Below are 144,179 nucleotides of genomic sequence, written 5' to 3'. Positions count from 1 at the left end.
GAGAAAGTGTAAATAAACTTTTATTGATTCATATCGTTAGAGATGCACCTATTTTTGTTAAAGTGATACCAAAGTCTCTGTTTTTTTTAGTTAAAAAATATCAAGCATGGCATACTTACCTGTCCTGTGCAGTGGTTTTGCACAGAGCAGCCCAGATCCTCCTTTTCTCAGGTCCATCTTCAGTGCTCCTGGCCCCTCCCTAAAACTAAAACAAAATTGAAAACCAATAGCTTGTACCTGATCACCTAAAGCCTCGTACACACGATAGGTTAAAAAAAATCGCAATAATCGTTTATTGATTGGTTTGCGCAAAAGTTATAGCATTTACAAAATAGGGGATAGTTTTATGGCATTTTTCTTAAAAAAATTATTTTACTAGTAATGGCGGCGATGAGCGATTTTTATCGGTACTGTGACATTATGGCGGACACTTTTGACACATTTTTGGGACCATTGGCATTTTTATAGCGATCAGTGCTATAAAAATGCATTGATTACTATAAAAATGCCACTGGCAGTGAAGGGGTTAACACTAGGGGGCGAGGAAGGGGTTAATCATGTTCCCTGGCTGTGTTCTAACTGAAGAGGGGGTGGACTGACATGGGGAAATGACAAATCGCTGTTCATACATTGTATGAACAGACGATAGGTAATTTCCCCCACTGACAGGAGCGGGAGCTGTATGTTTACACACACAGCTCCCGGTTCTCGCTCTGTAACGAGCGATTGCGGGTGCCCGGCAGTGATCGCGACCGCCGGCATGCGCGTCTGCGTCAGGGGCGAGCGGGGGCGCACGTGCACGCCACCAGTGGCGCGCGCGCCCCTATTGGCTGCTCGGCAAGATGACGTATAGCTACGTGATCTCGCCCAGCAGAGCCGACCTGCCGCCGTATAACTGCGGTGGCTGGTCGGCAAGCAGTTAAAGTTCATGTGTGTGTAAAGGCAGGCGTCCCAATACTTTTAACAATATAGGGCCAGATTCAGGTACATTGGCGTATCTTTGTGCCGGCGTAGAGCATCTCATATGCGCTATGCCGACGTAACATTGAGAGGCAAGCTGAGTATTCAAAAAGCACTCGCTCCCATATTTGCGCCGGCGTAACGTAAATGGGCCAGCGTAAGCCCGCCTAATTCAAAGTAGGCAGGTAGTGGGCGTGATGTATTGAAATTAACCGTGACCCCTTGTAAATGAATGGCCGATCGAACAGCGCATGCGCGCGCATGCTCAGAATCACGTCGCATATACTCCCTAAGATACGACGGCTCAATGCGTGCGACGTGAAGGTAACTTACGCCCAGCCCCATTCATGTACGACTTACGTAAACAACGTAAAATACAACGGCTGTTCCGACGTTTCCGACGTCCATACCTTAACATGACTTACCCCTGCTTTATGAGGGGTAAACTTATGCCGGACGTACGCCTTATGTAAACGGCGTAGATTACTGCGACGGGCGTAAGTACGTTCGTGAATCGGCGTATCTTGCTCATTTACATATTCGACGTGTAAATCAATGGAAGCGCCCCTAGCGGCCAGCGTAAATATGCACCCAAGATACGACGGCGTAGGAGACTTACGTCGGTCGTAGGAAGTCAAAATTCAGGCGTATTTTGAAATGTGAATTAGGCGCATAGATACGACAGCGCATCTGTGGACTTACGCAGCGTATCAGAAGATACGTCGGCGTAAGTCCTTTCTGAATCCGGGCCATAGTGTATTTTGAAAAGCTATGCCATCTTGATACTTTTTAAATCCAATTATACATTGTATTAATTTACTTCCATCTTTCAATATAGGAGTTTAAACTACTTTGAATCTTTATGTAGATAATTTGATAAACAATCTGGACATTTCTTCCTTCTATAAAATCTTATCCTCTTATAATGAAAAATTATCCTGTATGATTAACTGAGAATTGAACGTAAGAAGAACTTTAGATTCCACTGACAAAAATAATTTCCTCAATATTCATCAATACTTCAATTATTGAAGCTAATTATAAAGTCATCAGCAGATGGTATATGGTTCCAACTTGATTAGCTAAATATGTACCAATTGTGCCCCCTTTATGTTCTAGGCATTGCACTTATCCTGAAACATTTTTCCATCATTGATTGACTTGTCTAATAGTCCATAAATATTGGATTAACATTTACAAAATGATGTATTAAATCACTAATATATCACTACTAGCATTAGCTTCTATGGTTCTCCCTAAAGTGTATATAAAACACAAAACTAATAATGCAATGTAAAAAAATACTATATATTGCAGTTTGCTGGGCCTTGGTGGGGTAGCCGCATTTGTTTGTTTTTTTCAAGATTCTTCTGCTTTATTTTCACCTCGTCCCTCGGTGACTACGTCATTACTCTACTTTATCTATGAAGGGGCCATGGTTGTTAATCTAGGCTGTTTTCCTGATATGAATCACAAACATTTCTATATCTTTTCATCTCTGCTACATGGGGGTTAGGCAATTGGTGGTTTACAGACGATAGCTAGAAAAGAAGGTCATAGCTTCCAACTTGTCCTGATTTTGAGGGACCGTCCCTTATTCGGAACACGCTCCCCCTGTCCCTCTTTCCTCTTCATGTGTCCCTCATTTTGGTCTGATCTACTGTATATAGTTGTACATAAAATGTACTGCTTATCTATAAAAAAGTGTGTCCCAGTACTAAACCTTTCATACAAATTCTAAATTGCTGCATTTGTAAATTCCAAAAGCCAAAATAAAGGAATAATATTGGTAAAAAAAAGGTAATGGGTTTAACCAATCTTTTTTATTTTTTGGACAATTCTCTATTAAGGGGGGTGTGGCAGGGGGTGTGTGCCCTATGCCTACATGTGTTTGCTAATCGCTGTCCCTCATTACCATCTCAGAAAGTTGGGAGGTATGGAAGATAATACTTGTTGCAGCCCACAGGAAGTGACAAGAACACTGCATTTCTGGCATTATCAATGGGTATCTTCTGTATTTGTTGAAAATGTTCTTAGCTTGAAAAAAATAATACTAATGTAGCCACCTCCTCTAAGGACTGTTATGCCTTGTACACACGGTCGGACTTTTGACCATGTGTAGTCCGTCTGAAGTCTGACAGAAAGAAAAAGAACAGGTTCTCTATCTAAGGTCTGTCGGAGTTCCGAAAAAAAAGCCCGATGGAGGCTACACACGGCCAGACTTTCCTAGAAAAAAAGCTTGTCTGACTTTTTTTCTCTGAAAATCCGGCCGTGTGTATGAGGCATAAGGAATTAGTTATCCTTTAACCACACTACAGCATTTCTGCACATTCTCCTAAAAAAAATCTTATATTTTGCTTGTGGCCCAGAATACAATTGCAAGGTCATAGAGCTCACTGTCAATTATCTTGTAATAGAATGTTTCAAAATTGAACTGGATAATGATCAATGATAGTCTCTGTTTAATGAAAAAAATGATGATTTCCAGAAATGTCTGAGATCCTTGACTTAGATATACTTCAGCTGAAGCATTGCATGTACAATTTTTTTTATTCCATGATAAATACCCCACAATTCTTTTTCTTTTCTTGTTCCTTCGAGTGATTACGATAAGATTATAGAATTTTGGCACATATATTTATTATTATTGTAAAAGAAGTAGAATACAGCCTGCAATACACCTACTCAGCGCCAGAACAGTCCTACAGCTCTCTAGCAATGCGCATAATGATAAAAACACTTCCAAATATAATTTGCAGAATATTAGAAAAAGTACTAAGCTGCTATTTAGAAAATGTGTAAAAAATCAAAACAGTAGTATAAAAATAAAACAGTTCCACAGTTATAAGTCCTTTTGTGTAGTAATGACAGTGGGAGCAGTTCAAAATGTTATAGGTGTTAGTTAACGGTTGTCCTAGCGTGCACCATCCACCAGAAAAAAACTTCTGTGTTCTACCTCGTGAAGCACATTCCCCCAGGGGGTCAAACTCACCAGAAGCCTCTAATGAGCAAGCCTTAAGTTAGGTGTTCATCAGCCAGTTTGCTCTGGGTCCTCACCATCAATACAGATCCACTGGTACAGGGGCTCCAACACAAGTCATAAAATACAAGAATGGTTGCACATAGCGTAATCCTGTTTATTTATGACAAAACTCCCCATACATCAGAAGACCCCTTAATACTAACTATGTACATAAAACATAAATCAACTAGCATAAATGTGACCCAAGATGGTGCTCTCACCATGATCAGCCATCCAGGAGGAAGTGTGTATCTCCTTGCAGACACGCGTTCACTTCCGGGTAGGGAACAGTAGATGGTGGAGCGCAAATGTCACTTCCGGGTTGTCATGTGGGTCACACACTTACGCGTTTCGCCATATCCGACTTCAACAGAGGGCGTGTGAATTTATATTTATTAAATGTTTGTTATATTCTGTATGTTTACTTGAACATTAAAGCGGAACTTCACTCTCTCAATCAACATTGACTATTTTTCATCTTTATGGTGCAAGCAATAGTAAATAGATAGGGAACTAGAGTATATCATATTTGCTAGTTTTATTGTTATTTTTATGTTTCAGGCCTTATGTCATACATCCCAGGAGTCTTCAGGAAGATAGGATGAGTTTTCTATGCTAAGCGCACCCTCCGTTCTGCATGCCTGAGCTACAAAAATTTCCTAATTTTCTACTGAGCTACAAACATTTCCTGCACGGTATTTATGATTTAAGTAATTTTTAACAATGATATTTTTAAGATACGGGTTCATTTAAATATGAACACAGTCTAAAAATATGTTATTTATTCACCAGACTAATCATACAAAATAGTTATATATACATTGGTAGACAAAAACAAAGGTTACATGAATTACATGAATCACTTCGACGCATGCGGGGGATTTCGGTCCGATGGTTACGTGTACTAACCATCGGACATGTGCGACGGACAGGTTTCCACCGGACATGTTTCTTAGCATGCTAAGGCCGGAAAACTGTCCGGTAGGCCCTACACACGGTCGGACATGTCCGCGGAAACTGGTCCACGGACCAGTTTCAGCGGACATGTCCGGTCGTGTGTACGAGGCCTAAGGATTCATTAAATCAGTATTAAACACAAAAGTAAACATTGATTATATTGCAGTCTACCAATTCGTAGATGTGATGGCTGCATTAGGTTTTTTTTTTCTTGTTTTTTTTGTCTTCTGTGTTCATCATTTGATCCAGTCAGAAAGTCTGTTGTTTTTCAAAAGCACAAGCTCTCCACCAGAATGTATCAGTTTATATGGACGGGACAAACCACTTAACCCTGGCAGGGGTGATTAAAACGATCAGCTTTTATTTATTCATGCAAACCCTTTATTCCAAAAAAAAAAATAAAAAAAAATTCTGTAACTGATTATAAAGTGTGAGCTGGGGATTGGCTTCAATGTGTTAGTGTATTTAAATATGCTAATACAACACTACCCCCCCAACTGAAAATTCTGCTGGCTGCTGTGCCTCCTGAGCTCCTTCATCCAGAGTTGTGTTTCTCTAACACAGTAGGTGGGTTACTGGACAGTTCACCAGGGGAAAACAGAGGGGGAAAAAAAACGGATGCAGCCACCATATCTAATGATTGGTAAGCTGCAATCATAGGTGTGCACAGCCTATTCCAGTGATGGAGAACCTTTGCACCCCAGATGTTTTGGAACTACATTTCTCATGATGCTCAACTACACTGCAGAGTGCATGAGCATCATGGGAAATGTAGTTCCAAAACATCTGGGGTGCCAAGGTTCGCCATCACTGGCCTATTCCATTAGGGTGTGCACGCCTAAGCTCAAACACATATGTGTGTGGGCATGTGTATATATAGTGACAGTGTCTTTAGAGCAGTGGGGAGTGTCAGTAGGGCAGATATTGGTGTCAGTAGGGCAGTGGATGGTGTCTGTATTTTGTTATTTATTTATTATTTATTAATTTTTTTTATATTTTTTACAGTTTTTTTTATTATTTTTGTACAATATTTTTTAGGAGCCCCGTTATGGAGATTTGATTAAATATTAGGGGTCTAAACAGGGGGAATCTGCGCTGCATATGGTGATTAGGGTGTTCCGAGGCACATCTGGCACACCCAGTGCACATGCCTATGACTGCAATATAATACACTTTGGGTTTAATGCCACTTTAAGCTTTGAGCATGCTAAGGAAAAAAAATAATAAATGTTGATGTAGACTGTTCATATTACAACTAGGCTTGGCCAGATACCACTTTTTTAAGACCGAGTTCAAGTACCAATACTTTTTTTCAAGTACCCGCCGATAACGATTACTGATACTTTTTTTTAATACATTGGTGGTCACTGGTTAGTGGGAAGAATTTCCCTTACATTGGTGGTCAGTGGGAAGAATGTCCCTTACATTGGTGGTCAGTGGGAAGAATGGCCCTTACATTGGTGATCAGTGGGAAGAATGTCCCTTACATTGGTGGTCAGTGGGAAGAATGCTCCTTACATTGGTGATCAGTGGGAAGAATGCCCCTTACATTGGTGGTCAGTGGGAAGAATGTCCCTTACATTGGTGGTCAGTGGGAAGAATGTTCCTTGCATTGGTGATCAGTGGGAAGAATGTTCCTTATATTGGTGGTCAGTGGGAAGAATGTTCCTTACATTGGTGGTCAGTGGGAAGAATGTTCCTCACATTGGTGGTCAGTGGAAAGAATGTTCCTTAGGGCTCTTTCACACGGAGCGGACCGTTTCTGGGTCCGCTCTGTGTTTCTCCGTCGGCTCAGCGGGGATCCCCGCTGAGCTGTCGGCGGATAGGGCGGTCCCCGCACACAGTGCAGGGACCGCCCTGTCTGAGCTCCGCTCTGCCCTATGGGGAACCGGATGCAGACAGACCATCTGTCCGTCTGCATCAGTTCCGTTCCGCCGGACGGAAGAAAAATAGGGTTTTCTTCCGTCCGAAAACCGGATCCCGACGGACGCGCACGCTAGTGGATGCTCCATCCGCTAACGGACGCGTTCCCATAGGGATTCATTACAAGTCCGTTAACGGACTTGTAATGAACGGACAGGCTGAACGGACGTCTGAAAGGGGCCTTACATTGGTGGTCAGTGGGAAAAATGTCCCTTACATTGGTGGTCAGTGGGAAGAATGCTACTTACACTGGCGGTCAGTGGGAACAATGTCTGCCTTACAGATAGCGAATACATTCATTGGGGTCACTATTTTATTATCTGTGAGTTGGAACTGGAAACATTGATCACTGCTGAAGAAACCCCAGGCAAACTCTAATTTTTCACATCAACTTAGTTAAAAAGACTGGATTACTTATTATTAAGCATAAGCACTATAGTACACTACTTGCAATACAGAAGAGCTGTCACCGGGTGGCACTGCAGTTCAGGTGATATTGCACTCTCTCTCTGAGCTCACATCCTGCCCTCCTATAGTTCTTAAAGCGGAGCTCCTCTGTAAAAAAATTAAAATATTAAAAGCCAGCAGCTACAAATACTGCAGCTGCTGACTTTTAATATTAGGACACTTACCTGTCCTGGAGTCCAGCAACGTCGGAAGCAGAAGACGAGCAATTGCTCGTCACTCTGCTGCACCCACCGCCATCCTCAGTGAGGGAACCAGGAAGTGAAGCATTGTGGCTTCACTGCTCACTTCCCTACGGCACATGCGCGAGTCGCGCTGCACTGTGCTCACTGGTCCTTGCTGTGTTCTGGGAGCCGTGTGTTTCCCAGAACACAACGGGGGGGGGGGATCTGACTTTCTGCCCGCAGTTTACCCGCAGGCTGTGTGGCCCGGAAGTGGGTGCAAATACCTGCCTTAGACAGGTATCTGCACCCCCCTCCCCCCTGAAACGTGTAAAATGTGACACCGGAGAGGGGGAGGGTTCTGATGAGCGGAAGTTCCACTTTAGGGTGGAGCTCCGCTTTAAAGGGGTTGTAAAGGTACAGTTTTTTTTTTTCCTAAATAGCTTCCTTTACCTTAGTGCAGTCCTCCTTCACTTACCTCATCTTTCGATTTTGCTTTTAAATGTCCTTATTTCTTCTGAGATATCCTCACTTCTTGTTCTTCTGTCTGTTACTCCACACAGTAATGCAAGGCTTTCTCCCTGGTGTGAAGTGTCGTGCTCGCCCCCTCCCTTGGACTACAGGAGAGTCAGGACACCCACTAACACACAGCTCCTTTCTCTATCTGCAACATAGAGAGCGTCCTGACTCTCCTGTAGTCCAATGGAGGGGGCGAGCACGACACTCCATACCAGGGAAAAAGCCTTGCATTACTGTGTGGAGTTACAGACAGAAGAACAGGAAGTGAGGATTTCTCAGAAGAAATAAGGACATTTAAAAGCAAAATGGAAGGATGAGGTAAGTGAAGAAGGACTGCACTAAGGTAAAGGAAGCTATTTAGGGAAAAAAAATTGTACCTTTACAACCCCTTTAATTAATATTCACCAGAGAAAGGCAGGACCCGCCCCCCCCCCCCCCCCACTCCCAGCTATCCTCTTCCATGGCTCGTTCTCAGTGCTGATCAAAGCCCCCTCCCCCCCTCTCTCCCAGCATTGAGTCACCTACTAAACAGCAGGAGCTGCAGAACACACGCTGCTGTTTTCTGGATGATGAGAAAGACGCTTGCTTTACTAAAGTTTACTTACACGCTGAGGACTCGCTCTCCGCTCGCTCTGCTCTCCACTCACCGCCTGCTGACTCCGCCCATCCCAGGTATCCGGTGAAGCATCAGGAGCATTTGCGCGAGTACAAGTACTCACGCAAATGCTCGGTATCGGTCCCAATACCGATACTAGTATCGGTATCGGGACGACCCTAATTACAACACAAAGTGGTAATGTTAAAAAGTGTTCTCACAACTTTTTGCACTATTTTTTTATATTTTGCTGTATTATCAGGGGACTACAGAGGGAAATGGCGAATTTGAATGTATTTTACTAGATGGTAAAATAAATCCTACTAAATAATTTAGCACATGCAATAAAACATAGAATAACACATATTATAGTAAATGTATGTGAATAGATTTACTGTATTTGCTGGCGTATAAGACTACCTTTTACACTAAAAAAAACTGGCCAAAAATCAGGGGTCGTCTTATACGCCAGGTCAGCTGCTCGGATGCCTGCTGGATGTGCAGTAATACTGTATGTAGCTTTGGCTACATACAGTATATACCGATTAGCCAATCCCGGTGAGCGTTGTATTCAAATGAATACAGAGCCTGCTCGGATTGGAGTAACAACCTCTGCCAATCTGAGCAGGCTACATACAGAGCCTGCTCGGATTGGCTTTGAGAGTCAAAGAGGCGCGGGCTGATGATGTTACAGCCTCTGCCAATCCAAGCAGGCTTTGTATTCATTAATAGAATACATCGCTCGCTGTGATTGGCTCCAGCTCCAGCAAGAAGGAAGAAGAATATGGCTCCAGAAGGAAGAAATATGAAGCGTCAGAAGGGGGCCGTCTTATACGATGGAGTACAGGCAAAAAAATCGTAAAAAACTGTCAAATTAGGGGGTCGTCTTATATGCCCGGTCACCTTATACACCGCCAAATACGGTATATGGGCCCTAACGTGACTCTTTTTTTTTTCCCATCATTCAGAAAATCATCTGAGTGCAGGTTGTTGATTGTCATAATCTATCGGTAGGTACGTTTTGAAATAATTCCAAATATTAAAATAAATAAATAATTGCCTGTATAATAGCTTATGACTATATGATAAGTTTATTAATATTAGCTTTGTTTAGTGAATCGATATAATTTATGTATTTGGTGAGCTGCCCTAGAGTAAACATATTATAAATGAGCTTTTTATATTACCTTACTAACTCAATTTATAAATGAATGAATGTAAATGTAATCACTCCTCCTGGCAGCAGTATTACGGTATCTCCTAAATTGCAATCTCTGACAAAACTACTTTTGCTAATATAAAATGATTTAATTTATTTTTCTTGCAGACTTCTATGTTAAATCCATAGTTATCTATATACTGTATATATTTGTTGAATTTAAAGGCAAAGTTCACCTTTGGAACATGCTCCAGCATCTGAAGCCTCTGCCCCTGAATGTGAAAAATTATGTTACGCCGAGTAAAATGATACCTAACATGTCATGCTTTGAAATTGCACACGCTCATGGTATGGCGACAAACTACAGTACTGAAAAATCTCCATAGGCGACAATTATTTTGTAATAATTTAAAATTATTGCTCTCGCTCTAACGTTCGCAGTGATACCTCACATGTGTGGTTTGAACACCATTTATATATGTGGGTGCAATTTGATTATGCGTTCGCTTCTGCACGCGAGCTCCGAGTGACGGGGCACTTAATTTTTTTTTTTCTTATTTATTTAACTTTTTATTTTTACACTGTCCATTTAAAAAAAAATGATCACTGTTTTTCTTATAACAAAGAATATAAACATCCCTTGTAATAGAAATAAGTAGGTCTTTAACCACTTAGGACCGGAAGGATTTACCCCCTTAATGACCAGGCTATTTTTTGCGATACGGCACTGCCTTGCTTTAACTGACAATTGTGCATTCGTGCGATGTTGTACCCAAACAAAATTTATGTCCTTATTTTCCACAAATAGAGCTTTCTTTTGGTGGTATTTGATCACCTCTTTGGTTTTTATTTTTTGAGCTATAACCAAAAAAAGACTGACAATTTAAAATATACATATATATATATATATATATATATATATATATATATATATATATATATATATATATATATATATATATATTTGCTATAATAATACTGGCAGTGATCAGCGATTTTTAGCGAGACTGCGACATTGTGGCTGACAGATTGGACACTTTTGACATTTTCTTGGGACCAGTGACGTTATTACATTGATCACATTGAGCTAAAAATAGCCACTGATCACTGTATAAATGACACTGGCAGGGAAGGGGTTAACACTAGGGGGCGATCAAGGGGTTACGTGTGTTCTAGGAAGGTGTTTCTAACTGTGGGGGGAGTGGACTACAGAGAGATTGCTGCTCCTGATCACGAGGAGCAGACGATCTCACTGAAATCTCCTTGCGGCTCCACAGCCAGCTTCCCACTGTGCATGTGCATGCTTTGTGAATGGTCCCGCAGTCTTCAGGGACCTGTAATGTGTCCCAGAATGCTGTGGGGAGGGGGGGGGGGGGGAAAGCACAGCCAAACTGTTAAATCCAGGTATCTGTTCCCCACCTCCAAAAAATGCCAATTGTTAAAGGAGGCGCAAATAAGTGGAACTTCCCCTTTTGGGTGATTATCACCTTCTAATAAAACCATTTTTTCAAGAAGTCACTCTTAGCAGGGTTCACAATAGAAATTGCTATGTATTCATATGGCTATTAGAGGGAGCTCTGAGAAATCTTCCTCAGTTGCACAGCCTATCAATGTGAGTCTCAGGCCCCGTACACACAACCGAGTTTCTCGGCAGAATTCAGCCAGAAACTCGATCGGAGCCGCATTCTGCCGAGAAACCCGGTGGTGTGTACACTTTTGGCCGAGGAAGCCGACAAAGATCTCGTCGGGCCAAATAGAGAACATGTTCTCTATTTCCTCGTTAGTCAATGAGGAAACTTGGCTCGCCGAGATCCTCGGCGGCTTCACAAGGAACTCGACGAGCAAAACGATGTGTTTTGCCCGTCGAGTTCCTCGGACGTGTGTACGAGGCCTGACTCTCTCTGGGTCTGTATATAGATGTGATAGTGGCATGCATCCTTTGTCCAGATAATGTCACATATGATGCCATCTTGGTTACTGGCCACACAGACCCCATCTTAGTTACTGCCCGATACTAAGGATTGTATGAAGCGGAATTCTTATTTGGTATACATAGCACTCTTTTATTCATAATACAGCATGATTGTTTTTAGTCCTTTTTAAATAAAAGTGGCTATACTTTATTACACTATTAGAGGTGGTTGTTTCTGTGTTTTTTGTCTATTTACTTGGCATGCTGTATCTGGGATTTGGAGGAGATCTCATTTGGAGAGCTGGGCTGATTGTCTTGACCTGGGTGGATACCTTCTTCATATATTAAGTGCAATAAACCACTCATAACCCATGGGTCAACATGTTCTGGTAAGCTGTAGAATGTTTTAATGTGGGTGTACAGCACTGGCTGTTATTTTCCTGGTTGAAGTCAAACTTTTTTTTTTATTATTCCATGCAAATATTATCTGGGAAGGTGTCTTTTTTTTTTCTTGTAAAATACGATAACACCCTTTGCTGGATACTTCACCAGGAGATTGGAGTGTTTGCACTTATTTGGACTACAATATTCAACCTCTTAGGCCTCGTACACACGATAGGTTAACCAGAGGACAACGGTCTGAAGGACCGTTTTCATCTGTCAAAACCGATCGTGTGTGGGCCCCGTAGGTTATTTAACCTTAGGTTAAACAAAAGACAACTTGCTTTAAAATTAACCTATGGATTGGTAACCGATAGGTCAAAACCGATCGTTAATAGGCACAACCATCGGTAAAAAATCCATGCATGCTCAGAATCAAGTTGACGCATGCTTGGAAGCATTGAACTTCGTTTTTTTCAGCACGTCGTTGTGTTTTACGTCACCGCATTCTGACACGATTGGTTATTTAACCTATGGTGTGTAGGCGTGACGGACCATCAGTCAGCTTCATCGGTTAACCTAGGACAACGGTCCTTTAGACCCCATAGGTTATTTAACCTTAGGTTAAAAAAAAGACAACTTGCTTTAAAATTAACCTATGGATTGGTAACCGATAGGTCAAAACCGATCGTTAGTAGGCACAACCATCGTTTAAAAATCCACGCATACTCAGAATCAAGTTGACGCATGCTTGGAAGCATTGAACTTCGTTTTTTTTCAGCACGTCGTTGTGTTTTACGTCACCGCGTTCTAACACGATTGGTTATTTAACCTATGGTATGTAGGCGTGACGGACCATCAGTCAGATTCATCGGTTAACCTAGGACAACAGTCTTTCAGACCGTTGTCCTCTGGTTAACCTATCGTGTGTACGAGGCTTTATTGTCTGGGTGGTTGGTTCACATATGTTTTTCACATTATTTATTTGTATCTTGTGAGAATATTACAATTTGTTTATTTATGTTTATGTTGCAGATTATTACTAGATTGAGTGTATCATAATGTTTATTTGTCTGTATTAGCACTATACTTTTGTCCACAGATAATGAGGAGCACATAATCTTTCATAGACAAATGAATGCCCCTTCAAACCATTGTCTAATGTTTGTAGATAGTCTAAGGCAGGGGTCCTCAAACTTTTTAAACAGGGGGCCGGTTCACTGTCCCTCAGACCGTTAGAGGGCCGGACTATAAAAAAAAATCCCCTCATTGCAAGCCCCCCCTCGCCATCATCATTGTAAGCCCCTCATTGCAATCCCCTCTCACAATCATTAATTGCAAGCCGATTAAGATCATTGCAAGCCCCCCAATCATCATTACATCATCAGCCCCCCCACCATCATCATTACATCATCATTATAAGCCCCCCCCCCACCATCATCATTACAAAATCATCAGCCCCACCATCACCATCATTAATTATATCACCATCAGCTCCCCTCACCATCATCATCATCATCATCATTAGCCCCCCCCCCACCATCATCATTACAAAATCATCAGCCCCACCATCACCATCATTAATTACATCACCATCAGCCCCCCTCACCATCATCATCCCCCCCCCATCATCATCATTACAAAATCATCAGCTCCCCTCACCATCGCAAGCCAGCCCACCCCCATCATCATCATTACAAAACCATCAGCTCCCCTCACCATCGCAAGCCAGCCCCCCCCCACCATCATCACCATTACAAAATCATCAGCTCCCCTCACCATCGCAAGCCAGCCCCCCCCCCATCATCATCATCATTACAAAATCATCAGCTCCCCTCACCATCACAAGCCAGCCCCCCCCTCTCTCCCAGCCTTTCTCCTTACTGTGCTGTGCTGTGTAACGGTCCGGCTCTGTCACGATGCTCACACACTGTTACAGTTCTGGCGCGCTATAATAACTGTCCCGCCCTCCTCCTCCTAGACCAGCTTGTGTGACAGACAGCACACTGGCTCTATCACACGAGCTAGTCTTCTAGGAGGAGGAGGGCGGGACATTTATCACAGCGCGCCCAAACTGTAACGCTGTGATCTCCTGACACAGTAGGATCGCTGTGTAACCGGCATTGCCTGTCAGGGTCGGGCGGGCCGGTTTAAAGTCCTCCGCGGGCCGCATGTGGCCCGCAGGCCGTAGTTTGAGGATCCCTGGTCTAAGGTTTGGTACATGCTTACAAGGCAAACATATTGAGGACAAATCCTAAAGCAACCGGATCAGATAAATAAATGAGTTATAGATTTAAATAAACAAGTAAATACTGTACTTACCTTTTCTACTACCTTCACAGAATGCTGTCCCATTAAGTACAAATCTTCAGGGGGGCGTGGCCAGTGTGGCATGTGAGCAGACACTTCTACACAGAGCTCCCAACTTCTACCCTGATTTGATCTGACCTGTGGAAACTTGAGGAGATGGCCCACGGCCAGATAATCAATATGGTGCCACGCCAGTCTCTACACAGAGGTCACATGGGGGAAAAAAACTCAGGGAGGGGATGAGCAAACAGCTTGAAAACCCCAAAGGGGAGCTTTATTACTTAGCCTCACAATTACAACTCATAGCTAGGGTGGAACAACGGCCGCAGGATCTAGAGCTGAACATACGAGACTAGTCTAAGCGTCTTAGTTTTACAACTTGAATGGGGGGTGGCGGGTGGCTTAGATGCCCTACATTTTTGTAAATCTAACAAACTCTACCCTACATACGCCCTTATGTAGAAGGTTTTCAACAAGGTCAGGGTGATGCAAGGTGCCCATGGGCTCACCAAATATAGCCTTGTCTGGGATAATAATTATTTTCCGGAAATAGCGAAACTGCAATATGGCACAAAGTGGAAACAATTTTGCATTTCTTATCTGTCCCTCCCACATTTTCGGAGCTTTATGAGAACTTTAGGCTCCTTGCAGCTATGCACTTCTATTACTTGCAACTCCAGCATGCAGTCAGAGGGGCGTAGATCACTGGTCATTGGACTCTGCCTCTGTCTTTAATTACTTGTTTGAGGTTACCACATATAAAGGATTTATTTCCTGCAGCTATATAACGCTACTCAATCTCTTCTTCGGGGACTCACCTCTTAAGGCAGTGTCTCAGTGGGAACAGGATGTTCGGGTCTTTAAGGAGGAGCAATTGGAGGAAGCCCTACCAGCTGTTCCTCAGTGCTCTCTAAATGTGGCGCATCTTCTGTCACAGTTATATATACTCCTAAGGCCCCATACACACGATATAATCCATCCGCTGAAATTTATCCGCGGATCGGTTTCAGCGGATCGACGGATTTATCTGTTGATCCGCTGGAACGTACACACTAGCGCCCAAAAATCTCCGCGAACCAGAACGTATGCAACGTAAACCACGTAAGACGTCACTATAAAGGGGAAGACCAAAGTCAACGGCGCCGCCCTCTGTTCCGCTTTTGCTAGTTCCGTGTGACCGCGTGCTAGTGAAGGTTTGGTTAGAGCCGATTCGTGCTTTTCATTCTCCGCGTTTTGACAGTAGGTATTCTCGGGTTCAGTGCGTTTGCTTGCGGGTTTGCAGTTGGCATTCGGGCACAGGCTTTCAGCACGTTTCCGCGTACTGTGCGCTCGTATCTGTGTGTCGTGCGGGCTTAGCAGGTTGTGCTGGATTTGCGAGTGCTTTCTGTTGGAGTGTGTTCTTGACTGACCAGCCGGACGGTTTGAATCCATGATGGAGCAGCAGCGTCGATTCTCGCGAATTGGTGCTGGTTATGGGATTGCTTATGGACAGGCTCAGCGAATCAGTTGTTTGGCCAGGAACAGTGGGAGGAGGCGTTTCTGGGCCAAGAATTGGTTGCGCCAGCGTGACCAGTTTTCTCATATGCCTCTGCTTAGGGAACTCCAGGAGAATAATCCGGATGATTTTCGGAATTTTCTCCGCATGACGGACCCCGTATTCAACCGTCTGCTGGATCTTCTGTCCCCCTATATCACGAGGCAGGACACTGTGATGCGCGATGCCATCACGGCCGAGCAGAGGCTTATTGCCACGTTGCGGTACCTGGCGACTGGGAGGAGCCTGCAGGACCTCAAGTTCTCGACAGGCATCTCTCCCCAGTCACTTGGGGTCATCATACCGGAGACGTGTACTGCCATCATACATGTTCTGCAGGAGGAGTATCTTAAGGTAAGTTCCCTAATTTGAACAACACAATTTTTTTTTTTTAAATGTGTGAGAAAGTCATTTTTTTTTTCTTCCCTAATAACCATGAGATTGTAATCTGCTGTGTGTGGGATGTTCCCTTTTCTCCCCATGCATGTTGTTAACCTTTACATGTTTGTTTTGGGCCTAGCTGCATATTTTGTCCTTACCCACCATAAACCTGTCCAGCATGCTTTCCTAGGCCCAAACCCACCTAGCCTAAATTGTTGGTTATTTTTTGGATAATCAATTGTAGCTCTGCCCCTCCCCCCCCCCAAAATAGTTTCTTGCTCTATCATCAGAGGGATGTGGAGTCTGATAATTAAGTGGGTCTATATTTTGACAAAAAATAAATCACTTCACAATGCTTGTGTGAAATGTGAATCCTGTTGTTCATGTTGCACAATGATGGATTTTAGATTATGTTTGCAATGTTTATGTGCCAAAGTAGTAAATCTCATTTTTTGTTTGTCCCCACAGCTACCCTCCACCCCACAGGAATGGCAGTCTGTGGCTTCCCAATTTGCCCAGCGGTGGGATTTTCCTAACTGCGGTGGAGCAATAGATGGGAAACACGTCCGCATTGTGCCCCCACGCCACTCGGGGTCCTACTATTTTAACTACAAGGGTTATCATAGTATTGTGTTGATGGCGGTGGTGTCGGCACAGTATGAGTTTCTATATGTGGACGTGGGGAAGAATGGCCGGATGTCAGATGGGGGAGTGTTCTCACGGACTGAATTCTACGATCGTCTCCAAACTGGTGATCTGGCACTGCCACCAGATGAAGACAATGTGGAAGGACTTCCGTTTGTGTTCCTAGCGGACGAGGCTTTCAGGCTTGGACCTCACCTAATGCGGCCTTTTCCCCAGAGGACCCTCACCTCAGAGAGGAGTGTGTTTAATTATCGGTTGTCCAGGGCTCGGAGGGTAGTCGAGAATGCCTTTGGGATCCTCAGCAACCGGTTCCGCCTGTTCCTGACATCGATACATTTGGCGGAATATAAATTGAACACCGTTGTATTTGCCTGCTGCATTTTGCACAACTTTTTACGCAGGCATTCCCAGACGTACCTATCCGACAGCGTTTCTGAGGCAAGACTACTCTCAGATCCTCTCCCTGGGCTGGTCACTGGTCGCGCTGGCATTGGCACCCAATCTGCTCGTGAGGTACGCGACAAATATGTTGAGTACTTCATGGGTCGGGGGGCCATTGCTATGCCAGATCATATTTCTTTCTAATTTGGCCCCCCAAAGAAAGGAATATTCACAGAAATAATAAATAATTAGACCATTGGACTTTATACAGTTGTTTGTCATTACTGCTTTTTGTATTTTTTTCTGTCTTCCTGGTTAGCCCAAAAAATAGTGCACTTCTAGTGCCAAATGTAGGGTTCAGGTTTTAGTAAATAAACACAATTGCACATTATTCACTCATCTCCAAACTGGGTATTCAGCATCTTAAATAATCAAGCCACTCCTTGTAATGTTTTTAAACCAACTTTTTTTTATTGTCAGCTTTTTCCTGTTTTTTTGCAAAAAGGTTTTTTTTTTGCTCTTAAACATGCCAACATTTTTAATTTTCACGTTTATTATTTTTTTGTTTTTTTTTTATTAAGTATCCATTTTTGTTTTTTTTTGGTTCCAAACAATTTCTTCAATATTTTTTGGCGTAATTTTGTCTAAAAATATTTTACACATTTTTTAAACATATTTGTTCACCAAATAATCTATTTTTTTTTTTTTTGGGAAATATTTAAAAACAATATTTTTTTTTTTTTTTTTTTTTTTTGGTGTTGTGTTTTTTGGAAATCAATTAAAAAGATTGATCTGATTTTTGGGATCGATGTGTTAACCAATCTTTTTTTTTTTTTTTTTTTTTTTTTTTTTACATTATTTTTATTTATTTTTGTTTACTTTTTCTGTTTTGTATGGCTTGTTGAATGGAAGCCATTTTTAAACTATACAATAGAAAACATGTCCCAAAAAATACAACCCCAAATGTGTCACTTTTGCATTCCCAAAAACAGTCATGGTGTGAGGTCACACCGGAACACGCCAAAATTTGAAGATGCACACATTCAGTGCTTTTCGCCAAATGTCAGTTATACCACACCAAAAGACTTTAAAATGGCGACATGTGCTATCTGCCATCATGGGTGAACAATGTCTGGGTTTTGTGGGAGCAAACCTTTCCTCGAAAAATATTTAATAATCGAGGAGGGGGTTGTACCCACAAAGCACAGATATTCTATATTCTGTGATGGCAGATAGCACATGTTGACACACTGTGTGTGCATCTTCAAATTTTGGCGTGTTGCTGAGTCAGACATAAAAACAGGTTGGGGGATGGGCGGGGGGGGGTTGTTTTAGTCTTTGACACGGCCCATCATGTCAATGATGTTCTTATAGTTTTGCTCTATAACCACCATTCTTTGCCGCATAGTGTCCAGCTCGGCACAGCAGTCGACTATTATATTGCGCACATTCTGTTCCATCTGAACCATCTGTTGACGCATATTTGCCATTTCGCTGCTGCACTCCATTACTTGCTGGATTATAATTCCCGCACTTGCCCGAGAAAAATGGGGAACAGCATCTTCATCCCCTACAAAATTAGTAAAAAATATAAAATTAGACATTTGACCGGCCGAGATACATCTAGGGTTGCCACCTCATCACTTTAAACCAGAACACATATTAATTACACAGGTTCTGTGGCTGATTTAAAGGTGGTAATTTTACTCACCTGGTGCCATATCTGCATTACATTAGCCACAGAACATGTGTAATCCATATGTGTTCTGGATTAAAGGGATGAGGTGGCAACCCTATCTACATCTGTTTTGCCCTATCAAGCTGGGATGACACTGACCTGATGTCGTGTTGATTTCCTCCTCCTCCACCACTTCTCCATCTTCAATAACTCCTCCTTCTTCTTCTTCCACCAATCCACCATCTTCAAAATCAGCAAAATCTTCTTCTTCAATTTCATCTTCCTCCTCAACAACTACCAGATCTAAAATTACGCCATCATCCTCTCTTCCTTCCTCCTCCTCCTCAACATCCTCATCTCTTCCTTCCACCTCCTCCTCAACATCCTCATCTCTTCCTTCCACCTCCTCCTCAACATCCTCCTCTATTCCTTCCTCCTCCTCCACATGGCCAGATGGCATATCCCGGGCGTGTCTGGCCCTCTCTGCCTCCTCAAATTGCTGGCGTCTTCTTTCCCCTAGAAAAAATAACAAAAAAAAAGGTATATACTCATCAGCACACAGATATTGTAGAGCATAAATCGCACACATTGCATAGAAGTTTAGAGGCTTTTTTTTGAAATATTTAGTTGTCTTATCACCCCAAACCTATATTTTAGGATGACTTCTAGGCCAAGCTCTGATTAATTCCATTTTTAGTGACACACATGGATGTCCCCCCCTTCTAATTTAGAGCTGAGACCATCCACATTTTCGTGTAATATTTTGGGGGAGACACAGGTGCTATGGATTACAGATATGGAAACACCTGCTTAGTAGCACTGTTTGCATTTCCCATTCTTGGATTTAATTGTTCGATTAATAAATTTGACCACAATGTTTACAAACAATGTTTTTGGCAAGAGAGGCATGTCCAGGTGTGTTGTTCCTGGGCCAACATCGTATTTTTGAGAAGCAACCTGATGTGAACAAGGTTTCCTATTAACAGTCGTTGGCCAAGCAAATGAGATTTTGAGAAATACAATTATTTAAACAGATTTTCAGAAGTACAACCAGGCCAAGGATACAGATGTAGAAATGTACCTGACCAAACATTCAAAGAATAAAATTGTCCCCACCCCTCAAACCAAAAAATAACTTACGTTTTTTGAGTATTTTTTTGATTTTCTTGAGTTGATGTGGCTCACGAAGCTTTAAGTCGGACCACCGCTTCCGTAGCTGCTCCTTGGACCTTGCGATGCCAAACATCCTCTGCATTTTACGTGCCACCTTCTCCATAATTTTCCCCTTCCTGCGGTTGGGGGTCTTGTATGGGCCATATTGCCCATCATAGTCCTTCCTCCGCATAATCTCTACCAGCTCCACCATTTCGTCAAAAGACATATTAGTTGCCTTATAACGTTTAGGCCGGGATCGGGACGTTCCTGCCTCTGTCCCCTCACTTCTGGCCTGAGAGCTCCGTGCATGCTCGCCTGTCATCGCCATCTTTCATCCCCACAGAGATTAGGGGCGTGGAAATCTGGAAATGTCCCGTCATGGGCGGGGACCAGGGCGGCGGGTACTACATACGCGGAGTCTAGAGAATGAATAAGACGTGATTACGTAGGTTACGCGGAGATTATGCGCCCGTTTCTGCTCAGTTGCTTACGCGGAGATTAGTAAAACATTTGACTGCAGTAACACAGTTAACGCCAGATTTACAGAATTAACATTGAGTAGGGGGCATGGCAATGTGTCACGCACACGCGGAGTCTATAAAAGGGAACCGACGTGATTACGTAGGTTACGCGGAGATTATGCGCCCGTTTCTGCTCAGTTGCTTACGCGGAGATTAGTAAAACATTTGACTGCAGTAACACAGTTAACGCCAGATTTACAGAATTAACATTGAGTAGGGGGCATGGCAATGGTGACGATGTGTCACGCACACGCGGAGTCTGTTAAAGGGAACCTACGTGATTACGTTGCTTACGCGGAGATTAGTAGAACATTTGACAGCAGTAACACAGTTAACGCCAGATTTTGAGAATTAACATTGATTAGGGGGCATGGCAATGGTGACGATGTGTCACGCACACGCGGAGTCTTTTAAAGGGAACCTACGTGATTACGTTGCTTACGCGGAGATTAGTAGAACATTTGACAGCAGTAACACAGTTAACGCCAGATTTTGAGAATTAACATTGATTAGGGGGCATGGCAATGGTTACGATGTGTCACGCACACGCGGAGTCTATAAAAGGGAACCGACGTGATTACGTTGCTTACGCGGAGATTATTTCATTGAGCTGCACGAGGAGCTAGAGATAAGGTACAAACTTGAAACATGGGATCAGCAGAGGCCTAGAAACTTGAGAGCCATGGGATTGTGGTTTTGTCTGTTGTTTGCAGCCTTTTAACGCAACTTAGTATGTTTATTGTGTCCCCCAAACTGAATTAAATTCTCACAATGCTTTTACACATCACTTAAATCTAGATGTGAAGAATGCTCTACCTATTTTTAGTTTTTGCCAGGTGTATTGTGATCATGCAAGTATTGTTCTGTGTTGGTTGGCCAGAGGTTATTAGGAAGTGTATTTAGATCTCCGGAATGATGAGTGGCAGGCTAAGTACACATTAAATACTGCCTTCATGAAAGGTCTCAATCTGTAAATTTGTGGATGGGTCTAGATTACACGTATTTAGCAAAATGATTTTAAAAAGGGTCTGCATGTGAACTAATTTTGGGTCACAACAATGGGGCAGAGCTGGCCAGCATTTTGGCTGCAGGAGACACTGTGTTTGCATAGTACAAGATCAATCTGGGGCCACATATGAATACAATGTGAATGATGGGCATTTTTTAATTTTTTTTTTTTTTTGGTTTAACAGTGTTCATCATAAATTTACATTCTAAAACTCCCAAATGGAAAATATCGTGGGAAAGGAGATAATTTCTCGTCTCATAGAGAAGTTTAGGGAAATGCCCCTACTTTGGGATTCAAAACATCCTCATTATTCAAACCGGGACCAACGAAAGGCAGCACTTGCTGAAATAGCTAGATATATGCAGACATGGGTTCCCGGCTGCACAGGCAACATGGTGAAGACCAAAATGAATAACCTGAGGGCCGCATACCGAGCAAAAAGAAGAGAACTTCGGGAGCAAAGATCAGGAGCAGCAGCAAGACAGTCCACGGAGCCAAGTCTGTGGTACTACCAGGAGATGGAGTTTTTGGGGGATCAAATGGAGGGCCGGCAATCAATGTCAAGCCTTCCACCCAGACAGCAGGGCAGCAGACCTTCCACAGATCACCACAGCCAGGAGGAGGACGGTGAGGGGCTGGCTGGCAGGCAGGAAAATCTGCGATTCTCCACTTCTGATGAGGTAGAGTATTTAAAAAAATGTTTTTGGCCTGCTAATTCTTGTTTGTTTATTGAGTTGATATTGTAATCCCAAACAAAAAAATGGACTAGAAAAGTCATGGTCATAAAAATAGGGGTGATGGATGCCAAGTACAGGGATCAGAAGGAGAGTCTATTCAAGTTTAAAGTAAGATAAAACAAACCAGTCTAGAGCATGAAAATGTGTGTGATTTGCTTGTGCCAAATTTTTAAACATGTGACTTTATTTTACACAGGAAGAAGGGAGCAACCAGGAAAGATTGGCTAATGATGCTGAGCTGCCTGCCAGCCAGGAGGAAGGGGTCATTGTCAGCCAGGAGGAGGAGGCCGGGCCCAGCACCAGCCAGGAGGGCCCCAGGCCCACGGTCAGCCCCACCAGGCAACTCCCTCCCCCCAGGGTCAGACAAACTGGCCTAATGAGGCGCAGGAGGCAGGTGGAGGATGAGAGCCTCCGAATGATTAGGGAAGCTAGCGCCTTAATGAGGGCCCCCCTCAACCCCACTGAGGCCTACAGTGCCTATGTGGCCCATGAATTGTCCCAAGCGGGGGAGGACGGTCAGAGGCGTGCCAGGAACCTCATGAACCAGGTGCTTTTATGGCTGCACCAGGGCTGGCTGACCGATGACACTGAGCTGAGTGACCCGGCCTATCCTGCACAACACCTGCTAACTCCTCCTGCTGCCACATCATCCCGACCTGCAAGGGGCCGTGGACGGGTCCGTGGAAGATCTGCTGCAAGGAGTGTTCCAAGGAACAGGAGAAGATGATTGCCGGCCTTCCATTTGATCCCCCAAAAACTTCATGTTTTTTGGAGTACCACAGCCTGGGCTCCATTGGCTCACTTGCTGCTGCTCCTGGTTTTTGTTTTTTTGTTCTTTTTTAGTTCTCGGTATGCGGTCCTCAAGGTTATTCATTTTGTCCTTGACTATGTTGCCTGTGCAGTCTGGAACACAAGTCTGCATGTATGTTGCTATCTCAGCAAGTGCTGCCCTTCTTGGTAATTTAATTTTGTTTATGTACCAAATAAATGGTTATTTGATTTACTGAAAGACCTTGTCTATTGTGTTTTAATACTGTGGTGATTAGGCATGAAACATTTTAGCAAATAATATGTGTCATTTAGAAAGGACACCAACTCCTTGGGGGGGGGGGGGACATTTGGCGTACCAACTTGGGAAAACAAAAGAGGAAAAACACACGCCTACATAAAATGGTGACATAACTTGACCAAAACGAAACAATAAAAAAATGGCCAAGAAAAAAGAATGGGGACATAATTTACTAAACCAAAAAAAAAGGGTAAAAAAATGGGAAAGAAAAAAGAATGGGGACATAATTTACTAAACAAAAAAAAAAGGGTAAAAAAATGGCCAAGAAAAAAGAATGGGGACATAATTAGCTAAACCAAAAAAAAAGGGTAAAAAAATGGGAAAGAAAAAAGAATGGGGACATAATTTACTAAACAAAAAAAAAGGGTAAAAAAATGGGAAAGAAAAAAGAATGGGGACATAATTAGCTAAACCAAAAAAAAAGGGTAAAAAAATGGGAAAGAAAAAAGAAGGGGGACATAATTTACTAAACAAAAAAAAAAGGGTAAAAAAATGGCCAAGAAAAAAGAATGGGGACATAATTAGCTAAACCAAAAAAAAAGGGTAAAGAAATGGGAAAGAAAAAAGAATGGGGACATAATTTACTAAACAAAAAAAAAGGGTAAAAAAATGGCCAAGAAAAAAGAATGGGGACATAATTAGCTAAACCAAAAAAAAAGGGTAAAAAAATGGGAAAGAAAAAAGAATGGGGACATAATTTACTAAACAAAAAAAAAAGGGTAAAAAAATGGCCAAGAAAAAAGAATGGGGACATAATTAGCTAAACCAAAAAAAAAGGGTAACAAAATGGGAAAGAAAAAAGAATGGGGACATAATTAGCTAAACCAAAAAAAAAGGGTAAAAAAATGGCCAAGAAAAAAGAATGGGGACATAATTAGCTAAACCACAAAAAAAGGCTAAAAAAATGGGAAAGAAAAAAGAATGGGGACATAAATTGGAAAACAAAAACAAAGACATTCACATGTGGATGCAAAAAATAAAGTTAAAACATCTGGATAGATGGCATCAGCAAGAGAACGGGTTTAGTCTAGCAAGAGAACGCGGAAAAAACAAGAGGAAATAAACGACACACTATATAGTTAAAATGACGAATGTGCCATATCACAAACAAACGAGAGTTTTACCTGAACGAGTGCTCCCATCCCCTTATTTTGTCTGAGCATGCGCGTGGTTCTTATCCGCGGATAATGTGTACTAACCAACGGATCTATCCGTCGGATAGATTCGCAGCGGATAGATTTGTTTAACATCTCAACAAATATTCGATCTGCTGAAAAGCCATTCGACGGAGAAATATCCGCGGAAACAGATCCGCTGGAGTGTACACACCATAGAATATATCCGCTGAAACCCATTTGCGCGGATTTATCCGCGGATGGATTCTATCGTGTGTATGGGGCCTAAGAGTTCATTATACACCGGCCAGGTTGGTCCGTATCGGGGTGAGATTTGATTCCACCTGTACTAGATGTTGTAGAGATCACAGGGACTTGATACACCTCCTATGGAGATGTCCAAAATGACATTTATATTGGAAAAAGATCATAGACACTCTTAATAGGGACTTTCAGGTTAAAGTGGAGGTTCATCCAAATAACATTTATATAAGACCAAATTCTTTATACTACCAGCATGTACAGTTGGCACTTTTTTTTTTAGGCTGTACATACCTTATAATCTATATTTGCAATCCGGCTTCCGGGTACTTCTCCCGCGGGAGTAGGCGTTTCCAAGCTAAGCCGCAATGTAATCTGGGCGTTCGCCCAGATGATTGATGTCTATCAGAAAATGTTCCGGGGGGAACATTTTCTCATAGACATCAATCATCTGGGCGAACGCCCAGATTACATTGCGGCTCAGCTTGGAAACGCCTACTCCCGCGGGAGAAGTACCCAGAAGCCGGATTGCAAATATAGATTATAAGGTATGTACAGCCTAAAAAAAAAAAAAATGCCGACTGTACATGCTGTTAGTATAAAGAATTTGGTCTTATATATAAATGTTATTTGGGTGAACCTCCGCTTTATGATTCCTGAGGACCCCAAACAGTGTTTGCTGGGCATTATAGATGTACTCCCGCTGGAGGATATCCCTAGACAAGCTATTGCTAGATCTCTCTTCCAGACTCGTAAAATGATTCTGAGACACTAAATCCACAGAACCTCTCACGGTGCAAGAATGGATTACTCAAATGGGTAACTTTGTTTGCCTAGAGAAACTTACCTATCAACACAGGGGTAAAAGGGGCAAATTTGACAAATTGTGGTCCCCATGGTTAGATGTTGCTGGCTTAGCCGCAGTGGACCTGGTTTATGACCGTATATTCTAGCAACTGATAGCATTTTTAATCCTACCTTTATAAAAACCAAACTGGTTGATTGTACAGTTGTACTTTATGATGACAGGTAATGCTTTATTTAAATGCATGGGCAAGTGGGTTATCACTGTGTAAAATTGAAATTTTGCACGTTGAAATCTACAGAATTAGGGCCAGATTCACAAAAGAGATACAACGGCGTATCTCCTGACTTACACTGTCGGATCTTAGGCTGCATTTCTAGGCCGGCCGCTAGGTGGCGATTCCATTGCGGTCGGCGTAGAATATGCAAATGACTACTTACGCCGATTCACGATTGTCTGCTTTGCCCGTTGCTCTAAATTTACATTGTTTCCGTAGAGATACGCTGCGCAAAACTAAGGGTGCCCTCTAGGTGGACTAGCCAATGTTAAGTATGGCCGTCGTTCCCGCGTCAAAATTTTAAATTTCACGTCGTTTACGTAAGTCATCCGTGAATTGCGCTAGACGCCATTTACGCTAACGTCGAAACCAATGACGTCCTTGCGATGTCATTTAGTGCAATGCATGTCGGGTAATTTTACGGACGGAGCATGCGCAGTACGTTCGGCGCGGGAACGCGCCTAATTTAAATGGTGCCCGCCCCATTTGAATTAGGCGGGCTTGCGCCGAGCGGATTTACGTTACACCGCCGCAAGTTTAGTGGTAAGTGCTTTGTGAATCAGGCACTTACGCTGTAAACTTGCGGCGGTGTAACGTAAATGGGATACGTTACGCCGCCGCAGCGTAACGGATTTGTATGTGAATCTGGCCCTTAGTGTACTTGTTTTGCTCTGAAAAATGTATGTTTAATTTCTTATGCTCAAAAAAAAAACTTTTTGTTTGAGGGGGGAAAAAAAGTAAAAATCTTCATCTAAACTCCTCAGGGTAAAAAACACTTCCAGAAGAATTGAACTCCTGGGTGTTCTGAAATCTTCATCTAAACTCCTCAGGGTAAAAAACACTTCCATGAGAATTGAACTCCTGGGTGTTCTGAAGCTTTCACTGGTTCTGTCTGCTAACCTCTACTTGTTATGTGATGCAATAATAATGTGGAGGTCATTGGGAAAAAACAGTGTGGGTTGGGGAGGACCCAGGAGACTGATGCTCCTTGCATATTTTGCATGTGTTTTTTTTTTTTTTTTTTTACTTTTTCTTATGACAGGTAAACTTCAAAATACATCTTACTTGATCTTCAAATTCAGTTTTTACAATATGTCCTAATTCATGAAATTGGAATCTGTCAGGAGTATCACTGCGATTCAAACTGCATAAAAAAGTAACATATTGCAGTTTCCTTTCCCAGATTATTAGATGCCTTTAAAGGTGTGACTACAATGTGATGAAGACTGCATAGTAAATACACATTTATGTAAAGGGAAATCCTTATTTTTTTCATATCATCGCTTTATGTTTCTGTTTGTCTGCAAAACATACTAAAACAAATGTATACAATAGTAATCACAATCAAATTAAATAATCTGTCTGCAGGTGTAGGTTATTTCAAATCATTAACTCTAAATTCACCTTGCAGTGTTTCCACAATCTTGGTACATGTCTATTATGAGTGACCTGCTCATGCAGTCAGTTATATCAGGCGGCTGCACAGAATAGTGTAAATCATACCACTTCTGACCAAATATGGTCCGATACTACTGCCTGATGTAAAACACGTCTGTATCTATTGAACTGAAACAGCGTCACTTCCTTAGCAACACTGGTTGTTTCCATAGCAACACTAAGGAAAAAGGGAAAAAAACATATTTTTCTTTTTCACCCTTATGATGCTGAATTGTTGTTATACAAAACGGCATGCGCTACCCTATAATTCACAGATTATCGAACAGATTAAAAAAAAATGTCTCTGCAGTCACATCTCAATTTTGCTGGTTAGGCTCTAAGAAAAGTCATGCAGGTTTGCCATTTTGTAATGTATACTCCCACATAAATACTTGGCACACTGATAATTCTTGTTATCTTACTGTCAGTTAAGGTGCTGCTGGTGGGGATACTGATTACAGCCTATACCCTGCTAAGAAACATGTTATCGTAAAATAATGTTAGTCATTTATACTTTCTTTATAGATTCTCAGTGCAATATTATTTATATTTTTTTGTAAACTACATATAAAATTCATATCTGATTTTTTTTTGATCATTAAATAGTCTTTATCTAGTCAAATTAAATATAGTCATGCTTTGGGTAAATTACATGCATCTATGTAAATTCCTATGTAAATACATTTTAAGGTAAAGAAGTGTAGCGCTACCCCCGCAGGAGCCACTGATTTTTGTGTGGGATCGGCGTATTGAGTTACCTTGCAGGGTGTCTAGGGGTGATGCTAGTGAGTTGAGGCAATGAGTGAAGGTCCAGTCATCAATTGGACTTTTCAATGCTTTATTCCAAGGCCCAACATGGCCAACATCAACATGAGATAAGATAGGAAAGGTTGATGAAGCATAAGGACAACTTTAGTATCAGGCCTTGGATATGAAAAGAGCAATCCTGCTCTCCGTAATAATGAGATCAGTTCATCGCCACTCTAGCCAGAGTGGGTAAAGTGCCCCCGGACAGACTTCTGTCACAAGCCTGGCAGCCGAAGTGCCACTTGTAAATCGCTGGGAGGAACAGACCTCTGCCACAGGCCTGACTCGGGACCTCTGCCACAGGCCTAGCGATTTAGGGTGCAATAATTGGATTGAGCGAATCCTCCCAGTAAATTTCAGTTAAAGTCACTGGTTGACAGCTGCAATGTACCTGTCAGTATCGTGGTGACCAGATCCCCAATGGTTCGTTCAGGCCTCCTGGATAACCTCTCTCTGGGTTCTCCCTGAGCCGATCACCCACCGCACAGCTCTCAGCTTAGGATCCTCTTAGCAAAGGTTGGGACCCAGAAGGTCGCTGGGGCCCCTTTCATAATCCGGCCAGGTAGGCCATGGTGGTGGGGTCCATGGATGCACGCACCCTGAAGGTGGATGCCGCACCTGGAACTCGGACCCCGCGAAGAGAACACAAATCAATGGCGTCTGCCACAGATATACCCCTCCCCAGCATGCCCAGCGAGGGAAAACTCCTCTAATTGGCTGCTGGGGAAAAGTGGCTCTGTCAGAACCCCTCTAGCGCCAACTGCCGCCCAGAGGTGGAAATGCACCCCTGAAACGCAGACTGACCTACAAGACAGTTCTGAAAGGGCAGCAGCCCTGCAATTTAACAAATTGCAAATGGGAGCTAATGAACTCTCCCATTCCCCATTAACTTTAGCGTAGTGCCCATACTGAAAGTAAGGGGGTGCTACATAAGTTATTGAATCAATCACCATTATTGTCAAAACATTTTCTAATATATTCACTAATATTAATAGAAAATAACAAAGCAAAAACCATATATATCCTGGACATGTAATATTCTCAATACAGTTGAGACTTACTTCCAGTGTTGCCAACTGTCAGTATTTTCACTGGCAGCCAGTAAAAAAACAGGCAATATTCTAAAGTAAGGCCCCGTACACACGACCGAGGAACTCGACGTGCCAAACACATCGAGTTCCTCGTCGAGTTCAGTGTGGAAGCCGCCGAGGAACTCGGCGGGCCGACTTTTGCCATTGAACAACGAGGAAATAGAGAACATGTTCTCTATTTCCTCGCCGAGGTCCTCGTCGGCTTCCTCGGCCGAAAGTGTACACACGGCCGGGTTTCTCGGCAGAATTCAGCTCTGAACCGAGTTTCTGGCTGAATTCTGCCAAGAAACTCGGTCGTGTGTACGGGGCCTTAAAGGTTGCCAGTAAAAAAGATGGCTGTGACGCTCGGCTTAGTACGGAGCCGGCTGGGACCATCTGAGTGCTTGCTACAGTGTGATCAGGCAGCTCTGGCTGAGGCTGTGCCCGAGCATGTCGTGTGATGTCATGGTGCAATGGAGCCAAGCAGAGCTGCCAGAGCCTCGTATGTTCACCCTTTTGTCGAATTACGAACGTTATGGGCCGTTCGCGCCAAATTCGAGTGCCGTGTCACGGCCCATAATTCACTGCGGCATCGCAGTGCATTGCTGGCTGATGATTGGCCAAGCATGCACTATGACCCGCATGCTTGGCCAATGACAGCTTGCAAAAAACGGAGAGCCAGGGTGGCTTTGGCCAATTATGGCTCAGGGGGTTTAGTACATGACTGCAGGTCGGCCTTGTGTAGTGTGTTGCAGCGGTGGTTAAAGATAGAGACAGAAACAGAGAGTGTGTAATTTTTTGTAGGTAGATAGAGCAGGCAGGCAGGCTAGTCAGTTAAAGTTCCAGTGTGTAGAGGATATATATGCATCCCAGGTGTTGTGTATATATATTTATTCACTGTATAGTTTAGCTAGATTCGCTCTTCCTAATTTACTGACAGGCAGGCAGGTGATTGTGCTAGCTGCAGTATTCTCACGTGGTGTACTGCCTGGTTCCTCTGCAGTGTGCACCTAAAGTTACGTGATGTGTGTACTGCCTGTGTCCTCTGCAGTGTGTACCTAAATCTACGTGGTGTGTACTGCCTGTGTCCTCTGCAGTGTGCACCTAAATCTATGTGGTGTGTGTACTGCCTGTGTCCTCTGCAGTGTGCACCTAAAGCTATGTGGTGTGTACTGCCTGTGTCCTCTGCAGTGTGCACCTAAAGCTACATGGTGTGTGTACTGCCCGTGTCCTCTGCAGTGTGCACCTAAAGCTACGTGGTGTGTGTACTGCCTGTGTCCTCTGCACATTGTGCACCTAACGTTAAGCTGGTGTTTCTGATATTTACTCCTAGAAGCAGGGATCTGCTCATATTAATACTACAGGCAGGGTATATTGCTGCAAGTACTTTCACGTGGTGTACTGTCTGTGTCCTCTGCAGGCCATTAGTATGTCTGGAAGGACAACAAGGCAGAGAGTCACAAGCTGATAAATGAGGGCAAGCAGGCTCTGCGTCTAGAGGCAGCAGTGCTGGTCGTGGACACGGTGCATCCTCATCAGCACGTGGCCGTGGGACACGCTCGTCCTTTTTTTCGGCAGCTGGCCGTGTTGAGCTTGGGTCCGTAGATTGACAGACCATTTAGCGCAGGAGAGTAATTCTAAGGAGGTGTTAGACTCTCTGGAAGTGGTCGGGAAGGCAGTAGCTTATTTGGCTGATGCGGCAGTAGAGACAGTAAGGACTACTGCCAAATCAGCAGCCCTTATAAATTCTGCTAGAAGAGCCCTTTGGGTAAAGACGTGGGATGGAGATTTCACATCCAAGTCTCGTCTTTGCGGGTTGCCCTTTGAAGGGTCCCTACTCTGTGGTTCAGATCTAGTACTTCTGTCCCGTTCCACAGAGAAAGGCAAAAAGTTCCCTGCTAAATCCAAAAAAGGTAAAGGGAAGAAATTTTTTCGAGGCCCCCCTTCAAAAAATCGTTTTAAAGGGAAGAAGGAGCAGAGAAAAAAGTGGGGATTCAGTAAAGGCAAGGAAAAAGGTGGGATCCTTTTTGCCGGGCCTACTACTTCCAATAAAGAATCCAAGTGACGCCAGCATAAAAGTTGGCGGAAGGCTCCCGCAGTGGGAAAATATCACTCAGAGTCTTTACATTCTAAATTTGATAAGGGAAGGATACAAACTGGAGTTTCTATCCCCCCCCCTCCGTCAAACTTTATTCTGATCCATCTCCCCAAAGACCCATTAAAAGCAAGGGGTCTCTTGGAGAGCATCCAAGAATTAGCAGAACAGCAAGTCATCATTCCTGTTCCAGTAGATCAGATTGGCCAGGGGTTTTATTCCCAGATTTTTGTGGTACCAAAACCATCCGGAAAATTCCGGCTGATCATAAATCTGCGCAAGCTAAACCAGTACCTGACTTACAAAAAATTCAGGATGGAAAGCATTTACACAGTCAGAAGACACCTCCAGGAGGGAGTCTTTATGATAAATTTGGATCTAAAGGATGCTTACTTGCATGTCCCTATTTCCCCCGAAGCATCAGTAATTCCTGAGGTTTGCAGTGCAGAGTCAGGGCGTTTGGCACTGGCAGTTCAAGGCTCTCCCCTTCGGCCTGGTGGCCAGTCCAATAATTTTTACCAAAGTTATCATTCCTACACCTCCAGGGGATAGCCTTGATCTCATACTTGGACGACATGGTGATTTTCAGTCCGACCTTGGAACAGCTCTAAACAGACCGAGACAAGGTGCTGTCCACACTAGAATATCTAGGGTGGTTAGTCAGCAAAGAAAAATCCTCCCTAGATCCCGCACAATCCAAGGTGTTCCTAGGGTACCGGGTGGACTCGGTGAGCCAAAAGATCTTCCTACCCCCAGGAAAGATCTCCAAAGTGCAAAGAGCAGTCTCTGCTCTGCTTGGGGCCAGAGAGACCTCTCTGAGGACCATGATGAGGGTGCTGGGGCTCATGTCATCCTGCATCCCAGCGGTTCACTGGGCACAATTCCATTCCCGGAGTCTCCAGGGATTCCTTCTCTCCTCCTGGGATGGGAGAAGAGAATCCCTGGACATAGCAGTGTCCCTTTCAGAAGAAGTAAGGAACTCCCTAGCCTCCTGGCTCAACACAGTCAACCTGTCGGCTGGTCGGTCCTGGACCCAACAGAATCCATTGATTCTGACTACAGACGCGAGCGCCTGGTGCTGGGGAGCTCATATGGGAGATCTCTTCGCCCAGGGCCCTTGGGACCGGGAGCAGAGCAAAGCTTCCTCCAATTTCAGGGAGTTGTTAGCAGTCGGAAAAGCACTGAACTTTTCCAGACACGAGGTCCAAGGAAGAGAAGTACAGATCTTCTCGGACAATGCGGTAACGGTGTCCTACCTAAATCATCAAGGGGGTACAAGGTCCAGCAGGCTGATGAAACTGACCCAGGAGATCCTGGAGGACGTGGAGAAAAACGTTCTCTCAGTTTCGGCGGTACATGTAAAAGGGTCCCTTAACATTCAGGCAGACTTCCTCAGCAGACAGCCCATTCATCAGGGAGAGTGGGAGTTAAACAACAAGGTTTTCTCTCTGGTAAGCCAACACTTTGGCAGACCAGAAATAGATTTGTTTGCCTTCAAGAAAAACAGGAAAGTCCACAAGTACTTCTCTCTCACCAAAGAGCAGGACTCCCATGGTGGTGGATGGCTCCTCCGCTGCATCTCCCGTTCAGACGCGATCTTCTCTCCTAGGGACCAGTGTTGCATCCCGATCCAGGGTTTCTTTCCCTGATGGCATGGTGTTTGAGAGGGAGATCCTCAGGCGTAGGGGTTGTTCGGAAAAAGTGATTGACACACTCTTGCAGAGTAGCAAACCAGTCACAAGTAAAATATATGCAAAGGTTTGGAAAGTCTTCTCTCGCTGGGCCCAGCCTAGAGAAGGTTCTCTCCAAAGAAGGGCATGACAGTTAGTACGCTCAGGGTCCAGGTTGCAGCATTGTCAGTATTTTTTTACCAAAGGCTGGCCCTGAACCCACTTGTAAAAAGATTTTTGTCAGCCAGGGAAAGGGTAACCCTGGTAAAGTCTATTAGCTTCCCACCTTGGGATTTATCCCTGGTACTAGACACTCTAACCAAAGAGCCTTTTGAGCCGGTGGCTCAAGTTTCTGTTAAGTTTCTTTCACTTAAGATGGCCTTCCTTCTGGCAATCACGACAGCCAGAAGGGTTAGTGACTTACAAGCTCTGACCATAAAAGAGCCTTTTTTGTTACTTCTAGAGGATAGGGTAATCCTCAGACAGGATCCATTATATTTACCAAAAGTGACCTCGGAATTTCACAGGTCACAGGAGATTGTCCTCCCCTCCTTTTGTCAGAACCCGAAAAATGACAAAGAGGCAAGGTTTAATTTGTTAGATGTTAGAAGGTGCCTTCTAGCCTACCTAGAGAGAGTTAGTGTATATAGGAGATCAAATCACTTGTTAATTAATTTCTCCGGTCAAAAGAAAGGGCTTCAAGCCTCTAAGCCTACGATAGCCAGGTGGATTAAACAGGCTATCGCAGTAGCTTATGAACAGTCAGGAAAACCTGTTCCAGCTCACATTAAAGCCCACTCAACTAGATCTCTGGTGACCTCCTGGGCAGAAAGGGCAGGCGCTTTGATTGATCAAATCTGCAGAGCGGCAACTTGGACGAGCCAAAATACTTTCTTGAGGCACTAGAGTGAAGCTGTTGTGCCCTCAGGACTTGGCGTTTGGCAGTAAGGTCCTACAGTGCCGTCCTGGAAGATGACTGGAGAAAAGTACCAGTTACACTTACCGATAACGGGTTTTCTAGGAAATCTTCCAGGACGGCAGGCCTACTTCCCATCCTTATTTGTTGTTGATGTTTGTGTTAACAGAGGTACCCTCTGACACCGGTGTGGGTCTATACTTTGTCATAACTGAGGGACAGAGGGAAGGGTGAGGTCTTTTAAACTCTGTTGTTGATTGTGTTTCCTGTCAGGTGGGACCGTCATCTCAGGTGTGCCGTCGTGGAAGATTTCCTAGAAAATCCGTTACCGGTAAGTGTAACTGGTACTTTTTTGATGCAATACTTTGCAGCGGGCTCATTCCAGTGCTCCAACTAGAGTATCTGTGAGGGGTTGCAGTGTTGTGGCACCAGGACCAGTGCCTAAGGCCCAATTTTTCTGCCCCTGTTTAACAGGGGCGTGTAATTACAATTTTTGATGCAATACTTTGCAGCGGGCTCATTCCTGCACTCCAACTAGAGTATCTGTGAGGGGTTGCAGTGTTGTGGCACCAGCACCAGTGCCTAAGACCCAATTTTTCTGGCCCTGTTTAACAGGGGTGTGTAATTACAATTTTTGATGCAATACTTTGCAGCGGGCTCATTTATGCGCTCCAACTAGAGTATCTGTGAGGGGTTGCAGTGTTGTGGCACCAGCAACAAAGGCCCAATTTTTCTGCCCCTGTTCAACAGGGGCATGTAATTACAATTCTTGATCTAGTTTTTCACAGCAGGGCCCATTTCTGTGCCCACCAAGAGTAACTGTGAGGGCTTACAGAGTTGTGGCACCAGCACCACCACCACCACCACCACTAACAAAGGCCCAATTTTTCTTCCCCTTTTCAACAGGGGCGTGTAATTACAATTATTGATCTAATATTTCACAGCAGGGCCCATTCCTGCGACCACCAAGAGTAACTGTGAGGACTTACAGTGTTGTGGCACCAGCGTCAGCACCAAAGGCCCAATTTTTCTACCACTGTTCAACAATGGCATGTAATTACAGTTCTTGATATAATAGTTCACACAGCAGGGCGTTCCAGCGCCCACCAAGACTAACTGTGAGGGCTTACAGTGTTGTGGCAACACCAACACCTAGGGCCCAAATTTATGCAGAGTATATACGGCAGGCCCCTACTTTCAAACATCCAACTTACAAATGACTCCTACATGCAAACAGAAGGAGACAACAGGAAGTGAGAGGAGATCTACCCCTAGGAAGGGAAATTCTCTTCTGTAAGAGGTGTCTCCTGTCCACTAATGCTTTATCACCAATCCTTGTTTCACTAAAAAACCCACATTTTCAAAAAAATCATTTGTCATTGAGACAGAAAGTGAATTGCAATCTTCTGAACAGATGCACACAGACAGAAAAATAAATGTTACAGGGGTGGTAACCCTTCTCTATGTTTTCAGAAAAGCTTAAAAATAGATTTTATGGCTGGAGCTACACTTTAAAAAAGTACCAGTTCACAATTACAAACAGATTCTACTTAACAACAAACCTACAGTCCCTGTCTTGTTTGCACCGCCTGTATACTGCTGTTCAAAGTATATAGGGCCAAAGGGGCTTGTAATGACCTGGGGGGAGTGGGGGAAACCCATGCTATTTTTCTCAACGATTTTCATCCATATTGCAGGGACCACACATTACATTAAAGCTGCAAGCAGTTTTAAATGACCTTTTTCTTACAGTAATCTCATTTTGTGCAGGGACAGTTTTAAACACGTGCCACTTCACAGGCATACTATAGACACCCAGCAAGTACGATATTTAAAGGAATTTTTCATTTTTTTTTTCACTTTAGGCATCATTAAAATCACTGCTCCAGAAAAAACAAAACGTTTTTTTTAAAACTTTTTTTTCCATTGATACATGTTCCCTGGGGCAAGACCCAGGTTCTCAAACCCGTTTTACGACAATAACTTGCATATTAGGCTTTAAAATTGGCACTTATGAATTCGAACATTCGAGTCCCATAGAAGTCAATGGGGTTCTAAATGTTCGCGCGAACGTTAGGTCCGTTCGAAGGTTCTGGTGCGAGCTGAACAGGGGGGAGGGGGGTGTTCGGCTCATCCCTATTGGCAACACTGCTTACTTCCCAACCACTTTTATTTTTTCACAAAAAATTCAAAGGCTGAAGTTGGGAGGCATTTTGTGAAGTAAGTTCACTTCTGCAGGAGAAGTAAAGATGGAGATATGTATGTATATCATCAAAGTATTCACACTGAATCCTATAAAATATGTTAAACATGAGTTTGTATGTCTGAAGCTGACCATAGACCGATTGAAATTCAGTTGGTTCATTAGAGACCGGCCAATTTTCGATCTGGGTGTGGCTGTCCCTATTGGACAGAAGTTGAACAAAGCTGGAAAACGTTTGTCAATCAGCCACTGCAGTGTACTGTATATTGACAATGGAAAGTCTAGATGTCAGAATACAAAGTTCCAGCTGGGGATTGGGAAGATGATTCTACCATATACCTTATTTGTGTGTATGGAGGAAGCTCTTTATTCAGCAGGCTGAACCGAAAAAATAGAACCATCTATGGTTAAGTAAAATATGTCTACAGAATCACCAAAAAGCAGGAAGCAAAGGGGAACAGAGGAGGTGCCCACAATATTATATGGGAAAGCAACTTCTAAAAGTGTCTAAACCTACATCTAATCCTATTGGCCCCAACCTGTCAACTAGTTGTAATGTTCTGGCATCACAGGGCTACTGTCAACTAGAACGATCCTTACTCTCCCAAATTGATTGTAGAATAACCTTTTATCCATGGTTATATAACCCCCACACATGGGGAGTGTCCAAAAATCTGTCTGAGATATGGTCCACTAATGTAATGACCCACCACAAGGAGATAACCTGGGTATATTTATCTGCTGCTCCTTCAAATGTCCATAAACCTCACATATCATATTTTGTTTCGGTGTTATCCTTTGCTGCCCATACAATTGGTAATTATGCTGTAATTATGTTGCTTCCTTTCAGCTTCCAGGTACAGGAATTGATTGAAAAAGGCTTTTTGACTGGAACAAGAATATTTTTTTTGCAATATTAATCATTTGGCTGTTTGAAACTAAAAGTATATAAAACCATGGGTGGCAGATTGCATGGTTGAAATATGATGAAAAGCAACAAATTGGGCTGAATTAAACAGATACAATCAACTAGGTGCAAATAATTAGCAGGAAGCAATGATTTACTTGTGCCACATAACAACGAATGTTTAACAATTGCTATTAATTTACACAAGTGAGCCTTAGCACCTCCACCTCAGTTGCACACTGTCTCATACCGGAACTGTATGATCTCTTAACCACTTGACCACTGGGCACGAAAACCCCCTTAATCACCAGACCAATTTTGGTAATTGGATTAAAAAACCACATGCACAATTAAAAGATATATTAAAAGATGGCAAAATTCTTACCTACCAGGAACTAAGTAAAAAAAAAGATTTGTTTGAGTTGAACAGGTGGCGATACCAGCAGTTGACGCATTTCGTGGATTCCCTCCCCTCCCCCCTGAGATCAGATAGACACTTGCTTCCTTTGGAGCGCCTGTGTTCCGCCCCAGGGGGAAGGGGCGCGATTTCCGCAATTTATAAAATATTGATGCGATTAAAAGACCCCGGCCTCCCTCATTATATTAATAAATGGGAAGAGGAATTGGGAACGGGTAAAACCGAGATAGAGGTCAGGAAAATATTAGAAAGGACCCATACGACCTCATTTAATTGTGCACTGATCGAAATGAATTTCAAGTGTTTAGCACGATGGTATATAACCCCGGCCATAGCACACCGTTATCAAGACGACACCTCCAAAAGTTGCTGGAGGGGCTGTCTTGAAGTGGGAACTATGTCACATATATGGTGGACCTGCCCAAAAATCAAAACATACTGGAATAATATATTATTGGTAATTGAGGAGATAACCGGAATTAAAATACCTCCTGATCCATGGGTCTGCTTGTTCCATGGGACAGAAATGTCAACTAAACAGTACATGAGAACTTTACTTCCTCACGTACTAGATGCAGCAAAGAGCCTGATTCCCAAACAATGGAAGGACCCTATGAGCCCGACAGAGAAGAGTTGGTTTTGCAGAATCAATGACATATATTATGCTGAACAGCTCAGGTTTTTGGGAGAGGAAGGAGAAGGCGGATTTAAACGAAAATGGCAGGACTGGGCCAACTTTAAACTTACACCAAGGTATATTGACAGGATGATCAGATGATTTGACATAGAGTAGGAAGATTATCGGGCAAAGAGTGATTCAATAGGAGACTGACTTCCGGAGGTAGGGGAGGGTGGGTAGGTGGGGAGAAGGGCGGGGGGTGACATGAGGGTGGGATGAGGGTTTGTTTGGCTTGGGGAAACTAATGTACCTATCTTTGTATTTAAGTATTTTTTTTTCCTCCCTCTTCTTTTGTATATTAACTGATATATATTAAAAAAAAAAAAAAAAAAAAAAAGGGGAAGAAAATGAAATGAATAGATAAATAAATTTTCCAACCATGATGCGAACTAAGGAGACTGCGAAATGAACGCAAATTGATTGAATATCCTGAAAGTTCTCTGAGGCGGAAAAAAAAAAAAAAAAAAAAAAAAAAAAAAAAAAAAAAAAAAAAAAAAAAAAAAAATCACCAGACCAATTTTCAGCTTTCGGTGCTCTCACAATTTGAATGACAATTACTCAGTCATACAACATTGTACCCATCTGAAATTTTTGTCCTTTTTTTCCCACAAATAGAGCTTTCTTTTGGTGGTATTTGATCACCTCTGCGGTTTTTATTTTTTGCGCTATAAAAGAAAAAAGACTGAAAATTCTGTAAAAAAAAAAAAAAAAATCTAGTTTCTGTCATATTAGCAGGTTATTTCTCACACACAGCATATGCATACTACAAATTACACCCCAAAACACATTCTGCTATTCCTCCCGAGTATAGCGATACCACATGTTTGCGACTTTTACACAGCGTGGCCACATAGAGAGGCCCAACATGCAGGGAGCACCATCAGGCGTTCTGGAGCACCCAGGCCAATTCTGACATTTCTCTCCTACATGTAAAAATCATCATTTATTTGCTAAAAAAATTACATAGAAACCCAAAACATTATATATGCTTTTTTTTCAAAGACCCTAGAGAATACAATGGCGGTTGTTGCAACTTTTTATCTTGCACGGTATTTTCGCAGCAATTTTTTGAACGCGTGTTTTTAAAAAAAAAAACAGTTTTGTGCTTAAAAAAAAAAAAAAACAGTAAAGTTAGCCCAATGTTTTTGCATAATATGAAAGATGAAGTTACGCCGAGTAAATAGATACCCAACATGTCACCCTTCAAAATTGCACACGCTCGTGAAATTGCGCCAAACGTTGCTACTTAAAAATCCCCATAGGCGACGTATTGCAAGGTATTGGAGTATTGAGGGTATTGCGGAGTATTGGGGGGGTATTGCAGAGTATGGGGGGGTATTGCAGATTATGGGGGGGGGTATTGCAGAGTATGGGGGGGGGTATTGCAGAGTATGGGGGGGTATTGCAGAGTATGGGGGGGGTATTGCAGAGTATGGGGGGGGTATTGCAGAGTATGGGGGGGGTATTGCAGAGTATGGGGGGGGGTATTGCAGAGTATGGGGGGGGGTATTGCAGAGTATGGGGGGGGGTATTGCAGAGTATGGGGGGGGGGTATTGCAGAGTATGGGGGGGTGGGTATTGCAGAGTATGGGTGGGTGGGTATTGCAGAGTATGGGTGGGTGGGTATTGCAGAGTAAAATAAAAAAAATGATGAGTGCAATACTCTGCAATACCCCACCCCATACTCTGCAATACCCCACCCCATACTCTGCAATACCCCACCCCATACTCTGCAATACCCACCCCCCCAGGGTGGGTATTGCAGAGTATGGGGTGGGGTATTGCAGAGTATGGGGTGGGGTATTGCACTCATCATTATTTTTTTTTTACTGCAGAGTATTGCGCAGGGATGGCTGGATCTGTGACTGCAATTGTCACAGATCCAGCCCACAGTGCGGCGGCTGCTGCTGCCGCCCGATCCCCCCCCCTCCCTCTCCTCTCACACTGTACCGAACGGTACAGAGAGGAGAGGGAGGAACCGGCGTCATTACATGACGCCGGTTTGTTTACAAGTGATCGCGCCGTCATTGGACGGCGCGATCACGTGGTAAGGAGCCGCTTCCATTGGCTCCTTACCGCGAGTGCTGTTGCTGCGGGTCCCGTAGACCCGGCGAGCACCGGCGATCGCGTGTGCGCGCCCGCTCGGGCGCGCACAACGCAGTCTCTGGGAGGACGTACATTGACGCCCTCCTAGAGTACAGGAACCGCTCTGTAGCCGTATTTTGGCTATAGGGCGGTTACCAACTGGTTAATTACAGGAGATCATAGACAGCATATAATGATGATATCCTTGAAGCGTGTCTCCAGAGAGGGTCAGTCACAGTATTGAATTGCCTCAAACCAGTGTACCAATGTGGGAGAAGGAAAAAGAAGGAACTCGTATAGTGTAAAATCCTTGAGATTTATTATAAAATAAAAAGATGTACACTTACATCAAGCTGTAGATATAAAAGCATCAAAAACACAAGCCGGCCGGCTCCTCGAACTTGCAGCCCGTATCTTCCGGGTTTGATCACTTGATGCGGTGACATCAGAACGTCGCCTCCCAACGTTTCGTCTCGATGGGGACGTGGTCACGGGATTATTTATTATTGTTTATTACTCTGCCCTTTGTTCATTAGCAAGCGCCATTACCCCCCCTTTTATATTAATGTCTGTGGTATAGTTTTCTTTTAAGTAAGTGGCGAACAAAAAAGTGATCAAGTCTAGAGTAAGTTTGATGAAGGACTGAAAAGTAAGTATGTGTAGTCACAATCCGACGGGTGTAGGAATCACCCGGTATCCACAGAGTGGCAAAAGGGGAGTTCAAGTTTGAGTTTTTTTAGCTAAGCGCAGGAGACATGTGGTGATCCTCAAGAGACGTCAAGCAGAGGATCATCAGACCCTCTCCAAATTCAGTGATGACTTGTAAAAGATGACAAATGAAGGCCAAGTGTTCTGATAAGCATATGTTGGTGCATGTCATCAGAACTTCACCAATCTTTCCCTTGACAAAAAGAAAGTGACCTTGTTCATCAGTGTGTTGTAAAATAAAGGTTCAGGGAATTGAATGGGCAATCAAAATACTGATGCCTAGGAGCAATTTGCAAAACGTGGAATACAATCTACTTTCTTCAAGGAATACCACCTGACTTCCCATCTTAAGCAGATCTCAAAGCAACCTAGAATGTCTGAGGCCATTGATATTCAACAATGTAAGTTTAAGTGAGTCCATCCGGAATCACAATAATGCTTCCCTCCCTCTGGCACAAAACATTAAAAAAGGGGGGGGGAGGCAAAAGAGGGGGAGCAAGGAAGAGGGGATGAGAAAGAGGTGAAAACAACAACATAAGAGATATATTACTTCCCAAGGGTCAGAACAAAATGCAGCAAAGCAGGGTCAGGCTAATATATTGGATTGGAAACCCAGCTATTAACAAGCAAACATTTGCCCTCTTAAGAGTGGCCCAGATTCAGTAAGCAATTGCGCCTGAGTAACCATAGTTACGCAGCGCAATTGCTGACTTGCGCCGGCGTAACGAGTTCTCCTGATTCAGAGAACTCGTTACGCCGACTGCAGCCTAAAATCTGCGTGGCATAAGGCTCTTATGCCACGCAGATTTTAGGCTGCATTCTTGCGATGACCGCTAGGGGGCGTTCCCATTGTGGTCAGCGTATAGTATGCAAATTGCATACTTACGCCGATTCACAATGTTGCGCGCCCCCTGCGTACGCAAGTTACGTTGTTTCCGTATGGCGTGTTTAGCGTAAGGCTGCCCCTTCTAATAGCAGGGGCAGCCAATGCTAAACTATACCCGGCGTTCCCGCGTCCCGACATTCGAATTTTACTTTGTTTGCGTAAGTGAATCGTGAATGGCGCTGGACGCCATTCACGTTCACTTTGAATCAAATGACGTCCTTGCGACGTCATTTGCCACAATGCACGTCGGGAAAGTTTCCCGACGGAGCATGCGCTCTACGCTCGGCACGGGAGCGCGCCTAATTTAAATGATTCCCGCGCTTACGCCGGGCAATTTTGCCAGCGCGCCCTCGCAATTTACGGAGCCACTGCTCCGTGAATCGAGGGCAGCGCAAAATATTTGCGGGGGGGCAGGGCAAAATCGTTGCCCTGCGCCTCCGCAAATAGAGCGCAATTCTTTCTGAATCCGGGCCACTGAATTCAAGAGGAGCTACAGTACATGTCATGATCAGCAGGATACTTATCTTAAAATGGTAAGGAAAGTAGGGAGTTGACCAAGCATTCAAATCTAGGCATGCCCCATTTTTATGTGTGGGGGTCTCTTGAGAAGAGGCAAGTCCAGAGATGTCAGTCCTCACTTGCTGTTGGGTGAGGAGTAAATCTGGAATGTCATGGCCTCTGTGCACAGGGGGGATGAGAAGCTGGTAGTCTGAAGTCGTCTGACTAGTCCAGCCTATTGGGGACATGGATTGCATTTGTGTCCAGGAATTGAAAGAGCAGAGAGTTGATCCGGGGCATGGAGCATAAAGACACGGCAGTCCTTCCTGATAATGACATGAAAAGGGTAACCTCATCGGTAGGTGGGTCCCAGTGCTGAAATCTTATCCAGGAGTTGGCGTAGTATGGCTCTCATTCTCAAGTTATGCCTGGAGAGGTCTGGCAGTTTGTGGACTTGTGCCCCATCAAAATCAAGCTGACCTTTTTGCCACACACGTGCAATTTCTTCTTTCACATTATAGAAGTGGACGTGACAGAATACCTCTCAGTCGGATGATTTGACAAGATAGGTGTTGCAAATGGTTTGCACAGTCGTTTTCAGATCAGGCCCCTGGGTGGCTCCCGCAAGTCCTCCAGATAAAATTCCTCTGCCGTATCAGATGAACAGGTTGCTGAAATGGCTCTTATGCCGTGTACACACGAACATTTTTCGGCATCAAAAAACATTGTTTTAAAAAAATGTAATTTAAAATGATCGTGTGTGGGCTTCACATAATTTTTCGGGTTCTGAAAAACGACAAAAATTTTTTTCTAACATGCTGCATTTTTTAACGACGTTTTAAACAATGTCGTTTTTCGGGTTGTAAAAAATGATCGTGTGTGGGCTAAAACGACGTTAAAAACCTGCGCATGCTCAGAAGCAAGTTATGAGACGGGAGCGCTCGTTCTGGTAAAACTACCGTTCATAATGGAGTAAGCACATTCATCACGCTGTAACAGACAGAAAAGCGCGTATCGTCTTTTACTAACACGGAATCAGCTAAAGCAGCCCCAAGGGTGGCGTCATCCGCATGGAACTTCCCCTTTATAGTGCCGTTGTACGTGTTGTATGTCACCGCGCTTTGCTAGAGCATTTTTTTTAAACAATGGTGTGTGGGCAACGTTGTTTTAATGATGAAGTTGGAAAAACTATTAGCCGGATTCAGAAAGACTTACGCCGGCATATCTAATGATATGCCACGTAAGTCCATGGATGCGCCGTCGTATCTATGCGCCGTATTCTTGTACTAAGATACGCCTGAATTTTGGCTTCCTACGACCGACGTAAGTCTCCTATGCCGTCGTATCTTGGGTGCATATTTACGCTGGCCGCTAGGGGCACTTCCATTGATTTACGCGTTGAATATGCAAATGCCCGTCGCATGAGTATACGCCATTTACGTAAGGCGCACGTCCGGCGTAAAGATAAACCACCAAATAGCTGGTCCTAGATACGTTACACCGCCGCAATTTTTCATCGCAAGTGCCTGATTCACCAAGCACTTGCGATGAAAACCTACGCCGGCGGCCTCCGGCGCAAGGCGGGCCAATTCAAATGGGCGTGTGCCATTTTAATTAGGCGCGCTCCCGCGCCGGACCTACCGCGCGTCCTCCGTTTCTGAACTCCCGCCGTGCTTTGCGCGAAGTGACGTCATTTTTTTCGAACGGCAACGCGGGTAGCGTAATTCCGTATTCCCGGACGGCTTACGCAAACAACGTTATTTTTAAAATTTCGACGCGGGAACGACGGCCATACTTTATACAGCAATACTATTGCTGTGTAAAGTTAAGGCAGCAAAAAAAATACTAACTTTGCGACGGGAAACTAGACTAGCGGCGACGTAGCGAACGCGAAAAACCGCCGTGGATCGCCGTAACTCCTAATTTGCATACCCGACGCTGGTTTACGACGCAAACTCCCCCCAGCGGCGGCCGCGGTATTGCATCTTAAGATCCGACAGTGTAAAACAATTACACCTGTCGGATCTTATGGCTATCTATGCGTAACTGATTCTATGAATCAGTCGCATAGATAGAACAGATACGACGGCGTATCAGGAGATACGCCGTCGTATCTGCTCTTTGAATCTGGCCCTATGTTTTTTCTACATGCCGAAAAACTTTGTTTTTTTTTAATTGCGAAAAATGATCGTGTGTACGCAGCATTAGTGTCTGCCTCCAGCAAGTAATGATTGATGCCTGATGTCCCCGCCTGCCGGGTGGTGTGCGAGGGCTTCCTGCCCTTGGGCATACAGGTGAGAAGGCTGTCTGCCGTGTTTAATCTGCATGAAGGGCCCCAAGTGGTATGAAGCTTGGGAACTTAGCAGCCACCTCGTGCCATCTTCTGGCCAAACCCTCCTCAACGTGGCTTTGATGAGCAGTACTCTGTGATGTTGTCATACTGAAATTGGATAGTGCTTATCTGAATTGCTTATTAGCATTGAATTTCCAGCTTTTTGGTGACCCACAGCAACTAATCAGAATTAATCTTTTTTTTTTTTTTTGTCATTCAACTACATATCCATAGCAGATAATCAGAATTTATCTTTTTTTTTGTCATCCTCCTACATAGGGCAAACTGTTATGAAAGACATATGGAGCATGTTATTGTTAAACTCTTTCTGAAAATGTTTGTTGCTTGGCTGTTTAGCTGATTCACAAGCTTTATCCTATATCTGTAAATGAGTTTTGGGCTGGTGATTCAAAGTATGAAAGCTAAGGGGCCTAATCCAACAGCCAGGCAATTAGTATTTTTAAAATCAAAGTCAGCAGTGTCAAACGCCATGTTTCTCTCAAGGTAGGTTTATTTTTATGTAGCACCCTCTACCATAGGTAGGTGCTAGATGTGAGGTTTTGATGTTAGCTGCCAGTGCAGGTAAATTTAGGCAGATCTATGCTGCGAGCTAGGACTGTTTGTTTTTGATCTGTGAGAAGGGAGTGATTAGTATAGCAGTGGGTGTGACTGACATGTACTTCAGCTTTTAAGGGGGCCTTCCCTGTTTCCAGGGAGAATGCTCTGGAAAGGGGGCAGGGCTGAGAGTTGGAGTGGCATTGGGTTGTATGTAGGAGCTCTGACCAATCCCCAACTAGGATTGGCAGGGGACGGGCCTTCTATATATTCCCTCAGTCAGCCTGCTGGGGGGTAGTTGTCGACCGGGTGAACTGAAGGATGGAGTGCTAGACTGCGTGCTGGAGAGACACCCCCATCAGGGGGGGGTGTGGATCTGGCGGAGGAGCTCGGAGGGAGCCTCTCCTTACATGGTCATGGACAGGTGTCCTTGAACAGGAGCTGGAGAGCAGTTGGTCCGCATGGTCTGGGTAAATTCTTCAGGAAGGACTCAGGGCAGGAGTCGGTGAGTAAGGCACAGTGGAGATCTGCAAGAGGCACGCCATGGAGAGCTGGGAAGGAGCCCTTCCTGACACGGTCATGGTAAGGTGTCCTGGAACAGGAGCTGGGTGTAGAGCCAGAAGAGAGACTGTGGAGTTTGTGTCAAATCAAAACCGCCGGAGGATGCAGGATTTGCAATTCGGGATCCCTGTGATCAGTCGTCCATCATCAAATATTTTCCTCAAGTAATATCCACGGCCACAAAAAGGGGGTACTGCAGGCCCCTGGCATATTGAGGATCATCAGTTGAAACTAGTAGAACTTATTCAGAGTGAGGACTAGTGGGCTGAAGATGGCGGGACAGGAGTACTAATTTGTGACAGGAAAGTGATGTGCAGGGTGAAAAGTGTCCTGAGGTAAAGATCTGCAGGGAGAGTGCAGAGGCGGGAAAGTCCTGAGGTGAAAAGTCTGTCAGGATTAGGGTCTACCATTTTATCCCATCTGAGGGGTGTAATGTATAAACCGCTATATCTTTTGTAAAGATAATGAGTAAACCATTTGTCCATGTAAAGCTGGATCCACTCTAACATGGCAAATACCAAATTGTTCTATTGGCATCCCATATCCCTTCCCCAAACCAAGTTCAATTCCCTAAATAAAACAACAAAACAAAGCAAAAGACTCTTCATTGTCTAGAAGTGTGACGTATGGATGTCTGGCAGCAGGGTGAATATGCGTGGATGTTAGTAACTTGTAGCAACACACAACGCTACATTTAAAATCTTATTTAACCACTTCAGCCCGGGAAGGATTTGCCCCCCTTAATGACCAGGACATTTTTTTGTGATAGGGCACTGCGTCACTTTAACTGACAATTGCGTGGTACCCAAACAAAATAGTTTTTATTTTTTGCACTATAAACAATTAACAAAAATATGTTTTACTTTCTGCTATAATACATATCCCCCCCAAAAAATACATATATAAAAAAAAAATGTATTCATCAGTTTAGGCATATATATATTCTACATATTTTTGGTAAAAAAAAATTGCAATAGGCATATATAGATTGGTTTGCACAAAAGTTATTGTGTCTACAAACTATGGGATAGATTTAGGGACTTTTTGGGGACCAGGGACATTATTACATTGATCAGTGCTATAAAAATGCACTGATCAATGTAAAAAATGTCACTGGCAGGGAAGGGGTTAACACTAAAGAGCGATCAAGGGGTTAAGTGTGTTCCCTCAGTGTGTTCTAACTGTAGGGGGGATGGGCTTACTGGAACATGACAGAGATCACTGTTTCCGATCACTGGGAACAGTAGATCTCTGTCATGTCATCTGGCAGAATGTAAGAAAAGGGGGGAAAACGGTTTCAAGCCCCCCCCTTTTCGCATGGGATGGTAGCAGGACGGGCAGTTTCTAGTTCCCCTATCTCTGGGGAGTCAGGCAGTTTAGACTAATTTTCCCGGTCTTTTTGAAGGGAGTAGGTCTAGCTAGTTTAAACCAGTTTTTTCAGGTTTAGGTTTAGGGCTATTTAAGGCAGGCCAGCATAGGGCTTTTTCAATTCGCCTCAGAAAACATTTAGCTGTGGTGTTCTAGGGGTCTCCCCATTGAGCAAGCAGTGGTTTTCTGAGGCCAGAAAATGTCCCTTCTGCGGCGTCTGATCGAGAGGGCAGGAGAAGAAGGCGGGGATGAATGGATCAGAGAATGCCTTAACCTACCTCGGTCGACGGGTCAAGAGGCTCCGGTGGGAGCTGCACCGGAGGACGGAGTCTCAGCGGCATCAGCGGCAGACCTCATTTCGGCGGCTGTGGACATCAGATACAGCATGCTGGAGGCGGGCACGGAAGAGGTGGATGTCTCGCCGGAAGACTCGTCGGATCGGGGAAGGAGCGGTAGCGTCAGATCCGATGACCGGAATTCATCGGCGAAGAGGCGGCGCTTGCCCATCCTGCGACTTTCCCCTTCCCCACCGAGACAAGCGGCTCAGAAGTCGGCGAAAAAGTCCGGAGGTCGCGGTAGAGGCTCCGTCAAGGCTGCGGTCAGCAGGACGAGCGTGGGCGCTGGGACTCGGGTAAGAAATACCTCAGCCGTTGTAACGGCTGTAGGCACTGCTAATAGCAGAAGTGGAGCAGCGGAGAGGAGTTCATTTTTTCCGCAGGTGGACAGGTCGGCCGGCTGGAGCCGAGCAGCGGAGCGGGAGGACGATGCCATCAGCCTGGGAGAGATGGTGGACAGCGCGGCTCTCAACAGGGACGTCAGGAATGCGGAGGCTGTGTCTGCACAGGCCGTTTCTTCAGCAGCTACACAGAAGTCTGGTGAGTCTCTCACAGTACCTGCCTTGTCTGATATTTCTAACTTGTTGTCTGTATTAGTCAGGGATGTACAGGTTTTGAAAGATCAAAGTAAGTATCAGGTTTCTCCTCAGGATGTAGCATTAGGGATTTGGGCGCCATCTTGTGGGCAATTAAGAAATGACATGGTAAATGTTTCAGCTGAATCTAATGCATTGCCATCTTTTAATGCTGCAAGATTGCAAAACCTTCCAGAAACATGTTTAAAGGATCCAATTTCATGTGAAATCTCGCCATTAGGTTATCACTTGGCTTCTCCTGTCAAGGAAAAAATATGGAATGGCGAATTTTTAGATTTACTCTCTTTACTTCCGTCAGCAAAGGAATTCATGAGCAAAGAAAAAAAAGATGATGACGATAGGAGGAGGCCAGTCACTAAATCCTTCAATAACTGGCTGCAGGCATTCTGCATTTTTTCAGGTGTCCTATGTGAACGATTTCCTGACAGAAGTAAAGGCTTGTTCCAACATCTGGACATTGTGTTAGAGGCTTATAAAAATTTTGGGGGAACTGCTTGGTTCTCGTACGACGAAGCCTTCCGCCAAAAATTATCGGTTCACTCGTCATTGAAATGGGGAGTAAAGGATGTCGGCCTGTGGTTAAATCTTTTTCTCCCCCAGAGATCGGCTTATCAAAAACCAGCTACTCAAATACAAACCTCTACATCAGCAAACTACAAAAAAGGTATTTGTTTCAATTTTAATGATGGGCAATGTAAGTGGCCCAATTCCTGTAGATATCGGCACGAATGTGCCTTTTGTTCAGGGACCCATTCGGTGTCCAAGTGCTTTAAAAAGATGGCTGCCGCAAACCAATCATCCGGAAATGCTACAAAAGGCAATAACGCCAGTGAAGTGGTTAAATATGCTCCCTTGGCTCAACATATACCCAGACAAGGAGAGGGCCCAGCTACTAATTGATGGTTTTAGGGATGGTTTCAGCTTGCCATCCTTTTTAGGATCAGGATGCACTATTGTTAATAATTTAAGGTCAGTGGATCAGCATGCATCGATTGTCGCGGAGAAGATAGAGAAGGAGATTAAAGAAGGTAGGGTTAGTGGTCCCTTTACTTTTCCCCCATTTCGGGATTTCAGAATATCACCTTTGGGTATTGTTCCAAAAAAGGAACACAATTCTTTCCGCTTAATACATCATTTGTCATACCCTAAAGATAATTCTTTAAATGATCAAATTGATGTTGGTCTCTCATCCGTGCAGTACGCATCTTTTGAGGATGCTTTGGTACAGTTGAGATTTTTAGGAAATAGAGCTTTATTGGCAAAAGCGGATATCAAATCGGCTTTTCGCCTTTTGCCAATAAATCCTTCCTGTTTCAATTCTTTGGGTTTTTATTTTCAGGACAAATTTTATTTCGACAAATGTCTGCCCATGGGGTGTTCTTTATCGTGCTATTACTTTGAATGTTTTTCAACCTTTTTAGAGTGGGTAGTTCGTAAGGAAACAGGTTCTAGTTCAATAATTCATTATCTTGATGATTTTTTGTTTTTAGGAAAGTCAGATTCGGAGGATTGCTACAAATTACTTCACACATTCTTTGAAATTTGTGATCTTTTCGGGGTTCCATTAGCTTTGGAAAAAACTGCTTTTCCATCTACTTGTTTGGATTTTTTGGGCATTACAATTGATTCGGAGCTAATGGAATTCCGGTTACCAGAGGTAAAGTTGGAAAAGCTTAAAAGTCTACTTATTTCTGTTCTTAGGAAAAAGAAAGTTTGCCTTAAAGAGATGCAATCTCTATTAGGTTCCCTAGCTTTTGCCACCAGGATAATGCCAATGGGGAAGGTATTTTCTAGAAGATTGTACCTTTCCATTTCGGGTCTGAAGTCACCTTTTTCACACGTTCGGGTCACGTCTGATCTCAAAGAGGACATTCTGGTGTGGTTGCAATTCTTGCAACATTTTAACGGTCGAATGGTGTGGCAGAAAGATTTCATTCTGGACAAAGATCTGTTTTTGTTCACCGATGCGGCGGGTTCTTGCGGTTTCGGAGCTTTATGGCAATATCAATGGTGCGCGGAACGGTGGCATGATAGCTGGCACGGTAAAGGTCTTCTAAAGAATATAGTTTTTTTTGGAACTGTTCCCCATAGTGGTAGCTCTTGAACTGTGGGGAACAGTTTTTAAGGATAGGAGAGTTATCATCAGGACTGACAACAAAGGGGTCATGTTTGCCATTAACTGTTTGACATCTAAATCACCATCGGTCATTTGTTTACTTCGCCACATTCTGTTCAAATGTTTAAGTTTGAACGTATGGTTAAAAGCGGTTCATGTGGCAGGTAAAGATAATGAAGTGGCGGATGCTTTATCTCGCCTGCAGATGGAACGATTTTTCCAGCTGTTTCCGGATGCGGAACCAATAGGATTGCGTTGTCCTCCCCATTTATGGGATCTGGTATAGCCCCTCTGGCTGGTTTTATTGAAAATTCAGTGGCACCTTCAACCTGGGTTGGATACCAATCGGCCTGGTTGATGTGGCTATCTTTCCTGAATTCCATGCAAGAGCCGGCTGGCGCATTTTCAGAAATATTAATACTAAAATTTTTGGAATCTCTTTTTGAAAAACGGTATTCCTGGTCGTATATCAACAAAACGTTGGCTGGAGTATCTTTCTTTCTTAAACTAAAGAATTTTCCGTCGTGTTTACACTTCTTTTCAGTACGACAAGCGCTGAAAGGATACAAAAAGAGAAACTTTAACAAAGATCGTCGTGTCCCTATTACACCGGCAATTTTAGAAAAGTTATGTTTTATAACGAGTCAGGTTTGTTTTTCTAATTTTGAGTCTGTTCTTTTTAAAGCAGTGTTTTCATTAATGTTCTTTGCAGCTCTTAGAGTGTCTGAACTGAACATTATTCAATTCCCAGATCTAGTGGTTTCAGAAACAGCTATTCATCTTTTCATTCGTCGATCTAAAACTGATCAGTTTGGTAAAGGAGCCTGGGTACATTTGTCAGCCTGTACCGATTCTTCTTTATGCCCAGTCAGGTTGTTATGGCAGTATGTTAACATTAGGCCTTCTTTATCTAACAAATTCTTTATCCATGAATCGGGTCGGCCATTGACCATCTTTCAGTTCAATAGTGTTTTTCGCAAATGTTTAATGGCACTTAATTTGTCAGGAGAAGTTTTATCCTCTCACTCTTTCAGGATTGGGGCTGCAACGGAGGCGGCTCGGTTGGGTTTGAATGAGGCAATGATTAAGAAAGTTGGTAGGTGGAAATCGGATGCCTATTTGTCATACATTAGACCTAATCAAAGTTTTTGATCCATTTTAGGTTCACCCAAAACAATTTGGATTGTGGGACACTCCTTTATTTTCTGGGCACGTCAGAGAGCTGAGGAAAGAAGTTACTCTAGCAACCTGGGCTTGGATCATCAACAATACAAAGTTTTTTGGTTCGGGAGAAAAGGAATGTTGTGGTCAGGTTTATTTGAGGAGGTAGGCAGGCTGCTTCAACGTTTTTCCCCACCGGATGTTTTTATCATTCATCTGGGGGGGAATGACATCGGCAAGCAAAAAACTTTGGATATCATTTTTTCAATCAGAGACGATTTCCATAGGTTGCAGCTGTCATTTCCACGCACAGTATTTGTTTTTTCCGAAGTGGTGCAGAGATTAAAGTGGTTGTCTTTCCCACCGCTGCGCCCTTTGGAAAAAATTAGGAGGCGGGTAAACAGGGCAGTTTCCAAGCTTCTGGTTCCTATGGGTATTCTCTGCTTTAGGCATACTGAGCTAGAGGGTTTTATTCCTGGACTTTTTAGAGATGATGGGGTTCACCTGTCCAGCATTGGGCTGGACATTTTCAATACTGGTTTAAGCTCCTGTATTGAATTGGCCGCGGTTGTGGGTTTGGGTGACAGGTGGACTTAATGTCCCCTGTCTTGTGGGTGTTTATTCTTTAAATTTATTATACAGCCCGGGTCGTAGTGACTAGGTTGTTTTATGGTGTTTTTTATTATTTATTTAATAAAGTTAAAACCAATAATAAAGCAGCCGCGGCCGTGAAACTCCAGTATGGTGTTCTGGTATTTATTTTAATTATAGGATATTTATTTATTTATTTATTTATTTATTTATTTATTTATTATAAGTATTTATGGTTAATATTTATTCAAAGTCTAAGGTTCCTGCTTGCTATCCCATGTAAGAAAAGGGGGGAAAACGGTTTCAAGCCCCCCCCTTTTCGCATGGGATGGTAGCAGGACGGGCAGTTTCTAGTTCCCCTATCTCTGGGGAGTCAGGCAGTTTAGACTAATTTTCCCGGTCTTTTTGAAGGGAGTAGGTCTAGCTAGTTTAAACCAGTTTTTTCAGGTTTAGGTTTAGGGCTATTTAAGGCAGGCCAGCATAGGGCTTTTTCAATTCGCCTCAGAAAACATTTAGCTGTGGTGTTCCCCTCCCACCCCCCCCCCCCTTTTTTCTTAAATTTGTCGCGTGCTGCTATTATGTGGGTGTGTCACTTTTGTTAATATATAGGTATGTACACTTACGTATATATTACAAAAGGGGACTAATCTGTTTTAAGGTTTTTTGATGTATTGATTGGGTGTTTATTCTTTAAATTTATTATACAGCCCGGGTCGTAGTGACTAGGTTGTTTTATGGTGTTTTTTATTATTTATTTAATAAAGTTAAAACCAATAATAAAGCAGCCGCGGCCGTGAAACTCCAGTATGGTGTTCTGGTATTTATTTTAATTATAGGATATTTATTTATTTATTTATTTATTTATTATAAGTATTTATGGTTAATATTTATTCAAAGTCTAAGGTTCCTGCTTGCTATCCCATGGGGAATCGCCTTGTTTACATAGGCGGTTCCCCATTCTGCCTCTCCTTACCCCGATCGCTGGTCGCTGGCAGACATCGAGTTCACGGGACCCGTGGGCATGCTCCCGTGGCACGCGGCTGGCTGGGAAGGATCAGGACCTCTGTCAAATTTGTATTGCTTTCTGTGTCCTCATTTAGGAGTCTGTTCACTTCCTGTGGCGTTACTGCAACAGGAAGTGGTAGGAAATCTCCCTAACAGGGACACAAGCAGCTATAAAAACAAATGTAAATCATTGCCACTCTTTTCAACACTAAAATACAATGTTTGGGCTGCATTCTTATTTAAAGTAATCCTGACTCAACAAAAAAGGCAATATACTTACCTTTCAGAGGGCTGCTGATTGCTGAAGGTATTCTACCCTTCGAGTTGGGTCACATGCTTGCAACCCCGGTCTCTGTAGTAACATATGAGCCAGAAACAGGATTCAAAGCTTGCAGTGGGGGACCAGGTACTCGTTGACACCTACAAATGTGAAATATCTGCAGTGGCTAGGGAAAACAAGATCAGCACGGTTTCTAAACACAGGGTTGCTAGAAAGGAAAGTACTGTATCACAGGGTGCACATTAAGTACATGTGACCCTATGTGACTTTAAGTCGCTGTAGGCCTGTAGCTAATTTATTTGGCAATGTTATCTTTTTCTTTAAATTTCTTTTAATTGCTACAGACCACAATTAATTACACTAGTGTATATGCCTGTTAGAGTAATGAGATGTACTTGCAAAATGCTTAACAGAAAGTGCTAAGAGTGAATTATTCTCTCATTTTCAAAGCATGAGCGGTGCATTTAGAATATAATATACAGCAACAGAGCTAATCAATGCTTGCAAATATGAGCTGTGGTGTGTGGCCTCTGTGCTAATCCAGAATGTTTGCCAAAACTGCTTACTACAACCTAAAATATTATTAATAAAATGCTGCCATCTTGAGGCCTTAAAGCTGAACTCCAAACAAAAAGCTGAAATAGCTTTATGTAAACTGTCTTAACCTGCCAAAAGATGTGTGATTCTGCTCCAACTTTCTGGCTTAAGAGTAAAGTGGCTTAAACTTAAAGTGAAACTAAACTTAAAGTAGAACTATAGGCAAAACTTTTTTTCTCATTTTAGATAGAGTAAAGAAGGGTTATAACCCCGGTCAGATTTTTTTTTCACCATCTGTGTGCTATTGCATATATTTCCCTTTACTTCTTGTCCCATAGCCAAACAGGAAGTGTGAGTAAACCCTTACAAATTAAGGTAATTCCTTGGAGACCCCCAAGTCACCAGAACTAGTGTCCCCAATGGAAGATTTATCCTCTATTAATTTTCTGGGGACAACCCAAAATTTGGGATTTCACTGATATTGGTAAACAGGACAACTAGAGAGGGTGAATATCCTTAACAGGGACAGAGACAGTAATAAAAATGTACAGGGGTTCTAATCCCTCTCCACTCCAACAAATGGGAAAAAACTTTTTGCCTTTAGTTATACTTTTAGATGTGAAAAACCGCGACCAAGCAGCTCTTTATTGCAGAGGAGACGTGTGGTGCCTTTTCTGTAATCACAAACACTTATCTGCCTGCTTGCAGTCTTCTATTGATGTCATTTTCCCACCCACCAATCAAGAGGCTAAAAACACGGCACCTAGAGGTGGTTGGGGAGAAGAATATAGCAGCCAGCAAGGGATGTAACCGCTGCAATGCTGGAAGGTCGAGGTACGTTTTTCTTTTTTTGTTTCATTTGTTTTGGAAAGATATATTAAAAAATATCTTACAAACAACAATTAGGTAGACAAATGGTAACCAAATGGGTAAGCTGAACATAAAGGGGCAGATCCACAAAGAAATTACGCCGGCATATCTATTGATACGCCGGTGTAATTTCAAAATTCCTGCGTCGTATCATTGTTTTGAATCCTCAAAACATGATACAACGGCATCTCGGCTAGATCCGACAGGCATACGTCTTAGTACACCATCGGATCTAAGATGCAATTTTTCGGCGGCCGCTAGGTGGCGTTTCTGTTGAAATCCGCGTTGAGTATGCAAATTAGCTATTTACGGCGATCCACGAACGCAAGTCCGGCCAGCGCATTTTTTTCCGTCATTTGCGTTCGGCTTTTTCCGGCGTATAGTTAAAGCTGCTATACTGAGGCGTACTTAATGTTAAGTATGACCGTCCTTCCCGCGTACAATTTTGAATTTTTTGCGTCGTTTGCGTAAGTCGTTCGCGAATAGGAATTTGCGTAGAATGACGTCACCATCGTAAGCATTGGCGGTTTCCGGTTTAATTTTGAGCATGCGCACTGGGATACCCCCAGGGATGGCGCATGCGCAGTTAAAAAAAACGTTGTATATGTCGGGTCACTACGTATTAACATACAACACGCCCCCATCACAGCCATTTGAATTCCGCGCCCTTACACCGCGAGAGATACACTACGCCGCCGTAACTTATGGCGTGGATTCGTTGTGGATTCAATTTAAAAAAGATAAGTTACGGCGGCGTAGCGTATCTTAGATACGCTGCGCCCGGCACAGATGTCTGGGGATCTGCCCCAGTTTGTCTAGAAATGACCAGTTATTTTCATTATGCACAGATAGACGTTACTTGGTACACAAATCTGTACATGTATACTCATACTTCGTCTATATTTTCTGAGACTGATGATAGAAATTTGAGGAACAAAACAAAACATAGTAGACAAACACGATCGCATCTAAATTTTGATTGATTGAGGTATTAGAAAAGTAAACAATAAAAAGAATAAATGCAACAATAATGTAACAATAACCAAGTTAAGTGGGATGGGGAAAGGTGAAGGGGGGAGGGGGGGGGAATAGGACAATAGGGAGATGTTGTCGGTGCTTAGGTGTGGTCTATTTAGGTGTGGTAGACAAATTTCAGGAAAGTGAAAACCGTAGCATACATTAGTTAGCATATCATACATTGATGGTTTGTAGCCCATTGATTCCGCAATGATGGTCAAAGAGACGCTTGTTCTCATGTCTGTGCGCCAGTAGGCTTTCAAATGTGTAGATTTGATTTACTATATCAACCACTTCAGACATGTTGGACCTCCATCTTCTGGTTATTAATATCTTGGCGGCTAATAGAATATGGGTAACTCTTCTTTTGCTTTTTAGGTGGGAAGAGTTCTATGCCTATGTAAAGAATTGCTAAAGCTGGAGGGTGAGGTAATGATCCCAGTAATCTCAGAGATTGTGCGGAATACTTTGTTCCAAAAGCTAGTTAAGTGCCTGCACAACCAGAAGATATGCTTAAACTGGCCCACCATAAAGCATCCTCTTCAGTGTAGTGGAGATAGTTTAGGGGTGTATTTCGAGAGTCTGTCAGGGGTGAGGTACCATCTTAAAGCTATCTTTTGGGACAACTCCCAGTGATTAGTACACTTCGAGGCTTGATATATAGCTTTGAAGGCGGACCACCATTGGTGGTTAGTGAAGATTTTAATAGGGTATCCCCAGCGATATGTGATGTTATGATTATGTAGTGCTTTTCGGAAACGTCAAGAGTGATTTCCTTCTTTATAACGTGTACTGAGAAAGGTCCGCCTATAGTTGAATTGCTCCGGCAATTGTGTTGCTTTGCAAAAGTTGGTCCTTCACATTGGTAAAAGTGTACCCACATAATGACATCTCTAGGAATATTATCAGGGAGGTACAAGGATTTGGGCAGGTGGTGGATCCTGTCAATTATTTTTTCATTAATCGCAGGCCTATTTATTCAGTTTGGCATTTAAAACGGATTCAATAATACTCCTGAGTCTGACGTTATTCTGCCTGGAGCGGTCTTCAATTTTTTAAGTTTTACCATCTCCTCATCTTCATCATTATGGTCATCAATGAGGGTATTGTGGGATGTTGCAAACTCCCCCATTTTATGCTCAATATGATCCACCCTTCCCCCCAGCTCCTGCACTTCTAATTTGAAGTTGGTAACACATTCCATGAGTTCAGGAAGCTCTTAGGAACACTAGCATTTCTTTCAGAGTTGCTTCTGACACAGGCTGGTTTGTGGCAGGAAAAAAGCTGAATGTGGCAGCTAAGTCACGAGTGGTGTTAGAGGTATTGCAGCTAAGGCTTGAGTGTGAGTGAGTGAGTGAGTAACTTATATAGCGCTAACAAATGCAAACTAAATTGCCTCAAGGCTTACCTCAATAGATTTACCTGCCGACAGCCTTGGTTTGCTTTTGCAGGGCTCTGTGACATGGGTGTAGATACTGCAGGTGACCATGGCTAGAAAGCTTTTGAAGCTCCAGGCTGTGGGGGGCTGTTTGCCGCTGTTGGAAGCTGATGACCCCCCGCCGACGCCACCTTGTGGATATGGATGCTCCAAGGGGAGGAAAAAGTGTGGCAGCTTCTTCTTGTTGGAGGCTTCCTTCCTCTTTCTCGTCATATCTGCAGGGGCAGGGACACTCTGTGCAGTCTTTGTCAGCTGTACTGGGTCGCCTCTAGAAGCTGTTATTTCCAGGACGCCAGAGGAGCTGTACGCTCAGTTGTCCATCTATCAGCGCGTAGCCACACCCCCACCGGAGGAAAGTATTTCTGAGGGTTTAGTTCCGCTTTAAGGTTACTGGCCTGAGCGTGACTAAACTGGGGTTTTCTTTATCTTATATTGGGGGAATAGTTTAAAGACAGTAGGTAATCTAGGATTATACTTCTGTTTAAAGGAAAAATTGACACTAGTCACATAAAAACGGAATGCCTGCTTCTTTAGGACTATAACTCCCACCATCTTGCCAGTTGGGGTTGGGCCAGCTTAGTGTCCTCGGGAGAATGCATATATTAAAGCGGAACTAATGCTCCTCGGTCACAAACTTCGAGCAAGCAGGCTTTTCTGCAAAAAAAAACAAAAACAGCTACCTGCCTGCTCACAGCATTCTCCAGCATTTAAACCGAGCAGTGCATGTGCAGTTCAGTTTACATTGCCGACATAGTCCACTTGTGCTGGGATGACTGACTCTTGCCCATGCGCCAGAGTGACGTTGTCCTACACTGACCAATGAAAAGGCCTGAAGACCGGCACTCAAAAGAAGATGCCAACGAGGAGGATGGAAAGGTAAGTTTAGCTCTCCTTTAAATCCTGGAAGTCTCTCCAGTTGGCACAGGTTTGTATACTGGTGTTCTCTCTGTGATAATCTTGGAGTCATTAGTGTCACAGGACTGCAGTATAGAGGTTAGGTCACCTTTAATCTGGTAATTCCTTACTGAGTGTGGGGTCCAGGGCACTTATTACAACACTGCCTCGGAATTATGCATTTTGTATGTGCAGTTACGTATGACTGTGCCTAGGATTCAAACCTGCAGCTGTCTCATATTAGATCACTGCTGCAGAGAAAAAGCACTTTTGTATGTCCTAAACAGTATGGGCACTGACTATTGGGAGCTGTAGACAACCCTCTTTTCTATTGTTCCTATGGGCTATGCCGTTGTGTTTACTTGGCAGGCAGCCAATGTTTTCTGCACGCTCATTATGACCGCTTCCTCAATCTGAACCGAAAAAAGGGATGCCTCAGGGCTCGTACAGACGGACGGACTGTCCGCTCAAAACGGTCCGCCGGACTGTTTTGAGCGGACATGTCCGCCCGGAGATATCTTGTGTTGCTTTGTTGAGCCTGTGACCCTGTATGGACATCCCTACACTGCTTAATACCTTCAGGCTATTTATCTCAATGGAAATAAAATAGGAATTTGTACCAACTCTTTTCTCAGAATCCATTGAGGGACAGAGCTCCCCTCATTTGCTATCTTTTTTCACAAATCCCATAGGGTTTGCAAGGGCACATTCAGCAAACACAGACAAAAATACACAAATTGAGATCTTTGAAGCGATATTAAACCCAAAACAAAAGATGTAATATATTGCAGTCTACCAATCATTAGATGAGGTGATTGCATCAGTTTTCTTTTCTTTGGCTTTTTCCCTCTGCTTTCACCTAGTAATCTGGCCTGTAAGACATTTCCTGTATTATGCCGCGTACACATGACCGTTTTTTTTTTATGTCATTAAAGTGATCGTGTGTGGGCTCCAGAGCATTTTTCACAATGTAAAAAATGGGCATTAAAAATTTTGAACATGCTCTAATTTTTCACAACGTTTTTAACGTCATAAAAAATGGTCGTGTGTGGGCTTTAACGGCGTGCATGCTCAGAGGCAAGTTATGAGACGGGAGCACTCGTTTTGGTAAAACTAGCGTTCGTAATGGAGATAGCACATTCATCACGCTGTAACAGACTGAAAAGCGCAATTCGTCTCTCACCAAACTTTTACTAACACAAAATCAGCAAAAGCAGCCCCAAGGGTGGCGCCATCCGCTTGGAACTTCCCCTTTATAGTGCCATTGTACGTGTTGTATGTCACCACGCTTTGCTAGAGCATTTTTTTTTCACGATCGTGTGTAGGCAACGCCTTTTTAATGAAAAAAAGTAATTTTTTCTAGACCGTTAAAAACATAATTTTTTACAACCCGAAAAACGGACGTGTGTACGCGGCATTAGTGATACGTACGCGGCTCTTGAGAAATGAGAAGAGGAGGCACAGCAGGCAGCTAGTGTTAAATGTAGTAGCATTTTTAGAACCACTAACAAATTGAAGCCAAACTTCAGCTCACACTTTATACAGCACAAGTTTTTTTTTCTATTTGAGATAAAGGTTTTGCATGAATAAATAAAAGCTGGTAATTTTTATCACCCCTGACAGTGTTTGTCTTGTCCATGTAAACTGATACATTCTGCTGGAGAGTTTGTGCTGTGAAAAAAACAGACTTGCTGCCTGGATCACTAGATGAAAATAAAAGAAAGCCTAAAAAAGGCAACTAATGCAGCCATCACATTCATGAATTGTTAATCTGCAAAATAATAAGTTTGCTGTTGGATTTAATACTGCTTTAATGCATACTACATTTAAGTCAATGGGACGTGAACCTTAAAAATATATTTTTTTCTGTTAAGCACTAATAGGCAAGGAATTGTTCAGCAAAGGGCATGGGGAGCTGGGTACTGCCGGGAGTACCAATGAAAAAAAATGGCAGTGGGGAGCAGCTGTTTTAACAATGTTTAACCATTTTAAAAACTGGCACTTTCACCCCCTTCCTGCCCGGGCCAATTTTCAGCTTTTAGCGCTGTCACTCAATTGTGCGGTCATGTAACTCTGTACCCATTTTTTTTTTTTTTGAGACAGATCTTTCTTTTGGTGGTATTTAACCACATGCCGACCGCTGCACGCAGATATACGTCCGCAGAATGGCACGGGCAGGCAAAAGGATGTGTATATATATATACGTCCCCTTTAAGAAGTGGCATTGTGGACGAGAGCACGCCGCCGTCCCGCAGACTCGATGCCTCCGGGCATAGCCGCGATCGTGTCACGGTGAGAAAGAAGGGGGAAATTCTGATGTAAATAAGCATTTCTCCAGTCTTCCTAGTGACAGGACAGTGAACACAGCTTCCTGTAATCGGAAGCGGTGATCACTGTCCTGTCACACACAGCCCATCCCCCCTACAGTTAGAAGCACTCACTAGGGCACATTTAACCCCTACAGTGCCACCTAGTGGTTAACCCCTTCACTGCCAGTGTCATTTTCACAGTAATCAGTGCATTTTTATAGCACTGATCACTGTAAAAATGACAATGCTCCCAAAAATGTGTCAAAAGTAATGTCAAAGTCACGATAGAAATCACTGATCACCGCCATTACTAGTAAAAAAACTAATTATTAATAAAAATGCCATAAAACAGTCCCCTATTTTGTAGACACTATAACTTTTGCGCAAACCAATTAATAAACACTTGTTGCGATTTTTTTTTACCAAAAATATGTAGAAGAATACGTATCGGCCTAAACTTAGGAAAAAAAATGTTTTATATATATTTTTGGGGGATATTTATTATAGCAAAAAGTAAAAAATATTGTATTTTTTTAAATTGTCGCTCTATTTTTGTTTTATAGCGCAAAAAATAAAAACCGCAGAGATGATCAAATACCACCAAAAGAAAGCTCTATTTGTGGGGAAAAAGGACGTCAATTTTGTTTGGGAGCCACGTCGCACGACCATGCAATTGTCAGTTAAATCGACGCAGTGCCGAATCGCAAAAAGTGGCCTGGTCTTAAAAATGGTCCAGGGCTTAAGTGGTTAATCACCACTGGGTTATTTTATTTTTTGCTAAATAAACAAAAAAGACTGAAAATTTAGGTATTTTTTTTTTATTTGTTATAAAATGTTGCAAAACACTATTTTTCTCCTTCCCTGATGTCAGTGTCGTTTGGGCAGATTTATCTGTGTCATCGGGCAGATCAGAAACTCTTGAGACAATTTTGGGACTATTGACATTTATACAGCGATCAGAGCTAAAAATAGCCACTGATTACTGTATAAATGTCACTGTTAGGGAAGGGGTTAACACTGGGGGGCGATCAAGGAGTTAACTGTGTGTTCCCTCAGTGTGTTCTAACTGTGGGGGGGCGGGCTCATTAGAACATGACAGAGAAGATCTGTCATGTCACTAGGCAGAACAGGGAAATGCCTTGTTTGCACTTCCCCATTCTGCCTCTCCTGGCTGCGATCGTGGGGCCACCAGCAGACATCAAGTCCGCGGGACCCAAGGGCAGGCTCCCGCGCTCACTACCTGGCTTTAATGGAGGGACATACGGGTATGCCCAGCAGTGCAATTGTGCTGACATACATTGGCAAGGGGTTAACCATGCCTGCTTTTCTAGGTTAATGTCACAATATGAAAGAAGGTAGCCTCCTTGACTGCTGAATCCAACACAAAATAAGCAAATAAAGCAGCTCACAATTAAAGTAAAAATAAAAGTAAACTAAAAATCATCCTTGGACTACTAGACTGTGATTTTTTTTAATCAAAATAATATGAGAAAAAAAAAATAAGAAGAGTGGTTGCCCATTGCGACCAATCCGAATTTTCTTTTCCGGAACTTAAAGGGGTTGTAAAGATTTGTTTTTTATTTTCTAAAGCTAGTGCATTGTTGGTTCACTTACCTTTTCCTTCGAGTTCCCTTCTAAATGTTTTTTTTCTTTGTTTTCTTTGTCTGAATTTCTCACTTCCTATTTCTCCTCAGTAACCTGTTCTAAATTACTTTCCACCGCTCGGATTAAAGATTGGAAAGCTTACTGAGGAGAAACAGAAAGTGAGAAATCCAAAAAAGAAAAAAAACATTTAGAAGGGAAATCGAAGGAGGTAAGTGAACCAACAATGCACTAGCTTAAAGGAACCAATTTAGAAAATAAAAGACGAACCTTTACAACCCCTTTAAAACTTCTACATTTAAATTTCTCCCATTTTTATAATATTTTTTATAAAAAGCCATGGTGTATGAAGTGTGCTAACAGGAAAACTTTGGGTCTATTTATAAAAATATTTGCTGTGCTAATGTCCCAAGCATTCGCACAGTCATTGAAATTTTCCAGTGTAATTTGTGAAGTATGTTTACCTATAATTATGCCGTATTTTCCTGAAATATCCCAATCATGAAACTACTACTTTATGGCCACTAGATCATAGGAAGTAAACATATTACACAATTTACAGGGATTATTTGTGATGGCTGAGTGAATACTTGATACATTCTCAGAAAGTTTTTTTTTTCCATATATACAATGGGGAAAAATAGGATTTTTGTACTCACCGTAAAATTATTTTCTCTGAGTTCATGGATGGACGCAGCAGCAATCTTGACAGTAGGGTATTAGCCTTCTATTAGGAGAGGACTAGGCAGGAAACGTGTTCAAGTGTTAAACACACATTAAAACTGTACAGTACCACCCAGGGCAGCAGCTCAGTTCGTCAAAAAGCAGTACAAAGAGGGGGCGTGGCGACCGGACCACAAGATGGACGCTTAGCCTGGGAGCTCCGTTAGCCCACCGGAGATATTCAGCCACCATCAGCGCATACCGGTGACATCCGAGCACACAAACCCACCATCTGGCTTGTGAAATCCCGCTGGACAGACCGGGGATGGGGAGAAACCGCAAGAAGCCTCTGCAGCCGCAGAAATTGGACAGCTTATTTTCCCTCACAGCGCGCAGGCTCTCACAAAATGGCACCAACGCCACTGATAAGCAGCAGGAAAGCAGGCCTGTAGCACAACCCGCCAGCCGCGGCTCGCCATCCGACAACTCCCGCCCGACTTTACCGCTCAGCGGATCATCCTCGAGGACAGCTAGCCCTACTACCAGGAGCCCGGTCAAACCTCAACCGAGGAGGGACTCCCCGCCCATGCCACGGATCGAATTTGTAATGGAGGTAAGCTGACCTTCTCATGCCACCACGGGCCCTCAGGACCAAGGGGGGGACCCTATAACCACATAACCACCGCAATGACAATTAAAATCCTGTCACTTAATGCTAGGGGCCTAAACCACCCTGCAAAGCGGTTCTCCATGTGGAAAGAGGCCTGCAAGTTAGGAGTGGACATTCTTTGCGTACAGGAAACGCACTTCCAATTGGATAAATCCCCATACTGTGCGCATAGAGACTTCCCAACTGTATACATGGCCTCCAACCCCAATAACAAAAGTGGTGGAGTTCTACTGGCATTTAAAAACTCGCTTGCTTTCCAAACCAAGGACGTGGTTATAGATGAAGGAGGCAGGTACGTGATTGTATCTGGTAACATCAATTCCAGAACATACACAATTGTCACATTATATGCCCCGAACTCGCACCAACTGCGTTTCATAAGGAAAGTCCTCAAGAAAGCGAACTCCATAAGATATGGCAACCTCTTGGTGTGCGGGAACTTCAACATCACCTCTGACCCATTAATGGACACCTCCCCAGGCAAGGCAAAAGGCACGCTGGCACTCCAACCACTGATTCACTCTGAGGAACAGTTTAACACTTGGAGGTGCCTCCACACGAATTAACGTGATTGCACCTTTTTTCCAATAGGCAAGGTTCGTACTCCCGCATAGACATGTTTCTAACGGACAAATGGTTGCTACAGAACATGAAATCGGTCACGATCCACGATATCACGTGGTCAGACCACGCTGCCATATCGTTGTCTATTACAGAGAGGAGAGTCTCCTCCTCATCACCCATCTGGCGCTGTAACCCCAAAATCCTGCAAAACCAACACTATCAATTCATCTTAGAGCACTTAACCAACTATTTTCTGATGAACTCTGAATCTGTAGAGGATTCCTGCGTAGTGTGGAATGCGCATAAAGCCTTCATGAGAGGCATCCTCATACAATTTGGAGCAATTGAGAAAAAAAAAAAACAGTCCCAGCAATTCCAAACTGTCCTCAGGGACTTACGCAACACTGAATCCCAAAACAAAAAGTCACCCTCGGTTTCCCTGACCACTAAACTACAGTCCCTCAGAGAAAAAATGAGGGAACTCCTAACACAACAATACGACAGGCATTTGAGGTGTCTGCGGCTCAATTACTATTCCAATGCCAATAGGGCAGGTAAATACCTGGCGAATAGGCTCAAAGCTGCACGCACAAAATCTAAAATAGCTTATTTAAGAAGTCCAACCTCTCCACATAAAATTACTAACCCTCAGGAAATAGCCGACCAGGTTGCGGATTATTATAGTTCTCTATACAACCTACATGATGATGCTGCCACCCCTCAACCTAGCGAAGACAAAATCCAAACGTTCCTACGGCAAATAAATCCTCCCTCACTGTCCACGCAACAGCTTGAGGAACTTAATTCACCAATTACGGCCCTTGAATTAGAAAGAGTTATACACTCCCTCCCTATTGGGAAATCCCCGGGTCCTGACGGGTTCTCTAATGAGTATTTTAAGACATTTAAAGAGATCCTAGCGCCCCATATGTCAGCACTCTTTAATGTGGCCGCGGGCTCTGCATCCATACCCCAGGAAATGTTGAGGGCTCATATTGTGACGCTACCAAAACCAGGCAAAGTCCCTGACTTTTTGGGCCCATATCCCTCCTCAACACAGATGTCAAAGTATACACAAGACTAACACATATCATTCCACTACTTGTCCAGAGCGACCAGATGGGTTTTGTGAGGAGGAGACAAACTTCCGATGCCACGAGGCGGATTATTAATGTGATACACCATGCTGAGAAAACTCAAACGCCTTCTCTGTTGTTGAAAGGATAATTAGAGGGCACTAGACCACAAACAATAAAACAAATAAATCTCCTATAATCGTGATCATACATATATAATAGTCAATCATATAAAGTGAACTAATAGAAAAATATATATATATATATTAAATAGTGTTTCTGTGTCATAGATGTCCTCTATGACATAAAGTCCCAATACATAAGTGAATAATAAGTAAGTAATCCAATCTTCTTATTTGCTGTAATCTTGATTAAGTGAAATAAAGTGCCACCACCACACTTGAATCTTCTTTACACCCAAAATGTGCTGAAGATAATGGATGCGCTTACCAGAACAAATTGACTACTTTAATGAAAAAGATAGTCAAAAAGGCTTGAGCAGGATTGTGCCTGCACACAAGTTGACAGGATAATGGATGTATAACCTCGTTCTCAGGCGTTCCAAATAGGGATATGTGAAAAAACCAGGGGAAAGCCAAAAGCTATGACACAGAAACACTATTTAATATATATATATATTTTTTTCTATTAGTTCACTTTATATGATTTTTTTTTTTTTTTTTTTTTTTTTAAAGTGTATTTTTGTGCGTGTACTCGAGAGAGGAGCCAGACTGCAGGAGTTGGGAGTAGGCAGGCCTCCCCCAGAGGCAATCTGCCGCCTTTCTCCATGCCCCGGGTGGCAATGGCGGGTGTGTGAGGGGGTCTTCCCACACAGCCCGCCCTACCTGCTCCGCTTTGAAGCCCAACGGGGCAGAGGGACTCCCTATAAGGGAGTGAGAGGATTAGCCCGCTCAACCAGCCCCATTAGTCCTTCGCCTCTCTTTTAGAGACCGCGTGGTCAATGTGAGTGTGTTAACCCAATTTAGAGTGCGTGTGTAGGTGTGGTGGTTTTTGTGGGAGGGGAGTGGGCGTACTAAGCACAGGCTTACCTTGCATAGCACACCCACCGGGAGCTGGGCTGAGACCACCAAACTCAATTCACATGAAGCCGAGACCGGGATCCGAACCTCTAGCTGCAGAGGTGAATGGCTTGTCAGCGCAGTGCCAATCGCGTTGAGCCACCACAGCTCTCACTTTATATGATTGACTATTATATATATATCATATACAATACTGATTGCAATAGTTAAAGGGATAAATAGAGGGCGCTAGACCACAAACAATAAAACAAATAAATCTTCTATAATCGTGATCATACATATATAATAGTCAATCACTTTATATGATTGACTATTATATATGTATGATCACGATTATAGAAGATTTATTTGTTTTATTGTTTGTGGTCTAGCGCCCTCTATTTATCCCTTTAACTATTGCAATCAGTATTGTATATGAGGAGCAGCTTTTTTAATATTTGATTCACTGTTTGGCGCTGAATTACACTATTTCCTTCTCTGTTGTTGTCCATTGACGCAGAGAAGGTGTTTGACCGAGTCCACTGGACTTATGTGGAAATGGTTTTAGACAAATTTGGTTTTCAAGGTTCCATCTTAAAAGCTATCCTGGCCCTCTACTCATGTCCCTCTGCTCAGGTGTATTCCTCAGGATTTCTCTCTAGGCCATTTCCAATTATGAATGGTACGAGACAGGGATGCCCCCTGTCTCCGACCATATTCAACCTGATGATAGAACCCTTGGCTGAAGCCATCAGGTCGAATCCAGTGATTACGGGCTTCCAGTTTGGCTCTGGCATGCATACCATTAATCTCTTCACGGACGATGTCATACTGCTGTTTTCTAACCCATCTACGTCCCTGAAGGAAGCTCACAATGTCCTCACGTCCTTTGGGGAGATATCATATTATAAAGTTAACTTCACCAAATCCCTGATTCTAGACATGGGTGTGCAACCACACACGAAACGTATTTTACAAGCACAACTACCATATACCTGGAGTCCGGGTAAGCTCACGTATTTGGGCATAACGCTTACGAATAAGATCTCGGCACTTGCCAAAGCCAACTTGTCCCCGCTGGTAGCCAAACTGGAAGCCCAGCTTAGGGATATGTCTAAAAAATAAGTATCTTGGATGGGCAGAATTTCTGCTTATAAAATGTTAATTTTGCCGCAAATAATATATGTGTTCCGCACGATACTGACCACATACCTCAACACTATCTCAAGAGTCTCACACAGCTCAGTTGGAAGTACATATGGAACGGTAAAAAGGCTAGATGCTCACGGAACAACTTAATATCACACAGGCGAGTAGGTGGGGTGGGTCTAGCAGACATTCATGATTACTTATGGGCGGTACGTTTAGACTAAATCAAACACTGGTTCCATGACTCTGACAATCCTTTATGGGTAGGGATAGAAAAAGACGTATCACCGACTAAGGACCTGAAACTACTGCTACTAAGCGACAGGTGGGCACCATGGGACCTGGCCACTTTACCTCCCCCCACTATACGGACATCAGTAAGGGCTTGGAGATTCATTATAGAACGCAAACAACAGGATGTCCATGACATTGACTTTGCACTACCCCTGAAGCTGCTTGAAGCCAAAATTCCAATGTTGCGGTCAAGAGCCTGATTAACCAGGGCATCACGTGTATATCAGACCTTTGTGTGGGCAACACACTGTAGTCGGCCAACCAAATTATGACACAATACCAACTACCTAATAACGTACTGTTCAACTGTTTGAGAATCACGCACTTTCTACAACCATTACCGCCACCACTTCTAACTCTCCCGAGCGAAGTCTGGCATTTTTACTCTACAGCCAAAATGGACACCAAAGGCATATCATTCTTTTATAACATGTTCCAAGACAAATTAATGTTCTCCAAAACCGCTGCAATGAAAAAATGGGAGGTGGACCTAGGTACCACTTTCTCGGTAGAACAATGGACACATGCCTTTAAGGCAATTCACAAAGCCTCTCATTGTGTTAAGCATTGGGAGTTAGCAATCAAAATAGCAAACAGATGGCATTACACTCCACTAAGAATAGGCACATTCTTCCCGGGAGCGTCACCTAGCTGCTGAAGAGCATGTGGACACATAGGTAATCTCCTGCCCATGCTATGGCACATACTGAGACCAGTCGTCACTCACTTACTGTTAGAAACACGTTCCATGATTTTACGACATTGGAAATCCAACAAGGCTATAAACATGTCAGACATAGTAGCAGGGACCCACAGGAACTACACATTTGAAAGACTTCTAGCCATCAACCATATGAGATGCAAACAGTTTGACGACTGCTGGTCTATTTGGCCCAAATGTCTATGATGTTTTCAACGCTTTGTTACATTGTTTTTGATTTTTGACAATTGTTCTCTTCTGTTTTCTGTCATGTATGTACGATGGAAGATATGCATATCGTTTCACCCTGTGTATGTAATTTCACCCTATTTTCCTTGTTATTCCTTGAAAATATTCAATAAAAATATTGAAACAAAAAAAAGCAGACAAACATAGAAAAGGAGGCGTGGGTGCCATGTACGTCCAAGAACTCAGAGAAAAGGATTTTACGGTGAGTACAAAAATCCTATTTTCTCTTCCGTTTATGGATGGACACAGCAGCAATCTTGACAGTAGAGACGTCCCCAAGCAGTGTCAAAAACGAGGGGTGGGAACAGCATTAAAACAAACTTCACCCCAAAACAACCAGAGCCCCTCAACGGAGGGGTTGCAACTTTTAAACAGCCGTCTGCAAAATCTTGCGGCCGAAGTAAGCATCCGAAGATGCACTCACATCAACCTTGTAAAACTTAGTGAAAGTGTGAACGGACGACCAAGTCGCCGCCTTACACACCTGTGAGACCGACGCATGATGTCGGGATGCCCAGCAGGCACCAATTGCCCTGGCCAAAAGCGCTGAGACAGGAAATGGAGGCGCTCCCCTTTAAAGGGCATAAGCCTGAATGACAATCTGACTGATCCACCGAAAAATGGAGGCCGACGATACCACCAGCCCTATTGGGTCTGACCTCCGGAACGGAGCCATAACAGACAGATACACCCGGAGAGCATGGACCACGTCCAAGGAAGGCAACACAACCTTTCTGGGGTGCGACGGCTGAGGACACAAGGATGGAAGAACAATGTCCTCATATAGATGAAAAGCCGAAACAACCTTGAGAAGAAATGAAGGCTGCGGGCGTAGCACCGCCATATCCTTGTGGATGATCAAATAGGGAGCCTTGCAAGGCAAGGCCGCCAACTCAGAAACCCACCTGACTGATGTAATAGCCACCAGAAAAGGTACCACCTGAGAGAGTGTCAATAAGGGAATCTCACTAATGTCTCCAAATGGAGGCAGCGGTGGTCGAACTGAAGGGACCACATGTTGAACCCCTTGCACAAATGTAGTCTACAGCCGAAATTCGCCCCTTAATTGTAATTAAGGCAAGGTTTTGGTCCACACCCCGCTGTAAAAAAAAAAAAAGAAGAAAGCAGGATCCTGGAAACCGGATATATACGTGGATGCCACCCGTCTCCTACACATAGAGATGTAGGCCTTCCACGTGCGAAGATACATCTATGGAGAAGATCATTTCCGTGCCCTCAGCATGGTGGGAATGACTGAAACCGCCAGGCCTCGGTCCTTTAGCACCTGGCTTTCAATAGCCATGCCGTTAAGCCAGCGAATGTAAGCATGATAAAGTAAGGGACATTGAGACAGAAGGTCACATTTTCACATTTTACATGTTTGCCGTTACTCATTTTTATTGCATTAAATGTAGATTTGTAGATCGGTCAAATGATTCTGTGTAGATTACCTTCTTCAATAACTCTGACTAACTGCTTAACAGCTATTGAAATAAGAGATCAGTCACATATGAAGTGGATTATTTTTTTTAATAAACCAGCCAATTTACAGATTTGCGTTGTTAGAACAGTAAACCGGATCCACTTTGTAGCACTTGAAAGTAGATCCTGCATATGTAATGAACAAAAATGGCTGCACCCATGTACATATAGCATTACAAACAACACACAAACAATATTTTTCAAAAAAGGTACACACATTCATAAGAGTATTCACATTAAGCCCTTCTTATTTACATGTATATCTAAAAAGTCCCTGGAAATTATAAACTTATTTTAGAATGGACCCATCATTAAAATTCAAACAATTTGTTCAAAAGTTCTTCTTTCTGCTCATGAATAAAAACTGCCATTGCCAAGATGCATTTTGTAAAAAAGTGAAGGCAGCAGACCACATAATCTCAATATATAACAAGAGAATAGGGCTGATCCCACGTACATATAAAGTTTCAAACAATGTTTATGTTGCTATACGGATCTAAGTACAAAAGTGTAAAAAAAAACAATTTTTTTATATATATTTAATATAAGCCTTTTGTTAGAAAGTCTTAGGCCGCGTTCACACGGTCGGCCCAAACTGATGAAAACGGTCCATCGGACCATTCTCATCGGATGGATCGACCGTGTGTACGCGGCCTTAGTGTGGTGGCAGCTACTGGTAGTTGCAGCACTAAGTGTGAACCCCCTAAAATGTAGCTCTACACTATTTTCACCCAAACATTGCAGGTCATGTTTACCTTGGATCAGGGTTGGGATTTAAAGAGTTTGTAAAGGAATTTTTTTTTATATATCTTAATAGCTTCCTTTACCTTAATGCAGTGCTGTTTTCATGTCCTCATTGTTCGTTTTTGATGTCAAGTTGCTGTAATTCTTCTCTGATCTCCACACTTCCTGGTTGTCTGTTTCCTGATAACCACAGTACTGGGAGCTTTCTCTCTGTGGTCACTAATCAAGGAGGTGTGATTACTGTGTGTCTAAAACCCCTCACCACCAATCAGTTTCGTTTTACAAACTATCACTGCCCTGTATTGGCTTTGTGCTCTGTACATCACAGAAGCAGGAAACAACATGCAAAAACGAAACTAAAACTGTAGGTACATTATATGATTGATTTTTATCTATTTTTAATCATTTTTAAAAGGAATCAGTTAACTATTATGTCTCTATACCCTGTAAACAGTCATTTCAGCAAAACAAATGTTTTCCTTTACAACTCCTTTAACTGGCCACCTTTGTTTTTAAAACTATTGCTGAATAAAAAAAGCTTCTGCTCACAAATATTTTTTTAGCTGTAAGTGTAACCTTGTAGTTTAACTCCCTAGCTCAGTGGTTATCAACTTACAAGATATAGGGGGCCTCAATTTCTGCCTCTGACATCACTAAATTGCAGCATATAGGGTTAAGTATATGGAATACAACAAAGGACTGTCAGAGACAACATAATTTTGTCAGGGGAGGAGCTTGTACAACTGTGCAAGGCTGGGGGTTTAGCTTTAATTATATATATATATATATATATATATATATATACACAGTATATATATTTTAAATACAGCTAAAGTAAATACCTGAATCAATATTTACAGTATATTAGCTTTATGTAATTCATTGTACAGCAATTCTCCTCCAACACTTTAGTGTTAACATGTTTGCAGGTGGGTGCAGTAGAGGTTACTTCAACAAAAAACTACTGTTCCTAGAATGTTGAGGTCAGGAGCACCTGAGATCTTGCCTTCTTCACAGTACTGCAGTGCAAACTGTGTACATTGTGGGGACATCCTGCATATAGGCAATTCTCCTAAGCCTTAAATTGCATGCCACTTTTTGCAGTCATAAGATTTACTGCACCCAACAGTAAACGTTCAGGGGCTAACATGACAATATTTCATAAGGCATGAGAAGAATGGTCAGATGTTCAGAGAGCAGTACAGCAGGTAGTAATGAGAAAGATCTTTGTCATCAGAATGTTAACCTCTGATAGACTTTGTAATCTTCTGCATTATTATTCCTATTAGTGGAGACCCACTTTTTCTAAATTGGCAAATATCCAGGGTAATGTTTGACCTAGATAGTACACACAAATAATTTTTTTTATACAATCTAGGATATAGAATCTGCCCACAAATTAAGTTTACTGGTAATGCTACCTATCTTAGGTCACCATATATCAGAAGCATTTTTATACACTTCAAATGTAGATAGATGGATAGCAATGAAACTAAAACAATTACCACTGTTGTGTACAGTATACTAATTTTGTTAGAAGCTTATTAGTCTTGTTTGAAAATTGTCCTAAAGAAAAAAGACGAGGGCTGAAAAATGTTACTGTAACCTTCTAAAATATTCATACGTTACCCACAGTTATAAATAAACAGCCAAAATCACCTAAAATGTTCAGTAGTCCAAAGACCTGTTCCTGCAACCAATCACACACAAACGCATAGGAAGAACAGCAAACAAAAGCACAAATGTAAACTAAAAACACCAAAACACAATACTTTGCTCCAAAAAAAAATATATATATATATTTGCCTGTAGATGTCACTGTTGCTCACACAGCCTCTGGATCTAGCGTTTTTTTTAAATGATGTTAAAATCACTTTTTCACAATACAGCAACAGCCAGTTATCAGTTGGCGATGCTTTGTCACAAGAAGTTACTGTGAATCAGTAAAATTTGAGGTAAGATCTAGGTGTTGAAGAGCAGAATAAAGCACTACAGAGATCAATCTTACCTTTCAAATCTATGCTGCCATTTCTAAGCAATTAACAGAGGAAAACAGCAATAAAGCAATTTAGGACAGTTGGTTATGTGTGAAAATGTGCCATTCAACATTTTTTGCTACAAGATTAAGTGCACTGAGTATTGATGGTTCCCCATTACTTTAGTAGGATGATGTTCCTATTGCCAAGGCATATAAAGGAGATCATTGTATACTTCTTGTGTTTGAAGTATGAATGATCCTAACTGTGGACATGGTCAGCCAGCATTACTGACAATCTGATAGGATGAAATCTTCTTGTATTTATCTTTGGCTATAAGGTACTGTTAAAAGAATAACCCAGTATTTTACAATATTGCCCAAAATGTTATTGATAGGTGATATGCACTAAATAGTGAATGTGAATTTTGACTGAAAAAAAAAAGGCATGGGTTACACTATTTAGTGCCAAATTCCCTGGCATACTGTCACCTTAAGGTCTTGTGTACAGTAAAAGCAGGTTGGTGTATAACAAAACCTTGAATTCCTTATTTACAGCATTGTGGTTCTTCACATGATTGTAAAAGTAGATAAAAGTTGATAAGTCCCGACAATTGGATGAATTTCCACAATCGCAGTTTTTGCTGGGAAACTATAACTGTCAGTGAGTTAGTATTTATTTTCACATATATACTGAATTCAGTGTTATGACTACAAGGTACAGGCTGAGGAGTAGGTTTCCCTGCACAAACAGAAAAGGTGTTCTTCTGTAGATGAGTGTCAGTCCAATCATATGGCTTTGATTGGTATATTGTAGTTTCGGTCATCGTCAGTCATAAGACAAATCTCATTCCAGTCTCTTTTGTAATCCTCAGGGTAATAAATTTCAAAGTCTTCAGTATTCATTTTAGCCAACTGGAATAGTTTTATCTTGACTTCAAGAGCATAGCCCACCAAACACAAATCAGCCTTAATAAAGAAAGAAAAAAACTGTTAATATGCATCATATAATCCCCTAGTTGAGTGGTCCACTAAATATCAGGACACAAAAAGCCTTCAGCCAGTTCCTCACTGTTTAATCACTTAAGCCACAAAAGGTTTACCCCCCTTCATGACCGGGCCATTTTTGCGATACAGCACGACGTTACTTTAACTGACAATTGCGTGGTCCTGCGACGCTGTACACAAAAAAAATGAATGACCCTTTTTTCCCACAAATAGAGCTTTTATTTTGGTGGTATTTCATCACCTCTGAGTTTTTTGAAAGAAAAAAAAAAACGAATTTTTTACTTTCAAGTGTATATCGATTGGTTTGTACAAACTAGGGGATATTTTATGGAATTTTTGTTTATTTATTTTTTACTAGTAATGGTGGTGATCAGTGATTTTTAGCAGGACTGCAACATTGCAAATTGGACACCTAACTGACACTTTTTGGGGACCAGTAACACCAATACAGTGAGCAGTGATAAGAAATATGCACTGTAACTGTACCAATGACACTGGCAGGGAAGGGGTTAACATCAGGGACACTCAAAGGGTTAAGTGTGCTCCTAGGGAGTGCTGTGACTGCTAAGCAGAAACACAAGATCTCCATCTTCCTCCCTCATAGAATGGCGGTCTACCTTGTTTACATAGGCAGACCGCTGTTTTCCCTCTTCTGTGAACAATCGGCGGCCCTGCAGCCTTTGCTTCTCCCGCTGATTCTCTTACGGAAGATGCCGGCGCCTGTACCGGAGACGAGGGACGGGACGGGTCAGCTTTGGGTGTGGACATCGTGGGCACTCTTGACAGGTAAGTGTCCTCATTTTAAAAGTCAGAAGCTGCAGTATTTGTAACTGCTGACTTAAAAAAAAAAAAAAAATCGGCGGAACTCTGCTTTAATTGGTTAAAGTGATTGCAAAGTCTAGTTTTTTTTCTTAAATAACAAATGTTATATTTACCTGCTCTGTGCAGTGGATTTGCACAAGGCAGCCTGGATTCTCCTCTTCTCGTGTCCCTCTTTTGCTGCTTCTAGCCCCTCCCTGCTGTCGAGTGCCCCCATAGCAAGCAGGTTGCTATGGGGTCACCCGAGCCGAAGCTCTATGTGTTCATTCAGACATGAAGCTGCCCCTCGGCTCCCTCTCTCTCCTGATTGGCTAACTGACTTTGATCGACAGCCGTTGGTAGCCAATGGTGCTCTGTATCTCAGCCAATCCCAGATAGCAGAGGGACTCGTGGACATCGCTGGAAAGAGATGGGGCTCAAGTAAGTATTAGGGGGTTACAAATGGAAGGCTTTTTATCTGAATGCATAGAATGCATTCAGATAAAAAACCTTCTGCCTTTACAACTCCTTTAGGAGCCCCCAGATTTTCAGTGTATGAATTATCTCAATATTCCCATCAATTCTTGTGTATATTAACCATTTTTGAGGAACCTGTAGTATGTTTTTGAGGTCTGAACTCACTAAATGAGCATGTATGAGAAACATCAAAACAAAATGCATGTCCAAGTGATGAGCATCCACCCAAATCTGAATGATAAAGCAACAAAACTGTCATCGCTAACTTGTCATAGAGTGGATGCTTGTACTATGGTAAATTAATGTTGTAGAATACCTTATTATTTAAAGGGATTGTAAACCTTTGTTTTTTTAAATAACAAACTTACAAAATATCATACTTACCTTGACTGTGCAGTTCGTTTTGCACATTGTGGCCCCAAACCTCGTCTTCTGGGGTCCCCAGGCGGCACTCGCAGCTCCTCCTTGCATTGGTAAACCCCCTGGAAGAAGCACTCTCCCAGGGGGTTACCGTGCACGTGCGCTCCCGAGTCCAGCATTTGCGTGCATAGACACAGAATGCTGGATTTGGCCATGCCCCCCGGTGCCCATGTCATTGGATTTGATTGACAGCAGTAGGCGCCAATGGATGTGCTGCTATAAATCTATTCAATCAAGAGCCGAGAGACCCGGACAGACTCACCTGGGACAGAGGCTTTTGGAGGGGACTGAATGCTAGCCTCTTGACTACTGACTATGGGCCCTGGCATTTAAGGGAGCTACGAGCATTTAGGAAGATATTCTGTTATGTAATGCAAAATTACATGATTAAGGAGGTCATGATGGTCTCTGCCAGCTTGGGACTCAGTGAGAGATGTATGTTAAAGGAATGCTAATTAATGAGATCCGAAAAGCCCGGGTTTTTCACAAAATTGTTTATTGTGCTCATTAAAGCGGGGGTTCACCCTGTTAAAAAAAAAAAAATGTTTTTTTTTATTAGACCATTACATTCGGCATCGTAGCGCGAGCTACGGTATGCCGGTCTTACATTTTTTATCCCCGTACTCACTGTGCTATGGCTCATTGAAGATTCCGGGGAATGGGCGTTCCTATGGTGAGAGAAGGTGATTGACGGCCGGCCCTGGCACGTCACGCTTCTCCGGAAATAGCCGAAATAGGCTTGGCTATTCACGGCGCCTGCGCATAGCCTGTGCGCAGGCGCCGTGAAGAACCGAGACCTACTCCGGCTGTCTTCGGGGAGCGTGACGTGCCAGAGCCGGCCGTCAATCATCCTCCCTCTCCATAGGCACGCCCATTCCCCGCGGGAGTCGGATTCTTCAATGAGCGATAGCACAGTGAGTACGGGGATTAAAAATTTAAGACCGGCATACCGTAGCTCGCGCTACGATGCCGAATGTAATGGTCTAATGATGTGAAGGAGGGTGAACCACCGCTTTAACACACCTTTGTCTCCTAGCAAACTATTGGGGGATATGTTTTACTTATGTGTATTGTAAGTTGAATGAGGACATGGCAAGTCTACCCTGAGAGGTCATATCTCTGAGTCACCATGTCTGGGAAAATGATTAGATAATCAGCTCATGTTAATTAGGTTTCTGGTTACAGTTTGTATTGTCAGCCCGCTGTAGATAGTTGTGTTTCATCTTAAATAAAACAGTCCATGTTCAGCAACCAAACGAGTATTGCCTTTTTTTGTGGTTGTTAGCGGTTGAAATGTCTATCTATATTCAGACTGTGAGGAAGCAGAATATGATGAAAGCACTCAAGCAGAGTGTGGGACGTTTCGTTACAGCGAGGTCCAGTATGTCTCCTGACATCTCGGCACAGGGCTTTGTTTTAAGGCAAGTATACCATAATGTGCTAGCATGTGATACATACAAGCACATTATGCCTTTACCTTGCATGTACAAGAAAAAAATGTCCAGCGGTTTACAACCACTTTAAGTTTCTGAAGGTTTTACCCTCTTCATGACAGGCCATTTTTTGCGATCAGCAGCATAAATCATTGGTTGGGACCCACTGATAGGCTTTGCTGTAGCAAATGACAGCATAGACAGAGAGGTGGGCCGGCACACATGCTCTCTACCAGCAAATGCTAGATATACATATATACAGCATATCACAAAAGTGAGTACACCCCTCACATTTTTGTAAATATTTTATTATAAATTTCCAAATTGGGTCCAACTAGCCATTTTCCCTCCCCGGTGTCATGCGACTCGTTAGTGTTACTAGGTCCCAGGTGTGAATGGGGAGCAGGTGTGTTAAATTTGGTGTTAGCCTCATTCTCTCATACAGGTTACTGGAAGTTCAACATGGCACCTCATGGCAAAGAACTCTCTGAGGATCTGAAAAAAAGAATTGTTGCTCTACATAAAGATGGCCTAGGCTATAAGAAAATTGCCAAGACCCTGAAACTCAGCTGCAGCACTGTGGCCAAGACCATGCAGCGGTTTAACAAGACAGGTTCCACTCAGAACAGGTCTCGCCATGGTCGACCAAAGAAGTTGCGTGCACGTGCTCAGCGTCATATCCAGAGGTTGTCTCTGGGAAGTAGACGTATGAGTGCTGACAGCATTGCTGCAGAGGTTGAAGGGGTGGGGGGTTAGCCTGTCAGTGCTCAGACCATATGCCACACACTGCATTAAATTGGTCTGCATGGCTGTCATCCCAGAAGGAAGCTTCTCCTAAAGATGATGCACAAGAAAGCCTGCAAACAGTTTGCTGAACACAAGCAGACTAAGGACATGGATTACTGGAACCATGTCCTGTGGTCGGATGAGATCAAGATAAACTTATTTGGTTCAGAGGGTGTCAATCGTGTGTGGCGGCAACGAGGTGAGCAGTACAAAGACAAGTGTGTCTTGCCTACGGTCAAGCATGGTGGTGGGAGTGTCATGGTCTGGGGCTGCATGAGTGCTGCAGGCACTGGGGAGCTACAGTTCATTGAGGGAACCATGAATGCCAACATGTACTGTTACATACTAAAGCAGAGCATGATTCCCCTCCCTTCGGAGACTGGGACGCAGGGCAGTATTCCAACATAATAACAACCCCAAACACACCTCCAAGACAACCACTGTTTTGCTAAAGAAGCTGAGGGTAAAAGGTGATGGACTGGCCAAGCATGTCTCCAGACCTAAAGCCTATTAAGCATCTGTGGGGCATCCTCAAACGGAAGGTGGAGGAGCTCAAGGTCTCTAACATCCACCAGCTCCTGGAGTGGAGGAGTGGAAGAGAACTCCAGTGGCAAAACGTGAAGCTCTGGTGAACTCCATGCACAAGAGGGTTAAGGCAGTGCTGGAAAATAATAGTGGCCACACAAAATATTGACACTTTGGGCCTAATTTGGACATTTTCACTTGCTTTTGTTGCCAGTGGTTTAGACATTAATGGCTGTGTGTTGAGTTATTTTAAGGGGATAGCAAATTTTCACTGTTGTACACTCACTACTTTACATTGTAGCAAAGTGTAATTTCTTCAATGTTGTCACATGAAAAGATATAATAAAATATTTACAAAAATGTGAGGGGTGTACTCACTTTTGTGAGATACTGTATATGTGATCCAGTGCAGTGGGGCTGTGCTGTAGCAGTAAAGGTACAGGAGATTATCCCGGAAGTGTTAAATATTCACTCAGTATAATGGCAAAGTGAAAAAATAATTTCAGAAATGTTTGCAAATATATATAAAAAAGGAAAAAATGAAATATCACATTGGCATATGTATTCAGACCCTTTGTAACACCACTTGAAATTTAGCTCAGGTACCTCCCATTTCTCTTGATCATTGCTGAGATGTATCTGCACCTTGATTTAAATTGATTGGACATGATATGGAAAGGAACACACCTCTATATGACCCCTTTCACACTGGGGTGTTTTTCAGGCGCTTTAGCGTAAAAAAAAGGGCCTGAAAGAAGCTGCATCTGCAATCCCAATGTGAAAGCCTGAGTGCTTTTACACTAAAGCACCTGCAAAACTCTCAGTGTGGAAGGGGTCTTAGCATTAAAAAAAGTGCCTGAAAGAAGCCTCATCTTAAATCCCAATGTAAAAGTACTACAAGCAGCTTCTTTACAGCTCTTTAGGAGCGTTGAATACACTGCTCCTAAAGCGCCCCTTCCCATTGAGGCGCTTTTTTTAACGCCAAAGCGCCTGAAAAACGCCCCGGTGTGAAAGGGGACTTAGCGGAGCTTTACCTCTGTTTTTTGGGCACTGGCAGTGTCAAAGGGCTCTGAAAGCAGATGAGGCTTCTTTCAGGCGCTTTACATGCGCTTTTTTTAATGCCGAAGCGCCTAAAAAACGCCCCAGTGTGAAAAGGGTCTAAAAGGCCTCACAACTGACAATGCATACTGTATCAGAGCAAAAGCCATGAAAAAGGAACTGCCTGCAGAGCTCAGTGACAGGATTATTGCAAGGCACAGATCTGGGGAAGGCTACACTGCTGCACTGAAGGTTCCCAAGAGCACAGTGTCCTACATAATTCTCGAATTGAAGAAGTTTGGAACAGCCAAGACAAGTGCTGGTTGCCCAATCAAATTGAGCAATCGGAGGAGTTGACTGAGCTCCAGAGATCCTGTGTAGAGATGGGACAATGTTTCATAAGGACAACCATCGCTGCAGCCCTCCACCAATCTAGGCTTTATGGCAGAGTGGCTAGACAGAAGCCACTCCTCAGTGCAAAACACATAAAAGCCCGTTTGGAGTTTGCAAAAAAAGTACCTGAAGGACTCTCAGACTGAGAAGCAAGATTCTCTGGTCTGATTGAACTGTTTGGCCTCACTTCTAAACCTTATGCCTGGAGGAAACCACTCATCACCTGCCAAATAATATCCCAACAGTGAAGTAGGTGTGTATTTCAGCAGCAAGGAATGGAAGACTGATTAGGGTTGAGGGAAAGCTGAATGGAGAAAAGTACAGAGATATTCTCAATGAAAACCTAATCCACAGTTGAGGACCTCAGACTGGGCCGAAGGTTCAACTTCCAACATAATAACGATCCTAAGCACACAGCTAAGACAACACATGAGTGGCTTAGGGACAACTCTGTGAATGTCCTAGAGTGGCCCAGCCATAGCCTTTGACTTGAACCCTATTGATTGTCTCTGGAGAGACCTGAAATGGCTGACACCGATAGTCCCCATCCAACCTGATTGAACTTGAGAGGATTTGCGAAGAAGAATAGCTGAAAATCACCCAATCCAGGTGTGCATAGCTTGCAGTGTCATACCCAAAAAGACTCTGGCTGTAATTGCAGCCAAATGTGCTTCAACAAAGTACTGAGTAAAGGGTCTGAATACTTAAGTACATGTGATATTTCAGTTTTTCCTTTTCAATAAGTTCAGACATTTCTAAAATTCTGTTTTCACTTTGTCATTATGGGGTACTGAGTGTAGATTAGAGAGAAAACAATTAAACTGCAGCATAAAATTGGAAAAAGTCAAGGGGGTCTAAATATTTATGAATGTACAGTACATGTGGCTGCAGATATTTTAAGTTTTTATATTACAGTCTAGTTGTGGCCCTCAGAATTTAGGTGTATTGTTAAAAGTATAGCAAGCCCAACTGTATGGAAACCTTCTCTACTTTGCTTATGTATCTAAGTAAAGCAGACAAGCGATCACTACATTGACACATTTAATTTGTGTGTTTCCCAGTGCTCTTGTTATCTGCACATATTGGGTCCTAATACTGTGTGGTAGGAAAATGGAAAAACAGCATTAAGAAACTACCTGTTCCAGTCCAGATTTATCGCCCACTGCATTCAAGTGGTTCATCATGTAGCTTAAAGGGTCAGCTGATGTGTCCCGTGAGAACAAGAAATGAAAGAAGCATGGAGAGTGTTGTGCTGACTTTATATCTTCATAAGCCTCTATCACCAAATACAGCATAATGAATTTTAATGCTTCATACAGTTTATTCTCTGTGGCTTCATCAGAAAAAAAGGAATTGCACATTCTGTTTCTTTCAACCCGGTCTTTACAATTGTAAAATTCCGCCCACTAAAACAGAAAGCAAAGACAACTGTTAAGCTCATTAAAACTAACACAGTATCGGTAATGTAACCTAATAGCATGTTCTTAAAAAGAAAAACAAACATATAAACATTCTTTTTTTATGCTATTACAATAATCTCAAAATAATGGAGAGAAGAACGCATGGTAAAAGTGACCCTGATACTTTAACCACTTCAGCCCTGGACCATTTGGCAGCCTAAAGACCAGAGGACTTTTTACAATTTGGCACTGCGCTGCTTTAACTGGTAATTGTGCGATCATGCAATGTTGTACCCAAACGAAATTTGCGTCCATTTTTTTCAAACAAATAGAGCTTTCTTTTGATGATATTTGATTGCCTCTGCGATTTTAATTTTCTGTGATGTATATGAAAAAATACCAAAAATTTTGAAAAAAATTATATTATCTACTTTTTGGTATAAGAAAAATCTAATAAACTCAATTTTAGTCATACATTTAGGGCAAAATGTATTCAGCCACATGTATTTGGTAAAAAAAAGTCAATAAACGTATATTTATTGGTTTGCGCAAAAGTTATAGCATCTACAAACTAGGGTACATTTTCTGGAATTTACACAGCGAGATCTGCAAAATACTCACCATAACTTTCAGCAAATAGCTTGGGGTGTCTACTTTCCAAAATGGGGTCATTTTTTTTTTGTGCCATCTGGGCATTCCATGGCCTCCGAAACTGTGATAGGCAGTGAGGAGTGAAATCAAAAATTTACACCCTTAGAAAGCCTGAAGTCGGTGCTTGGTTTTTGGGGTCCCGTATGCGGCTAGGCTCCCAAAAAGTCTCACACATGTGGTATCCCCGTACTCAGGAGAAGTAACAATGTATTTTGGGGTGCAATTCCACATATGCCCATGGCATGTTTGAGCAATATATCATTTAGTGACAACTTTGTGCAAAAAATACAAATTTGTCTTTTTCCCACAACTTGTGTCAAAATATAAAATATTCCATGGACTCAACATGCCTCTCAGCAAATAGCTTGGGGTGTCTACTTTCCAAAATGGGGTAATTTGGGGGGGGGGTTTTGAACTGTCCTGGCATTTAATGCAGAACATTTAGAAGCTTATGTCACACATCATCCACTCTTCTAACCACTTGAAGACAAAGCCCTTCTGACACTTTTTGTTTACAAGAAAAAATAGCAGCAGGAAGGGGGGGGGGACTGCACATTGAACGAGCAGAGACAGGCAAAGAAGGGAGGGGGGAGGACACAGGTGACAGATAGCAGGCTGTGGATGACGGAGGCATGCAAAACGGACCATGATGGCAGGGCTCAGCAGCCATGATTATCATGGTCTATTTGCAGAGGGGAGGGTATAGCCAGGCAGGATCAGCCAGGTTTTTCAGGTGATACAGGGGTCCAAAATGACACAGCACATGCGCTGTGCTGTATAACAGGCTTTAAAAGAAACAGGATCTGTTTTTTTGGGGGGTTAACAAACGCTTTACAGCCTGTTATTTACATGGTTCAGGAGTCCAGGCTTACATTTTCACACACAGGTGAATGATTCAGAGCAGGGAATCATCCTCTCTCCTCCTTTCCCTCTAAGGTTCAAGCCAAGGTTTCAATAAAAGACAGCAGGCTCTGTTAACAAAGCGGTATCTTACCACCACAGTATTTTTTAAACTTTTCTGGAATTCAAAAGCTAAAAAGCGCTACTAAAATACTGCATGCGCTCTTTTATGAAATAAAGTGGTCCCCCCTGCCAATCCATAGCAGGCCATTAGGGATGCAATCCTGTGCTCCAACCTAGCTAGGGCCGAGGACAGTTCATCCTTCATGATAAAGGGTGAAGCAGCAGCATTGACTGTAGGCACAATACCAGATAGGCGAAGCGGCTCCGATTGCCTGGAAGCCTCTGGTCCTTCAGGGCTTACAACACTAGGGATATGACTAGGTTTGTCAGGAACTTCTGACGAAATAGGTGTGCCTTTATCTGTAGTGTTAGTCTCGCTCCTCTTTTTTAAAGACATTTACTAGCCACAAAAAGAGAGTACTTGGGTGTAGTATTAAAACACCTCAGAAGGGAGACCCTTTAATAGAGCTCATCAAGCCCCTATGCAACAATCCTGATAAGCATCTTTAGCCTGCCAAGCAACACGTGACCCGGGTAAGGAAAAATAAACCGCTGCAAGTGCCTGTTCCGAGTCTGCTCTGTGTCCCACAGCTGCCATCTGGAAGCACTGCATGCTTCGGCATACACAGCTAAAATAAGCTGGGTGTGCGCCGAAATGTTCTGTGCGTGCGTACATGCGTGGTCCCGGCGAACGGGCGTGGCTGTATTCATGCATGAAGTGAATCTTCGTACGCCCAAATAAAAGCTACTGCGCATGTGCAGCGAAGCCCCGTGCACCATGCCCGCCAACAAACAAACTGCTATCCAGCGGCACACTTGCGAATGCACGTGCGCCATGACGAACCATCATGCGGCACAATACAGGTAAAAAAAAACAGCCAGACACAAGCAAAACAAGGTACACTTTGCAAACACCCACAGGTAGCCCAAAACTCTCCTGTATGATCACCGCACACAGCTAGCTTGACTGATTGTTACAATCACTGGGACACCCCACAATAAGTAAATAAGGGGGTTTTACTTACCCGTCCAGGCACAGGGCAGCTTAGAAACTAAGAGCCCAATCTTTACTCATCATGGCGGGTTCCTGTCACTTGAGGACCTTCAAGGACTGGGTACCCGTTTCATGTTTAGGGTTTACTCCCTTGGACCTGTACAGCACCCTGCAGGAATGCCTTGGCTCTGTAGTGTCCAGGATTCCACTTTGCAGTGTCCAGCGCACGGAGGCCGCATTACAGGCAAAACCTTGCAGGATCTTGAGTCTTCTTTGTGAGGCTTGGGTACCATTTATCTAAGCATATAAAGCCTGTGTCAAATGGATCAGATTGGTCAATCCTTGGATTCATTTAAGAATCGTTTTTGGGACTAGAGACCTGGAGTTTAGAGGGTTCAAACAAACCATGTCATCCACCTTGCAGACACAAACTGAAGCGCTTCCTGTATGGGAGGGGTTATATAGGGGATCACTTCTTGTCTATAGACCTTTGGTCTGCCAGTGTCCATTCACCTGGAGATGAAGTATAACCCAGCAGGTAATGAATATTACCCTCTGTCTCCCATGGTGTATGAAAAAGAAAAAATATCCCAAGCTTTGAACATCTCAAGGAGCACTGTTCAATCCATCATCTGAAAATGGAGAGTATGGCACAACTGCAAACCTACCAAAACATGGCCATCTACCTTAACTGGCAGGTAGAGCAAGGAGAGCATTAATTAAAGAAGCAGCCAATAGGCCCATGGTAACTGTGAAGGAGCTGCAGAGATCCACAGCTCAGGTGGGAGAATCTGTCTATTAGTTGTGCACTCCACAAATCTGGCCTTTATTGAAGAGTGACAAGGAAGTCATTGTTGAAAGAAAGCCATAAGAATTCCCGTTTGCGAGAAGCCATGTGGGGGACACAGGAAACATGTGGACGAAGGTGCTCTGGTCATACGAGACCAAAATTTAACTTTTTGGCCTAAAAGCAAAATGCTGTGTGTCGGAAAACTAAAAATCACCCTAAACCCACCGTCCCCATCGTGAAACATGTTGTGGGGATGCTTTTCTTCAACAGGGACAGGGAAGCAGGTCAGAGTTGATGGGAAGATGGATGGAGTCATATGCAGTGCAATCTTAGAAGAAAACCTATTAGGGTCTGCAAAAGACTTGAAACTGGGGCAGAGGTTCACTGTCCAGCAGGACAAAAACCCCAAAAATACAGCTAGAGCTACAAAGTAATGGTTTAGATCAAAGTATATTCATGTGTTAGAATGGCCCAGTCAAAGTCAGACCTAAATCCATTCCAGAATCTGTGGCAAGACTTGAAAATTGCTGTTCACAGACGCTCTCGATCCAATCTGACAAAGCTTGAGCTATTTTGCAAAGTATGGGCAAAAATTTCACTCTAGATGTGCAAAAATGGTAGAGACAAAAAGACTTGCAGCTGTAATTGCAACGCAAGGTGGTTCTACAAAGTATTGACTCAGGGGGAGCTGAATACAAATCCACGCCACACTTTTCAGATATTTATTTGTAAAGTATTTTAAAATCATTTTCCTTCCACTTCACAAGTATGTGCCACTTTGTGTTAGTCTATCACATAAAATCACAATAATATACATTTAAGTTTTTGCTTGTAACATTATTAGTATACAGGATTTATATAGTGCCAACAGTTCATACAAGGGGTATGAATACTTTTTCAAGGCACTGTATATAGGCCATCAGTTGAGACTGAATCAGCTGATATTCATTTACACTGACAAGGGGAAGGATTGCTTTATAATTACTGATAGATTTCAGCTGGTGTCTTGGCTTTCCATGCCTTTTTGACCCTCCCTTTCTTCATGTGTTCAATACCTTTTCTCTGTGTCATTACATTTTATTACACATCACTTACATTTCTGAACTTATTTGTTTTGGTTTCTTTGTGTGTATGAATTGCATGGGCTGTTAACGACATGTGGTGACAATTTCATGTCAATAGTACCTTTAGAAATATACTTACCTAGGAAAATGGTGACATGTTCTTATTTTAACCCGCTGTGTGTAGAGATATATATATATATATATCACACATAGTATCTCACAGTTTTGTAAATCTTTTATTATATCTTTTCATGTGACAACACTGAAGAAATTACACTTTACGACAATGTAAAGTAGTGAGTGTACTCCTTGTTTGGGCAGGCTCTGCAGGAGGGTGAGCTCCCCTCCTCCATGTGTGAAGCCCTGATTGTGGTGCTCCCTAAGCCTGACAAGGACAAGTTGCTATGTGGGTCGTACCGCCCCATTTCGCTACTAAACAGTGATGTGAAGGTGCTGGCTAAAGTTTTGGCCCTAAGGTTACAGAAGGTTATTCTCCATCTTATACACAGAGATCAGGCGGGGTTCATGCCTGGAAGGAGTACGTACGACAACATCCGGCGACTCTATTTGCACATTCACAAGGCTGAGGCCAGGAAAAAGGGGGGTTTGGTGCTGTCTTTAGACATACTAAAGGCCTTTGACACCGTCAACTGGTCGTTCCTGTGGGAGGCCATGCACCGAATGGGCTTTAGTGCCCGATTCATCAGGTGGGTCCGCTTGCTGTACACCAATCCTAAAGCCAGGGTTAGCACTAATAAAGATGTCTCAGAAGTTTTTACTTTGCAGAGGGGTACCAGGCAGGGCTGTCCGCTCTCGCCATTCCTGTTCGCATTGGCCATTGAGCCTTTGGCTCTGGCGGTGCGACAGACGGCGGAGGTGGCTGGGATCTGTTACGGTTCCCTCTCTGAGAAGATATCTCTATACGCGGACGACGCCCTGATTTACCTCGACGGTACGGAGCGGTCCTTTGTCTCCCTGATGAGGGTGGTGGAGGAATTTGGGAAGGTCTCCGGGTTAAAAGTTGGTTGGGAAAAATCGGTTGCATTCCCTATAGGCCCTATGCTTGATTATTCCTACCTCTCAAGGTCCAAAGTGTCCATTCAACCTACCTTTAAATACTTGGGGATAAATGTTAACGCAGACCTGTCTTCCTACGAAACTCTAAATCTTACCCCAATTGTTACACACATGGAGACTAGGCTCAAAACCTGGACCTCCTTGCCGCTTAACCTTATCGGCCGGGTGAACATTTTCAAGATGATTTACCTACCAAAATTTTTATATGTGTTTCGGGCATCCCCAATTTTTTTGTTAAAGAAACTTTTTAAAAAACTTGACTCGATCCTTTTCACCTTTTTATGGCAGGGATCGAGCCCTCGCTTGGCCAGGGCCTCTCTCCAGGCGCCTAAGCTGGAGGGGGGTCTGGCTTGCCCTAACCTACGTCGGTATTTTATAGCGTCTCAACTAACGTATGTCTATGATTGGTTCCTGGAGGCCTCCCCATCATGCTCCACTGCTCTACTGACTGCTCAAGTGGGCTCCAGGGACTCGTTGGTCGATGACCTTCTCAGGTCAAAGGCGGGACGATGTTCCCGTTACGCTCCGTCAGAGGTGGGCTGGTTGGCGTGGCACGAGGGCAATGGCTTGCTCACTGACTCAGGCGGGGTATCTCCTAGGGCCCCCCTATGGTATAATTCAAATTTCCCTGAGCTCCTGGGCCATCCCGACTCTGGGTGGTGGACCCAGGTTGGGATCACGCGTGCTTCCCACATTTTTATCAATGATCGGTTTCTCTCATTTGAGGAATTGCGGGCTCGCAATGGGGTACAGGCGAAATTTCTATTCAGATACATGTCCCTCCGCCATGCGGTTCGGGCACAGTTTGGGGGTCTGGCCCAGGGGCTTACAGAATCGCCTCTGGAGGCTCTCATGTCCTACTCAGATATAGAGAAATTGGTCACAACGTTCTATACACGCCTACAGTCAGTGGGGGTTACACCCTTTCAAATTGCTCAAAGGAAGTGGGAGGTGGATATTCCGGGGCTGTCCGAGGAGGGGTGGGAGGAGGCCTCGGAGGCGTGCTTCCTTGATCTTATAGGCTCTAATGATCAATACATACAATTTAAGTTCATCCACCAGTTGCACTATACCCCTGCCAGGTTGGCTCGTATGGGTCTGAATCCCTGTGCTTCCTGCCCCAGGTGTGACTCCACCGAGGCCAACTATTCACATATGTTTTGGTCATGTCCAGCTGTTTTATTATATTGGAGGGAATTATTTTCTTTTTTCAAGGACACTTTACACATCTCTGTTCCCCTCGCCCCGGAGACCGGATTGTTGGGGGTGCTAAATGACTCTGTACCTACCACCCATGCTCGAACTTTAATACGAATTGTGCTATTCTATGCCAGGAAACTGATTTTGTTACATTGGAAGAGTGCCTCTGCCCCGAATACCCAAATGTTGTATCGTATGGTGAATAAGGTATTACCTATGTTTAAGTGTATATATAAGGGTAGGGCCTGTCCCAAGAAGTTTTACAAGATTTGGCAGCCCTGGTTGGACATAGCTGACTCCTTTTGGGGAGATACCCCTCTCTCTCAGCCATAACTGGCTGTGGGCGGGGGGGGGCTCCGGGCGGCCTGGGCTGGGGTGTGTGTGTGTGGGTGGGAGGGGTCGGGAGGTCAGTATGAGTGAATGTGGGTGAGAGCTGGAGTGAATGTTGGCGGTGTATGATATTTCATGTTTCTATCTGTTCCTTTTGCTGACAGCCAAATGTTTGCGCCGGTGGACCAGCTTGGGCTCAGGCTGGGTCACCTGGCGACAAATTACCCCTCCGTTGAGGGACTGGTGCAGCTATGTTCCGGGAGGGGACGGGACATGGGGGTTTGAAATGTTTGTTTCTATGCCACCTCATGCTGACTTTGTGACAACCAATGTTCCCTTTCTTCCTTTCCGGAAGTGTATGTCAAAGTAAAACTAATAAAAATTGTTTTAAAAAAAAAAAGTAGTGAGTGTACAGCTTGTATAACAGTGAAAATTTGCTGTCCCCTCAAAATAACTCAACACACAGCTATTAATGTCTAAACAGCTGGCAACAAATGTGAGTATACCCCTAAGTAAAAATGGCCAAATTGGGCCCAATTAGCCATTTGTCTTGTGGCAGCGGACGTCATTTTTGTGGTGTTCTGTTCCTGGTTCCGGCACCCACCTTTAGGGTGTGCGCACATCACGGGCTCCGGCGATATGGCCTACCAGGCCGGGGTGCACGTGCTACGCGGAGTTCTCGGTTCTGGGCCCTCTTGGCCTGGAGCAACTGAAACTGTGAAGGGGCCCCAGTGATCGACTGGGTCCCCAAGATTCGGAAGAAGATCCCAAGCGAGTTGTGCTGTTCGATGGGGAGTCAGTCTGAGGTGAGCCCGGAGGCAGGCGATCCAACAGGGCCTAGACAATCCATCGGGGATCACGGTGACCATTTGAGAGGCCACCTGAGGGAGATTCAGGCAAATTACAGTACTGAGAAGGATTTGCTGTATTACCTACCTTACAGAGAAAAGGGCCTGTGGCAGAGGTTCCTCTTCTATCCTCATTTCAGCCAAGTCTGTGGCAGAGACTTGTTCCTTCTCAAGGTTCTGAGTGATACCCTGGCTGCCAGGTCGGTGTGAGAGGCCTGTCCAGGTATACTATACCCCCTCGGCTGAGGGGCGACGAAAGCGAGAGTGCTATTTTAAGCAGGACTGCTTCAGTTCTATCTAGGCCTGAATCTGCAATTTCTCTTCTTCACCAACCTATCTCTATCTACCTCAAGTTAATTGTTTGCCATGTTGGGCAAGAATAAAAGCACAGAAAAAGACACTCTGCTGTTTGGACATTCCCTAGACACATCACAGAGGTAACATAACATGCCGACCCAATCTAACCAGCGGCTGCTGAGGGGGTAGCGCTACACGTACTGCCAGCATTGCTGCAGAGGTTGAAGGGGTGGGGGGTCAGCCTGTCAGTGCTCAGACCATACACTGCACACTGCATCAAATTGGTCCGCTGTCATCCCAGAAGGAAGTCTCTTCTAAAGATGTTGCACAACACAGCCCGCAAACAGACTAAGGACATGGATTTTGAAGCCCCCTGATGACGTGCACAGCATGAAACAATTGTCGGCGGCTTCCTTCTGGTCACCCTGCACACAGCTGATCTCGGCACCTGCTACTGCTGCCTAGCCCAAGACCTTCCAGGTCTTTTCTGAAGGATCCGAGCGACGTTTCCTTAATATGAGACAATCACGCCAGCAGTCCTAGTGCCAGGCAGGTACATTTTCAAGTAAGCGGCCAATCGGCTTTTTTAAAATATGTTTTTTAAACAAAAGGTAATGCACTATGAGATTCCCTCTTTTGTTTCTTATTGTGGTTCCAATCATCAGCATTACTACTGAAACCAACGTTCCAGATACTGTCTTAGGCCCCGTACACACGACCGAGTTTCTCGGCAGAATTCAGCAAGAAACTCGATGGGAGCCGTATTCTGCCGAGAAACCCGGTCGTGTGTACACTTTTTCGCCGAGGAAACCGACGAGGATCTCGTCGAGCCAAATAGAGAACATGTTCTCTATTTCCTCGTTAGTCAATGGGAAACTTTGGCTCGCCGAGATCCTCGGCGGCTTCACAAGGAACTCGATGAGCAAAACGATGTGTTTTGCCCGTCGAGTATCTCGGACGTGTGTACGGAGCCTAATAGTGTGCAGGCACTTATACCTGCTCAGCGTATGAGACCTACTTTTCATTAAGTGGTCCAATCATTGTGGTAAGCGCATTTGAATATTCAGAGCACTTCGGGTGAAGTCAATTAGCTGGTGAAGGCTGTTTTTCTACCTCCTGGAAATTTGATTGCATGATCACCCATAGAAGAATTTTCTCCTTTATGATCATTTCCTACTACAAACTTTATTTTCACTTTTGTATATGGTGTTTTTCATCAGCCTAGCGGCAAATAATTTGGTTGTTTTGTACATTTGATTATCTTTATTTATGGTTTATGGTTTTTCTCATACTACATGTATGTAACATATTGTTTGAATGCGAGACTATTCACTATTGTTTTTGTAATAGATTCACTAGTATTATCTATTACCTGCCGTCCCTATTCAGGCAGGTATCCTATTATAAATGTTAGCGCCCTCAATAGCACCTTCCACTAAGGACATGGATTACCGGAACCATGTCCTGTGGTCTGATGAGACCAAGATAAACTTATTTGATTCAGATGTTGTCAAGTGAGTACAAAGACAAGTGTGTCTTGCCTACAGTCAAGTGTGGAAGTGTCATGGTCTGGGGCTGCATGAGTGCTGGGGAGCTACAGTTCATTGAGGGAACCATGAATGCCAGCATGTACTGTGACATACTGAAGCAGAGCACAATCCCCTTCCTTTAGAGATTGGGCTGCAGGGCAGTATTCCAATATGATGACAATCCCAAACACACCTCCAAGACAACCACTGCCTTGCTAAAGAAGCTGAGGGTAAAGGTGATGGACTGGCCAAGCATGTCTCCAGACCTAAACCCTATTGAGCATCTGTGGGACATCCTCAAACGGAAGGTGGAGGAGCGCAAGGTCTCCAACATCCACCAGCTCCGTGATGTCATCATGGAGGAGTGGAAGAGGACTCCAGTGGCAACCTGTGAAGCTCTGGTGAACTCTATGCCCAAAAGGGTTAAAGCAGTGCTGGAAAATAATGGTGGCCACACAAAATATTGACACTTTGGGCCCAATTTGGAAATTTTCACTTAGGGGTGTACTAATTTTTGTCGCCAGAGGTTTAGACATTAATGGCTGTGTGTTGAGTTATACAAGCTGTACCCTCACTACTTTACATTGTAGCAAAGTGTAATTTCTTCAGTGTTGTCACATGAAAAGACTCACGTTTGTGAGATACTGTACATACACACACACACACATATATATATATATTAGTGCTGTGGAAATTAACTATTAATTCCTCGATTAATCTTAATTTTTTTTAATCGATCAGAATTATTTTGATCGGTACTCACCTCTCTGCCAGCTTGCGGGTCTTCAGGGAGTTTAGTCGGAGATCCGGTGACGTCACGGACACCGGCGGGGCTTGCCGTGTCCATCTGAAGGGCTCCTTTGCTGTGCCTTCATATCTGCATGCCGGCGGGACCTTACTATCTGCCACACGCAAGGGCTGTTATACTTCCCTCTATCACTTACCTCTATTAACCTGGGATTCTACAGCCATCCACTGGGAGTTGTGATAGTTCCTTTCACGGGACATCTACATGCCGATGGACTGATGTTAACCCCTCCTCATCTGGATTCAGCAGTGGTATCGTACACATTTTTATACCAGTATCATACTTAGCTACATGTTTTTATGACTGTTTTTGCTACCGTTTGGTATTACTCGCACTATTTTTACAGTTTATGTAGCTACATCGATTTTATCAGTGCATTATTTATTTTGTTACCTACTTGAAGTCTATAAAAGTTTTAATTCTATTCCCATCGAGCGCTGCCTTTGTGCGTTTTTTGTATCCTGCTATCTATTTTTCCAGTGGTTGGTAGCTGCAATGGGAATCAGCCTGCGAGGAGATCAGCTAAAAGTAGTTGGATCTGTATGTGCGTTATAATTAATCGAAATTAGTCGATTAATCTATTTAAAAAAAAAAATCGATTAATCGAACACGAAAATTTTAATCAGTAGCAGCCCTAATATATATATATATATATATATATATATATATATATATATATATATATATATATATATCTATATACACACACATACACAGTATATCAAAAATATATAATAATGTTTCATATATTATACCATAAATCATTTGGAATGGTATGTGCCATTAAATGGTGTAGCGGGGTGGGTTCTCCCAGGACTTGTATGATGAGGGAAAATAACGGCACAGCTGTTTGCCTTTTGAGACACGTACTTGTAAATTCTTGTACCTGTCCCTGTACAGCCTGCAACAAGGACTGACAAAACCAGTCAGGTTGGTTTCAGGACACGCAACCTGCATTGCTATTAAGGGGAGAACAAGAGAAACTGCAGACATTGGGATGGATAAGTATCTGACCGAGACATCAATGTACTGTATGTGTATTATGCGATCTGCTCTACTGATAAAGGATTGGAGAAATTATATATATATATATATATATATATATATATATATATATATATATATTGTGGTTTCTAAGCTTCAAACACATACATTGATGTTTCTACATTATAATCAATGTAAAAAAAGTATACTTGACAGTTTTACCTTTCTCCAATTGACCATGGCACTTTCCAATATTACTGTGTTTGTGTTATGTATCCCTCCTTGTGGTTGTAAGAAAATATAAAACAAGCAATGAAGAGAGGGATTTACCACTCACCCACCCTGTTTACAGGATTACAATGTCTGATAACAATTAATGCATTGTACTTAAAAGGGCAACTTCGTTTTCATACAGCACCTGTTTTCATACAGCATCATACATGTGGACATGGATATTCTGATGGTAATGAATACCATATAATTGTGACCCTAAGCCTAGGTTCACATTGGAGCGATTTGTCATGCGATTTGAGAGATCAAAGTCTCAGCCTATTGGCGGCAATGACACTGTTCCAATCGGTGCGACACTGATTTTGCAGCGCCACACCGATTTGCAAAAGTAGGTCCTGTACTACTTTTGCCGATTTCAGGTGCGATTTCAATAGACATCTGTGTATGAAGTAAATGTCTATCAAGTACCATCTGAAATCATGCTGATCTTGCTACCTTGAAATTGCGCTACTTCAAGTAAAGTAGCACGAGTTCAAAGTAGTATCAATGCCGGTTGACACTACAGCGACTTGGGATCCAACTTGTCAGACCTCAAGTTGCCCCAAGTCGCTGGACATAAGAAATTCCATTGAAGTGAATGAGAGATGTCTTACTGTACACTACTGAAGTTGCTCCGACTTCAGAAAAGGTTCCTGTACTACTTCAAGGCGACTTCTAGGCAACTTGTACCCATTGATTTCAATGGAAGTTGCCTCCAAGTCAGATCTCCATCTATATTAAAGCAACTTTACAGGAAAAAGAAAATAGTTTACCCAGGCAAACCTCTCCCTCCCACAAAGCTAATTATTCTGTGATTGGCCACAGCCAAAGTCGCCTGTCCTGGAGGCAACTTTAAGTCACGTTGTAAGTTGCTCAAAGTCACGCTGAAGTCGCACTGAAGTCACCTCCAAATCACCTTGCAAAGTTGCGCTGTAAGTCGGGTTGCCCCTGTGTGAACCGGCACTTAGAGTTAACAAAACTTTGCAAACAGGTAAAGATACAATTAGGCCAACATTGAAATATTTGCTATATTTGAATTTCATATAAGCCATATGAAGTAACACCTTTGAACTTTTAGTGACAAACATTATCAAGCACCTTAGGCTTGGTGACGTCTGCGAGCTATGGGAATCTTTCACTTCAAAGGAACATTTTCTTCTACCCAAGTCTGAAATATTACAGAAGCCATTCCCGCATATGGGTTACTGCAACTTGACATAAAAATAACACTTGTGAGACATTCTTGTAGTGAGAGATCAATATAAATATTGTTCTCTGAAACATCCGAGACTGTGAAGATAAAGGTAAATGTTAATTTTGGAAACATTATGGCAAAATGCATTTTTCGATATTTCCATCTTTCTCACTATTTGAGGCACGGTTCACACTGCAGTGAGTGTCTGATTTTTATTGGGTGGGTATGCAGCTTATATTTTGTTCAACTTTACAAACTTAAAGCAGGCATACAGGAGTAATGCTAGAAGCAAAATCATTATAATAAACATAGCAATATCCTTAATCCAGAAAAAACTCCACCGAAACCAAACCCTCCCACGTTATCCAGGGGGTTCCAAATCTTAGCAAGGTCCCTTTCTTTAACCTGTAACTTGTCAACCTCCTTCCTGTGCTGAGCAATTATGTCAAAATATTCGGACACCTCCATACTGGTATTGTCTATCCAGGTGCAAGACTCATAATCCTTTGTTACCTTGCATAACCCTGTGAGCACTGCGCTCATGCTTTCGATGGCCAAGTCATGAAGCTCTAGCTGCTTTCTCATTGCTCTAATTTCTAAGTTAAGGCTGGTAATGTCAACAGAATTCTTATCAAGTACTTCATCCAGAATTCCAAATTTAAATCGCATAGCCAACCCCCCACCCCCCTTTTTTTATGCACCACAGCAACAACATTTCTTAACACCTTAAAGTGGAGGTTCACCCTAAAACAATTATATAACATTACATCCAGCATACTTCTGACATGTACAGTATGCTGGTATTTTTTTTTTTCCGCCGTACATACCGTTTTATTGTTATTTTCCCCCCGGCTTCCGGGTTCTGATTCCCGCGGGACTGGGCCTTCCTATCCAGAGGTAGATGATTGACGTCTGGTGAAAAACTTCCCAAGGCGCATAAGGCGCGTCACCAGTTTTCCATAAATAGCCGACCTGCGAGTCGGCTCTATATGGCGCCTGCGCAGTTAGCTCTACACGGCGGGCGCAGGCGCCGTATAGAGCCGACTCGCAGGCCGGCTATTTGCGAAAAACTGGTGACACGCCTTATGCATTTGTGAAGTGTATTGCGCTAACTTATATTTATGTAAACATTTTACCACGACTGATCCTGTGAACTTGTTACTCGAAAAACAAAAAGTATGTACATGTGTCTATGATTATTAATTGATGTGCAAACAATCAACAAATGGTGTGCAATGAATACCAATACAGTGCCCTGTGCCAAACTATAACATATGAATTTCTCAATCCATCAAAAAAAAATTGAAAAAAAAACCCAAAAATTCAAATATGCTACTATTACAATCCACAGATTGAATGTGCCCCAAGAAAGCAAGAAAAATGTATTATATACGAAAAAACAAATACAAAAATATATATGTATATGTGCTAAGAAAGTCCTTAATAGATAATTTCTTGCAGTGATGCAGAGCTATGTTTCCACCTTCACCGCAAATAGTGCCTACGCCGTCACCGGATAAAATGGCCACTCACCAGATGGACCCAGAAATCTGCCTTTGGTTCATATGGATAACCACTCCCTCTCTCAGGTTTATCAGCAATCACTCCCATTGCTTTGGCTGTAGTCTCGTTCTATATCCAATGTAAAAGTGCCTGGGAGCCGGCACTGAGCTAATCCAGCCGTAAATAGGAGTATACAAATGTACGAGTATGTCCTGGTCCGCGGGTGTGATGCCTCACTTTGTCGCCTGCGTTCCCAGCCTTGTTATACTCAGACTGGACATGACGAGCTGGCAATGGTCCCGCAGCCTCTATGCATTTCGCAACTTAATGCGACATCAGGAAGCTGCCTCATTGGTGCTCGTCAGTCTTTTTATACCTCCCTGTGCTACTTGTTATCCTATCCTTATGGCGCCTTGGGAAGTTTTTCACCAGACGTCAATCATCTACCTCTGAATAGGAACGCCCAGTCCTGCGGGAATCAGAACCCGGAAGCCGGGGGGGAAATAACAATAAAACGGTATGTACAGCGAAAAAAAAAAAATACCAGCATACTGTACATGTCAGAAGTATGCTGGATGTAATGTTATTATAATTGCTTTAGGGTGAACCTCCACTTTAAGTAATGACATACACATATATGAATTTTCCCGATACAGTATTTCATTCTTTAATGAAAACTTAGCAAATGTATATGAACATACATGCAAAAGTACTCACCACTCAAACGATATTTGGATATAAGCAAGGGAAATTTTTAGCAAATATTAGCACTAAGCTCACGGGTAGCGCTAATTTTTCACATATTTTAAGTAAAAACTTGTTTAATTTTAATAAAAAAAAAAAAAAAAAACAAGACTTTACAATTACTTTAAAGCCTTATGCACACTTGACTTTTTCTGCTGGTTCTTAGGGGCGTTCACTTTTTTTTTTACCTGTCTCTAAATGCACTTGAGCCTAGGTTCACACTGACTGCGTGAATGTAATCGTGCAAGTTCAGCTGAAATTAAATGATTTCATTCCTGCATGTCAGTCCCGACTTCGCCAAAAGTAGTACAGAAACTACTTTTGGGAATCAATGCAGCGCTGCACCGATTTGGACGCTGCCATTGCCAGCAATTGCTGCTGATTTGGCATGCAGTTTGACATGTCAAATCGCATCAATGTGTACCAGGGCTGAATGTTAGCCTATGTGCCCATGCACACATAGGAGTTTAGAGGCAGAAAAAAAAAAAACACAGCCATTGTGTCTTGGAGCAGCAGAGTTTTGGCTGAAAAAACACTTAACCACCTAAACGCGCCTACACACTAAAATTAAAGGTAGCAAGGCTTAGAATCCTGCTGACTTATAAGCTTCAGCTTTAAAAACTCAGGGCCAGATCCACGAAGAAGTTACGACGGCGTATCTATTGATACGCCGCATAACTTCTAGGTTGCTCCGGCGTATCTTTGTTTTGTATCCACAAAACAAGATACGCCTGAAGCTGAGCTAGATCCGACTGGCGTACGTCTTAGTACGCCGTCGGATCTAAGGTGCATATTTACGCTGGCCACTAGGTGGCGCTTCTGTCGATTTCCGCGTCGAGTATGCAAATTAGCTAGATATGCCAATCCACAAACGTACGTCCGGCCGGCGCATTTTTTTACATCGTTTCCATAAGGCTTTTTTCGGCATAACGTTACCCCTGCTATATGAGGCGTACTCAATTTTAAGTATGGACGTCGGACCAGCGTCAAATTTTACATTGTTTGCGTAAAACGTTCGCGAATAGGGCTACGCGTCAGAGCGTCTCCTACCCGACGTCGTCTCATTCGTCTCCCCAGACGACATCATTATTTGACAAAACGTACGTCGGGTAGGAGACGCTCTGACGCGTAGCGTTGCGGTCCATGAGGACGGGTGATCATACAAGCCGGCCGGCTCACCTTTTAACGTTTTTGAATGACATTTCTTGTAAGTGTAACTTTTATTTATTAAACCACAACTTCCTTTATGGTACATCACTATTGTGGGTTCATTTCATTTTTCCGGTGGTTAACTGTTGCTGTGGAAACTGGGGGAGCCCTGAACCTGTTAGGTGGAGATAGTTCCGGTAAAGGCCCTGGCTGGGGTTCAGCCGCAAGCCAATTAAGCTTATCTGTCTGGTAAGCACGCAATCTTAACGGTGCTCCCTATCGGTGGTGGTTCTTTCTTTTCCAGTGTGCTATTATATGGTTAACTCTCAGTATAATACGGTACATCACTATGTGAGTTTTTTTCTTTGGAATTTCTATACCACTCTGCCAATTGGGAGGATCCTCACCCCTGATGTCGACAGCAGTTCCATTTTAAAGACCCTGGCTGGGGTTCAGCCGCAAGCTCATTTTGCTTGCCTTCTGGTAAGCACACATCCTAATTAATTTCTCATCGGTGGTGGTTACGTTTAGCTTCACTGCATCGTTTATTTTTTCACCATATATATTCCATACAATTTGAGGACTTTTCTATGGACTTTTATTGTTTGGTCTTGTTGATATTGAATATCCGTTTCAATTCTCACTTCATTAGCGCAACTAATCCCTCTTTCTGTATTCCTGTGTGTATATCACAAATTTGTTGCAGCTCACTTTATTATTCTGTATTTGTATTTTTATTTAGATGTGTTAATTTGTTAGCGCGGTAACACTTTTTCACCTGTATGCAAGGAAAGCTTGACAAGAATCTCTTCAAGCTTGACAAGAACCTCGTCGAGAAAAACGACGTTTCTTTTACGACGAGATTCTCAGTTGTGTGTACGAGGCATTAGACCAAGGAAGAAATCATGCAAAAAAAATTTGACTCCTGCTGTATTTCCTTTTCATAGCTTACCTGCAGAACTTAAATATAGGTTGCTAGAACAGCAATAATGAGACATAACAATAAAGACATAGCAATATCAATAAAATGCAAATGTAGAGAAAACAAAAAGGTGACAAAGGTAGCTTTAACTGGAACTACCCATGTCAGAATGCAATCATTTTGGTATGATCTATGCATTAATTAAGAGGCATTTTTTCAGCAATAACTTCCTGTCAGGGAAACTATCGCAAGAGACTATGGGGTTGATTTACTGAGCCCAGGCTCACACTGACAGCGGGATTGAAATTGTACAAATTCAGCTGAACTCGCAAGATTTAATTCCTGCATGTCAGTCCAAATTTGGGGGCGATTAGAGAGACATCTGTGTGGGTTCCTGCACAGATGTCTATACAAATCACACCCCAAAGTCGCCAAAAGTAGTACAGTACCTACTTTTGGGAATGCAGTATCGCACCGATTCGGGCGGTGCAATTGCCGGCAATAGCTGCCAAATCGCTGCAATGTGAACCTAGGCTAAAACTGGTAAGTGCAAAATCTAGTGCAGATCTGCATGATAGCCATTAGCTTCTAACTTAAGCTTGTTCAATTAAAGCGGAGCTCCACCCTAAAGTGGAACTCACGCTGATCGGAACCCTCCCCCCCTCCGGTGTCACATTTGACACCTTTCAGGGGGGAGGGGGGTGCAGATACCTGTCTAAAGACAGGTATTTGCACCCACTTCCGGCCCAGCATTCACGGGCAAAAGATGGGCATTGCATCACATCCCGTCGCCCAGGGCTCTAGTCCTGCGGGAACGGAGTTCCTGCACTTTTTTCACAGCAGGAACGCAGTTCCCTTTGCAGGACTCGAGCAGCCGAGCTGCCCGAGCCAATCCTTCACTAAACGGCGATGCCCAGCTTGAGTCATTGTCAGGGGCAGGCGAACCTTAGTAATCCTTTATGTTACTGGCCGCTTCCTGTATATGGATTCATCGGGTAGTGTGCAGGTATTCCGTCACTTCCTCGATGCCGCAATGTCTCCTGGGAGCTTTTGTCATTGTTCCCAGGAGACATTCCGGAGGTCTGCTGCGAGTTATCGCGGGATTTAGAAAGAACTTGCTTAAAAAAACATGCGGTTTAGCAATTATGCATATGAGCGTATCATTTTTTTTTTTTTGGTGGGGGAGTGGATCTTGGGTGGGAGTTCCCACACTTTTTTCCCCAGGACTTGACCCCTGCCGTCGCCCCCCCATTGTGTGCTGGGAACACTCGGCTCCCAGCACACAGCGGGAGCCAATCGGCGGGCGCAGCGCGACTCGCGCATGCGCCGTAGGGAACCAGGCAGTGAAGCCGGAGCGATTCACTTCCTGGTTCCCTCACTGAGGATGGCGGGGGGAGCAGCAGAAAGACGAGCGGTCGCTCGTCCTCTGCTGCGGACGGCGCTGGACTCCAGGACAGGTAAGTGTCCTAATATTAAAAGTCAGCAGCTGCAGTATTTGTAGCTGCTGGCTTTTAATATTTTTTTTTCAGCGCACATCCGCTTTAAGCTTTAACAATAAAACCTGAAACTGATTGGTTTCTATGCAGAACTGCACCAGATTTTGCAATCCAGTTTTAGTAAATGAAGCCCTATATTATTTGTTGTCTAAAACAGAACTGATACACCAGAGTTTCCACGTTATTCTAATGTATAGTATTAAAGGGCTTGTAAAGGTACAATTTTTTTTCCCTAAATAGCTTTCTTTACCTTGCAGTGCAGTACTCCTTCACTTACCTCATCCTTTGATTTAGCTTTTAAATGTCCTTATTTCTTCTGAGAAATCCTCACTTCCTGTTCGTCTGTCTGTAACTCTACACAATAATGCAAGGCTTTCTCCATGGTGTGGAGTGTCATACTCACCCCCTCCCTTGGACTACAGGAGAGTCAGGGTGCTCTCTACGTTGCAGATAGAGAAAGGAGCTGTGTGTTAGTGGGCACCCTGACTCTCATGTAGTCCAAGGGAGGGGGCAAGGACAACACTCCACACCAGGGAGAAAGCCTTGCATTACTGTGTGGAGTTACAGACAGAAGAACAGGAAGTGAGGATTTCTCAGAAGAAATAAGGACATTTAAAAGCAAAATCGAAGGATGAGGTAAGTGAAGGAGGACTGCACTAAGGTAAAGGAAGCTATTTAGGAAAACAAATTGTACCTTTACAACCCCTTTAAGCTCCGATTTCTGCTGTGTGGCTTGTTATCTTATCAAAAACAACCTAAGAGCCATAGAATACTTAGGGCTCTTTCACATGGATGAACTGCATTCCATGTCAGCATGCGATCTGTAAACATTTGTTTCTGTTTAGTCTGCAGACTCAGATGTGGGCAGATGTAAACGGGTGGACACCTTTTCGGTTTGTTTTTGTGGACCTAAACAGACTCGAAAATGGGCAGCAGACGTATTCAATAGGGCAAATGACATCAGTCACTTATCTGACTTTAGTATACGGCAGTCTGTTTAGTTTCTATCTACTGCATTTTGCACAGCTCTTTGCACAATTTTATTTAATAAAACTTTTAGTATTATTTAAACTGCTATTTATACGGTCATTAGACTAAAAGCATATCAATTAATTAAAATTTTAAAAAGTGTGTTTACCTGGTTTTTGAAGATCTCTAGACAGCTTCGCAGTTTTCCATAGACCTTTGGACCTGTATACTTCTCATGTCCAAAGCTAAACTGCTGTATCCAATTACATCCTTGAGAATACAGAAGCTTTTCGGGAAGCTATGCAAATAATAAACAAAAAAAAATTGTTTCAAATTTGCCACACCACTCTCCTCCATACGTATAAGACGACCCCCGACTTTGGATGCATTTTTTTTGCATCCAAAAAGTCATCTTATACGCCGGAAAATACAGTACATGTATATATATATATATAATGTGTGTGTGTGTGTGTATACATATATATATTATGTAGGGGGACTCGTTATTTTAATTACATTAACCACACCGTCTGTCAGTGTACTGAGCGGTGATAATTTATGACTGCTCAATAAACTGACATCTCAGGGTTTCAGTGAATTTCTGGTACAGTAATCTTGTAAAGTCTCACGAGATTCCAGTATCAGGGGCCGTTCTCCACTGTTTGAAGCGTTGGAAGATCACTTCACTCCTCCAAGGGTGAAGCGATCTACTCCGCTTCATAAACAGACACACAGAGGAGAAAAATCTCCTCCGTGAATACCGGACACCATAAAAGGACACCAGGATCTGATGCGGTCGATCCTGGCTCCGCCTCGATACCCATGTGACAGGGATGAATACACCAAGCTTTCCTTAATAAATCATTGTAAGTTGGACAAAACCTTATCCCCCTTGCCCACCACCACCATAATTTCTATTCCTCTGTGTATGACCAGGTTCTGGCACCTTTGTATACAAAAGAAAGTTGTTTCCTAGGCTGATACTAACATGTTTACTTGGCTTGTTCTTATTGAAATTTATGGGGGAAAAAACAGTCAACGAATTGTATGCTATGTAAAAGATTTAATTTGCTTAAAAAAAATACTGAAGCACAAATACCTTTAAGATATCTTTTTCTTTCATCCATCCAGGAAAGGGCATTCCTTGACTAAAAACCTGGAACATGACAGCTCGAAGAACACAGTAATTGTCCTGTTTTACATACTGCAAAGTTTTGATGTGATGGTTCCAGTACAAGTCTTCATATGTCTGTTGACAAAAGTGATATATAGCAATAATATATAATTGTTTCGTTTAAAAAAAGTGTGATAATAAACGTAAGCATATGGTGATACCAAATCTGAGTAAGGAATTCACATATCATGGTTTGGCATCTTCTTAAATATGTAATAGTAAAATGCCACGGGTGCTGGCAATGCGAGTAGCAAAAATGAAGAAATGTATTTGGACAGCCGCACTCCAAAAAATCTTTGTTGCCTTTATTGGTAAAACAGGATAAAAAAAAATACAAGCCATAGCAGAACTAGAACACCCAGCTGACGCGTTTCACACTAACACTTAGTGCTGTGCTGTAGCTCCCAAATAAGAAACACCTATAAACAGGGGTTTTTATTTCCTAACTGGGCCAACTATTATATGCACTTGGCTCCCTAGGGAATAATACAATGTTTTGCATGTTTTTATGATACCTTCTTTAAAGCAAAGCTCCACCCAAAAGGAGAAGCTCTGTACCCTCAGCTGCCACATTTGGCTCTTTTGGGGGGGCGGGTACTTGGTTTTGACAGGTACCCACTCTCACTTACAAGCACCTACAAGCATTTCCGGCACCTCCTCCTGTTGACTTCTGGGACACACATAGGTCCCAGAAGACAGCAGGACCATTCAGAAAGTGCAGCGTGGCTCGCGCTTGCGCTGTAGGAAACCAGCCTGAAGGCTTCACTGCTGGTTTTCCTTGCTAGCAATAGCAGTGCCTGCACCAGAAGCCAATTAATGAATCGGCTCATGGGTGCCAGGATCCCTGGACAGGTGTCATATTAAAATACAGTACTTGTAGCTGCTGGCTTTTAATTTTTTTTTTCCCCAGACTGGAGTTCATCTTTAAGAAAAAATTATCCAATCCCTGGTATGTTGCTTACTTTTTTAACCAGGGTGCCTTGGCGAAATTCCTAAAAATTGCGTACAAGCCAGCGATGGATCAAAGCTTTTTTTTATTACACAAAGTCGCAGGGAATGGAGATCGGCGGCACAGGAGGACGCTGTGTGAATCGAGCGAGCACACGCTCGCTCACACAGCGCGGTGGCATCGGGGTTACCGATCGCAGCATGAAAATCTAACCCCGAGTCAGACTCGGGAACACCGCCAGGGGGGTTAACAGGTGTTTTATTGACACTGAAATAAGGAACAGAGGCAATTCAAAGAATTATCCTTTAAATATATAATGTACCTTTTCAATACTGAAATATGGATTTGATTTAAATCGAGGAAATCTCTGATGTTAAATCTACTTTATCTCAGATTGCACGAGCACTTTGAAATTTGCCGTGACTGTCTCAAGCTTTCACTAGAAAAAAGATACTGACTGATTAAATCTGTTAAACACCCTTCTCTAAAGCCGCGTACACACGACTGGTCAAAACCGATGAAAACGGACTGAAGGTCCGTTTTCATCGGTCAAAACCGATCCTGTGTGGGCCCCATTGGTCAGTTAACCTTCAGTCAAAAAAATTAAAACTTGCTTTAAAATTGAACTGATGGACGCCTAACCGATAAGTCAAAACCGATCGTTAGTATGCAAAAGCATCGGTTAAACCTGCGCATGCTCAGAATCAAGTCGACGCATGCTTGGAAGCATTGAACTTTTTTTTCAGCACATCGTTGTGTTTTACGTCACCGCGTTCTGACACAATCGGTTATATGGTGTGTAGGCACATCAGACCATCAGTCAGCTTCATCGGATGGACTGATCGTGTGTACGCGGCCTAAGTGCCGGTTCACACAGGGGCAACCTGACTTACAGCGCGGCTTTGCAAGGCAACTTCAGCACGACTTGGAGCAACTTACAATGTGACTTAAAGTTGCCTCCAGGACAGGCGACTTTGGCTGTTGCCAATCACAGAATAATCAGCTCTGTGGGAGGGAGGGGTTTGCCTGATTAAACTATTTTCTCTTCCTTTAAAGTTGCTTCAGTTAAGATGTGATCCGACTTTGGAGGCAACTTCCATTGAAATCTATGGGTACAAGTTGCCTAGAAGTCGCCTTGAAGTAGTACAGGAACCTTTTCGGACGTCGGAGCGACTTCAGTAGTGTACATTGAGACGGCTCTCATTCACTTCAATGAAATTTCTCATGTTGCACGACTTGGGGCGACACAAATCGGATCCCAAGGTTGAGAATGTGTCCATCAGATGACCTATATTTGTTGTCAATTATGTTGAATTTATATGAATAGGGACTCTTCTCAGTGTCCCTCATATTTAAATGTGTTTATTAGTTTTTAGATTTTTTTTGTGATATTATATGTAAAGGTACTACAGAAGCTCCAGACGAAGCCACGATTGTGGTGAAACATGTAGCAGCAACCATTGTTCTGTATTGTGACCACAGGGCTGTTTTTGCCCGAATATTTTATAGTAATTTTTTATTGTCTATGTAATAAAAACATTTATATTTTTCTGATTTGATGTTGATCAATTTTTCTATACCTCAAAATTCAAATTTTCTGGGTATTCTTTGATTAATTAAACATGGTGATGAAGCCACTGTGTCTTTGTACCAGCCTCAGTAACTGATGTCCCATTGTGGCTTCCAAAATAGGTGTAAAAGATGGAGAACCGGTCTAGTGATGTCTGGCGCTAGCCTGAATGACGTAAACGCAATTCACCGGAAACCCAGCTTCTCAAATGTGTGGATGGGGGAATCAATGTGTTTGTTTTTTTTTGATCAGCCAGCTGGCTGATCAAAAAAAGCCTATGGCCAGCATGAGTGCCAATAGTCATCAATACAAACAGAAAAAAGGAAAATTTATTATCATACTTACCGTAATTTTCCTTTCCTGATGGACTCCATGGCAGCCTACGTGTGGGTTAATCCCGCCTCCTCTCCAATGTGATAGGACCCCATACCCATAAAAGTTAACTCACCAATAGACTCAGTGTTCCGTAACTATCCCGACTCCATAATTTCAGGGCGGGAACTCCGTCTGCCATGGAGTCCATCAGGAAAGGAAAATTACGGTAAGTATGATAATAAATTTTCCTTTTTCCTGACTGACTCCATGGCAGCCTACGTGTGGGAAATAACTAGCCAAACACACGGGTGGGTATGCTGAACAGAAATATATTTAATTTGTCCCGTCAGCCGACAAGACTGATAAACCAAAATTTACAGAAGACAGTGCTGCAGGTTCAACACAGTAATGGGACATAAAGGTGTTTATAGAAGACCAAGAGGCCGCTCTACAAATAACGTCTGGCGCCACATGACGGGCTGCTGCCCAGGAAGCTGCCATCCCTCTCGTGGAGTGAGCTGTTACCGCCTGCGGAGGAGCCAAGCCCTTTGCACAATAAGCCTGTTGTATCCTCTGTACGATCCAGGATGCGATTGTTCTTGAAGATGCCTTTTTCCCTTTGTTCTTGCCTGAATGCAGGATGAACAGGTGATCAGAACGTCTGAATGTAGATGTAACTTGAAGATATTCAGTGAGTATCTTGCCCATATCCAGAGGGTGAGTCTCATCAGAATCTGGGTTTTTAAAGGTAGGGAGAACTACTTCCTGATTCTCATGGAAAACCGACGAGACCTTCGGTTTGGAGCCCAGCATAGGTATCAGAACCACTCTGTCTGGAAAAAAGGTGAGAAATGGCTCCTTGTGACCCAGAAAACCGATCTCGGACACTCTCTTGGCCGAGGTGATGGCTACCAAAAAGGCTACTTTGGCTGAAAAGTTCTTCAACGAGGACGGGGAGGGCCCCGACATACTAAGTCCATTCAAAAAGTCAAGTACTAACGGGAGATCCCATTTGGGGAATCTTGGCTTCCTCAGAGGTCTCAATCTTGAGGCTCCACGGAAAAACTGTTTGATTAGTGGATGGGTTGCCCAAGGAATTCCAGAGAAGGCTGAAAGTGCTGAGATTTGAACTCTTAGTGAGCTTACAGACAGGGGTAGGTCTAGCCCTGATTGAAGAAAGCTTAGGATGTTTTGGATTTCTGGGTTCTTGAAGGAACTGCCCGCGGTTAAAGAAAATTCCACAAACTTAGACCATATTCTACCGTACACTTTATTTGTGCTTCCTTTCCTTGAGCTCATGAGGGTAGAGATCACCCGAGAGGCGCAGCCAAGGGATTCTAGCCTTTCCCTTTCAAGAACCAAACCGCTAGTTTCATTTGAGCCGGACAGGGATGGAGGAGCGTCCCCTGGGAGAGAAGGTCTGGTCTGCATGGTATTAGAATTGGGTCCTGAAGACTCAGATGGACTAGAAGAGGGAACCATGGCCTGTTCGGCCAGAATGGAGCCACCATTGTAATTTCTGCTTCCTCCGCAAGGAGTCTCTTCAGGAATTTCAGAATTATTGGGATCGGGGGAAAGGCGTACGCCCTCTGAAACCACCACCGATCCGTTAGGGCATCCGTCCCGATTGCCTGGCTGTAGTAACCCCTTGTGTAGAATTTTTTCAATTTGGCATTGTTCGGAGAAGCAAAGAGATCCACTTGGGGATTGACTCCCAGGGACAAGATCCAACGGAAGGACTGATCGTGGAGAGACCATTCGTTGACGTCCACCTGAGTTCGTGACAGGAAATCCGCCTGGGAGTTCTGAATGCCTGGAATGAAAACAGCCGTCAGGTTAACCAGGTTCACTTGGGCCCATTTCATAATGGGCTCTACTTCCTGGAGAAGGGATGAGCTCCGAGTCCCGCCTTGTCTCTTGACATATGATACTGCTGTGGTGTTGTCCATCCTTAGAATTACTGACTTTCCCTTCAGCAGTTGTGAAAAGGACTGTAGGGCACACCAGGCCGCTCGAAGCTCCAGGGTGTTCGAGCCTGGATTGTGGAGGCGAGCGTCCCACCTGCCTTGCGCCATGCTTGTGCCGCATAAGGCCCCCCAACCGGAGCCACTGGCATCTGTCGTCACTGTGACCCACGAAACTGGAGCGATGGAGTGACAATTCAGCAGATTCTTCGGTTGAAGCCACCAGAAGAGGCTGCCCCTCATTGACGTTGAAATGTGGATCCGCTGACTCATGCTCCCTGATTTCCACTGCCTGAGAAAGCCGGATTGGAAGGGACGTAGCCTCCAAAGCGCCCATTTCACCATTGGTGTTGTGGATACCATTGTCCCAATGATCTTCAAGCATTGATGAGCTCTTAGGTGGCGAGTACTCAAGGCCCGGGAAATCCTCCCCTGAATTACCGGAATCTTCTCTACTGGTAGGGAGATGGTCTTCCTTACCGTGTCGAATTGAGCTCCCAGATAGGTTAGACACTGAGTTGGCTCTAGGTGGCTTTTTGCCAGGTTCAGGAGCCACCCGAATTCGGACAAGGTCGAGATGACCTGATCTCTCTGTTCCAGGAGAAGGGTTTTGTCTTGGGACAAGACCAGGAGATCGTCCAGATAATGGTACAAACGAATCTTCTTCAGCCTGATGAGGGCTACCAGTGCCAAAAGAACTTTGGTGAAGACCCGTGGGGATGTTGTTAGGCCAAAGGGTAGACATATGAACTGAAGATGTTCCTGGTTGACATAGAACCTGAGGAACTTGTGCAGCTCTGCTGCTACTGGGACGTGGAAATAGGCATCCTTTAGGTCCACAGAAATCATCCAGTCGCCCGGTTGTATTGCTTGTTGGATGGTTGATAAAGTTTCCATCTTGAACTTTTTGTGTGTTATAAATTTGTTCAGGTACGTTAAGTCTATGACTAGACGCCAGGCACCGTTCTTCTTCTGTACTAAGAAGAGAGGGGAGTACACCCCAAGAAACTGTTCGTCTTTTGGGACGTGTACCACTGCCCCTTGAATTTTCAGGAGGTGAATGTAATCTAGAAGGACCTGTCTCTGTTCCAGTGACCCTGGAAGAAGGGTGGAGATGAACTTTGGACAGGGAGGACTGGAAAAGGACCATGTGTGTCCTGAGGTCACGGTCTTGATGACCCAAAAGTCCTTGATTGAGGCCGCCCAGACGTGCCGATAAAGGAGTAGACGAGCTCCAACACGATCCGCTTGGGCGGGCGTTGTCTCAAAAAGATTTCCCTTTGTCGCGTCCAGTTGACGCTTGAGTAGTTGGAGTAGGTTTGCGGTAGGAGCCTCTACCTCTGCTCCAATTCCTTCTGTAGTTTCCGCCAGGTCTGTAAGCGCGAGCTTCCCTAGCGCGATCCGGGCTGTATCGCCGAAATTGGGGTGTTTTTCTTCCTGTCTGGCGCTTGTCCTGAGGAAGGAAACCCGACTTGCCCCCCGTGGCTTTGGAGATGGCATCATCCAGCTTGTTACCAAACAGGGTTGACCCTTCGAAGGGAATCTTGCACCAGTTCTGCTTCGATGATGGGTCAGCAACCCAGGGGCGTAGTCAGAGGGCCCGTTTCGCGGTCACAGAAGAAAGCATAATCCTAGCTAACAGGCGGATTAAGTCAACGGAGGCTTCACCCAGGAATGCGACTGCCAGTTTTAGCTCTGCCGTAGCTGAGTTCTTAGCTAGTTCTTCAGAGACGCCTTTGAGGAAAGAATCAACGTTTTCCGTCCAGGCTTCCATGGCCTTTGATAATGCCGCTAAAGCTAGAGCCGGTTTGCACGCTGTGCCCGCAAGGCCATAAATTCTTCTGAGGTCCTGGTCCATTCTTCTGTCCAGGCCATCTTTGAAAGAGACGGAGTCAGCAATAGGTAAAGTGACATGTTTAGCCAGTCTCGTTACTGCCGCATCTACTAGAGGAACATTCTCCAAATGTTTGACCTCCTCCTGCTTGAAGGGATAGAGCCTTGAGGCTTTGTTAGCCATGGAAGATTTCTTGTCCACCTTGCTCCATTCCTCTTCAAAGATACCCTTCAGTTCAGACAGAAACGGGAACGTAGGGCGTTCTTTTCCCAAGCGCTTAAAATATTTTTTCTGCTTGGCTGGAGAAGCAGGTTGTTCCTCCCATAAGAGAGCCTCCTTAATCGCTTTGACGAGTGGCGTCACCTGCGCGAAGTCAAATTCTAAGCCTTCTTCATCACTCTCTAGGTCACCCTCAGGAAAAGCCGGAGTGGAGGCTTGAGGCCGGGAAGGACCTGGATCCTCTAGGATCTCCAAGTTTGGGGAAACAGACCCGTCAGTGTTGGTCTGAATCTGCGTGTGGGGCATGTTCTCTCTTAGAGTTCGTTGAACCACACGTTCCACCAGAGACTCGATACAATGACCTTCAGTCTCTTTTTCCCTGACCGCATGGGCGTAGCATCGGTCGCATAATGACTTGCCCTCCGGGACACGAGTGTCACATCCCCAGCAGGCTCTGCGATCAGAGCGACTATCATGGCGGTGGGAGCGGTGTCTTGAGGAGGAATGTGAGCTTCTCCTCCGGTGGGAAGAAGTAGAAGGAGATCTATGTTTGGATCTCGACTTGGAAGATGAGTGTTGCGGTCTGGCAAGGTCTGCGACATTCGGCTCTGGATTAGAAGGGCTAGAAAAACATTTAGGGAAAAGTGAGTCAACACCCATGGATTGTGACTAGCAACCCCTAGCCCTGATCCCTTTCCAGCACATACCTTGTGCGTGAGGGCTGGCCGCCTGTAGACGGTGACTGGTCCATATTTTTCTGGACCTGCGTACAGTGGATGACAATTCGGAACCAACAAGGAACCTATGGTGCCGAATAAAAAAGTATAAGAAATAAAAGTATGCTGTCCCCTTAAGAAGAAATTCTCTGCTAATTACTGCTTTCTCTCTTTTTTTTTTTTTTTTTTACAAACACAAATAAATAAATAAATAAATGTAACTAATTAAAAGATAGTTCATTTAGACAAAACAATTGAATATAATTAAATAAATGCAGATAGATATAAGTAAAATAGCAGAGCATGGTAAAATCAATGTTAGCCAGAAGTAAAGAACCATTCACTGACCTGGCAACCAGAGGGGAGACACCCAGACACTCAGCTGCTCGTCTGAAGGGAAACCCAATGAATACAGGCGAGCAGCTGATTTTAAATCACCCGCCGGTGACGTCACGCGTCCTCCACGAACGCGCCTGCGCAGTGGATCGCGATCCCACGGCGCCTGCGCGGCCGCCGCGGGAACCAACGGACTGCGCATGCGCGACCAAGCCTCGCTCTGAGGGTGGATACGGCGCATGCGCGGGGCACTAGCGATGGGAATCAGGAAGTCAGAGGCGTGCTGGAACGCAGAAGTGCTCCAGCCGCCATACAAACATAGACAGACAACACAGAGGCAAATATAAACCGCTGCCATGGAGGAATATAGAGAAAAGGGACCTTGCCAGCCGATCCTAGATGTCTTCAGCACACGCCACAGCCACAACCAAATGTGCTGGGAAGCTCTCCACCCGCCCATGGCTGGGATCCGAGCTGCACCGCTTAAAGTGTGCCCTTTTCCATTCCTTGAAGAAACGATTTAGATCCATGGAGGAGGAAAAAAAAGGAACACTGAGTCTATTGGTGAGTTAACTTTTATGGGTATGGGGTCCTATCACATTGGAGAGGAGGCGGGATTAACCCACACGTAGGCTGCCATGGAGTCAGTCAGGAAAGGAGAATATGCCTAGCAGAGGCACAGGCAGCAATTCAACCTTTACAGGGGCACTAAAGCTGGCCATACAGTGTTAGATATTTTTATTTTAGCCTAATGGCTGAACAGAAAAAAAGCTGTGCTATTGTATAATTTCCCACCCAGTGCCTTGAATTTTCAACTTAAGAATGTTGGATGGGAGAAGGCCAACAGGGCCACACACAAATCAAATTTTGGCCAGTTCAGCAGCAACGGTCAGCATACTCCTGCTATACTCTTATCCAAAAAAAAGTTTAGACTATACACACCCTAATGCACTTTCTCCTGCAAAGTGATACAAGTGTAGTAAAATCCTGATTCTGCATGACAAAATGCAGGGCCTTGTGTTTGACACATGTGATTTAAAGGGAATAGCTTGAATTTTGCATTACTTTGAATCAAAATGACTTATTTTGACAAGAGTAATGATTGTTAAAGGAACATAACATTACTTTTTTCAGCAAGGATATGTTGCACAACAAAAGGAACTACGATATATCCTTGTTGCCTACTCAAAATATGACAGTCTTGGTGTACAAAGACACTTTTCCAAACTCCTGCCATTTTTAGGGCTCTCAGAGCTTTCCCTCCTCTGAAAGCTAACAGATACTGAATGGTAAGATAACAGTGTTAGTATGGCATTGGAAGGAGGTGATGTTGCTGTTCTATCCTCTTCTTGATGTTCAGAATTGTGGTAGCTAATTTTAGGGTCTTTTTCTGCTACTTTTAGAAATATTTTCTACTTTATTGTAATCATTTAGCATTCCAGTGTTTATTATTCTGGAGGAGTAATCTGCCAGGGAGCAGAATCAAGTCAGATTGAGCTTGCCTCACTATCTACTTGGAAGACATTTCGTATTATACAGCCCTTTCCTCTCCAGAATGACTGACCCTGACCTGCCTCTTTCATTTATTCATGTTGCCAATCAAGAAGGCTCCGCATCAAATGTGGGCATTATCTTGGGTATTCTGCATGCAAAGGAAAACTGCCTACTTCTCCAGACTGACTATTTGATATATGCATAACTCCTCCTCCTATACCAGCCAGCCAACTGCTTGCATCGGGGATGAAGGCTGTTGTGAGGTGTACTAAGGCAAGGTGCTGTGATGTTTTCAGGAAGCTATGCTCTGCACCTTGCTGCCGCTCCTACCTGCCTGCAATGCATAGAGAAGCATAGCATTTTGCTTTAGTATGTCTCTTGATGCAAGCTGTATTATGGTTCCTGGGAGGAAATATTGAAAGGACCTGATGGTTGAATGTCCGCCCGGAGGAGAGAGTGTTTCTAGGCAGGGTGTTTTTGTCTGCAGACCACCCTAGCTAATGCTTGCATTTGATGCATGACTGAAAAAAAAAATCCAGTGAACAAATGGTGTGAGCCAATGACACTAAGGCCAGGGAGGAAAGAATTAAATGATGATGAATGTCCTCCAGCCAATAAATGAGCAGGCTCAGTGACTTGTTGCTGCTGCATTTTGCATCAAAATATAACAAGTCCAATATTTACCTTCCTCATGTATGTGACATTTGGTGCTTCCCCTTTCCATTGTTTCGAACAATAAGACAGTAAATCAACTTCTGCATTTACGCTCAAGTTTCCTGAATGTAAATAAAAAAAAAAAGAAGAAGAACAATATGATTTCCTGTATTCCTGTACCCATTTGAATGCATGTATCCTAAAAATAAAATGAACACTTACTTCTTTTTTTAAAAGGTCCCTGACACGGAATGCTACACCTACAAATAATCAGAAAAATTACTGAAAATAGTTATAAAAGAGGATTATGTGGAAACAGTACATTTGTGAAGTGCATACCACAAGGAAATTAGGGCTTTGAAGTGTTGCCACATGATACACAGGACAGCCACAGCGACTACAAGGCATTGCTGTACATGATTCCACATCTTGCTTATAGCCTCAAGAAGGGGTGGAACTCTTGACTTTTCGTCAGGGGTATCTGGAATAAAAGCAGCCTAATGTTATCTGTATTCAAATTTACATTTAATAGCACTTTTAGACCTCATGCACACTGTACGTCATAAAAACACTAGTAGCGTTGCTGCGTTAAAACTTGAGTTTTTCATGTTTTTTTGCATTAGCGTTTTGCCAAGTTTTTCCCCGTTTTTAGCAAGAAAACCCAAGCTATGCTAAAGCCACTAGGCAAAGTGATTTGTTTTGAGAAAGTGCTGTGCCTAGCACAAAATATGTCAGAATAGAATTACTTCCTGCTGGCTATTCTAAATTTAAAAGGAAGTTTATTTTGCACCTCAATGTGCGGCACTACTATTGCTGATACAATTGGTTGCTCAGTGGAGGTGCCAGCACCTGAGATGTGATTGTTTAGCGTGGAGCTTAATCTAAGATTTATAAGATTGAAATTCAAAAATATGCTTTTACAAGAGGTTGTCAAAAGAAAGCTATATAAATTACTGTAGTATTAAACCCCCCCCCAAAAAATATATAACCCCTTCCCGCCGACTGTACACATCTATGCAGCCTTACAGAAGTGTGTGCGTGAGGCCGTATTTATGGGTAGCTGTGTTTGTGCTGGAAGTATACTGCACAGCATGCTCTTAGCAGAGACCAGGCTTTTAACCGAAAGCCTCGGGTCCCTTTCTAATGATCGGGGATGAAGAGCAGACTCCCAATCATGTGATCACTGTAATAGCCTCTAATTGGTTATCACATGATCAGTCACTGTACAGCTTGCCTCTGTGGTTTACTTCTATACGCATGTAATATTTAGATCACAGCATTTTATTTTCAAAGAAAATAATGTTCAAAGTTTGACAATATGTTCATTCAGGGTCCCACTTAGCTATAGACATGTATGCTCTGTATATCCCTGACAGGATATCATGGCTCTCCTTACCACATCAAGGTCATAATTTCTGCATTTTGCATTTGCAGATACTACATAAAACTCTACATGCTTATAATAACCATTTGTGTGGAAATGTTTTAATTGTAAATGTAATCTGGCCAGAATGTACAACAGTGCATGACTCACACACCAAGGAAATGCTTAATCAGATCACATCAGTAGATTTTCCATCAAGCATTTTAAAACACTGGGGATGATTTACTACAGGAGTAGAGAAGGTTCACTGTGCAAAGTGAACTTTCACACAGCTTAGTGAATGAGGTGAAGCTGGGCTGACTTCAATTATCAAATAATCTATCCATCTAGTAATAATAAGTAAAAATCATTTTTCAATTTACCTTTCACATGATTGAATATTCTTTGCAAAGTCATTTTTAGACTAGCGGCAACTACAATCCAGTGCCATCGGAAAATAAACAAAAAATACTTCTGTGCTGTTCACTTCTATATTATTGAACATGACTGAACAGCCATGGCACTGAGTGATACCAGACATTCAGATGCAAAAGTACTTTGAAAAGTTGCACCAAGATACAAAGGAAAACCTAGCTTGAGATATCACAAAGCCATATATTTGATATCATATTTATGTGTGCTGCACGTAGTTTCCACATCACTTAACATTTTTACATTTGCATGTTATTGTTTTTCATGTTTGCATACTGTCAGTCCATGTCCATAATGCTGACATGAGGACCTACATTTGCATTGTAAAAGAGGTTAATTAGCATATGCAGATCTAATGTCCATTTTTCTATGCAATCTTTGTTGCTTCCTTCTTGTAGTTATTTCAGTAATTGGGGGTTATTTACGAAAGGCAAATCCATTTTGCACTACAAGTGCAAACTACAAGTGCAAAGTGCACTTGAAATTGCACTTGGAAGTGTAGTCGCTGTAGATCTGAGGGGTAGATCTGAAATGAGGGAAGCTCTGCTTATTTTATCATCCAATCATGTGCAAGCTAAAATGCTGTTTTTTATTTTCCTTGCATCTCCCCCTCGGATCTACAGAGACTGCACTTCCAAGTGCACTTTTAGTGCAAAGTGGATTTGCCTTTCGTAAATAACCCCCATAGTGAGCTGAAAGGTGGACATAGCTCATCTAACATGGGCTTTCATTAAAATTAATTCCTGTTTTTTAAAGTACATTTGAAGTTTTAAATGTGGGATAGTGCCAAACCACATGCGAGAAGTGATTCCAGAGAAAAGGAGAATTGCATGAGAAGTCTTGATGGCTAGTGTAAAAAGTGACCAGATTTTAGGAAAAGAGGTCACATGCAGCGCAGGAGCCAAAAATGAGAGAGAAGTTTTTACTGGTACTTTAAAGTCTATGAAAGTTAACCAATTCAGGGGCTGAGAAAAAGGCAAAGCACTTGAGACACGAGAGAAGAGATGAACAATAAATGCAGCAGAGTGCATATTGGACTGGAGTTGTACTTAAAGTATAACTAAAGGCAAAACTGTTCTTTTTAGTTTTGGGTGGAGTGGCGAGGCATTAGAGCACCTGTCAGTTTTTATTGCTGTCTGTGTCCCTATTAGGCCCCTTTCACACTAGGTGGACTCCGTCGCAGCGGAGTCCGCCAGCTCAGCGGGAGATCTCTCCGCTGAGCCGGCGGATGACAAGTCCCTCTCTGCTTACTGAGTGGGGAGGGGCTTGTGCAGCGCCGCTGTCTTCTATGGGGAGATCTGATGAAAATGGACAGCGTGTCTGTTTTCATCAGATCTCACCCGATCCGATATGGACGGATGTCAGCGGACATGTCTCCGCTGACATCCGACGCTCTATAGGATTGCAGGGAGCAGCCGTTCAGGTCCGCCGACAAAACTGACAGGCGGACCTGAACGGTCCGATCGTGTGAAAGGGGCCTTAAGGAGATTCACCTCCTCTATTTGTCCTGTTTACCATTTTTATTGAAAGTACGGTAAACCAAAATTACAAATTTTGGGTTGTCCCCAGAAAAGTAATAGGGAAAATCTTCCAATGGGGAAACTAGTTCTGGAGATCTGGGCGTCCCAAGAAATTTCTTAATTTGCAGGGATGTCCTCTCACTTCCTGTTTGGCTATGAGACAGGAAGTGAAAGGGAAATCTCTGCAATGGTGGAAAAAATCTGTGCAAATTGCTCTATTAAAAAAGTTTTGCCCATAGTTCTACTTTAAGCTGACCATAAACTAACAGATTCCTCCATCCACACAAACAGATCGGAGGAATCGTCCTCACTGAGAGGTTGTATTCTGACAGCATCACCTGTGGCTGCCAGAATATATTGATTGGTGGCTGCGACTAATTGGATGCAGCCACTGGTCGAGAAAATGTTTCTAACATGTCCCTTGAGAGGTGTCAATTAAACGATTGAATTCTGTCAAGTAGGGACAGGTTCTGGTATAGGTATTTCTGCCCGGATACTTGGGACACACACGCAACATGGTCATCATTAAATTATAACATAGGTTTTGTAACGGGTGTCCCCTTTGGGCATGACTGAGAACTGATATCTCGGATTACTTGAGATGGGACATTAATGATAATTCATGTATTGCAGGAGATCTGGACATATTACAGGTGATTTCTTCTGACCCCCAACAGGTCAATAAGAGTGTCTCGTTCAATGTGTAACATAGACTGTTGAGATGCTAATTAAGTCTGCTACTGTAGTGATGTGAATTGGAGCTTGGTAGCCAGTCTGGCAGCCTATTAGGGGGATGTTTAAGTGTCTTGACGTGATTGCATTCTGTGTCCATTGTGCTAATTAGGTCTGCTTCTAAGATATTTCATTGTGTATGCTAATGACACTGTTTTGTGTGTGGAATGTACTTGTCAGCTGCAGTAATTGACTCCTCTAAATCCGGGACAAGAATGTCTGTCTTGGAGTGAGGGCGGGAACTCGTTAAGGGCCCATTGTGTGTTTTGGGTGGAGTTTCATTGTCCCTGTGATTACTGAAGCATGCTTTGTAACTGTATAAAAACCTGAGAGCTTACCATTAAAGCATTCATTCATTTGAGTCAGAGAACAGAGCTTGTCTTGTCTTTCTGGGGAATTGGTATGGATCGTGTCTGCTGGCTTGTCGGACTGTCGAATAAGCTGTCTTGGGTTGGTGGAATGGAAGATCGTAAACTGTGTTAACCCCTGACCGTTACAATTGTTGGCTAGCAGTGAAATGATCCCACAGCCTTAAAGGACAGCTACAAGGACTTACTGGAGAACCGTGGCAGACCGGCCAGCAACCGTAAGAAGATGGGCGTGATCACAGAACTAGTCCAAATGGATGGAGCTGAAAGACCCAACTGAACGGAAAGGCCCAGCGTAACAGACAGGACACCAGAGGAGGAAAGTTTCAATCGGGCTGTTAAACTAAGACTGGCACACTATGGTCCTAACCCTCCACCGGAGATCATAGACCGAGTTATAGCGGCTGTGGATGCAAATTGGCTACGACAAAGAGGTTCTGCAGCAGCAGAAGATTATTCTTCAATAGAGCAGCATTTGGTGGCATTGATCAAAAACAAGTTGTCACATGTACCCCTAACTGATACTACAAGTGGCCTTACCAATACACACTGTACCGGCATGGTCCACAATTGTCACTATCAGGAAGCTGTACAAGAGCAAAGATATGTAGACAGCAGTAGAGTGGGTGCATACAGACAGGAAGGAGCTGAAATAGGATGGAGGAGATCAGGCAGCACTGACATACAAATAAGGATAAAAAAAAGATAAAACAGAATTAAAAACAAAAAAAATATATAATATCCAGCTATAAGATCTATTATGAGGGTAAAAGAACTTACTCCATATTGGTTTGTCGTACAGGGTAAATGTGAACCATATCATGAGAATATTTACTTGTTAGATTTTCATAAAATATGAATAAAAATAGCCTGTGATTCCAGGGGACACACCTTCCAGATGCACCCACAGTGCATGTGCTGCTAAAACTGCCGGATGAGAGATTGTTTCTGCCTCTCCATCAGTGCATATATGAGGATATGCACGAATATTGACACTTAAAGCGGAGTTCCACCCAAAAGTGGAACTTCCGCTTTAAGCACTCCTCGCCCCCTTACATGCCACATTTGGCATGTCATTTTTTTTGGGGGGGGGGGGAGAGGGGGCTTCGGTAGGAGTGGGACTTCCTGTCCTACTTCCACCTACGGTCCGCCTAGGTGACTCCTCCTCTCGCCTTAGGTGCCCCCTCCCTCTAGGCGATCTCCTGGGACAAGTGACAGGTCCCAGGAGATTGCCTGTCCACTCATAGAGCGCAGAGTGACTTGCGCATGCGCGAGTGCCCGGTCGTGAAGCCAAAAGCTGTCACGGCCGGGTGCCCACAATGTGATTGGAGGCTCCGGCGGGGAGGAGGGGAGAGGACCGGAGCTCCGGGGGCGGCTGCATCACTGGTAATTGTATGTTTATTAAAGGTCAGCAGCTACACTTTTTGTAGCTGCTGACTTTTAATAAACATAAAAAGGCTGGAACTCCCCTTGAAGGAACTCAAATTTGCAGGTACTAACAGCAAAGCACACCCAGGCAGTTGAAAATACTTTTTTTTTTTATAGATGAGAGGATATGGAAGATAAGACAGCTGTCAGGCTGTCCGGAACACAAGAGAATAAGGAAATGAGATTGGAACAAGAGAGAAAAATTTGACTATCTGAATATAAATTTTGGAATGCAAATAGGGTAACAAAATCACCTAGCTTATCATTGTGGATAAAAAGGTGTAGGGGTGCAATAGCATTGGTATACCTACAGACAGAGGGAAAATAAACAAGATGTGAGGACATGAGAAAAGTTATCTCTTTTGGGTAGGATGATGGTGGTGAACTACCCCACAATGACCACCTGATCTGCTATGGTTGTATTTCCCACTGGTTATGGCATCAAGTAAAGTATAATTAAAGCCCAACTGCAGGCAAGATTTCCTTTGCAGGTTTCAAGTGGCACATCTTGTTTCTTGGGAGGAACTTACTCACATGCATGCATACTTCTATATCCTGCAAATGATTTAGTGTATATGCCAGAGATTGTCCAGCTCCCATTATACTTCCTGGTCACTCCGGCTGCTACAATCATCTCTCTGCCCCTCCTCCTAGCCATGTATAAAACAAAGCTTGTGGTTGCGCGTTTTGTGAATAGTAAGGACATGAGGACCAAGGTGTGAGGACTATGTTACCTGAGTACTTATCGTCTTTTATCAAATAAATTCACTGTACAAATGTGACAAACATTTGCACAGCCACAACAAAAAACTGCTGTATTTTGTGTTATATATTTTGTATGATTGTCAGCTAGATCTAGTGTCCATAATGTTGTACTGTTCTTGATTTATCCCAAAAAGGAAAAACATTGCATTATGGCAGTGGTCTCTAAACTGCGGCCCAGGGGCTGGATGCAGCCCTTTGCTTGCCTTGGGTCACTGTTCCTCCCACCAACATTAACAACCAGAAATAATTCTTCCCACTGACACCAATGATAGGCCACTATTCCTTTCACTGACACATACGGTGAGGCACTAATCTCATGGACATCAATGATGGGACACTATTCCTCCCACCGACATGAATAATGGGGTCACTATTCTTTCTAATGACAGGAATGACGGGGCACTATTCCTCCTATTGACACCAATGATGGCACACTATTCCTGCCACTGATGGGACACTATTTCTCTAATACCAAAAATAGGCCATTGTTCATTCCCACTGACGCCAGGGTATTTTCTACTCCCACTGGCAATAGTCAAGACCCTCTAAAGTCTGAGGGACAGTAAACTGGACTTTTGGTTAGACAGTTTGGAGACCCCTGCATTATGGCCAATAGAAAATGATGCTAATGATTATAGGAAATAATCATATTACACAGAATAAGGACATTTTCATAGTGGCTGTGTGATTTGTACAATTTTTTTTTTATATATATATATATATATTAATAATAGACACCATAGTTGTTTGATGAACCTCATCTAACTTACAGCTAGGGTCTAGATACACTGTTGGGTTTACGCCACTCCAAATCTGTCTTTTCAGGGCGTTCAGGAGCGATTTCAGAGACATCTGTGTGGGTTCCTGCACAGATGTCTATTGAAATCGCCTCCGAAGTCGCCAAAAGTAGTGCAGCACCACCCACGCCTAGCACCACCCATCCCTCTCCACAACGCAGAACCACCAATCCCTCTCCACAACGCTGCACCACTCATCCCTCTCCACAACGCAGCACCACCCATCCCTCTCCACAACGCAGCACCACCCATCCCTCTCCACAACGCAGCACCACCCATCCCTCTCCACAACGCAGCACCACCCATCCCTCTCCACAACGCAGCACCACCCATTCCTCTCCACAACGCAGCACCACCCATCCCTCTCCACAACGCAGTACCACCCATCCCTCTCCACAACGCAGCACCACCCATCCCTCTCCACAACGCAGCACCACCTATCCCTCTCCACAACGCAGCACCACCCATCCCTCTCCACAACGCAGCACCACCTATACCTCTCTACAACGCAGCACCACCATCCCTCTCCACAACGCAGCACCACCCATCCCTCTCCACAACGCAGCACCACCCATCCCTCTCCACAACGCAGCACCACTCATCCCTCTCCACAACGCAGCACCACCCATCCCTCTCCACAACGCAGCACCACCCATCCCTCTCCACAACGCAGCACCACCCATCCCTCTCCACAACGCAGCACCACCCATCCCTCTCCACAACGCAGCACCACCTATCCCTCTCTACAACGCAGAACCACCCATCCCTCTCCACAACGCAGCACCACCTATACCTCTCTACAACGCAGCACCACCATCCCTCTCCACAACGCAGCACCACCCATCCCTCTCCACAATGCAGCACCACCCATCCCTCTCCACAATGCAGCACCACCCATCCCTCTCCACAACGCAGCACCACCCATCCCTCTCCACAACGCAGCACCACCCATCCCTCTCCACAACGCAGCACCACCCACGCCTAGCACCACCCATCCCTCTCCACAACGCAGCACCACTCATCCCTCTCCACAACGCAGCACCACCCATCCCTCTCCACAACGCAGCACCACCCATCCCTCTCCACAAGGCAGCACCACCTATCCCTCTCCACAACGCAGCACCACCCATCCCTCTCCACAACGCAGCACCACCTATCCCTCTCTACAACGCAGAACCACCCATCCCTCTCCACAATGCAGCACCACCCATCCCTCTCCACAACGCAGCACCACCCATCCCTCTCCACAACGCAGCACCACCCATTCCTCTCCACAACACAGCACCACCTATCCCTCTCCACAACGCAGCACCACCCATTCCTCTCCACAACGCAGCACCACCCATTCCTCTTTACAACGCAGCACCACCCATCCCTCTCCACAACGCAGCACCACCCATCCCTCTCCACAATGCAGCACCACCCATCCCTCTTCACAACGCAGCACCACCCACGCCTAGCACCACCCATCCCTCTCCACAACGCAACACCACCCATCCCTCTCCACAACGCAGCACCACCCTTGCCTAGCACCACCCATCCCTCTCCACAACGCAGCACCATCCACGCTTAGCAAAAAATAAAAAAAACGGCCCAAAATATCGGCCGCAAAAATCGGCATTATATATCGCCCATCGGCCGCCCTGATTTCTAAATATCGGCATCGGCCATAGAAAAACCCATATCGGTCAACCTCTAGTTTGCACCTTGTATTTGCACTTATGAAGTCTTCTCTTAATTGTTTGATGATACACCCACCTCCTGGAGAGTGTCCTTCACTTGTCTGGATGTTGTGAATGGGTTTTTCCTTACCATAAAGAGGACCCTGTGATCCTCCACCACTGTTGTCTTCCGTGGACGCCTAGGCCCTTTATGTTGCTGAGTTTACTGATGCGTTCTTCTTTCCTCAGACTGTACCAAACTGTTGATTTGGTCACTCTTAATGTTGCTGCTATCTCTCTGATGGATTTGTATTGTTTTTGGAGCCTTACAATGGCTTGTTTCTTTTGGATGGACAGCTCCTTTGATGTAGGTTTCCACTAATAGATTCCAAATGCAAATCCCACACTTAGAAACAACTCCAGACCTTTTACCTGATTAATTGATGAATAAATAACGAAGGAGAGTTCACACCTGGCCATGAAAAAGCTTTTTATTCAATTTTCAAATTACTTTTGGTCTCTTAAAAAAGAGGGGATGGCTATTCTTAGAGAGGACCTTCAGTAATTTTTTCAACTTTCCATCTTTAAATCTTCTGTTGTTGTTTTAACTTTGGATAGTACATTTTTTTTTTATTTGCCAGTAAATACCTTATACAGCCTAGGCTTATGACATCATACACAACTCTCTCTCACTCTCATGAGAGTTTGCCAGGAAGGGAGGGGGGTAAGTCATAGGAGGGCCAATGAAAGCTGCAGGACTGCATAGCTGGAGATGTGCCTCTGTGTGTCTGTGTAAATCCAGGAACTGAACAGGCAACAGCTTCAGCTGCCCACAGTTAAAATGGTTTCAGCCTGACTCAATGAAGAGAGATTTCTGCAGCATATTTGGCAAGTTCAGAATCACAGTATATATAAAATATGCAAATTGGTTGGAGGGAAGTTTCAGAATGTCAAAGATGTTTTTATTACAAATTATGTGAGCAGACTGCAGTTCCTTTTTAACCACTTATATGAGTTGTAAAGGAAAAAAAATGTTTTGCTGAAATGACTGTTTACAGGGTATAGAGACATAATAGTTAACTGATTCCTTTTAAAAATGATTAAAAATAGATAAAAATCAATCATATAATGTACCTGTAGTTTCAGTTTCCTTTTTTTGCATCTAGTTTCATGCTTCTGTGAAGTACACAGAGACACAGAGCCAATAGAGGGCAGTGATGGTTTGTAAAACGAAAGTGATTGGTTCTGAGGGGTTTAAGACACACAGTAATCACACCTCCTTGATTAGTGCCACAGAGAGAAAGCTCCCATGACTTTTTTCATCAGGAAACAGACTGTTCAGAACAGAGAAGGATTACAGCAACATCATAGCAAAAACGAACAATGAGGACATGAAAACAGGACTGCAGTAAGGTAAAGGAAGCTATTTAGAAAAAAAAAAAAAAATTCCTTTAGTGACCCTTTAAGCCCCGGACCATATTGCTGGTCAAAGACCAGAGCACTTTTTGCGATTCGGCACTGCGTCGCTTTAACTGACAATTGCGCGGTCGTGCGACGTGGCTCCCAAACAAAATTTGCGTCCTTTTTTTCCCACAAATAGACCTTTCTCTTGGTGGTATTTGATCACCTCTGCGGTTTTTAGTTTTTGCGCTATAAACAAAAATAGAGCGGCAATTTAAAAAAAAATGAATATTTTTTACTTTTTACCATAATAAATATCCCCCAAAAATATATATATAAAAAAAAAATTTCCTCAGTTTAGGCCGATACGTATTCTTCTACATATTAAGCATTTATTGATTGGTTTGCGCAAAAGTTAAAGCGTTTACAAAATAGGGGGTAGTTTTATTGCTTTTGTATTAATATTTTTTTTTTACTCGTAATCATCGATTTTTTTTCGGTACTGCGACATTATGGCGGACACTTTTGACACATTTTTGGGACCATTGGCATTTTTATAGTGATCAGTGCTATAAAAATGCATTGATTACTATAAAAATGCCACTGGCAGGGAAGGGGTTAACACTAGGGGGCGGGGAAGGGGTTAAGTATGTTCCCTGGGTGTGTTCTAACTATAGGGGGGGTGGACTCACTAGGGGAAATGACTGTTCATACGCGGGGGCACGCGCGTGGAAATCAGGAGCGAGTGGGGGGCGCGCGCGTGCCCTTATTGGCTGCTGGGAGGGATGGCGTAGATCTACGTGATCTCGCCCAGCAGAGCCGAGGCGGCTGGTCGGCAAGCAGTTAAACCGGTTGTAAACCCACATATACAATTATTTATTTATTTTTTACACCTGCAAGGCAAAAGCCATAATGAGCTAGTATGCACCGCATATTAGCTCATTATGAAATACTTACCTCGGAAACGAGGAGAAGAGAACTTACCTGGTGCACGCCGAGCGAGATGTCATCTTGACTCGGCGTGTCTTCCGGGTATCGCCGCTCCAGCACTGTGATTGGCTGGAGCGGCGATGACGTCACTCCCGCGCATGCCCGCGGGAGATTTCATTCCGGCAAGGGCCGGCGGCGGCCGGCCCTTCAGCCGAGGATCCCCCCTGTGCATGCGCCGCTGCAACCAGCGGCGCATTGCGAGGGGAATATCTCCTAAACTGTACAGGTTTAGGAGATATTCTTTATACCTACAGGTAAGCCTTATTATAGGCTTACCTGTAGGTAAAAGTCAAAAAGTGGGGTTTACAACCACTTTAAGAGCTATAATTTTTTAAACACTTCCTCCGATTTGGATGCACACACCCTAAAATTAAATCGGAGAGTGTGCACTTTCAGCTCATATGCATTATAAAATTATAGTTTGAATATGTTTTGGTAAATACCTAAAAAAAAAAAAAAATGTGCCCGTGTCTAAATATATATGGACCTAACTGTATATGCTAACATCTTTGTAATAAACAAAGATGTATAGTAAATATTTCCCAAATACATATTTCATTACCAATGATCTGTCTAGACATGCTTGAACATTTTAAACAAATGGCTGAACTAAATATTCTGTAATGATATTTCCAGGACAGTGTGTTGCAAAATGTTTAGAAACAATCAAAAAACAACCACTGAAACCACAGTAATAAAACATCATTTTTACTTTCAATATATCTTCTTCTTAACAATATGGTACAAAAATAAATATTAGGACTAATGCTGTATACGTATTATGCAGCTATGAAAGGTGCCAAGTGTACCACACCAAGATTTGCATTTCCTATTATGAGTCATACTGTATCTTGCGTATTCCCTTACAAACATTAATGCAAATAAGACTGAATGAAACCTGCATGTTAAGGGATTGCTTTTTCACCTGGACTGATATATATTATGAAGGAACATTACCCCCTCCATCCCCAAATTGTATATTGCTGTGTGCAATTTATACATATTGTCATAGTATTCAGTATGCTTACATTTTTTTATTTATCTTACGTACCTTTACGTTTTTTTTTTTTTTTTTTTTTACATCTCTTTGCAGAACATGCAAAAAGCAGGGGTTGGCAAACTTGTAAAGGTGGAGATCTTATTCTATTGCTCGGTGGTCCAATTCTGATTCTCCCGTGCCCACGGTAAGCATGGGCATCCTAACAGGTCTGCACATACAAAGCCACATAAGCAAAAACTGCAATGCACTGTGGTTTTCCTTCCTTGAAACACTTTTGGAAGGACCTGACCAATGCAGACCGGAAACATCCCACAATTGCTTCGGTTTTGGTGTTGCTCTGACCCAGTCATCTAGCCATTAGAATTTGGTCCTCGTCAAAGTTGCCTTCAACACATCAACTTCAGGGACAACATGTGGAATAGTACACCGATATCTTTAGGACTGGTGGAAGGGTACGGACAAGGGGGGGCTAAATGTGTATTCCTAAAGACTTTGATGGCAGATCAAAGTGGTAGGGTAGCATATGGAAGGAATGTATGCAGACATACTGCATACACTACTTTAGTTTGCGTGGTATTTATTCAGTACTAGAAATGCCTTGAGCATTAGGGCTTTTTGTGTAAAATTAGAGATCAAAGAGGAACTTCACCACCCGTGTTAACTTTGTTTCTCTCCCCTTTTATCTGGTTTCCTGGGTTATCCTCAAACCACATACACAGCCATACTGTTCTACTGTAATCCACCGCCCCACACCAGATCCCACACAGCTATTTTCTTTGCTTACGTTATTAGGAGGCAGCTGTCTCTTTTAGGTTTACTGCAGCTGGCCCTCTGATGTATTTTCCCCCATATGTCTGATATGATAGAAGGAAAGGTGTAATGTTCTTCAATGTTTTGGGCATTCAAGTTTAAGTGTCATAAGTGTCTGGGACAGGGTAAAGACTAAGGCCCCGTACACACGACCGAGTTTCTCGGCAGAATTCAGCCAGAAACTCGGTTCAGAGCTGAATTCTGCCGAGAAACCCGGCCGTGTGTACACTTTCGGCCGAGGAAGCCGACGAGGACCTCGGCGAGGAAATAGAGAACATGTTCTCTATTTCCTCGTTGTTCAATGGCAAAAGTCGGCCTGCCGAGTTCCTCGGCGGCTTCCACACTGAACTCGACGAGGAACTCGATGTGTTTGGCACGTCGAGTTCCTCGGTCGTGTGTATGGGGCCTCAGGGCTCTTTCACACGGGCGGCCCGTTCAGGTCCGCCTGACAGTTTTTTAGGCGGACCTGAACGGGCGCTCCGTGCTCCTCTATAGAGCCACGGATGTCAGTGGTGACATGCCCGCTGACATCCGACCTGCTCCGATCCGCCAAAGTGTGACCGAGGAAAAACCTACTTTTCCATCCGTCTGGCGGATCGGATGAACACAGACAGACGGTCCGTGTTCATCCAATCCCCCCCATAGGGGAGAGCGGAGAAAAGACAGAGCGGTCCCTGCACAGTGTGCGGGGACCGCCCTGTCATCCGTCGGCTCAGCGGGGATCAGCGGAGAGATCCCGCTGAGCAAGGGGCCTAACGTGAAAGGGGCCTAACGTGATATTAAACCCCTTTCACACTGGAGCCCCCCATGCATTCTTTTCGGCCGCTAGCGAGGCGCCTTTAACCCCTAAAGAGGGGTTAAAATCTCCCGTGTTGCGGCGCTTTAGAAGCGCTTTTCAGGTGCTTCGGAAGTGCTGCTTATTAATTACAATGGGCGGGGGTGTTTTAGGAGCACTGTATACAGCGCTCCCAAACCACCCCAAAAATGCTGCTTTCAGGACTTTTTCTAACGTCCCGCAAGCGCAACGCCGGGGTGTAAAAGCACCCATTGCAATGAATGGGAGGCAGTTTTCAGATGCTATTTCTAGGGCTAAAATGCCAGAAAACTGCCTCAGTGTGAAGGGAATCTAAGTTTTTTAAAGCACTTTCAGTAGCTGATGTAATCTACTAGGGCCCTTTCACACTTAACAGTTTTTCTTCTGTTTGTGCCTTACAAAAAGCAAAAGAAAAAAGCGTAATCGTTTAATCCCATGGAACTTTTTTTGGTTGAGAAAAAAAAAAAACGCACTTCCCCATTGAAATGAATGAAAAACACATCAAAATCATAGATGTAGTTGCGTTTATATCACATGACCTTTTTTTCCACAGGTACAGGCTGATGTCAGGCAACCAGAAAATGCACTGAAAACAAGGCAAAAATGCACATGCACCACGTTTTTGCAACAGAGCAGTGTGAAAGCAGCCTTAGGTTAGGTCCACACATGTCCGGCTGTGGTTTGCAGTCTGGAGCAGTTTTGTTCACCAGTTCAGGTGCATATTTTTACTTGAATCACTTGAACCAGACCCAAAATTGCACAGGACTCTTTTAAAAAATAGACGGCATCTGTCACGGTAATGTGTGAAATGGCTCCATTGAAATCCGGGTCTGATTAACATGTTATGCGAATTGGATGTGGTTCAAAATGCATCCAATTTGCATAAATAGTATGTGAACCAAGCGTTACTGAGTATGAAGATTCTTTATTATTTAATCCTTGCCTGTGTGCCTGTTTAAAGTAGGAAAAAAAAATTGCACAGCGACTGCAGCACCGGGAACAGTTTCCTAAAAATGAGGTGAACATGTAGCATGTTCCCAAGGGTGAACTTAGCCTTTAAAGCTTTCCTGTGAAGACTGGAATTTCAGGGAAACAGTACTAAAAGAGCAGGAGCCAGCAGCAATTGTAAGCGTTTGGATAAGAATTTCAGTAGCAGTTTTCTTGGGAATGTGCTCAGTTGTGTTAAAAATGCTGAGGGTTTTAAAGTAATACTAAAGTCTAGTTTTGCATAGAGCAGCCTGGATCCTCCTCTTCTCGAGTCCCTCTTCGGCTCTCCTGGCCCCTCCCCCCTGACGAGTGCCCCCACAGCAAGCAGCTTGCTATGGGGGTACCCGAGCTCAGCCGCAGCTCTGTGTGTCCATTCAGACATGGAGAGCAGGCTAGGCCCCGCCCCCTCTCCTTATTGGCTGACTGATTTTGATTGACAGCAGCGGGAGCCAATAGCGCTCTGCTGCTGTTTCAGCCAATGAGGAGGAGAGTCTCAGGCAGCCGAATCTCTCCTGCAACATCGCTGGATAGAGAGGGACCTCAGGTAAGTATTAGGGGGGCTGCTACACACAGAAGGTTTTTTATCTTAATGCATAGAATGCATTAAGATAAAAAAAACTTTTGCCTTTACAATCACTTGCAGTTAGGAAGAGTGGTACAGAATATCTAGAGCTGTACGATGAATCGTTAAAGAACCGAGATGGCGATTCAACTCGCCTCACAATCTTAAAATTATTTTTTGCTGATTTTATGTAATAATTGCAGAGAGTTCTCTGCTCACTTCTAACAGCTGACAAAAATAAAATAAATTCCAGGCAGCCTTCCAAGTTTTATCACAACATGCAGGCAGAGATAGAGAATCACTGTATCTTTTGTTCTTTTAGCTCAAATGAATGAACTTCAGTCTGTAAATGAGGTCAGTTTAACCAGTTTAACCAAGACTAAAGCTTTTTCTGACACTTGTTGCTTACAAGCTAAAATCAGTATTTTCTCTCCTACATGTAAAAATCTTATTTTTTTTGCTAGAAAATTACATAGAACCCCCAAACATTATATATATATTTTTTAGCAGAGACCCTAGGCAGTCATTGCAACTTTTGATCTCGCACAGTATTTGTATTTTTCAAAAGCTTTCATGCTTTAAAAGAAAAAAAAAACAGTAAAGTTTGCCCAATTTTTTGGCATAATGTGAAAGATGAAGTTACGCCGAGTAAATAGAAACCCAACATGTCAAAATTGTTCTAGAATGGCGCCAAACCTCTGTACTTAAAAATCCCTATAGGCGAGGCTTAAATTTTTTTTTTACATGTTTTGAGTTACAGAGGAGGTCTAGGGCTAGAATTACTGCTCTCACTCTAACGTTAGCGGCGACACCTCACATGTGTGGTTTGAACACCGTTTTCATATGTGGGAGGGACTTATTTCATATGTGGGCGGGGCTTATGTATGCGTTCGCACACGGGCCAGGGATGCTTTTTTCTTATTTTTTTTTTAATACTTAAAAAAATTTAGTTTGACACTTTCAAAAAATAAAATAATATTTTTGATCACTTTTATTCCTATTACAAGGAATGTAAACATCCGTTGTAATAGGAATATGGCATGATCGGTCCTCTTTACCATGAGATGTGGGGTCAATACCTCTAGGCTGGGAAGCCTGAAATCAAACAAAAATCAAATAAAAAAAATTAAAAGATCTTGGCTTCCCAGCTGAGGTGGCGCCGTTTGTTTGAATGCAGAGGCCGGATGTGACGTCATAACATCGTGCCCGACCTCCGAACGATCATAGAGAGACTCTGGCGACCATCTGGTAAACATCCGGGGGCGGCAGATCCTGTCTCCGACTCAACGATCGCGGTGAGTCGGTAAAAGCACCAGAGGGCGGCAGGAGGGGGGGGACGTCCCCTCTCACCGCCTGTAAGAACGATCAAGCGGCTGACCAGCTGCTATGATCATTCTTATGGTGTAAGGAATCGCCGACTGAAAAAGACGATATCTGAATGATACCTGTAGCTGCAGGCATCATTCAGATATACCCACATAAAGCCCAGGACATCACATGACAGCCAGCCGTCGGCAAGTGGTTAAAAAACGAAACAGTAAAGTTAGCCCAACTTTTTTGTATACTGTGAAAGATGGTGTTACGCCACGAGAATCGTGATCTTTATTCTAAGCAAAAAAATAAAATTCTCATTTTAGCCAGAATCGTGCAGCTCTAAGTATATCTAAAAAAAAAAAAAAAACATTATGTATAGCGTAGGAAATATCATAAAACCACCGTAAACACATTTTACAGGAGTCAGGGCCGTGGCACAGAGCTCTGAACAGATGACACTGTCTGTTTAGAATTCAGTCCGCATGCACTGATGATGTCATTGGCTGCTACTAAAGTAAATATCTTCTAAACGGTGCAGGAGACATTTACTGTTTGTACAAGTACGCCTAATAATAGGCGTACCTGTAGGTATAAATGAAAATCTACCTTTACTACTGCTTTAAGAATACAGAACTGAAAAGTCAGAGGGAAAGAATTCTTAGCCATCATACTTGTTCCAGGTCAGGGATTTAGAAAGTACTGTGGCTCAGCATAGCAGTCAAGGAACTAGTATTTTCAGAAGAAAAGGTCAGCAACGAACTTACACATGCATTTAATACAGTGGTTCTCAACCTGGGGGGTCGGGACCCTCTCGGGGATCAAATGACGATATGCCAGGGGTCACTGAATCCTGAGCTGTTCCTGAAGCCTGCATCGCTCTCCTATCCTTTTTGCAGTCGCCCAGCAGGGCTGTCCCTGGAGCCTGCGGCCTCCCACTCAGCCTCTTCACAGCCACCCACTTAGTTCACGGCATGGCTGGGGGGCAGAGACTAGAAGTCAGCTGACTGGTAAAGATAATGAAGTGGGAGGGGCTGGAGGAGACCCTATCTCCTGATTTCGGCATAGGTGTCACTGCGGCGAGACACCACAAAGTCAGAGACACAGTGAGTAACACTACCTGTGATTATAGTTGCCATAAAACAACAAGAAAGACGGCTAGAGAGTGATGGGGAAAAAGAAATAAAGGTTAGGATAGAGAGATAAAAGGGAAAGAAGGGAGAACAAAGAGAAAGAGTGGTACATCCTAAAACGTAGCATAATGGGATTTATTACTGTACGAGTGGAAGGGACTCAGGGAGCGCTAAACTTCCGTGGGTTAGGGGCACAAATTACTTGTCTTGCCTTGGGTGCTGACAACCCATGCTATGAAATAATTTTACTGTTAGGGGTCCCCGCAACTTGGGAAATGTTATCAAGGGGTCACGGCACTAGAAGGTTGAGAACCACTGATTTAATATAAAGCTGTATTCAGGGGAATAACAATTATTTATTTTTACATTCCCCCCGAACATACTTTCAGTAAAAGTCTTAAATGAACCACTTGACGACCAGCTCCTGTACATATACGGCAGCAAGTTGGCTCTCCTGTGCAAATCGCTGTATACAGGTATGTACTTTAGGAGCCAAAGTGCGTGTCCGGCAGGCGCGATCGCTGGCGGCCACCCACGATTGCAGGCACGAGATCCAGAAGGGGGATTTGTGTGAGTAAACACACAAGTCTTCGTTCTGACAGGAGAGTAGAGATAGATCTGCTGTTTGCAGTAATTATGAACTGCGATATGTATCCTCCCCCAGTCTGTCCCATCCCCCCACAGTTAGAAAGACTAAACACATTTAACTCCTTGATCGCCCTCTAGTGTTAACCCCTACCCTGCCAGTTACATTTACACAGTAATCAGTGCATTTTTATAGCACTGATCGCTGTATAAATGTCAATGTTCCCAAAAATATGTCAAAATTCCCGATCTGTCCACCGCAATGTCGCAGTCTCGCCATTACTGGTAAAAAATAAATACATTTAAAAAATGCCATAAATCTATCCCCTATTTTGTAGATCAATCAATAAATGCGTATTGGGATTTTTTTACCAAAAATATGTAGAATACATATTGGCCTAAACTGATGAAGAAGTTTGATTTTTAAAATGTTTTTTTTTTTTTTAGGATATTTATTATAGCAAAAAATCTTTTTTTTTTTTTTCAAACATTTTGATCAAATACCACCAGAAGAAAGCTCTATTTATGGGGGAAAAAATTATGTCAATTTTGTTTGGGTACAACATCCCAGGACTGCGCAATTTTCAGTTAAATCGACGAAGTGCTGTATTGCAAAAAATGGCCTGGTCATTATGGGGGCAAATCCTTCCAGGGCTTAAGTGGTTAAAGCAGAACTTTGTCTTGTCTGCCTCCTGCCCCCATTTAAGTTTTTGGCATTTTTTTTTTTTTTTTGGGGGGAGCAGGTACCTTGTTTTGACAGTTACCCTACCCCACTTCCAGTCAGATCCCCGCGACGATCCGAGTGGAAGTTTGGCCCTCACCCCCTCCCCCCGTAGCCTTCTGAGACACATCACAGCTGCGAGAACCATTCACGAACGGAAGCGTAGTTCACGCATGCGCAGTGGGAAACCACAAGCAGTCACAGCCAGCTTTCAAAAGTAAACATGCCAGCACAGGGGACCAGAAAAGTTGTCTCAGGTGAGGACCAGGCTGGATCCCTGGACAGGTAAGTGTCCTATTACTAAAAGTCAGCAGCTACAGTACTTAAATGGTTTGTTTCTAGAGCGAAGAACTGTTTTAAATCTCAAGAACAGAAGATGTAGAGGTGAGCTGTGGACAGGTGATAGCTACGGCTGGGGGAAGGGGGGCAGAGGTGAATGGGGGGGAGGGGTGAAAAGCTGAGTTGTAGACAAGGGAAGTACAGGCAAGTGAGTAAGAGGGATGCAGAAATGAGATGTACACATGAGGGTGCAAAGGAGACCTGTAAACTGGAAGGCACATAGTTTAACTCAGGCATGTCCAAAGTCCGGCCCGGGGCCAATTGCGGCCCACGTTTCGGTTTAATGTGGCCCCACTGGTAATTTGGATATATATCTCTTTTGTAGCCCCCAACGAATCCCTGAGCGCCGCACATTCAGAGGCTGCATTCATGGCAATAGTGAGGCTGCATTCATGGCAATGGTAAGGCTGCATTTATGGCAATGGTGAGGCTGCATTCATGGCAATGGTGAGGCTGCATTCATGGCAATGGTGAGGCTGCATTCATGGCAATGGTGAGGCTGCATTCATGGCAATGGTGAGGCAGCATTCATGGCAATGGTAAGGCTGCATTCATGGCAATGGTAAGGCTGCATTCATGGCAATGGTAAGGCTGCATGCCTGGCAATGGTGAGGCTGCATTCAGAGGCTGCATTCATGGCAATGGTGAGGCTGCATTCATGGCAATGGTGAGGCTGCAGATGGGCACTGCTTAGGCTGCATTGATGGGCACTTATTTTGCTTTACAGTTCTTTATTTAAAATTATTATTTTTTTCCTGAAATTTCCCTGAAGGTGAGTGTTATAAGCCTGTGCTTGTTATACGCCGAAAAATACGGTATATCCAAATAAAATGCCAAAGCTCATCCTTAGACTCTTCAACACACACAGCCACAAAGGCAAGAGAATTCTTGTTGGGCAGTGTATTAGTTAATTTGCATTTAATTTTAATGGTTCAAAGAATGTCAGGCAAAATGGTCGGCCCTCGCGCATGTTTACTTCATCAAATCCGGCCCTCTTTGAAAAAAGTTTGGACACCCCTGGTTTAACTGTAAACAAGAAGAGGGGGGTTCAGAAGTAAGCTATAGCTGAGGAAAGGGGAGAGAGGCTTTGAATGAGGATTGCAGAGGTGAGCTGTATACAGTTGGTGCATTGTTGCATTGCTGTGCAGTACGGGTGCTAAGGAAGAGATGTGGATCAAGTGTAGAGGTGGGTTATGGATCAATTGTAGAGGTGGGCTGTGCACGAGACAGAGGTGAGAGGTGCACGGGAGGGCCAGAGGTTAGATGTGCACAGGGGGGAAAGGTTAGCTCTGCACAGAGGGGGGGGGGGGCAGAGGTGAGCTCTGCACGGGGGGGGGGGGGCAGAGGTGAGCTCTGCACAGAGGGGGGGGCAGAGGTGAGCTCTGCGCTGAGGGGGGGGGGGCAGAGGTGAGCTCTGCACAGAGGGGGGCAAAGGTGAGCTGTGGACAGGGGGTGCAGAGATGAGCTGTGGACAGGGGGTGCCAGTGCAAAGCTCCTCAGCCATGCATCTGTCAGTGTGATGGGCACAGTGGTCGGGGAGGGGGGGATGGGACACCCCTTCCTCAGTGCAGACACAAACAGATTTATATACTTTACCTATCTGCAAGCACTGACATCCTTTATGAATTCCTCTGCATGTAATGGATGAGTTTTCGTTTTAAAAAAATAATTGTGCTGAGGGTTATTCTGTGGATATAAGGACTGTGGCATATGTGTGCTGTGTATACAGTAAGTAGACTCAGGTTCTATTTGCTATGCCCCTATAAGCCCCCTTCCATTGTTAATGCAGTGTGGCCACACCCACTGCTCATTGTAGTGTGATGCGCACACTGTGTGATTGTTCTTCTTCGCAACCCAGCAACACCCCAGTCCCATTACATCACTGCGCACTTCCGAGTTCACATGAAACCTGATTGGCAGACCTGGAGCCAAGCAGTAATGCTAAGACATGTACATTGGCAGCTAGGAGTGCCCTGGTCATCAGATTATCCTGTCCTGGCACAGGCTCATTCATATAATAGCAGAGGGCTGTATGCCATAGGAAAAAACAAGCATACCCAGGAGTCACAGGTGTTTGAGCAGTCATCTGTAGAAATCATTGACAGGCTCCAGATGTATGCTGGTAACAGCATGCCTGAGCATTTACATGTGTACAGGGAGACATAAACGGCCCTGTCCACATCCAGGGGCACACATCTGTCTACTGGTGTGTACACAGCAGCCGGTCCGCGATTTGAACAGGCTGTACACAAGCACCTGTCACTCCTGAAAAAAGAGAGAAAATACTGCGCTCCCTAATGGTGACTAAACACAATACAATTGAGTGAAATAATAAAAACGCATCTAACCCAGCAGTAAATGCAATATTGTAAACTAAAGCAGCAGTGAAAAATTGTGTGACAACACAAATAATTATGCAGGAGAAAATTTGGAAAAACTGCGCTATAAACCAACATGTAAATAAACAGTGGAAAATGTCTTAAAATCAGGGCCGCTCCGCCCTATAGGCTAACTATGCAAGCAGCTTAGGACCCCGCAAAGCTGCAGAGGGCCCCCCAAATTACTAGAGGCCCCGCCTAGAGGCACCTGGTGAGAAGTCATTTTTGGCCCCTCACCCCGCTTCTCAACTCGCTGGCTGCATGGGAGAAGAGGTAAGAAGCCAGCACCCCCCGCTTCTTACTTTAATGTAAGATGTCATTTTCGACAGCAGAACACCCCCTCCCCCGGTTCTCAACTTTAATGTGACATGTCATTTTGCTTAGGGCCCCAGGGAGGTCAGGATCGGCACTGCTTAAAATACAAACAACATAAATACCACATTCGGTGCATTAATGTTAATGTAACCCATGTGATTATATATTAAATAATGTAAGAGTCCAATTGCCAACAGATAAATGGCAGCAAAAAAGAGAAAAAAAATCTTAAAGTGTCACTAAAGGAAAAACATTTTTTGGCTGAAATTACTGTTTACAGGGTATAGAGACATACAAGTTAACTGATTCCTTTTAAAAATGATTAAAAATAGATTCAATTCAATCATATAATGTGCCTACAGTTTCACTTTTGTTTTTAAACTGGTTTCATGTTTCTGTGAAGTAAAGAGACCCACAGAACAAAAACAAACAAATCCAGGGCAGTGTTTTGTCTTTAAAATGAATCTGATTGGTTCTGTTAAGTTTTGGACACACAGTAATGACAGCTCAGACCATCGTGAAAAGCTCCCAGTACTGTGGTTATAAGGAAACAGGCAACCAGGAAGTATGGAGATCAGAGCAGTTTTACAGCAACATCAAAGCAAAAACGAGCAATGAGGACATGAAACCAGTACTGCAGTAAGGTAAAGGAAGCTATTTAGCTAAAAAAAAAAATTCCTTTAGTGATCCTTTAACCACTTAAAGGAACACTAAAGGCACAATTTTTTTTTTTTTTTAAATAACAAACATGTTATACTTACCTCCACTGTGCAGATCGTTTTGCACAGAGTGACCCGGATCCGTGTCTTCTGGGGTCCCTCGGCGGCTGTCTCGGCTCCTCCTCGCAAAAGCTTTCTACCTTCATGCGAGCGAGCTCGCATGGTGGAAAGCTTTTGCAAGCGCGCTCCCGTGATACAGCAGCGGCCATCACTGTATCATTCAGCCCCGGCACGCCGCGTCATCCGCTGTGATTGACAGCAGCGCCAGCCAGTGGCTGCGCTGCTATCAATCCGCCCAGCCTAGCCAATCAACGGTCAGGCTGGGAACCAAACAAGATGACAAGCACGCGCCCGGGACTTTCGAACGGTGAGGTAAGTAAAACGTGGGCTCGGGGGGGGGGGGGCGGTGCTGTCAGATGTTTTTTTACCTTAATGCATAGGATGGTAAAAAAACTTTTACCTTTACAACCCCTTGAAGGACCGCCCACTGTATATATACGTCCACAGAATGGCACGGCTGGGCAGATGGACGTACCGACACGTCCTGTACATCTACCCAGCCGTGGGTCGCGGGCACGCACCCGCGACCCGCTCCGAAGCTCCGGGACCCGTGATCGGTCTCCGGGAACTGAAGAACGGGGAGAGCCGCGTGTAAACACGGCTTCCCCGTGCTTCACTGTGGCGGCTGCATCGATCGTGTCATCCCCTTTATAGAGAGACACAATCGATGACGTCACTCCTACAGCCACACCTCCCTACAGTTGTAAACACACACTAGGTGAAACATAACCCCTTCAGCGCCCCCTGTGGTTAACTCCCAAACTGCAACTGTCATTTCCACAATAAAGAATGCATTTTAAATGCATTTTTTTCTGTGAAAATGACAATGGTCCCAAAAATGTGTCAAAATTGTGCGAAGTGTCCGCCATAATGTCAAGAATAAAAATGCAATAAAACTATCCCCTATTTTGTAAACGCTATAAATTTTGCGCAAACCAACTGATAAACGCTTATTGTGATTTTTTTTACCAAAAATATGTAGAAGAATACGTATCGGCCTAAACTGAGGGAAAAAAATTTTTTTTTATATATTTTTGGGGGATATTTATTATAGCAAAAAGTAAAAAATGTTGATTTTTTTTCCAAATTGTCGGTCTATTTTTGTTTATAGCACAAAAAATAAAAACCGCAGAGGTGATCAAATACCACCAAAATAAAGCTCTATTTGTGGGAAAAAAAGGACGCTAATTTTGTTTGGGAGCCACGTTGCACGACCGCGCAATTGTCAGTTAAAACGACGCAGTCCCAAATCGCAAAAAGGGGCCTGGTCCTTTACCTGCATTTTGGTCCGGGGGTTAAGTGGTTAATATGTGTCAAGCAAAAATGATTCCACAATGCCAGAAATGTGAAGAAAGATCTAGGATGACACCAATACCACATGTGTCCCTTCACCAGAAGTACCTGCTTACCAGAACACAGTCTAGATAGGCCTGGAAAACACACTTTAATCCAGAATAGGTCGTACGCCAGGAAGATGGTCACAAGAAATCCGAAGCGAATCCAGATCAATCTCGTCAATAGCGACGGTTGGAGGGTTGATGGAAATGATCCGAACGAGTGGAAACGATCACCTCACTCACACTAGATATCTCGTACAGTACCGAGGGAAGAAATACTTGCATAGCATAATGTTGTATGCACAAGGTTTAATATGTAAAAAAGTCAGATATACTCACAAAGGTATCTGAATAAAATCGCATTTAAAAACAAACAGCTGGCCTGGCAAGCAGACACCCGTCCTATGGGCGAAGACGTCAGCGCGTCAACTTCCCGACGATCGTTTCATCTCACAAAGACGTCGTCACTCCTGGGTGCAGAGATACGCTTATTTTTTTTTTATGCATCATGACGCCGCTATGTCTGTATGAAGAATGTGCCCATATGCTTCTCTAGCAAATGATATAAACATGATCCAGCTTAACATTTTAATCCTAAACACAGGACTAAACCCAGGGCAAAACTAGAAGACAGAAAACAGCATAAACATTGATTCTTCACGGAGTCCAGGTCTCACAATAAGCTCAGTATCAGAAAGGGGAGTGAAACATCCTTAGGAAAGCATCTTAGGAGTGCCATGCATTACACACCAAGGTTGGCCATACACTAGACCAGTGATGGCGAACCTTGGCACCCCAGAAGTTTTGAAACTATCTTTCCTATGATGCTCCACTACACTGCACAGTCCACGGGCATCATGGGATATGTAGTTCCAAAACACATAGGGTGCCAAGGCTCACCATCACTACACTAGACAATCTGATTCTACATTCTCCTTTAAAGGAGTTGTAAAGGAAAAAAATTTTTTTGCCTAAAATTAATGTCTGCAAGGTAGACAGACAGAATAGTGTAATGATTCTGTTAAAAAACAAGTAAATACCTATTATATTCCTTCATCTATATCACCTCCAGCGTTTTAGTTTCTGTTCTCTCATTCACTTCCTGGTTTGCGGAGCTCGTTCATGTAAGAACTACATTTCCCAGTATGCATTGCGGCACGCGCAGTAATTCACACCTCCTTGAAGTCTCTAACACATAGAGAGAAACTCAGATCTAGCACACGCACAGATGTAGTTGCCAGGAGGGGGTGAGCACGTCACTGACCACCGCAGTAAAGCCTCCCTTCACGGTGGTGAGTAACAATCAGACAAGCAGGAAGTGAACAGAACAGAGAAGAAATAGAGCAACTTCTGAGCAAAAACAAACAATGAGGAAGTGAAAAGAGGAAAGTCTGCCGGTAAAGGATGCTTGTTATGAAAAAAAAAAATCCTTTACAACCCCTTTAAGCTGGTAATTTACAATTTTCTTATTCAATTTCAACTACTGTATTTATCGGGGTATTTCGCGCCCCGGCGTATAACCAGCACCCCAAGCTTAGCAAGGTAAAAAGGGAAAAAAATGAAAACTTACATTTTTGCCCTGCGTCCATCGGTGGCCTTGTCTGGCGTCCGTCTTCGGCCTTGTGGGTGTCCGTCTGCGGCTTCCTTGCGCGGGGTCCGTCTGCGGCCTCCATCCAGGTGTCCGTCTCGTCCAGCGTGTCCGTCTGCGGCCTCCATCCAGGTGTCCATCTCGTCCAGCGTGTCCGTCTGCGGCCTCCATCCAGGTGAGCGTCTCCGGTGTCCGGTGTTCGTTTTTCGATTTTGGCGCGAGCCGAGAGGAGCCGGATTTCCTGTGTGTTCGGCTCCTCACGGCTTGTCTCGGCTCCTCTCGCGTTGCTGCGGGCGGAGCCGAGCATGGCCGAGCCTCGGACAATGTCGGAGACAGCGGGGATCGGCGTATATCGCGCACCCACGATTTCCCCACGATTTTAAGGGGGAAAAAGTGCGCGGTATACGCCGATAAATACGGTATATAGTGCAAGGGCCTGTGAATAAATACAATTTGAAAGTGTTTAGGTTTGACCTCATATTATATGGTTTGGTAAATCTAAATGAAAATTATACAAGAAAATTGTATAATGTAGGGCCACCCTTAGACTACCAGTAAAGCCCAGCTCAGGCAAAATTTAAAACCCAAACTGTAAGGCCCCTTTCACACGGGAGGATCCGTTTTCAGACATCCGCTTGCTCAGCAAGGATCGATTCGTTGATCCCTGTAGACCTCCCAGATGACTAGTCCAGCCAGATCTCCGCTTTCCTCAATGGGGGGGAATCGGATAAAAACCGACCATCTGTCCGTTTTCATCCGATCCACCAGACAGATGGAAAATCGGGTTTCCAATCCATCCATCTGGATTTAGCGGAGTAGGTCGGATCGGGTGGATTGGCTGTCAGCGGAAATGTCACCACTGACATCCGTCGATCCATAGAGTTGTTTGGAGCGTCTGTTCAGGTCCTCCTGAAAAAACTGAACAGTCTGCATGGGTGAAAGGGGCCTTAGGGTTAATTGTCTGTTTAGTCTAGAAAAGATGAGAAGCACTTTTACTTAGCTGATCCCCGCTCCATGCTCTGGCTGTGCCTCAGCATCCTCATATCCAATGCTAGACTATAGACCCTACATCAGTCTTGATGATGTCAGACCCTAGACTGCCGAAGCATAGGTGAGAAGTCACTGTGGGGATCAGTCTAGCAGCACAGAGGAGCAGAGAATTGGGTAAATCTTATTTTTAATGTCCCATAGACCCAAGTCAGTAATTGACTCTTGCAGTGTCGGTGCAGCTCTAACTTTTTATCTGCCTGGAGTTTGACTTTAAAGCGGAGCTCCACCCTAAAGTGGAACTTCCACTCATCGGACCCCCCCCCCCCCTCCGGTGTCACATTTGACACCTTTTAGGGGGGAGGGGTGCAGATATTTGCACCCACTTCCGGCCACACAGTCTGCGGGTAGACTGCGGGCAGGACGCCAGATCCCGCCCCCCGTCCCCCCCGTTGTGTTCTGGGAAACACACAGCTCCCAGAACACAGTGGGAACCAGTGAGCACGGCGCAGCACAACTCGTGCATGCACCGTAGGGAATTGGGCAGTGAGGATGGCGGTGGGGGCAGCAGAGTGCTGCTGATGTCGCTGGACTCCAGGACAGGTAAGTGTCCTAATATTAAAAGCCAGAAGCTGCAGTATTTGTAGCTGCTGGCTTTTAATATATTTTTTCGGCGGAGCTCCGATTTAACTTTGTAGTGCAATGGCCTGCCTGATTTTCTAGAAACAGAATAGATTGTTTAACCACTTGCTTACTGGGCACTTAAACCCCCCTCCTGCCCAGACCAATTTTTAGCTTTCAGCGCTCTCACTCTTTGAATGACAATTGCGCGGCCATACAACACTGTATGAAATTGTTATCATTTTTTTCCCACAAATAGAGCTTTCTTTTGGTGGTATTTGATCACCTCTGCGGTTGTTATTTTTTGTTAAGAAAAATAAAAAGTCAGAATAAAAAAAAAATACAAAACCATTTTATATTTTGTTATAAAATTTTGCAAACGGGTAATTTTTCTCCTTCATTGGTGTATGCTGATGAGGCTGCATTTATGGGCACTGATCGGCTGCACTGATGGACACCGATAAGGCTGCACTGGTGGGCACTGAGAGGTGGCACTGATGGGTGGCACTGAAGGGCATTGATAGGTGGCACTGGTGGGCACTGAGAATTGGCACTAATAGGTGGCACTGAATGGTGGCACTGATAGCTGGCAGTAATGGGCACTGATAGCTGGCAGTGATGGGCACTGATGGGTGGCAGTGATGGGCACTGATGGGTGGCAGTGATGGGCACTGATCAGCACTGGTAGGTGAGACTGATAGGCAGCACTGCTAGGTGGCACTGCACTGATGAAGCACTGATTGGCACCACTGGTGGGCATTGATAGGTGGCACTCGTAGGCATTGATAGGTGGAACTGTTTTGCACTGGTGGTCACTGTGGGCACTGCCAGGCGGTACTAATGGGCAATGATGAGGCAGATGTGCCTCTTCCACTGTTGACCGATGTCCCTTACACGAATGCCGGTAATCTGCTTTTTTTTCTCCTCACGCTGTCAGCATGAGGTGAAATAAGCAACGATTACCAAGCTTTGTTTACATCACGTGATCAGCTGTCATTGGCTGACAGCTGATTACGTGGTAAGGGGCTGGGACCGGCCCTTTACTCGGATCTGTGATCACCCGAGTCTCAGTGACTCGGTGATCACAGCGCGCGCTGCGTGCGCCCTGCTGACGGCGCGCAGGGAGCGTGCAAAGGGGAGGAAGTCTATTGACGGCCTCCCGGCAATTCAGGTCCGTGCTGTAGCCATCATTCGGCTATAGCACCGACGCCTAGTGGTTAAATGTGTTCTCATATTACATCGTTTTTGTCAGTCTAAAGAAGATTGCACAAAGATTGTACAATCACATTGCATAGTGTATAGCCAGCCTGACCAAAGCAATTTATTATGAGGAAAAACTTAAAGTGGTAGTAAACTTTAAGGCAAGGCAATGCCATAATTATGAAATAATTACCTTAGAACGAAGCCCTCCAGGTTTGTGCTGTCACCGCTGACAGGGTTTCCATCTTCACCCAGTCTTCCTTCCGGGTTCGCAGGCTCCAGCTGTCTGACTGGCCAAACCATGATGACTTCTGTGGATCACAGGAGTGCAGTTCATTCTGCACTCCTGTGACCCGTTTTCAGCAAACAGCGGGCTGAGGGCTGCTGTCCGCTGACATCACAGAGCCGGTCCTGCTTGGGCAAGATCATGACAATAGAGTCGGGATCCACCCACATGCCTGGACCGGCACCCGACGAACTGCTGAGAGCTCCATAGCCCAGTGCTTCAGTGAGCGAGGAATAGCAGAGAGTTGTGACAACCGATCCATCTGCAGTTTTCAATCGCTCGGTTATCAGTGTTATGCCTTGTACACACGATCGGATTTCCATTGGACAAAGCCGTGGAATTTTGTCTGAAGGGCTTTGGCCATGAACTTGTTCTGCATACAAACGGCAAAACTTTGTCGGCTAACAAGCAGAAACTACCTGTTTTTTCTGCTCTTTAGCGCCATCATTTGGGCAACTTCTGCTAATGTTGTGTTATGGTTGGCATTGCTTCTGAGCATGCGTGTTTGTACTTTGGATTTTTTCCCGACGGACTTGTGCCACCACAATTGGAAAATCCGACAAGACAAATTTGTTGTCGGAAAATTTTAAAGCATGCTATCCCACATTTGTTGTCCGAAAAGCCGACAACAATTGTCCGATAGAGTGTACAAACGGTCAGGTTATCCGACAAAACCCTGCCATCGCACAACTCCCATCGGATGATCCGATCGTGTGTACGAGGCATTTGAGGCGTCGGGGGACCGATGCTGCATCCACATAAATCTTTAAAAGACCAGACATAAAAATAAAACCATACATCTCCTTAAGCCCACGTTCACATTGGGCCGATTTGTCATGCGATTTGACATGTCAAATCGCATGCCACATTGGTGGCTATTGCCGGCGATTCACTGATTCCTGCACAACTTTTCGGCGACTTCAGGGGCGATTTCAATACACATCTGTGCAGGAAGCCGCACAGATGTCTCTGAAATCGCTTCCAAAGTCGGACTAACATGCGGATATGAAATCGTGTGAGGCTCAATCCCAAGTTACATGTACGTACAAGATAAACACAACGGCCGGATTCAAAAAGCCTGGCGTAAATTTGTGCGGGCGTAGCGTATCTCAGATACGCTACGCCGCCGTAACTTAGTGAGGCAGGTTCTGTATTCAGAAAGAACCTGCGCCCTAAGTTAAGGCGGCGTATCGTATGTGGTCCGGCGTAAGCCCGCGGAATTCAAATTATCCATGCAGTGGGCGTGTTGTATGGTAATGATGGCTGACCCCACGTAAATGAAGTTTTTGACTAACGGCGCATGCGCTGTCCGTGAACGTATCCCAGTGCGCATGCTCCAAATTACGCCGCAAATAGCTTTCGACGTGAACGTAACTTACTTACAGCCCTATTCGCGAACGACTTACGCAAACGACATAAAATTTGACGCTGGCCCGACGTCCATACTTAACATAGGATACACCTCATATAGCAGGGGTAACTTTACGCCGGAAAAAGCCTTACGTAAACGATGTAAAAAAATGCGCCGGGCGGATGTACGTTTCTGAATCGGCGTATCTACCTAATTTGCATATTCCTCACGTAAATCGACGGAAGCGCCACCTAGCGGCCAGCGTAAATATGCAACTAAGATACGACGGCGTAAGAGACTTACGCCAGTCGGATCTTAATAAAATTCCGGCGTATCTTGTTTTCTGAATACAGAAAAAACATACGCCGGAGCTTCCTAGAAGTTACGCGGCGTATCAATAGATACGCCAGCGTAACTTCTTTCTGAATCTGGCCCCAACGACTTTAAACGATCTGTTCAATTAGGATCAAATGAGACAAGCTCTTCTACTACATAGCTGATGGCAGATCTAAAAGAGATTGTACAATCAAACCGTATAGCGTATGACCAGCCTGACCAAAGCGAAGTACGATAAGGATAAAGCGAAGTAACCTTTTCAATTATTATCCAAGCAGGCAGGCTCTCCTACTACATATAGTTACATAGTTAGTGTAGGAGATTGACTAATCAGACTGTAGAGTGTATGGACACTAGCCCTGGTGCTCACCTGTAGAGGTGTGTGAGGGATGAGAGCTGAGCCGGCTCCGTCCTTCTATACACTGGCTCGGAGAAGGTGTCCCCGCTTCATAACGACGATGGTAGAGGTCAGGGTGATCCTGAGCAGAGCCAGCCATTCCTCAGTGATACTGAGCGCTCCTCACACAGAACTGTACTTCTATACAGCACGGACTGCTCGCCTACCCACTTCCTCCTCTACAACTAGTTAGTCTTCCCTCATTACATTCTCTTGTTTTGTTTTGGCACCCAATCGCATTGCTTTCTAGGGGTGGCTCATCTTCGGGAACGCCCCCCTCAGAGATGCCCAATTTTCACCAGAGATATGAACGTGCGCGCTGTGCCAGGAAGCCGGGGCTGTGCTGATTGGGAAGTGCACGTTCATTTCCCGCCACTACTGCCTGTTTACTTCATGTGTGGAGGTGCTGTGGGGTCTCAGTGTCACCTCACTCACTAATCCGGTGTATGTTCCTACAAAGGATGTGTATGTTCCCCTTCAGCTTTGGCAGTAGAAGAGGCAGCATTCCCCCTCTCTTATAAAGTACATTTAGACTACTTTAACGCTTGGCGGTTTTCATGCGCTTTAGCGCTAGAAATAACCTCTGCAAAGCGCCTGAAAACTGCCTCCCATCCATTGCAATGTGACTTTTCACACTGGACAGTGTATTTGCGGGACGTTATGAAAAGCATCTTTGGGGCAGGTTGGGAGCGATGTATTTAGCGATCCCAAAACGCCCCTGCCCATTGGAATTAATGCGCAGCGCTTCCAAAGTGTCTTTAACTGCCTCAATACAGGGCACTTTCACCCCCTTCCTGCCCAAGCCATTTTTTAGCTCTCAGCGCTCTCACACTTTGAATGACAATTGCGCAGTCATGCAACACTGTACCCAAATGAAATTTTAATCATTTTTTTTCCCGCAAATAGAGCTTTCTTTTGGTGGTATTTGATCACCTCTAAGGTTTTTATTTTTTGCACGATAAACAAAAGAAGACTGACAAGTTTGAAAAAAATTATATTTTTAACTTTTTGCTATAATAAATATCCAATTTTTTTTATTATTTTTTTACAAATTTTCACCTCAGTTTAGGTCGATATGTATTCTACATATTTTTGGTAACAAAAAAAAACGCAATAAGCGTATATTGATTGGTTTG

General features: G+C 43.7%; 1 protein-coding gene across 1 annotated transcript; it reads right to left on the bottom strand.

Moving 5' to 3' along the window:
* Positions 1 to 71,847: 71,847 nt before the first annotated feature.
* Positions 71,848 to 143,316, bottom strand: OTULINL (OTU deubiquitinase with linear linkage specificity like). Its single transcript, XM_040353530.1, has 8 exons — positions 143,017 to 143,316; positions 112,089 to 112,230; positions 111,972 to 112,009; positions 111,780 to 111,871; positions 101,624 to 101,773; positions 100,694 to 100,822; positions 80,478 to 80,747; positions 71,848 to 73,432 (listed from the first exon to the last, which is right to left on the bottom strand). The coding sequence occupies exons 1-8, from the start codon at positions 143,141 to 143,143 to the stop codon at positions 73,253 to 73,255; spliced, it is 1,128 nt and encodes a 375-aa protein (XP_040209464.1). The 5' UTR covers positions 143,144 to 143,316; the 3' UTR covers positions 71,848 to 73,252.
* Positions 143,317 to 144,179: the final 863 nt, after the last annotated feature.

This window comes from Rana temporaria, chromosome 5 (assembly GCF_905171775.1).
Source record: "Rana temporaria chromosome 5, aRanTem1.1, whole genome shotgun sequence".
Taxonomy (NCBI): Eukaryota; Metazoa; Chordata; class Amphibia; order Anura; family Ranidae; genus Rana; species Rana temporaria.
This window is presented reverse-complemented; position numbering and strand designations above follow the sequence as displayed.

Coding starts and splice junctions, on each gene's coding strand:
- OTULINL (XM_040353530.1), bottom strand. CDS start 143,143: ATGGCTGGCTCTGCTCAGGATCACCCTGACCTCTACCATCGTCGTTAT. Junction 111,872..111,971: donor GGGACCTTTTAAAAAAAGAA/GTAAGTGTTCAT, acceptor ATTTACATTCAG/GAAACTTGAGCGTAAATGCA. Junction 73,433..80,477: donor ATAAATCTGGACTGGAACAG/GTAGTTTCTTAA, acceptor TTCTTTATTAAG/GCTGATTTGTGTTTGGTGGG.